The sequence below is a fragment of the Mobula birostris genome, chromosome 22 (genome assembly GCF_030028105.1).
Source record: "Mobula birostris isolate sMobBir1 chromosome 22, sMobBir1.hap1, whole genome shotgun sequence".
Lineage (NCBI taxonomy): Eukaryota > Metazoa > Chordata > Chondrichthyes > Myliobatiformes > Myliobatidae > Mobula > Mobula birostris.
Genome location: NC_092391.1, coordinates 19,822,605 through 19,944,609, shown reverse-complemented (window position 1 = coordinate 19,944,609; position 122,005 = coordinate 19,822,605). Strand labels below are relative to the sequence as shown.

Genomic DNA, 122,005 nt, shown 5'->3' with positions numbered 1-122,005 from the left:
GAGATCCTAGGCTTCCGAATCTGAGCTGGACTCTTAGGCCGAGCCTTTGGCGTACTGAACATCAACAGCGGGCTGTGAAACCCGGAGAGCGGGTCCCATTCCCACAAAGTCAACCTGTATCTTTATCATTGGCAAAGATGACAAACAACAACAGGCCCAGCACACCACAAGTCACAGGGCTGCAGTTAGAGGCAACCACCTACTACCACTCTCTGGCTTAAAGTCATAGGTTAACAGAACACTACAGCACAGGACCTGGGCCCTTCAGCCTATATAATCCATGGCAAAGCATTAATCTGCCAAGTCCTATCAGCGTGCACCATTCCCTTGTGAGTTACTGAGCTAAACTCAGTGCCAAAGACCTTATCTTGAAGAACGGAAGGTGAAGTCTCACGAGTAGTGGCCTGTTACAGTAATCATTAATACTTTATACAGCAATTAATACTAGAACGTACAATCATCACAGTGATATTTGATTCTGCGCTTCCCGCTCCCTGGATTACAAATCAATAGTAAATATTAAAAATTTAAATTATAAATCATAAATAAAAAATAGAAAAATGGAAAGTAAGGTAGTGCAAAAAAACTGAGAGGCAGGTCCGGATATTTGGAGGGTATGGCCCAGATCCGAGTCAGGATTTGTTCAGCAGTCTTATCACAGTTGGAAAGAAGCTGTTCCCAAATCTGGCTGTACGAGTCTTCAAGCTCCTGATCCTTCTCCCAGACAGAAGAGGGACGAAAACTGTGTGGCTGGGTGGGTTGTGCCCTTGATTATCCTGGCAGCACTGCTCTGACAGCATGCGGTGCAAAGTGAGTCCAAGGACGGAAGATTGGTTTGTGTGATGTTCACTATCTTCTGCAGCTTCTTCCGGTCTTGGACAGGACACCTTCCATACCAGTTGTGATGCACCCTAGAAGAATATTTGCTGGATATGCAGACTTGCTGGATGCAGATTTACTACACCTCTGTCACATCAATTACTACAGATCTATTTAATTAGCTGCCCCTTTTCTTCAGCAGCTCCACAAGATTAAGGATAATTTGATTCTTCTCCAATCTTGTCAGTTCTGCAGTGGCCAACAAATCCAATGAAGGAACCATAGATGCCCAGAAATAGGCAGGAAGTTGCTGGAGGGACAAATGGGTAAGTAGTTTGTGAGATAATGCGTTCCTTTTGCTGATTATCTGGGGATTCTATGTGCATGGTCTTAAAATTCTTAATACCACCCATCCTTCAATCTATGCACCACCTCCACTTTGAGTAGCGTAGGGCCAGAGATTCTTCTTAATCAAGGAAGATTTGAGCACATCCTTCAGTCCCCCTGGTGAACTGAAGACTTCTTCAGAGAGTGGTGAATCTGTGGCATTCTCTGCCACAGGAAACAGTTGAGGCCAGTTCATTGGCTATATTTAAGAGGGAGTTAGATATGGCCCTTGTGGCTAAAGGGATCAGGGGGTATGGAGAGAAGGCAGGTACAGGGTTGTGAGTTGGATGATCAGCCATGATCGTACTGAATAGCGGTGCAGGCTCGAAGGGCCGAAGGGCCTACTCCTGCACCTATTTTCTGTTTCTATGTATCACCCTCCAAATTTTCAACTGATATAAAAATGAAAGCTAAGATATGACTTGAAATACAATTCTTTCCCTCAGAGATCAGATTTTAATAATTTATTGAAAGGTTTTCCCTGGCAACTATATGACTGTAATACAAGAGCTATTTTACTAAATTCTCTTGTGACTTGCATTATGAATGCTAAGTTATACTTGCCTTTATATCATGTCTTAATGTAGAACAACATTATGCTGATTGGTACAGCCAGTTTAGCTGACTTCTGCCAAGCAACATTAAGTATTTTGTTGCAGACAGTGTAATATAAGGATAGAAAAAAATAAACTTTAGTTTGGCAGTAATTATATTTATTCCTTGATTGTGAAGAATATTTATTTCTAAATAGAAAATATTCAGCAAGATAAAATAGGGTAAGAGGAAGCTCATGACCACTTGAATAGGTGCAGAAAGTTGAATTATTATATATTTCTGTAACCTTTGCAATTCTCTACTAGCTCAGTGCATGGGCTTTGAGGCACAGCATCTGTTTGGCAAGCTAACACAGCAGCCATTTTTGCTAAAGTCACAATCCATAAGGAGCAATGGGATAAATTCACAGCTAATTAGAAGTACAGGCACAGCAGAAATGTTGATTAGCTCATGACTCTGCAAATTGAGACATACCACAAGGCATTTGATCAGGCAAGGTGGAACTTCGACTTAGATGTGAAGCAGCCTCTCAGTATTACATAGGAGCCCAAGTGTGAAACATAGAAACATAGAAAATAGGTGCAGGAGTAGGCCATTCGGCCCTTCAAGCCTGCACCACCATTCAGTATAATCATGGCTGATCATCCAACTCAGAGCCCTGTACCTGCCTTCTCTCCATACCCTCTGATCCCTTTAGCCACAAGGGCCATATCTAACTCCCTCTTAAGTATAGCCAATGAACTGGCCTCAACTGTTTCCTGTGGCAGAAAATTCCACAGATTCACCACTCTCTGTGTGAAGAAGTTTTTCCTCATCTCGGTCCTAAAAGGCTTCCCCTTTATCCTCAAACTGTGACCCCTCGTTCTAGACTTCCCCAACATCGGGAACAATCTTCTTGCATTTAGCCTGTCCAATCCCTTTAGAATTGTATACACTTCAATCAGATCCCCCCTCAATCTTCTAAATTCCAGAGAGTACAAGCCTAGTCAATCCAGTCTTTCATCATATGAAAGTCCTGCCATCCCAGGAATCAATCTGGTGAACCTTCTTTGTACTCCCTCTATGGCAAGGATGTCTTTCCTCAGATTAGGGGACCAAAACTGCACACAATACTCCAGGTGTGGTCTCACCAAGGCCTTGTACAACTGCAGTAGTACCTCCCTGCTCCTGTACTCAAATCCTCTTGCTATAAATGCCAGCATACCATTTGCCTTTTTCACCACCTGCTGTACCTGCATGCCCACTTTCAATGACTGGTGTACAATGACACCCAGGTCTCGTTGCACCTCCTCTTTTCCTAATCAGCCACCATTCAGATAATAATCTGTTTTCCTGTTCTTGCCACCAAAGTGGATAACCTCATATTTATCCACATTAAATTGCATCTGCCATGAATTTGCCCACTCACCTAACCTATCCAAGTCACCCTGCATTCTCTTAGCATCCTCCTCACAGCTAACACTGCCGCCCAGCTTCGTGTCATCCCCAAACTTGGAGATGCTGCATTTAATTCCCTTGTCTAAATCATTAATATATATTGTAAACAACTGGGGCCCCAGCACTGAGCCTTGCGGTACCCCACTAATCACTGCGGGCCATTCTGAAAAGGTCCCGTTTATTCCCACTCTTTGCTTCCTGTCTGCCAACCAATCCCCTATCCACATCAATACCATACCCCCAATACCACGTGCTTTAAGTTTGCACACTAATCTCCTGTGTGGGACCTTGTCAAAAGCCTTTTGAAAATCCAAATATACCACATCCACTGGTTCTCCCTTATCCACCCTACTAGTTACATCCTCAAAAAATTCTATGGGATTCATCAGACATGATTTTCCCTTCACAAATCCATGCTGACTTTGTCCGATGATTTCACTGCTTTCCAAATGTGCTGTTATCACATCTTCGATAACTGACTCTAGCATTTTCCCCACCACCGATGTCAGGCTAACCGGTCTATAATTCCCCAGTTTCTCTCTCCCTCCTTTTTTTAAAAAGCTGGGTTACATTAGCCACCCTCCAATCCTCAGGAACTAATACAGAATCTGAAGAGTTTTGAAAAATTATCACTAATGCATCCACTATTTCTTGGGCCACTTCCTTAAGCACTCTGGGATGCAGACCATCTGGCCCTGGGGATTTATCTGCCTTTAATCCCTTCTATGTTTCTATTTCGTTTCATTTAATACCCATTAATAAAGGCACACATTCCTTTCTGATTTCTCCCTTCCTTCTTGTTTGTTCTTCATTTTCAGTTCTCAAGCAGTAGTGCCTTTCCTTGCTTTCCAAAATAAATTAACATTATTTCCAATTTTCCTAAAATGGTGAAAACATAACATTTCAGTATCATATTGAAAAACGAATTCCAATAACATAGTGAAAAATATCCTCATTGTTGTCGCGTGGACGAAGTCACTGAAGAGTAGCACTGGTAGCTTTGGAGCATTCTCTTTATTTGACAAAATTATTTTTTAATTTCAAAATATACTTTATTCAAAAATAAAACTATATACAATAAACCATTCAATAACTTTCCATCCTTTACATACGTTTCCATTATAGTCAGTACATATCCGTACTTATGGCCACTCACATGGCACTCCAGTAGTTCACCTTACCACATCATTGTTGAGGGGTATACTCCCCGCCACCCGACCCCTCCCACTCCCACAGGTGGAGAAACCTATACCATGGTCCTTCCCCACTGGGCCCTTGCGGTTGGTGCACCGAGTTTCAGTGCGTCCCTCAGCACGTACTCCTGCAGTGCCAGTCGGCAGCATTCTCCCACGGACATCTCCATATGCTGGTAGATCAAGTTTCGGGCCAACAAAAGAGCATTATTCGACAAAATGAGACAGAGCAGGCATCATATTGAGACCCCTTTCAGAGGAAAGGGGCCCTGCCTGACCCAACACTACACTATGTGACAAGATCAAAGGACAATTCCATATTTACAATTGCTTTGAACTACACACCTCCCTCTTCACACCCACATGACAGACACCTAAATGACACCCAAATAACAAATTTAATCAGCATTGTCTGATATTGCAATTAACGGCAGTGTCTCTCAATTAATGGTGGTTCACGGTCTTAGGAACCCACTGTTCCAAACTGCATTTTAGATTTAATCCACAGTTAATATTCAAATCTGAAGACTGGCAGCTGAAGGCAGTTGCTGAAGTTACGTCCTAACCCCCAAAAATTCTCTAACAGTCACATATTTGTTATTATCACAATACAAAAGAATACCATGAAGTCCATCAAATGTACAGTGTGTTGACTTCCAACAGATCAGTGCCATATATCCTATTCCCCTTCCTACTTCCTGGAACCCCACAAATTGTTTTCTCCCATTTGGCCATCAGCTTCACTTTTAGAAACGCAAACACGAGGAAATCTGCAGATGCTGGAATTTCAAGCAACTTTTATGTGTGTAGCTTCCCTTTTATCCTTTGTCACTTAACTACCTTATGAATAATTTACAGAAAACAATTAACTACCAGCGTGCCTTTGAAGGTGGGAGGAAACTGCAACTCGGAAATTCCACGCAGGAACAAGACCAAGACCTGCTGCACCACTGAGCTGCAAATTTGCAATTTTACTGCTCACTGTGAGATTATTTCAAACTGAATTTGTTTGAATACTCGTTCTTTTACCTTGAATCACAGCATCTAAACAAATTATCAACACTGGAATTACAAGCTATAACATCGTTCAGATTGATTATGGAAAATCTAGTCACTATCTTCCAATCCTCCTATGGTTGTAAATTTATACACCTGGGAGCTCATACATTCTTTTGCTTCATGTATCAATATTTTAAAGAATGAAAATGGCACAGGTAGTGCAGTTTATAAAATTTGATCCAACCATATGCGCAGACATCTTTACTTTCTTAGCTACAGTTAGTAACCAATGTATTCATAGTTGTTGTTGCTTAATTTTTACTGAGTTTCTCACTCAGTCATTTTGGGTCTTGTATCTTGCCATATTCTTAAAACCTTCCAGTGTATTGAGTGCAGCTTTCAGATTCAGGTAGATTTTCAATAACATACTCTGATGTGATTCAAGGAAACTCTGTTTGGTAATGGCATTCAGATGCTGAATCACTTTATCAACCAACAGCAACTTTGAGGAAACTTGTCTCAAGAACCAAGGTACCATAATGATGACCAACAAAAACAATGTGGTGTACAGGATCACCCACGGAGCATGCGACAAGAACTACATTGTCCAGACAAGTCGTAAACTCTCAACTCGTTTATAGGAACACAAACTGGTGGCACGGAGACATGATTCATGGTTGCTGATCTCGGTACACGAAGACTGAGGAGGACACCACTTTAACTGGGGGACAGCAGAGGTTCTGGTGCAGGCCAACACGAGGCAGGCACGAGAACCTTTAGAAGTGTGGTTCTCTTCTGATAACTCTGTAAAGAAACATATCAAAATTGACACCATCTACAAACTCCTAAAAGACAAAGAAACGCAAGCCAATGGAATTCAAAGGTTAATTGAAGGGGTAGCTAATCAGGACCAAGGCGAGCGAACGGAGGACTATATAAATACAACGCATCCTAGAGAGAAACCCCAACAACTGCGCATTGAGGATATCACCTCGACTGGTAATTAAACATCTGCAAACTAATTGCCGAGCTCAGCGAACACCATAATATCAAACTTTATGTCCTGTAACAATCCAATCTTTGAAAGTTATACACTATGAGATCGAAGTTAAATTTTATGGGATGAAAGATGTATGTTAATGTAACAGACATATAGCATAATAGTTAATTTCAGAAAAATATCTTTTATCCTCTCTGTCAGAGCCACTTTCTGTCTGTATTTTTTGTGGCGTCTTTTTATGGTAATATGCCATGTGAGTTGGGGCGCGGTAGAAGCAAATGAGTATAGTTATGTATTCTTGTTTTCTTAGTTAGTTTAGTTTAGTCCAATTGAGAGGAGGTAAACCACAGGGTATTTATTTTTGTTCACTGCTAATTTAGTTTCAACCACTTACTAAGCTAATTAGAATGTTCAGTTACGTTAATAGGAATGTTATTAGACTGCTTAAATACCTACAGAACACTAATTCTGATATGGTTTAATTATGCTAACTAGATCACTAATTGGAATGCTTACTATCACTATTAGTCTGCTAATTAGACCACTCTATTGCCTGCTTCGCTGCCGCTGCTACTGTGTGGTCCAGAATCTCAGGAGGAGAAGGCCCTGAGTCCTCGGTTTTGCTTGTTGCTCGGTGGCCGGGGCGGAGTCGAAGCACTCGGCAGAGGATGGTGCTCGGAGAGGCTGTATCGGAGGGGCTGGTCGGAGGCTCGAAGTTTTCGGACAGACTCAGAGTCGGCTGCGGTCGGGTGCTTCCAATGCATCCGCAAGTTATCGGCGCTTGGAGGTTCATGACAGGGAGAGCTCCTCCCTTCTACTGTCTGCGTGAGATGAGTCGATCGGGACTTTGAGACTTTTTTTTTTGACTGTGCCCATGGTCTGCTCTTCATCAAATTACGGTATTGCTTTGCATTGTTGTAACTATATGTTATAGTTATGTGGTTTTGTCAGTTTTAGTCTTGGTTTGTTTTTTTTTGTGATATCATTCTGGAGGAACATTGTATCATTTTTTAATGCATGCATTTCTAAATGACAATAAGCGAGGACTGAGTGTCCTCATAATCTAATCTAATCTAATCTAATATTGCTAATAACATGTGCAATTGTACATTCAATCTGATACTTTCAAATTTAAGATCACAATCCCAAGATAGACCACTCACCAGAAGGGAGATTCTCTCCACATTTAGTTCCATCTATGATTCTTTAGGAACCTTGAGTCCGGTGGTGCTATCTGCTAAGAAGATCCCACAAGATCTATGTAAGAAAAGGCTTGGCTGGAATGACACTGTACCAACATTAGTTGCTCATTAGTGGACAAGGGGGCTGGAAGAATTCTCAGTTGGAAGACTTCAAGGTTGTTAGATGTTTGAAACCCCTAGATTTTGGAGATGCTACTGCCGCACAGTTACACCACTTTACAGAAGCGAGCGAAGATGTCTATGGAGCAGTGACCTACCTGTTGTTGCTCAACACACACTCTCCAATGCACAGTGTGCTTATCATGGGAAAATCTAAGGTAACTTCTTTGAAGTCAGTTTCCATCTCTCATATGGAACTCACTGCTGCTATGGTGGCAAGCCGTATGGACACACTGTGGAGGAAGGAGTTCCACATGCAGTGTAAGGGCTCAGTGTTTGGGATTGGTAGTACTTCTGTGCTGAAGTATACCAAGAATGAAACTTTCAGGTTCCGAACCTTCGTTGCAAACAGTTTCAGAAATTCTTAAGATCTCACAAGCATCTTCTTTGTCTTAGGTTCCTTTGTTATGCACTTCGATGCTTTATAGCAAGATGAGGACAAGTTCATGAACTGTGCCCTGGTAAAGCGACAGACTTTGTTGGAACTAAGCATGAACTGCGAGAAGCCATTGAGAAGTGGAATCATTCACAGATCAGTGATGCCCTTCTTCAGAAAGGAATTAAGGGAATTTTTAAAACCCCAGTGGGTTCACATCATGGAGGAGCATGGGAGAGATTGATCAGATCTGTATGAAAGGTACTACTACTACTACTACTACGTCGACTCAGGCCTAGGGGGCTGGCGTCGGGCATGAAAGGTCCTCAATTCTAACAAAAAGGTACAGAATCTTGATGAACAGGGTTTCCACACAATCCTTTGTGAAGTAGAGGCTATTATCAATGGTCATCCAATTACTAAGGCATGCTCCAATCCCAATGATTTGGAAGCACCAACACCCAACTATCTGTTGCTTCTGACGACTGCACCATCCTTACTACCATGAGAGTTCCAAAACAAAGACAGTTATGCTCGTCGTAGGTGGAAGCAATCCAATGCATGTCAAACTTGTTTTGGAAACAGTGGGTCAAGGAGTAATTACATTTACAGGAACATCAGAAAAGGTCAGGTATAAAACACAACTTCCTCCCAGGAGACATTGTGCTTATAGTTCAAATGGTTCAATTTAATATCAGAGAATGTATATAGTATACAACCTGAAATTCCTACTCTTCACAGGAACATCCACAAAACAAGAATCCCCAAAGAATGGAAGATAGTAACATCAGAAACCCCAAAGCCCCTCACCCACAAACAGCAGAAGCATCGACTCTACCCCCTTCCCCTTTCCCCACTCGCACCAGCAGAAACACTGACCCCTCCACCCCCATGCAAGCAATAGCAAATGTCCCCAAAGACACCTTGACTTAGAGTCCATAACCTAGCACTTTGATATCTCAGACAGGCTACCTCTAACCAGAGGAGGAGAGTGAGGTGGCTTCTGCAAGAATAAGGGTGGAGACCAACAGCTTGCTGTTCCAAAGTTACAATCTTCTGCAGAGAGAGAGAGAGAGAGAGAGAGATAGAGATATAGAGATAGACACAGAGAGAGAGAGAGAGAGAGAGAGAGAGCGAGAGAGAGAGAGAGAGAGAGAGAGAGACAAAACAAACAAGAACAGAGGCCTTCCTCTGACAGCAGCACACACCACCTGCTATCCCAGTGTTTCAATCTCCCACGACACTTCAGTTGGTAAAATTGGCGAGGAAGTGGGTCATCTACAAGGCCGCTCCCCAAAGGCGCTCATCTTCCAGGCCGCTCCTGGTGATGTAGAAATGGCAGGCCGGACGCCCAGTCTGAAAGCCCACTGCTTGCAGAGAACCGTCGTTTGAGCTGTAGTAGTAGATCATGGACTCTGATGGAACTCCTGCCACCTTGAAAAGAAAAGAAAGGCATGAGAAAAAGAAGAAGCTGTTTTGCAGAGGAACTGGAAGAATTGCCTGGGTCTACAAAAACCTCCGGCGCCATCTTTCCTAGCTCTTCCCTCTCCCTCTCCACTGTTAACGACACAATGCCTCGAAACTCATGGATCGCGGGAAGAGTCATTCAAGTATTTCCAGACAGAAGAGGATTTGTGCAGCAGCTGCACACCAAGACCAAGATCAACTGTATGGGCAGGCCTATAACCAAGAACTGTCTTCTGCAGGAGACAGAGGTTTGAGCAGCTACAGCTCTAGAAATTTCATGACTTCAACTTGACTTACTGACTTCACAGAGTGGTGGTAAAGATCACTCTGTACCGGGCTAAGTGCTGGTAACCTCTGGCCTAGATGATCATTACACTTGTATAAATGTTAAGATGTTTGTCCTTGAAGAAGTACATAATTGTAATTATCATAGTGCAATGATTAAGGAGCTGGGATGTAGGAACCATGTATCTATTTTCTGTTTGTATTGTATTTTGTGGCACATCTATTATGGTATTCTGTCACGTGGGTTGGGGCGTGGCAGAAGCAAATGAGTATAGTTACGTATTCTTGTTTCCTTTGTTAGTTTAGTTTAGTTGAGAAGGACTAAGCCATGCGGTGATATTTTTGGTTGACTGCTAAGTTAGTTTGACCACTTACTATGCCAAGTAGAATTTTAGTTACATTAATTGGAACGATATTAGACTGCTTAAATATATATAGAACACTAATTCTGATATTGCTTAAATACACTAACTAGATTACTAATTCAAACACTTAATATTGCTATTAGACGGCTAATTGGACTGCTATATTGCTAATTTAGTTTTGTTAGTTTTTCACCACTACAAGATCATTCATCTTTCCTAGCTTCATAATAAAGGATCATACATAACTTTTTTGACTTTGGAATTTTGCTATTTGGAAATGCATCATAGAGTGTCGATTTCCTGGTCTAGTCTCTCAATGGTTTTGGTTTGTCTTCAATTAACCGCTACATTCTCATCAATACATTAAATGCGAAAACAATCATTTCCTTGGTGGCTTTGGTTAACGTTACTAACGGCATCGTGTTGCACCAGCACTGGATTCTTTGTTCAGCTTCCTGGCTTGATCTTAATACCTTTCTTCCTCTGTCCAAGCTCACCATATAATGGAAGCTAGCAAAATGAAGAAAGAAACACAGGTGTAACATTTGTAATCAAACTCAAGATACTGGTTGTTAAAAAGATAGTGATCTTTAAAGAAAGTGTTTAAAATATATTTAGCAATGTTGTCTGATCCAGCATTTTTTTAAGGAATCTTTCCCCATGCCTTGCTATTCTGTTGGATCTAATTGTTAATCCAACTTTGAAAGCCTACATCCAGGAGTAACTTGTAGCCCTGTTTGTTTGGATTTGGAGTGATCACCTACACAAAACCAGACAGGTCAAAGAATGTACAAGTAATTTCTGAAGACACTATTGTAATTTAGGAACAACACCTTATATTCCGTCTGGGTAGCCTCCAACCTGATGGCATGAACATTGACTTCTCTAACTTCCGCTAATGCCCCACCTCCCCCTTGTACCCCATCTGTTACTTATTTGTATACACACATTCTTTCTCTCACTCTCCTTTTTCTCCCTCTGTCCCTCTGAATATACCCCTTGCCCATCCTCTGGGTCCTCCCCCCCCCGTCTTTCTTCCCAGACCTCCTGTCCCATGATCCTCTCTTATCCCTTTTGCCTATCACCTGTCCAGCTCTTGGCTCCATCCCTTCCCCTCCTGTCTTCTCCTGTCATTTTGGATCTCCCCCTCCCCCTCCAACTTTCAAATCCCTTACTCACTCTTCCTTCAGTTAGTCCTAACAAAGGGTCTCGGTCTGAAACGTCAACTGTACCTCTTCCTAGAGATGCTGCCTGGCCTGCTGCGTTCACCAGCAACTTTTATGTGTGTTGCCTTAATTATCATTGTTCCTCTAAACCAGTTCCTCTTAAACAATGACTAATATGTATACCCAAAGTCGGTAACAAACTATCTTCATATTATGAGTCATTAAACATTGAATTACTAGCAAAGGAGGGAATAATAGAGAGCCAATAAATATTATGGTTCCTCATACATCTTCCAATGTTTGGCTACTGAGCAGTAATATCAGAGTATTAAGAGTGATAGTGTCAAACAGCAGAGAAACTGGGTCTTTGCCTCATCATGTCCATGCTGGTCATTAGGTATCGATCTATGAAACCCATTCTTTCATTTACTGCACGCATGCATGCTGAGCTCATTGACTTTATTAACTTTGCCTTCAACTTTCACCCTGCCCTCAAGTTTACCTGGTCCATTTCCAACACCTCCCTCCCCTTTCTAGATCTTTCTGTCTCTATCTCTGGAGACAGCTTATCCACTGATGTCTACTATAAGCCTACTGACTCTCACAGCTATCTGGACTATTCCTCTTCTCACCCTATCTCTTGCAAAAATGCCATCCCCTTCTCGCAATTCCTCCGTCTTCGCCGCATCTGCTCTCAGGATGAGGCTTTTCATTCTAGGATGAGGGAGATGTCTTACTTTTTTAAAGAAAGGGGCTTCCCTTTCTCCACCATCAACTCTGCTCTCAAACACATCTCCCCCATTTCACGCACATCTGCTCTCACTCCATCCTCCTGCCACCCCACTAAGAGTAGGGTTCCCCTGGTCCTCACCTACCACCCCACCAGCCTCCGGGTCCAACATATAATTCTCCATAACTTCCGCCACCTCCAACGGGATCCCACCACTAAGCACATCTTTCCCTCCCCCCCCCCCCCGTTTTCCGCAGGGATCGCTCCCTACACAACTCCCTTGTCCATTCGTCCCCTCAACCCTCCCCACTGATCTCCCTCCTGGCACTTATCCTTGTAAGCAGAACAAGTGCTACACATGCCCTTACACTTCCTCCCTTACCACCATTCAGGGCCCCAGACAGTCCTTCCAGGTGAGGCGACACTTCACCTGTGAGTCGGCTGGGGTGATATACTGCGTCCGGTGCTCCCGATGTGGCCTTCTATATACTGGCGAGACCCGACGCAGACTGGGAGACCGCTTTGCTGAACACCTACGCTCTGTCCGCCAGAGAAAGCAGGATCTCCCAGTGGCCACACATTTTAATTCCACATCCCATTCCCATTCTGACATGTCTACCACGGCCTCCTCTACTGTAAAGATGAAGCCACACTCAGGTTGGAGGAACAACACCTTATATTCCGTCTGGGTAGCCTCCAACCTGATGGCATGAACATTGACTTCTCTAACTTCCGCTAAGGCCCCACCTCCCCCTCGTACCCCATTCGTTATTTATTTATATACACACATTCTTTCTCTCTCTCTCTCCTTTTTCTCCCTCTGTCCCTCTGAATATACCCCTTGCCCATCCTCTGTGTTTCCCCCCCCCCCCGTCTTTCTCCCTGGACCTCCTGTCCCATGATCCCCATATCCCCTTTGCCAATCACCTGTCCAGCTCTTGGCTCCATCCCTCCCCCTCCTGTCTTCTCCTATCATTTTGGATCTCCCCTTCCTCCTCCCACTTTCAAATTTCTTACTAACTCTTCCTTCAGTTAGCCCTGACGAAGGGTCTCGGCCCGAAATGTCGACTGTACCTCTTCCTAGAGATGCTGCCTGGCCTGCTGCGTTCACCAGCAACATTGATGTGTGTTGCTCCAGCACTCAGCCCATTTCCGCCTATGCTTTTCAAGTTTCATCTAAACACTTCTTTGATCGTTGTGAGAATACTTGCCTTCTCCATCCCCTCAAGCAGTGGGTTCTAGATTTCAACCACTCTCTGGGCAAAAATATTCTTCCTGTAATTCCTTCGAAGTCCCCACCTCTTATCCTAAATACATGCCCTTTACTAAAAGACATCTCTGCTAAAGGTAAAAGTTTCTCAATACATAACTTACAGTATGTCCCTCATCCTCATAATTTTATGTGCATAAATAATTATCCCCTCAGATACCTCCACTCCAAAAGAAAGCTCAGCTTATCCCGTCATTCCTCATTGATGAAATGCCCCATCCCCAACAATCTGGAAAATATCCTCTGCATCTGTCCAATGAAATCTTATCCTTCCAATAGTGTGGCAACCAGAACTGTACACTCCAGAGCAGAGGAGCCCAATCTTTTTTTTTTTGCCATGGAACCATACCATTAAGGAAGGAGTCTGTGGACCCCCTGCTCTAGAGAGTTATTTTCATTTGAACAAAGGAGAAACGGGGTGGTATTTAAAGAAGGGATATTATGAGCAAAATGCTGGAGGAACTCAGCATGCCAGGCAGCATCTATAGAAAAGAGTACAGTTGACATTTCGAGCCGAGACCCTTCATCAGGAACGTCGACTGTACTCTTTTCCATAGATGCTGCCTGGCCTGGTGAGTTCCTCCAGCATTTTGTGTGTGTGTTGCTTGGATTTCCAGCATCTGCAGATTTTCTCTTGTTTGTGATACAAAATTAGGCGCAGGGTGACAGGATGAACAACGAAGACTCATTTCCCTGAGTCGAGAGATCAGTATCCGGGGGAAAGGCAGTTAAGATAATTGGTAGAAGATTAGAAAGCAAGAAATTATTTTCACTAATTGCCTAGAGTTACTAGCTGAAAAGGTGCTCATTACTTTTAAGTAGTACATGGATAAGGACATAAATGACCATAAACTATTAGACTACAGACCAAGGGCTTGCTGTGGGAATAATCTAAGTGTTATTTTTGCTCAGCCTAAAAACAATGAGCTGCATTGCTACTATTTGTACTATATGGCAATGATTATAAATGAAAGTTCATGCTGAAACTAAAGAATGAAAGCACTTACAACATCCCATTATCTTTTATAAACTTGAAATATCCTAAGACATTTCAAAAATGGAAATGTAGAAACTGTCATAATATAAAAATCACAGCACGTCGAAGAATAAACTATATTCACATTGATCTATTGAGTGATCTTGAGCAATATGTCATTTCTAGTTTAAATTAAATCCTTTGAATAACTTATTCTGGGTAAATATTTTAAATCAATACTCCAGCTAAGTGTAGAAAAGAATTATTGAATTGATCCATTTTTGATTCGGAACTATTTTGCTCCAGATGAACAGCAATGAACTTTGAGCAAACTTAGTGCATGGTATGGATTCTTGCAGAGAAATGGTGGTATAGCAAATAACATGCCAAAAAACAGAAAATGAAATGAATTTCCTTTTAAGACGTCAATAAATTGCTTTACTCTGGAGCAATCTCCAACTGCATCGCACTGTTTTCTTTAGTTGTATGAAGTCTCTATAATGCTCACCTACAGTCAGCATCTAAAAGCCCTGGAACAATTATGAAATATTTTGAGGATTAACTGGAAGGACAGACACAGTAAGACCAACATACTAGAGGAGGCCAACAGGAACAGCATCTCCACCATGATACAGCAACACAAGTCAGATGGATAGGCCATGTCATCCAGATTCCTAACTCACGTCTCCCCAAACAGATCCTTTACTCCAAGCTGAAGGAAGGTCAGCAAGCCCCTGGTTGGCAAAGGAAACTGTACCATATAGCCTACATTATAATAAGGGACTACTTTATGTTTTAGTAACACGTCATTGTATGTGCTATTAGGCGCGTATCGATCTGTACGTGTGTGCCGAGTTCGGTTTCTGCCAGCAAAGAACCATGAACCTTAGCTCTCATCTCCAGCGTTTTTATTAATAGCATTGTTGTGTAATCAGGCCACATACACAACAGAAACGCTTCAAAGATAACATCAAAATCAGCCTGAAGACATTCAACATCACATTTAAAAACTGGGAAGACATTGCACTCAATAGGTACACCTGAAGGAAATCTGTTGAAGACAGAGCCGTTCCACATGAGAGTGACCTCCATTGGACTGCCAAGAACAAGTGACAGCTGTGGAAGGAGAGACTGAACAACCAAAAGACCCAACCACTAACCACAGCCACCACCTACTCTTGCCCCCACTGCACCAGAATATGTGGATTCCAGATCAGTCTCTACAGCTACCTGAGGACCCACCAACAGGCAATCCCTCAGGAGAACATCATCCTCAACTCAAGTGATTGCATCAGTATAATGTCTCTGAGGCCCCTTACAGAAAGAAAAATGCATCCCATTTACAAATTCTTTTAAACATTATTCAGTTTAAGTGGGATGAGACAGGCTAAATGCACAACTTTACTAAGTTTTTCAGATCCTTTGTTATAGTTGAATTATTTTGTCAAGTTGTGAATCTATATGTTCTTAAGTTCTCTCAATTGTTTTGCAGTTGTTTGAAGCCCAAAACTACAAACATTCACTAACTTTATAAATAGCCTGTTTTAATTTGTCATAATAATAGTTCAAACAGAACTTCAACTTGCTCTCATTTTGATGATCATTTTCATTCTCATATTTTCCACCATTTCCTCTTCCTGGACTTGCACAGTGAGTGGATCTATGCAGAGCAAGCAGCTGACACTTACACCTGTTCCATAAGTTTGGTTTGTTCTCCTGTCAGTGGGTAAAAATGGTCAAAAATGCAAAACAGTTAACACATGCCCAGATCACTAGCAAATGCTACAAGTAAAATAATATAAACTCAAATACTACACGAGGTATTACAAAGAACTATCAAATCATCAATATGATGTAAGGTTCTACAATGCACAAATAGTCCACGGTACATCTGTGGAAGTTTTCGAGTGTTTTAGGTAACAAACTAAATCTCCTCAAACTCCTAATAAAATATAGCCACTGACTTGCCTTCTTAATAGCTGCATCGCTATGTTGGGACCAGATTAATGTTTTCAATGGGAATAATCATGAAAAGTATGGAGTAAATTATAACATGCCAAGCAGCCCCTCAACTCAGTAGTTCAGGCAAGCCCCTTTCCCTGCTCGATGTCCAAATCCTGACGTCCCAAGTGTTCCGAGAGCTACCTTTCTGCTTCCTTGAATGTACTCACTGATCGAGCGTTATTAGATCCATTATGACTGCCGGAGTGCCGGAGCGCCCGAATTTGGAATTCAATCCCGGCGTCCTCCGTGTGCGGCGGGGGCGGGGGGGGAGTGCTAAATGGTGCAGCTGAGATGGCTGTATCTTTAAATAAATAAGTAAATACATTCTTTGCTCAGCAGTGAATTACAACTCTTACTAATCTCTAGATTCAGATATTAATCTAAATGGCTGATCCTTTATTCTGAGACCATAAGCCTTGGTCCTAAGAAATAAAAAAGTTTAAAATGAAAGGAAAAAAAATGAAAAAATGGTCTCTTAGGTAGGCCTAAAAAATGAGCCTTCACATATAAAAGGCGCTACATAAATAAAGATCTTAACATGCACATGTTAACTATTCAAAAGCAGAATTAATTGAGAATCCTGGTAAAGTTATCAAGTCAAGATCATCTGCAAGGAAAGGAACACAGCTAACCAAAAGGAGATAACTAAACTATTCGGGAACAATTCTTCCTTTATAAGATCTATTTCTGTACTGTTAAAGCAGAGATCGTGCATTAAATTCTTATTTGCAAGCAACCGAATTCAACAGCGAAGGCAGACCTCCGCCAACATTCCCACCGAAGTGCTGGGTTGCCCGGCGCATGTGCAGTAAAGCCCCCCCCCCGCACAGACCGGGCGGAGCGCGCTGCTCTATTCGTCACCGCGCCTGTCAATCAAGTGCGTAAGCGGAGAGGAAAAAGGGTCGAACGACCGGCGCAGGGCGCTTGGTGCTAGTAAGTACGGTGATGTCCGATTGTTGCAATTACAACATTCCGGGGACTATGCTTTTCATTCCGAATATAGTTTTTTCTTCTGGAAACGAAGCGAGACAAGGCAGTGTAGTGAGGGAGGACGAAAAGTTTAGTTTTAGCAATGGAAGATGTGCTGGGGTGGTTCTCCTTTCTTTAAAGAAATGGGTGATCTGCCGGCTTGGTGCAGTTGTAGTTTGCCTGGATGGCTGCCGAGAAGGGCAGCCTTCTTTTCTCTGATCCTGGCCCCATTTCATTCTGACATTGCGGAGCTCTTTTTGTGCAATTGCATTTGAGGTTTCTTCCCCGTTTTGATTCTCGCCCTTCACCTTGTGCTTCTGTCTCTTAGCTCCGACGCGGCTGACGATGTGGAGATTAGCAACATGCACGGTTCTGCTCTTCGTGCAGCGTCTGGTGGCCAGGATGCCCTGGACGCTGGTAGCAGTCACTACCTGCGCGTTTTACCTTGCATCGGGAGGTCACAAATTCGTGGAAGTCTTCTTGAAGACCATACGCCGAGACGTACAGTAAGTAACGCACGATTTCACATTCATCCGAACGCTCCTTCCAGCTTGCCTCCCAACTGACTGACACCGCTTCCTTTGTGTAGCCGCGATCCGATTGCAGCTGTCCTTGGCGAAGGAGACGGTTCTAGTTCGCCCTTCGCTTGAACTGCTTGTTTAATGGGTTTATGCAGAGAGGCAGCTTAACTCTAGGTGAGATTTCTTACTGTTACACTGTGGTCATATTACCTCGGGTGCCAAAGATCCGCAGACCTGTTATAATGTACTAGCGACGAATGAATCAGGAAGTAAGCGGCCTGGCGAGACTACCGCCTTACAAAAAACGAAGGGGTTAGTTCGTTTTAAAAAAGTTCAAGGTAAATTTATTATCAAAGTAACCATATACAACCTTGATCCATTTTGTTGCGGGCATTCAAAATAAATATAGAGAAACACAATGAAAACTTGCGCACCAAGGTAAAAGACATGGAATTGTGCAAATACAAAAGACAAACAAAATAATAATAATGAATAACTAAATAACAATGATTGAGACCATGAGTTGTAGAGGCCTTGTAGGGGAGCCCATTAGTTTGGGAATCCGTTCAGTGTTGAGGTGAGTGAGGTCATCCAGTCTGGTTCAGGAGCTTTATGGGTGAGGGGTAATAACTGTTTTCCTGAACCTGGTGGTGTAGGACCCAAGGCTCCTGTACCTCCTTCCTGATGGCAGCAGCAAGAAGAGAGCATGGCCTGGGTGGTGGCAGTCCTTGATGGATGCTGCTTTCCTGCTATAGTGCTTTGTGTAGCTATGCTCAGCGGTGGGGAGGGTTTTACCTGTGGGAGAGATTTACCTGCTATGTTGCACTGAGTTGAAAGGTGCCTTATTTGAATCCCAAAGACAACGTTTAATTACCTTTATTCTGGCCATCAGTATTTTGCTGGCTGTGCGTTGTTGAATTAAGCAAGGGAGAGAGATGTGCGTTACTCATAACTATCCAGTGACCAAGTGAAACGCAATCATTGAAAGAAAAGTTTGCATTTATACCAGCCCTTCAGCATCCTCACATAGATCCAGTGTATTTCAGAGTCAAGAACTATTTTGGAAGTTTCCACTGTTACAGAATTCCCAAGGGGTAGCAAAGTGATAGGAACTGGATAAGTTGATGGGGATTGGCTTGGGTGAAAGTTTGATTCCTTGCTCTAAGAGGATGTTCTGAGATCTTTTGCAGTCACGAGAAGAGAACTACAGCCTCGGTTTTAATGCTACCCCTGAAGAGTGGATCTCAGCTGCCCATTGCTACTTGAAGTTGTTTGTGCAAGTCTCAGCAGTAGGCGCTTACAAGCTTCTTTGGAGGAAAGTGCTCCCAATGAGTCATTGCTGAGTAAAGCTGGCATTTGGGGCATGTCTATCCCTGTTGAAGGTTCCATTCCATCAACAGAAATCTACAGAAGTATTGAAGGGGGTTGCAAGTGGCAGTGTGTGATATCTCAGCTGGTGTCAATCCAGAAATGCTGTTTTGTTTGGCTGTGTTCCTGTATGGCTGAATGACAATTAAACTTGAACTTGAAGGAGGCAGACAAGCTTTGTGTAAAAAATTGTAGGTATTGGGGCTTGCCATCTCTATTTTGCACATTATAAATTAATGGAGTATATGAGGCTTTATTTTTAACTGTAGCTGAACTGTGTTGGGCTGGAAAGATAGGATGCGATCCAAAATCCATCAGGCTGACTTCCTCCATTACTCACAGGCGGTAAATCTGGCTGCCAGAACTGCCCCTGTAATTTTATTGTCAATTTGTGATTTTATTTTGCATGTTATGGAGGAGACCTTGGCAGCCCTGGTGGGGCCTGATGCGCCCACTTCTTCAGAGGCCCACTGAAGGACAAGTTTTGATTTAATAAGTTTGCTCACAAAATTGAGCTTTTACGCGTTCAAACTCGCGTTTCCTTCTTGGGACGTAACTGTAATCTTTGTGGTTCTACTCAGTCAGGTTACTGAGTTAAAATTGTATCTGGCTGTCTGTCCTGTGACGAATCAGACAAGTGTCCTTGTTGCCTGCTCAGTTGAGAAGATTGAGGTTGGGATATCTTCCTGTGTTCTTGTTCAGGAAGTGTTAGCTCATTTTCCAGCACCGTCCCTGCTATCCAGAAACCTGATCAAATGCTTCTTTGAATAATCATGACAACAGCCTTCGTAGCCCAACTAGGGCAGAGGATTCCAAAGATTGTTCACCTCAAAATGAGGAGCTTTGTCTTCCTCTTCAGTTTTAAATGGTCTGGCAATTGTTCCTGATTTCTGACCCTTCAGATTGGGGGGGGGGGGGTGTGGTGAGGAGAATATCTACTTTTTGAACTTTGGAAGAAATTTATAACTTTCAATGGGATGATCTCTCATTCTTCTAAGTGGAGAGTACAAACCTCTTTACTCAGTCCCTCCACCTATAGCAAACTTGCTCTCCCAAGAATGAGCCTGTCGTGCGTTCCCCCTGAGCATGTACTTATTGGGGCTTTCAAGCCACAACTGTACACAGTGCTCCCAGCGCAGTCTTGCCAAGGCCCTGTGCTAGGCTAATGGTTCACTCAGCTTCCCCTGAAGTAGTGGGTCAGAATTGCTACCCTTTAATCTGTAGGAACCATTCCAGCACTGAGCGGTGATGACGCATCTGTTGACTATGTAACCACTTCTTTCAAAACTGGGAGATGGGATATCAGGTCCATGAGTTTTCAGCCTGTAACTTCTGTGGTTCTGTTTTTTTCTAAGACTATTTAAATTCAATTTCTGTAGAGCCCTGATTCTGTTATTTCTGGCAGGAATTTTGTATCTTCATCTATGAAGACAGGTGCAATACATTTGTTTATTTTATCTGCCATTTCCTTATTCCCTAGTGTAATTTTGTAACTTTTGAACCCACATTTGACCTCTCGAGTATTTTCCCTTTTACAGTTAGTTTTCTATTTCTTGCCAGTGTGCTCTTATATTCTAACCCCCTTTATTAATTTCTGGTTCTCCTTTGCTGAGTCCAAAATAATTTCCAATCTCCCATTGCTAAGCATTTCCTGCCTGCTTTAATGTAGATTTGCTGACAAATGCAGATAACCCTCTCCTCCCAGCTTTATTTCCTTTTCCTTAAATTTTGGAATGAACTCCATCACATTCAAGTTCTGTTCAAAACCCTTGTGGTCACTGTTCCATAAAGACGACAAAGGGATTATTAATTAACCCTGTCTCATTACTGTCATATTAAATATTTACGATGTTGTGGTTCCTAAAAAAACATATTTTGTACTGAATTTGACCTTTTAAGTATTTGTCCAGTTTCAAGCAGGCATCACACTGTCCTTGGCAAATTCCTCACCCTCCATGCTTTCAGCATTGACAGGCTCATCCCTGTAGAGCTGAGTTCATCCAAAACTCTGCTGCCTCTAGCTGAACATGCAGAGTCTTCAGTGTAGGACAAGGGAGCAGGGGAAGGCTATTCAGCCCTTCCAGTCTGCTCTGTCACGGCCCTGCTTCCAAATTCAGTATGTCTTCCTGCTTTCTCCTCACACACCTTGATCACATCAGCCAAAGGAATGAATGTGTTGTGTTTTTTTTTTGCCTCATCTGCTGTGTTGGAGAATTCCACAGGTTTACCAGTCTGGATGAAGAAATCAGTCCCATAATCACTGATCAGTGTTGTCTTCTACCCCTCATCTTAGAAAATGCTTTGCTGCATTCAAGTCATTCTGTAGCCATGTCTCTCCTCGTCCCTTTAATCTTCTTGATTTCTATAATCCTTAAACTCTGCATTAATCGAATTCTGCATCCCTCCCAATTTCTTCATTCTGTTGTTGGTTCACTGCTTTATCCATCTGGGCGCTGGGATTTGGAGTTTTCTCTAATTTCTTCCTCTAGGGTGCTGCCAAACCTTGCCTCCCTGTTCATGAACTCCTGATGTCTACTTTGGGCTCATTGTCAGCACTTAACTGAAAACATATTTGTTATGAAATACTTGGGATTATGGAGCTGAGTTATTGTTGACTTTTCCTCCCACTGAATATTTCACATCAGTTGCATGGTCGTCAGTTTCTTTTCGCTGCCTTTCCAGGGTGACCGTTCCGCAACAACGCACCTGTTTTTTCTTCCAGGTTGCAAACTGAAGTGGACAAGAGTCCACCAACATTCTGATGAAAGAACTTGAAATCATTCAAGTATTCTGAATGTAATACTTAGGCAGGCACGTACCACGTTTTGTACTTTTACACGTATGAAGGTCAAAGAAGTCTTTAACAGAACATTGAATCTGATCCTGTTCTCATCCCCATGGGCTTAACTTTCAGCAGGGGCCTCCAGATTAAAAAAAAAAAGGGTGGATGGAAATAATAAAACCCAGAAGAGTACAGCACAGGAACAGGCCATTCGGCCCACAATGTTGTGCCAAACTAGCTAAAAGCAAATCAAAAATACCCAAATACGAATCTCTCCTACCTACACCATGTCCATATTCCTCCAACTCCAATGTGCCGATCCAAATGTCTCTTAGAAGCCTTTAACGTATTTGCTTCTACCACCATACCAGGTAACACATTCCAGGTGTAGTCTGTGCACGACTACATACATGTTAAATAAAAGCACGCACGCAGCAGATGGCTTTAACTGGTGTATTTACGCTACAGGCAACGTAACTTCATTGGACACGTGATTAGGAAAGAGAATGCACGGTAATTATGGGAAAGAGTGAAGGGAAGAAAGCAAGAGGAAGACAAAGACAAATGATGATGGAGACAGCAGCCAGAGAACTGGAAATGAATACCAATGAATTGATCCACTTGACCCGAAACAGGAGTGTGGGGGCCATGGCAGTCAAAGCTCAAACTGGGCATGGCACCTGATGATGATGATTTACATTGCAACGAGAGAGAGAAAGAGCAATATGCATGCATAGACAGCAGTACACTTCCTCCCCCTTTAGATGAATGCAACGTAAAACTGCATATGTACAAAACATTCAATTTCCCTTTCATAAACCCTTATTCCAAATAAACATGCTTTCACAATATCAGTCCATAACTAACCTCACAGTTCTAAAGGCTCAGTCTTTTGGGTGGTGCGCTGTTTCTTTCAGAATAACTCCTCTGGACCTATGGAGTGGCATCAGGTTTGGTGGGTGTCTTGTCCAAGACAACGTTCTCGGTTACCGGTGTCATGTTGTTGTCAGTGCCATTATCACTAAGAGGCAAGTCCAGTGATTAATGTGTCTGTCCTTTTGGATACAGTCGACTCAGGTGTGTTCTTCGGTTGAGCATCCAGTATCTGGTCCACATGACGTCTCCATGTCTGATCTCCAACATCCTCTGTGTACATCAGTGGTCCAGTTCTTGTGGCTGTCCTATCGAGTGTCCACTTGTCTTCTGGGTGATCGCGCACTAGGACTTCCTGTCCAACCTCAAAGCTCCTTGCTGCTTCACTTGGCAACTGGCTGAACTCTTTATTCTGCACTTCCCTTCATAGATCTGACTTCAGGAGGTCTGTGCAAGATCGCATATTCCTGTTTGTGAACAGCATTGCAGGTGTTTGATTTGTCATCGCATGAACAGAGTTCCAATATACTAAAAGGAAGTTGTGCTGTCCGGAAAAGTCCTCCTTGTCCATTACTTTAATGGACTTCTTAAGGGTTTGGATAAACCTTTCAGCTAACCCATTCTTTGTTGAGCTGTTTGACTGAATTGGTGTAACCTCCGGCCACTTTGAATGAGCATCCACAGCAATCAGACTCTTTGTCGTGGTGAAGACGGCCACTCCCTTGGGTGTAACAGTGCCTGTGGGGTGTACTTTGAACATTTTGGCATCTCGAACAGCTTTTGGCCAAGTCTTCAATCTGTTTATCTGTTCCCGGCCACCACACGTAGTTCCAGGCGAGACTCTTCAACTTGACTGTACCCCCAGGTGTCCTTCATGCAGATTTTCTAACCCTCTGGTGTGCAGTTTAAAGGGAACCACAACACGAGAGCCACACATCAGTGTTCTTTGACATACCGATAGTTGGTCTCGTCTCGCTGGAATCTCTGGAACACTTCCTGACATCGTGATTTCTTAGACTTCTGCCAGTGTCGGCTCATTCCTTGTTTCCCTTTGTATTTTGGAATTTGTTACTGGCAACTGGTCCACCAGTGCTGTGTTGAACACTTCTCTGGGTCATTATGAAGACTTTCCTTCAGTTGCCAATTGTGGATGACGTGACAAGCATCACCGTGGCTGTATTGTTTGATGCCCTTGAACTCTATATCTAAGAGTGGACTCCTAGGAATAGTGCCCAGTGTTGTAACCCGGTAAAAGTCATTACTGGAATTCCCTTCCTGGGATTGAAAATGGACACAAGGAGCTGGTCTGTCACTAACATAAACTTTTGTCCGTAGAGGTAGTGGTGAAATTTCTTTATTCCCATTGCTAGACTAAGGGCCTCTGAGTCGATCGGTGCGTAGTTGCGCTCTGCGCTCATCAGTGATCTTGAAGCAAACGCAATCAGGCTTTCAGATCCATTTTTCATAATGTGTGACAAAATGGCTCCAATGCCATAAGGGGACACATCGCACGCCAGTCTGATGGGCGGAGATGGGTCATAATGGGTGAGCAGTTCATCAAATCTTATTAGTCTCTTTGTTTCTTTGAATGCTCTTTCACATCTTTCTGACTATTCCCCACTTTGCTCCTGTCTGTAACAGTGCATTCAATGGGTGCAGCACTGTAGCAACGTTCGGAAGAAACCAGTAGTAATAGTTAACAAGGCAAAAGTATGACCTGAATTGTGAAAAGTTTTCTGGTTTGGGTGCCTGTCGCACTGCTTCAGTCTTCTCTTGTGACTTATGTCAGCCATGCTTGCCAATGACACGTCCACAACATGCGATTTCATTCTTGAAAAACTCTCATTTCTCTCTCTTTGCTCAAAGACTATAGTCACTCAGCCTGGTAAGCACTTTACCAAGGCTCTGGAGGTGCTCTTCATCATTTTTGCTGGTCATGATGATGTCATCAAGCTAACATTGTGTTCCTGGGATATCTTTGAGTCCTTGGTCTGTTGCTGTTTGCCAAATTGCTGGAGCTGATGCAACGCCAAAGGCGAGACAATTGCAGTGGCATGCAAAAGTTTGGGCACCCCAGTCAAAATTTCTGTTACTGTGAATAGCTAAGCGAGTAAAAGATGAACTGATTTCCAAAAGGCATAAAGTTAAAGATGACACGTTTCTTTAATGTTTTAAGCAAGATTACTTTCTTTATTTCCATCTTTTACAGTTTCAAAATAACAAAAAAGGAAAAGGGCCCGAAGCAAAAGTTTGGGCACCTGCATGGTCAGTACTTAGTAACACCCCCTTTGGCAAGTATCACAGCTTGTGAACGCTTTCTGTAGCCAGCGAAGAGTCTTTCAATTCTTGTTGGGAGGATTTTTGCCCATTGTTCCTTGCAAAAGGCTTCTACTTCTGTGAGATTCTTGGGCCATCCTGCATGCATTGTTCTTTTGAGATCTATCCACAGATTTTCGATGATGTTTAGGTCGGGGGACTGTGAGGGCCACGGCGAAACCTTCAGCTTATGCCTCTTGAGGTAGTCCATTGTGGATTTTGAGGTGTGTTTAGGATCATTATCCTGTTGTAGAAGCCATCTTCTTTTCATCTTCAGCTTTTTTTTTTTACAGGCGGTGTGATGTTTGCTTCCAGAATTTGCTGGTATTTAATTGAAGTCATTCTTCCCTCTACCAGTGAAATGTTCCCCGTGCCACTGGCTGCAACACAAGCCCAAAGCATGATCGATCCACCCCTGTGCTTAACAGTTGGAGAGGTTTTCTTTTCATAAAATTCTGCACCCTTTTTTCCCCAAACATACCTTTGCTCATTACGGCCAGAAAGTTCTATTTTAACTTCATCAGTCCACAGGACTTGTTTCCAAAATGCATCAGACTTGTTTAGATATTCCTTTGCAAACTTCTGACACTGAATTTTGTGGTGAGGACACAGGAAAGGTTTTCTTCTGATGACTCTTCCATGAAGGTCATATTTGTGTAGGTGTCGTTGCACAGTAGAACAGTGCACCACCACTCCAGAGTCTGCTAAATCTTCCTGAAGGTCTTTTGCAGTCAAACAGGGGTTTTGATTTGCCTTTCTAGCAATCCTACGAGCAGTTCTCTCGGAAAGTTTTCTTGGTCTTCCAGACCTCAACTTGACCTCCACCGTTCCTGTTAACTGCCATTTCTTAATTACATTACAAACTGAGGAAACGGCTACCTGAAAACACTTTGCTATCTTCTTATAGCCTTCTCCTGCTTTGTGGGCATCGTTTATTTGTATTTTCAGAGTGCTAGGCAGCTGCTTGGAAGAGCCATGGCTGCTGATTGTTGGAACAAGGTTTGAAGAGTCAGGGTATTTATACAGCTTTGAAATTTGCATCACCTGGCCTTTGGGGGAACACCTTTTCACATGTGTAGGTCTTTAGTGTCATTGAGGTCTTCTCTAACAGTATCTTCGAAAGCAGACTGTTGTAGTCAGCCTCTGAAATTATAGACAAAGCTGACTGTGTGTCCAGTTCCATTTTCAGTTTTACACCAGACACAGCTATTGTGATCCCTATTGAGATCTGCTTCATTCATACTCCGCAGTTCTAGGCATGACAGCTCACCTTTGTCAGACTCTTATGTTGTCTGATTCTGTTTTACATTTGGTTACTTTATGCATTTGCTTAGTTTTGTGTTTGAGACTTTTCACTCGGTTGTCTGTGACACTTTCTGCAGACTTTTTCTTTGAACCAACAGTTACTTGCATCATGAGAGGATTTGTCACATCGATAACATTTTTGTGTTTTTGCATCATTCAGGGATATTTTGTTCATTTCACATTTTAACCTCCTTTTCTGTAGTTCTGCTGCATCCTTTGCTGCAGTCTCTAACGATCCTTGCCCATTCTAAGGTTATGTCTCTTTCTGTCAGTAGCCTCATTTGAGTGCTTTGACTGTGCATGCCACATGCAAGCCTGTCCCTTAATGCATCAGAAAATCCATCCCCAAAGTCACAGTACTGAGAAAGTTTGTGCAGTTCCGCAATGTATTCAGAAATGCTTTCATCTTTGGACTGGTTCCTCTTGTAAAACCTAAATCTCTCAGCTATTACCAGTGGTTTCGGGCTCAAGTGATTTTGTAAAATTGGAGAATTTCGGCAAAGGTCTTGCTTGCTGGCTTTTCAGGAGTTACTAGGTTGTGTAAGAGTCTGTATGTTCATGCGCCCATTTAGCTAAGAAGTGTAGGGGCTTTCTCTTGCTCCTCTGCATTGTTCACAATACAATACATTTCAACCCTCTCAATATAGACATGCCCCAAACTTCCAGTCTTCATTAGCACTGTCAAATTCGGCAACATCCCGGCTGAAGTTATCGACATGTTATTTTCACTTTAAATTCAGCACGGCGTTCACTGTTACTCACACATCTGCTGGTGACAGCCTGCTCTGTGCTGTTGTTTCGTCCTGTAACTGCCAGTGCAGTTGGTGATTTTTTTCTGACATTCAGGTTCGTACTCATCATCAATTCATTGTGTTTGTGCATATATATTAAGTAAAGCATTCTTCTAGGGTGCATCACAACCTGGTATGGAAGTTGTCCTGTCCAAGACCAGAAGAAGCTACAGAAGATCGTGAACATGGCGCAGCACATCACACAATCCAATCTTCTGTCCTTGGACTCACTTTACACCGCACGCTGTCGGAGCAGTGCTGCCAGGATAATCAAGGACACGACCCACCCAGCCAACACACTTTTCGTCCCTCTTCCCTCCGGGAGAAGGCTCAGGAGCTTGAAGACTCGTACGGCCAGATTTGGGAACAGCTTCTTTCCAACTGTGATAAGACTGCTGAATGGATCCTGACCCGGATCTGGGCCGTACCCTCCAAATATCCGGACCTGCCTCTGTTTTTTTGCACTACCTTACTTTCCATTTTTCTATTTTCTATTTATGATTTATAATTTAAATTTTTAATACTTACTAATTTTTACTATTTTTAATATTTAATATTTGTAATCCAGGGAGCGAGAAGCACAGAATCAAATATTGCTGTGATGATTGTACGTTCTAGTACCAATTGTTTGGCGACAATAAAGTATAAAGTTGGTAAAGTAAAGGCTCGCACACAGGAGATGGGTTTAACTGGTGTATTCACATTGCAACGAGAGAGAGAGAAATCAAGTGCGCAGGCAATGCATGCACAGACAACATCCCCTTTGAACTGTCAGCTATCCCATATTCCACCACCCCAGAAGACTTTTTTTTTCCTTCACATTTGTAAAAGTACAAAACTTGCTCTGTGCTTGACTAAGTCTGTATTATATTCATAGTTTTGAATGATTTCATCATAATTCTGGTGGACTATTTCTTCCTTTGGACTTTTGTAAGGAGGAACTTTAACCATATTTTCTCATTTGAGGTCAGCACCAAATAAGAAACATGATTTTTTGTGTGTGTACAACTGGATATGGTGGTTTAGTTGAAAAGGAGAAAAACAGTGCAAGACTAGAGTAGGAGCAGGAATGAATTAATCATCTCTTTCAATCAACTGTGAGATTGAGGGAAAACTGGTCTCCCCAGTATCATGATCAGATGGGTAAACTTATCCCAGTCTTTTTCTTTGTATGCATTTTAACTTCTCGCCTCTATATATAGTGTATTTGTATTGAGATTCATTCATTTAGATTTTCCAAATCTTAATTTTGTTCATTTTTGTACAGTGAAAGTAGCCAGCATTCTATGTTTGCAAATGACCATTAAATTGATGTTCTGCCTTTTGATCTATGTTGCTGTGTGAACAACTTTGCAGAGGTAACCATCTCGGAGTCACACCCAAAATGTGCCAGGATTTAAATACGTTAAACTAACACAGATATAGTATAACAAGGCCCTCAAACAATGCAACATTGTTATTTACTTAAATGGCGAGGGCTAATTGTTCATTTGAAAACACTGGGGACAATTTTGAAATCAACCTGTGGTTAAAAATATGACCTTTGACCAGCAAAGCAAAGACTTTTGTAGCTGCCTGTGGGCAGGCATTTGCCTGGATTACTAGAGGACCCCTGGTTCGTCCCCTGCAGCCTGGAGCAATGTTCTGCATTGAAATCAGAAATGGGGATGTTTTAGATCGAGGTGCGGGGAAATATCCTGTGATTCTACATGTTACATAACAATTTACATTGAACTTGTACTAGCTAATCTACAATTATGGTGATTAGCTAGAGGAAGTGGAATAGTAGCATTCTTTACAATTATCTGAATAAAATAGGCTAGAAACTCTCGGCAGGTCTGGTAGCATCTGTAGAAAGATAAAAAGGTTAAAATTCTGGATGAATGAACTTTTTGTCAAAACTGGGCAAAAACATGAGAAGGTCAGGGAGGGATGGGTCCCCTTCTCCCCTTTCTCCTATGGTCCACTCTATCAGATTCCTTCTTCTCCAGCCTTTGACCTTTCCCACCCGCCTGGCTTCACCTTTCACCTTCTGGCTAGCCTCTTTTCCACCTTCCCCGCCTTTTTTTTTATTCTGGCATCTTTTCCCCCTTCCTGCTCAGTCCTGAAGAAGTGTCTTAGTCCGAAATGTCCACTGTCTATTCACTTCCATAGATGCTGCCTGGCGTACTGAGTTCCCTCGGCATTTTGTGTGTGTTGCTTTGGATTTTCAGCATCTGCCGACTTCCTCACATTTATGGATTGATATTCCTGATCAGAAAAATTCTCACACTATGGACATCTTACAACTTGTGGAGAAGCGCAAAGCTTAAGATGTTATAGTCACCAAATAATTGTCTCAGAATAAACAACTTAACAACAGATAATAGCAATGCCCATTTTAGGTCAGAAGATACCCATGGGGAGAGGAACAGTTAATGTTTTGGATCACTGACCTGTTTTTTTTTTCTTTAAAATGTAGAAGTTGCTACCACAAAGTGATGTTGAAATGATAAATATAGAAGTAGTTAAAAGGAAACTAGTTGGGAGTTTCTGAGAGAAACGAGGAGAAAATTGTGCTGTAAAAGGTAAATTTGGAAGACTGAGGTGATTTAGAAAGAGCAATTGACTTATTCAACTATGACATTCATTATCCAATCTTTGTGTAATTCTCTTTAAAAATAACATAAAGCATGTATAAAACAAACATTAGATTATGAGGACACGCAGTCTTCTTTCATTGTCATTTAGTAATACGTGCATTAAGAAATGATACAATTTGATCCTCCAGAATGATATCACAGAAACACAAGACAAACCAAGACTAAAAAAATTACAAAAACCACACAGTTGTAACGTATAGTTACAACAGTGCAAACAATACCATAATTTGATGGAAGAACAGACCATGGGCACGGTAAAAAAAAATCTCAAAAGTCTCTCGAAAGTTCTCACACAGACAGTTGAAGGAAGAAAACTCTTCCTGCCATGAGCTTCCAATGCCGCAAACTTGCCGATGCACCCGACCACAGACTGACTCCGAGTCCGTCCAAAAACTTCGAGCCTCCGACACCGAGCACCATCTCTGCTGAGCGCTTCAACCCCGGCCCCAGCAATAGGCAAAGCCGAGGATTTGGGGCCTTCCCCTCTGGAGATTCTTGATCGCACAGTAGCAGCGGCAGCGAAGCAGGCATTTCAGAAGTTTCTCCAGATGTTCCTCCGTGCTTGTCACGGCTGTCTCCATCAAATCAGGATTGTGCACGGTATCCTACTTCACAAATACGGTATCAATTCGGAGCGGCAGTGCGCGCTGTGTCGTGCCGCCATTTTCTCCTCCCCTCAAAAATGAGAGATTATGGAAAACTGAAATAAGAAAGACAAAATGCTGAAACCTGCTTCATGAAAAGCAGGTTTATGGAATCTATGGAATTAAGGGAATCAAGTAGTGAGACCATGGAAACTGTACAGATTGAAAAGGAGGAGGTGCTTGCTGTCTTGATGAAAATTAAAGTGGATAAATCCCCGGGACCTGACAGAGTGTTCCCTCGGACCTTGAAGGAGACTAGTGTTGAAATTGCAGGGGCCCTGGCAGAAATATTTAAAATGTCGCTGTCTACGGGTGAAGTGCCGGAGGATTGGAGAGTGGCTCATGTTGTTCCGTTGTTTAAAAAAGGATCGAAAAGTAATCCGGGAAATTATAGGCCGGTGAGTTTAACGTCAGTAGTAGGTAAGTTATTGGAGGGAGTACTAAGAGACAGAATCTACAAGCATTTGGATAGACAGGGGCTTATTAGGGAGAGTCAACATGGCTTTGTGCGTGGTTGGTCATGTTTGACCAATCTGTTGGAGTTTTTCGAGAAGGTTACCAGGAAAGTGGGTGAAGGGAAGGCAGTGGATATTGTCTACATGGACTTCAGTAAGGCCTTTGACAAGGTCCCGCATGGGAGGTTAGTTAGGAAAATTCAGTCGCTAGCTATACATGGAGAGGTGGTAAATTGGATTAGACATTGGCTCGATGGAAGAAGCCAGAGAGTGGTGGTAGAGAATTGCTTCTCTGAGTGGAGGCCTGTGACTAGTAGTGTGCCACAGGGATCAGTGCTGGGTCCCTTGTTATTTGTCACCTATATCAATGATCTGGATGATAATGTGGTAATTTGGATCAGCAAGTTTGCTGATGATACAAAGATTGGAGGTGTAGTAGACAGTGAGGAAGGTTTTCAGAGCCTGCAGAGGGACTTGGACCAGCTGGAAAAATGGGCTGAAAAATGGCAGATGGAGTTTAATACTGACAAGTGTGAGGTATTGCACGTTGGAAGGACAAACCAACGTAGAACATACAGGGTTAATGGTAAGGCACTGAGGAGTGCAGTGGAACAGAGGGATCTGGGAATACAGATACAAAATTCCCTAAAAGTGTCGTCACAGGTAGATAGGGTCGTAAAGAGAGCTTTTGGTACATTGGCCTTTATTAATCGAAGTATTGAGTATAAGAGCTGGAATGTTATGATGAGGTTGTATAAGGCATTGGTGAGGCCGAATCTGGAGTATTGTGTTCAGTTTTGGTTACCAAATTACAGGAAGGATATAAATAAGGTTGAAAGAGTGCAGAGAAGGCTTACAAGGATGTTGCCGGGACTTGAGAAACTCAGTTACAGAGAAAGGTTGAATAGATTAGATCTTTATTCCCTGGAGCGTAGAAGAATGAGGGGAGATTTGATAGAGGTATAAAAATTATGATGGGTATAGATAGAGTGAATGTAAGTAGGCTTTTTCCACTGAGGCAAGGGGAGAAAAAAACCAGAGGACATGGGTTAAGGGTGAGGGGGGAAAAGTTTAAAGGGGACATTAGGGGGGGCTTCTTCACACAGAGAGTGGTGGGAGTGTGGAATGAGCTGCCAGGCCAGGTGGTAAATGCGGGTTCTTTTGTAACATTTAAGAATAAATTGGACAGATACATGGATGGGAGGTGTATGGAGGGATATGATCTGTGTGCAGGTCAGTGGGTCTAGGCAGAAAATGGTTTGGCACAGCCAAGAAGGGCCAAAGGGCCTGTTTCTGTGCTGTAGTTTCTATGGTTTCTAAAAGGTTTTCAACCTGAAGTCTTAACTGTTTCTCTTTCTGTAGAGCAGGGGTTCCTAACCTTTTTCATGCCATGGACCCCAACCATTAACCACTTACCCCAGACTGGGAACCCCTGCTACAGACACTACTTGACCTGTTAAGTATTTCCAGCATTTTCTGTTTTCAGTGTAGCACATTTAGTTAAAAATGTGCCCAGGCTACTGCACAGTGAAACATGCAACACAGCGGAGTGGCGGAAATGAGGGGCTGGTGTTGAAATCACGAAGAAGCAGAGGGGTAGAGTTTAGCAAGTTCCATAGGAAAAGCTGTAAAATATTCTGCTGATAGCAGTGAAGGGAGGTGAGGGGGTAGAGCTTAAAAAACTGAAACTGGGGGGGGGTTGAAAGGATGGTGGTACTGTGAGACTGGAGAAATCTGCTGCGGGAGGATGAGATTGTGCCTATACTATGCTGCACAGTAGTGTGGTGGTTAGCACAACGCTTTACAGTACCGGTGACGTGGGTTCAATTCTCGCCGCTGCCTGTAGGAAATTTGTACGTTCTCCCATTACCACGTGGGTTTCCTCCGGGTGCTCTGGTTTCCACCCACAGTCCAAAGTCGTACCAGCTAGCAGGTTGATTGGTCATTGTAGATTGTCCCATGATTAGGCTAGCATTCAATTGGGGGATTGCTGGCTGGTGTGACTCGAAAGGTCTACTCCACTGTATCTCAATCAATCAATAAAACTTATTTATTTAATTCTCTCTCACTCTCGTGCAAATGGGTCTGTGGATCAGTGCAATAGGGTGCTATTGACGACTGGGAACCTTTGGCTCGTCGCTCCTCGAAGTGGAGAGGGAGCATTTGGTTTGGTAGTGACAAACTAGAGACCGTGCACAGTGCACATGGAAACCCTTGGTGGCTGTCAGAAAGAGGGTCACAACCTGACCTAAATGTGGAAGGGCTGTCCTCGTCAACCTCCTCAGAACCCAGAGTGGAACTATGTCATTCTTATCCCGCGAGACTGCCCAAGAGGGAGAAGAATGGGTGCTGAGGTGATGTGGGAGGGAGAATTGTGCTGTTTCCTTTTAGAGGAATTGAAATAATAATGGAAAGGAGAGATTTGGAGTAATCCTGAATTCTATGGTGCAGACCAAAACTGTTTGGCTCGTGTTGCCAGGAGATGTGGATAAAGGCCTGCTAAAACCATATGTGGAGGCCAGCGGGAGTGGAAGTGAGTGGTTGCACGGATAAATTTAATGGAGGTGGGTGAACAGCTGTTTAGCTCTAAGTAACTGTATAAAACAGCTTGTGGCCGGATGACTCTTGTTTAAAGTATTGCAAAAAGGAATGATCAGGGTTACCATCTGATATTAAGGTTTGAACATGTTAGGGTGAAAGTCATTCAGCAGCATAATTCATAGGTATAAAATGAGTTCACAGCTATTTCAAATAGGTTAACATACTGTAGATAGGTAAAGGTGATAAATTTAAAGAAGAAGACGGGAGGGAAAATAAATTAGCCATGATCAAATGGCGGAGGAGACTCAATGGGTCAGATAGCCTAATTCTGCTCTTGTGTCTTATAGTCTTATAAGAGTTCAGGTGTAATTTCACATGAAGTTTGGACTTCTGCCCTTGGAGCACAGAAAATTGAGAAGAATTTTGATTAAAAATGAACATCCTAATTGGTTTGAGTGGGATGGCTTTTGCTATTAGAAGGTAACTCTAGATTGGGCTGGAAGGACAGGTTGAAAATTCCGGCCAGTAGATACAAGGGTGATGATGAGAATGAATGTTGGTGGTTACGATCTGGAACTTGCAGTCTTCAGACCTGACAGGAGCAGATTCAAGCAGGACTTTGGGAATTGGAGTGACACTTGAGCACAAGTTTGTGAAAATAATGGGACTAAAAGGATTACAAGCAACTTTTGTAGACTTGGTGCATTGAATAGCCTCCTTTTGCATCTAACTGATCACACAAGAATGTTATTGATTTGGTACATAGAGGGTGAGCAGACTTACTTGGCCCATTTACAACTAACCTGCACAAATTATAGTTGGACGATTTCCCCTATTATTGAATAGAATGAGATTGTGATGTCTCCAACCAGAACAGCAAACTACCCAAGGTTACCAAATTGTGAAGTGGAATCCCTTTGGCCAATCGTGTCCTTGACGAAAAAAACATTCTCTGGATTTAAAAATAAACCTGTAGACAGCCTGAAATGAGAAGGGGACTGGTCATGTTCTGTTGTCTCATCAGGTTAAATTCAGTTTCATTTATTTATCACATGCACATTGAAACATGCAGCAAAATGAATAATTTGTGCTAAAAACCAACACAGCCCGAGGATGTGCTGGAGGGCAGCCCAGAAATGTCACCACATGTTCCAGCCCCAACATCGTTGATGCAAGAAGCAACAGAAGCAAAACGATAATCGTAAAACAAGCCCCTTTCTTCTCTCTGTGTCTGTCTCTCTAATTCTCCCACCACCAGCCCTCCAGCGGACTCACAGACATCAGGCCTCCAACTTGTAGGCCCAGGGCTTCGGCTGTCAGGTATCGGCTTGTGGTCTCTCTGACTTCGGTCGTCAACATTTGGTATTGAACACAGGACTTGTCAATGATGGGACCCCAAACTCCATTCTCACTGATTCACCAACTCGGGGTGTCACCAGCCCTCTGATCCTGGGGACCCACCCAGAGGTGGGGTGGGGGAGGTGAGGTGTGAGTGTCACCAACCCTTGTCCTCACTGCTCGTCATTCACTGCACTTGCCAAACTGATATCCACCCACAGGGATTGCTGGCCAACGCCCGCAAAGTGCAGTCCAACCTGGACGCTGGCCTGACCTCCAACTCCCCCACGTCCCTGTCCCTAAACCCTAACCTAACATGACCCTGCCCTGCCCCAAAAACCATCCATTTTTCAAAAAAAAACGGCAGCAAGTCTGAGCCACAACCTCGACAGAGGTCACAGCTCAGTGCCATCTCCATATTTCACCATTTTCTTCTCCGTATCTTGTTTCCTTCAGTGTTGCCTCCCCCGCTGTTAATCCCAAAGACCTCACTGCATCCGGGTGTGTCTGACCATGAGTAATCAGAAAGAAAGAAATGCTGCAGGAAATGCAGCAAGCTCTCTCAAGCGACAAAGGAGGAAATAATCAGATCATTGTCTATTTTAAGTACTGGTTGGGAGATGAGTGTTGGGCTAGCCTTGACCGCGGTGGGGGTAGGGTGGAGGTGGTGAGATTACCCGTCTATACTTGCTGATGGGACACCAGTACGAGTGCTAAAATTATTCTCACCATCCACCCTGTGAAAGTGCTGGAGAGACAGAGGCAGCTACTAATACCTTTCTTTGTTTTCACTCCCTATCTCAGTGCTGCTGGTGTCCTCCTCAAAGTGAAGCTCAACGTCAAGCGGAATTTGAGGTTGAACAACACGGTCCCAAAAATCTTCCAAGAAGTTGTTCAGAGGCACCCGGACAAGACGGCGCTTATCTTCGAAGGGACGGGCGCTGCTTGGAGTTTCCGGGACCTGGACGAATACTCGAACAGGGTGGCCAACTTCTTTTCCCAGCACGGCTACCACACCGGTGATGTGGTAGCCCTTTTCATGGAGAGCAGGAACGAGTTCGTGGGGCTGTGGCTGGGCTTGGCGAAAGTCGGAGTTGAGACAGCGCTGATTAACTTCAATTTGCGGCTGGACGCCCTGACCCACTGCATCACCATCTCCAAGGCCAAGGCTATTATATTCGGCAGCGAACTGAACGGCGGTAAGTACAAAGTGAAGGTGTCAGTGACCAGGCAGGACCAAAGGGGGCAAGTAGGTGAGTTCAGAATGTAAAAAAAAAGAAACTAAAGTACATCTTCATTCCAAATCAACTAGATCTGAATTCCCCCAAAGCATCTTACAGGGAGTTGTTTTACCATTTTATAGTGTTCGATTTATAGGGAACGTAGTACTTTTTTTTTTTGAATTACTATCTTTTATAATGAAGGAACACAGATACAATTTAGAACACACAAAGATCTTTACAATAACAATCTATTTTCAGTGATATCATTTGGATAAATGCTCTCCAGACCACGAGAACTTTTCTTTTGAAGCAGGTCGATGTAAAGGATTCTGTGGTACCAAGAGAACAAACAAGATTTGTTTAAGTTTGCCCTGAAGGACACTGGCCACAAAAGCATAGCACTCCCTCAGTCTTTCATTGGATTGTGTGGCTGGAATTTATGCTCAGGTCTGCAGCAGGGTTTGAACTTGCAACCTCCTGCTCTTTCATCACTCTTTCCTTCCAAAGCATTTGTCTGAGCTGCTTTTGAAAGGTGATATTGAATCTGTTTCCAATGTTCTTTCAAAGTGTGCAAACTTAGTGAGTTTAAAAACAATGCATTTCCCCTTCCCCTTGCCAGGCCCCACACCCCTCCCTGGTGCTCTGACTGAGCGGAGGCAACATGCAGAAGGAACAAAACTGATACAATGTCCAGAATGTATTAATGATCGCAGGCAAGGCCGAGGATTTAGTTTTATGTGACCTTAAATAAGTTTAAAGAAATCCAAGAAGCTGTTTTCCCATTTAGTTGTGAGCTATTCACTAATTTAGTGGTGGGAGAAGAATGTCTATTTCCATCTGTGGTGTTTGTGATTGTCAGTGGGAATGGAAGTCACTTTACTTATTCGGGTTTACATCAGATATCAGTGTACCATGACTGACTTACTGCCTGTTATGCCTCTGGTGTTTCGGGCAGCAGTGAGGGTCCTCCATCTCTGGCGGTGTTCAGGGCTTCCTTCGTCATGTCAGTTGCTTCCTCTCAGTCTACTGTCAGTCATGCTAGTCCCAGGTGGAGACTCAGGAATACCGTCACACTCAGATGTAGAAAGATTCTTCATTGCCGTTTCTGTTACAATTTTGTTTTTGCCTGTCAGGGTTTGTTAGCCCTGAGCTGAAGCCCCGAACCTGGAGGACCGGTGGACCTCTCTTAGTCTGACCTGTACCCTTTGACCTGTTTGGTGTACCAGCAGCCAAAGCATAAAGCCCTGACTCCAGGCAACATAGCTCTCCAAGTCACTGAGGCACGCTAGCCTCCAAACTTTACGGCAAAGTTGCAATCCTCTTGGAGGAATGTGCCATGACGGTAGGATTAATTTAATTTTTTTAAACTTAGAGATACATCATGGTAACAGACCCTTCTGGCCCAACGAGTCCAGGCTGCGTAATTGCACCCATGTGACTAATTAACCGCCGTCTTTGCAATGTGGGAAAGAACAGGAGCACTCGGAGGAAATTCACGTGGTCACGGGAAGAACGCACAAATTCCGTACAGACAGCGGTGGTTACTAGCTCTGTACTGGCGGTATGCTAACATGCTGTCCCTACTGTTACTGTTTTACCCAGTGTGGTTTCAGGGCAGATTCCTGGGAAATACTTGAAGCAGGAGGAAATAATGAGAGTTTAATTTATTAAAAGTAATCTGCAGACATCCCACCTCTCCCGGAAGTTCAGAGAGTCTCCTGCATATTGATAGCGGCTCCCTGACGTCTGCAAATTATATACAATATCCCGGAAATCAATTTTTTTTTGTGAGGGAGAGCGAGAGAGAGCATCCTGATTGGTCTCTCTTCGTGCTAAGTAGACCTATCAATTTTCTCTGTGGGCGGGCTTTATAGTCGACCTCTCTTTCTCTTTTTCATTGTCCATCAGTTCAGTTTAGTGTCCTGCTGTGCCATGGCAGAGTGTTCCAAAAAAAGAAAATATAAAATGTACTTCACCCCAGACTACACTAAAGGGTACTCCTGCCTAATAGGGGTCAAAAATAATGACCGTGTTGCTCGCTGCACTGTTTGCAACAGCGACTTTTCTATTGCCAATGGTGGGTTAAATGACTGTAAAAGACGTGTTGAGGTGAGTTTAACAAGTGTCATACGTTCATTAGCATAGCTAACGTCTTTGAAACTCGCTGGCTAGCTGCTAAGGAGCTACTGTATTGATGTCCTACGTGATGAGGCCAAACTCCCTGTAGACTTGCTTAAAGTTGTAATAGAATAAAAAAAATGACTCCATGATAATATAAGTAGATATTTTAATGTCACATTTTCTGCAGATACCCAGCTTGGTTTACAGATTAGACAAAATCAATAAACAAACTATTACATACACCCTTGGAGGTTGACCGGGGGTGGGGGGGGTGGGGGTGCTACCTCCCTGAAATGAGTTTTTGCAGCGTGGGATGTCTGAATCTGCGGTACTTTGGAACTCAACGTTTGCTTATCAGTCTCTCGTTGCTGCGACATAGAAAAAGTGAGCAGCCTTCATCAGACTTGGCTCAGCTGGTGGCAGTTGCTTCTGAGACGTCTCCTCAGGGACCTGAGCACAAATTCCAGGCTAGCATCCCAAATGCAGTCCTAGGGGAGTGCTGTGCCGTTAGAGATTCGCTTTTCAGATTAGACCCGCGGTAGACTTTCCTGCCTTTGAAAGTGGAGAGTAAAGAAATTCCCCCAGTAGCTGGCAAAAACCAACTCAAGTTATAAAGAGTGTTTGTTGTAACATACGTCTTTGTGGGATTTTGTCAAACCTCCCACATTGTATCAGCGATTGGATTTGAGGTACCTCAAGTTGCAAAAGATATTTAGTGGTTAAGCAGAGACTTTTCTATTGAGAACAGAATTATTATCTGATCTTTTTTGCATAGCAGTGAGTTCATTTTTTTTGAGCTTTCTCCATACAACCGTGCCTGCTTTTTATCCCTTCCCTTGCCTGCACGACCTCCCATGGTGAAGGAACCCAGGTGAATTCTCAAAGCTATTGTTAGAAGTTGCCTTGAGCAGAATAGTAAATAAAAGCGGAAATTGGAAATTAAAAGTGAAAGTGCCAGGAATACTCAGTAGATCAGTCAGAATTTGTGAGGTGGGGTGACTAGGAACATCACTCTTCACAGAAGCTGCCTGATCAGCTATGTATCTCCAGCGTTCATATTTTTGGTTTTATTATGATTGCTGGCTGCAGAGAAACCAGATTTGGGCCTTGAATCGACGTACAGGCGAACCAGAGCACCCTGCTGGTGTAACTGAATGTGTGCCACTTTTATCCCCAAGAGAAGAGTTTAGTGTTAATCTAAGCAGGTGAACATTGAAAAGAATCCCCTGCAAGGGTTTGAGTGAAAACTGTGACTGAAAGTGGGACAAGAGGATAATTGGCAGTTGAGGTCACATGAGGCCTATCAGTTACCAGTGAGGCCTTTTGGTCATCTGGGAAATGTCAACAGTGGGGAAACAAACAGATCACAATCTTAATCCCAACCTGCATGACCCCCCACCCACCCGTTTCATCCAGCTCTACCATACAACTCGCAGGAGATCAAAGTTCAAAGTAAAGCTTATTGCCAGTGTGCATACATGTCACCACATACAACCCTGAGATTCTTCTTCTGTGGGCATACTGAGCAAATCTCGAGAACAGTAGCTATAAACAGGATCAATGGACAACAGACTGTGCAAATGCGGATATAAATAAATAGCAATAAATAATGAGCAGGAAATAACAAGAAGTGTCCTTAATGAGTGTATTTATCCCCTTGTGTTCAAGAGCCTGATGGTTGAGGGGTAGTAACTGCTCTTGAACCTGGTGGTGCAAATCCTGAGGCTCTTGTACCTTCTACTTGATGGCAGCAGCGAGAAAAGAGCATGGCCTGGGTGGTCAAGATCTTTGATGGTTGCTGCTTTTCTATGCCAATGTTTCATGTGGATGTGCTCAATAGCTGGGGGAGTTTTACCCGTGATGTACTAGGCCGAATCCACTACTTTTGTAGGATTTTCTACTCAAAGACATTGGTGTTCCCATACCAGGCCATAATGTAACTCTTGACTACCTTTTTCGTCCAATCAGTTTCTTTTAATGGCCTGCTAGAGCCTAAGTGCTAATGGACCAAAAGGCCGGACCATTTTTCCTGGATTCAGGACGTTGCGTAGAGTGCATTGGACATGGCACCATGAGATAAGAGGATCGTAAACACAAAATACTCTGCAGATGCTGGGGTCAAAGCAACACTCACAACACGCTGGAGGAACTCAGCAGGTCGGGCAGCATCCGTGGAAACAATCAGTTTCTTGCCCCTTCCCTCTTCAGTCCTGACGAAGGGTTCCGGCCCGAAACGTTGACTGATCATTTCCACGGATGCTGCCCGACCTGCTGAGTTCCGCCAGCGTGTTGTGAGTGATGAGGTAAGAGGATTTGTTCTATTTAAGTTTGCATTTGATGCTTTAATGCACTTATCAGGCTAATATTACAGAGAGTTAAACTTGCATCACACCCCTGTATATCACAAGATATTGTAGCTCTAGGGGAGTAATACAAAAAAACTGTCGCGGGTGAAGGACGCAATCCGTAAATGAAAAGTACTGAGGGAGTTTTGCTCTTGGTGAGGTACTTTCACACAAGAATTCCACCTTCATTGCTCTAAGCAAACACAGAGTTGAATTGCAAACCCGTTCCCAGTAGCCCATTTAATCGTTAAATTTTCTAATGCTGTTGGCAGAGAAGTGTAGTTGTTGATTTTTCTTTTGAAAATGTCGTCACCTTTGTGCTCGTTGTGGCGCTGTTTGACCACCCTGCTTTTCGTTGCGGCATTTCTCCCAGCGTCACTCCCCCCCCCCCCCCCCTGCCGTTGTGATGGACAGCAAATACGAAAGCTGGTGACTACTGCACGGCAAATTTATTGAAGTAAATCTTTCACCTCTGAGTCATGAACTCCCACTCCAGAGACTCGAGTACAAAAAGTGGATTAGTGGCTGCAAAATCGCCATTTCAAAGCCATGTAAAGCACATTAAAACAATCTGAGATTATGAAAGACCTTCAGATTTGAGTTTAACGGCAACTGGATTGAGTTGTCATTTCTCCTATGGTCCATTGTCCTCTCCTATCAGATTCCTCCTTCAGCCCTTGCCTCTTCCACCTATCAGCTTTCAGCTTGTGTCAACCCCTCTCTCCCCCACCCACCTTCCCCCTCACCCGTCAGCTTGTCCTTCTTCCCCTCCCCTCACCACCTTATTCTGGCGTCTGCCCCCTTCCATTCCCGTCCCGATGAAGGTTCTTGGCCCAAAACACCGACCGCTTATTCCTTTCTGTAGATGCTGGCCGCTCTGTTGAGCTCCTCCAGCATTTCTGTGTGTGGATTTCCAGCATTTGCAGAATCTCGTGTATTTATGAGCTGTCGTTCCGTCAGATCTTGAAGTGTGACTGGTTAGGGGCAGCACTTGGATCTTGACTCATAACAGCTACTTCCTAAACTAAGATAAGGTTGGTACGTCACTATATTCTTATGAAGACTTGCTAATGACACAGACTGGGTGTTGAATCTGAGAGCCTCTGGTTCCTGTGTTCCTGTACCACCGGAAGATCCGAAGCTTCAGAGAAAAGCTGCTTCATCCTCACACTAGATTAGTGCCCTATTTTGCTATCGGAGGATATCGGGCAGCATGGTAGCAAAGCGGTTAGCGTAGTTGCTTTACAGCGCCACCTGCTGGGGTTCTAGTCCTGCTGTTGTACGCAAGGAGTCTGTATGTTCTCCCCGTGAATGCTGGGTTTCCTCCAAGTGCTGTGGTTTCCTCCCACATTCCTAGTATAAATTAGGGTTAGTGAGTTGTGGACATAACGATGTTGCTGCTAGGAGCGTGGCAACACTTGCAGGCTGCCCCCAGCACAGTCTTCGGACTGTGCTGGTCATTGGTGCAACTCAATGCTTTGATGTGCACGTGCCAAGTGAAGCTAATCTCTTTAGAATGGGCGATATAAGTAGGAACAGCACTCAAGTGCTATAGTTCACCTCCTTTTGAGGTTGAAGCTGAGGCACACATCAGTACCCTGCTGAGGGAATTGGATGGGTGAAGTTAATTCAGGCAAATTTCTTCCTGCACTGCCTGATTCCAGGATGGGAGCTTTGTGTTGTCGTCAGCTTTTCTAACGAAGCTGGCCGTTCTTAATCATTGCCTTTGGCCCTGATCATTTATATTAATTATTCTTCAAATTAAAAAATTGGTTATTTAGTAGAAGCGCGCCAAGGTTTAAAAAGCAGACCACCATATACAGCGGCCATCGTCGGAGTGGACTGAGTCAGAGTGGGGCTCAAACAGGCTTTGGCGAGAACAGGCAGAGGCCAGGGTAGGTTCTGGTAAGTTTTTTGTTCAGATTGTCTAGCGTAGAGAGAATGTCAGGCAGGATGTTGGAATGCTCCTCTTGCAGGATGTGGGAAGTCAGGGAACCCTCCGGTGTCCCTGACAACGACACCTGCAAGAAGTGCTTCCAGCTGCAGCTCCTGACAAACCGCGTTAGGGAACTGGAGCAGGAGCTGGATGACCTGCGGATCATTTGGGAGAATGAGGAGATTATAGATCGTAGCTGCAGGGAGGTAGTTACGCCAAAGGAGCAGAGAACAGGAAATTGGGTCACTGTCAAGCGAGGGAAGAGGAAAGGGCAGGCAGAGCCGTGGTGCACATCGGTACCAATGACATAGCAAGGAAGAGTGAAGAGGTCCTGGACAGTGAGTATAGAGAGCTTGGTAGGAAGTTGAAAAGCAGGATCTCAAGGGTGGTAATCTCAGGATTGCTACCTGTGCTAGGTGCCAGTGAGGGTAGGAATAGGATGCTCTGGAGGAGGAACAAGTGGCTGAGGAACAGGTGTAGGGGGCAGGGTTTCAGATTTCAGGATCATTGGGACCTCTTCTGGGGCAGGTGGGACCTGTACAAGAGAGACGGGTTACACTTGAACCACAGGAGAACCAATATCCTTTCAGGGAGGTTTGTTAGTGCTATTGGGGAGGCTTTAAACTAGATTTGCAGGGGGATGGGAACCAGAGTGCCAGAGCTGACAGTGTGGCTGGGGTGAAAATAAATGATATTGAAAGTTTAAGCAAATCCGCTGATAGAAAGGTTGCGAGTGGTGGTAAAAATCTTCTGAGGTGTATATATTTCAATGCTAGGAGTATTGCGGGGAAGGCGGATGAGTTGAGGGTGTGGATTGACACGTGGAATTATGATGTTGTAGCAATTAGTGAAACTTGGCTACAGGAGGGGCAGGACTGGCAGCTTAATATTCCAGGGTTCCGATGTTTCAGGTGATCGAGGCAGAGGAATGAAAGGTGGGGGAGTAGCATTGCTTGTTAGGGAAAATATTACAGCAGTGCTCAGGCAGGACAGATTAGAGGGCTTGTCTACTGAGTCCTTATGGGTGGAGCTGAGAAACAGGAAAGGTATGGCCACATTAGTGGGATTGTATTACAGACCACCCAATAGTCAACGAGACTTGGAAGAGCAAATCTGCAGAGAGATAGCAGACAACTGCAGGAAACATAAAGTTGTGGTGGTAGGGGATTTTAATTTTCCATACATTGATTGGGACTCCCATACTGGTTTAGCGTTTGTAAAATGTGTTCAGGAAAGTTTTCTAAATCAGTATATAGAGGGACCAACTAGAGGGGATGCAATATTGGATCTCCTGTTAGGAAACGAATTAGGGCAAGTGACAGAAGTCTGTGTAGGGGAGCACTTTGGTTCCAGTGATCATAACACCATTAGTTTCAATCTGATCATGGACAAGGATAGATCTGGTCCTAGGGTTGAGGTTCTGAACTGGAAGAAGGCCAAATTTGAAGAAATGAGAAAGGATCTAAAAAGCGTGGATTGGGACAGGTTGTTCTCTGCAAAGATGTGATTGGTAGGTGGGAAACCTTCAAAGGGGAAATTTTGAGAGTGCGGAGTTTGTATGTTCCTGTCAGGATTAAAGGCAAATTGAATAGGAATAAGGAACCTTGGTTCTCAAGGGATATGGCAACTCTGATAAAGAAGAAGAGGGAGTTGTATGAAATGTATAGGAAACGGGGTAAATCAGGTGCTTGAGGAGTATAAGAATGCAAGAAAATACTTAAGAAAGAAATCAGGAGGACAAAAAGAAGACATGAGGTTGCCTTGGCAGTCAAAGTGAAGGATAATCCAAAGAGCTTTTACAAGTATATTAAGAGCAAAAGGATTGTAAGGGATAAAATTGGTCCTCTTGAAGATCAGAGTGGTCGGCTTTGTGCGGAACCAAAGGAAATGGGGGAGATCTTAAATAGGTTTTTTGCGTCTGTATTTACTAAGGAAGCTGGCATGAAATCTATGGAATTGAGGGAATCAAGTAGTGAGGCCATGGAAACTGTACAAATTGAAAAGGAGGAGGTGCTTGCTGTCTTGAGGAAAATTAAAGTGGATAAATTCCCGGGACCTGACAGAGTGTTCCCTCGGACCTTGAAGGAGACTAGTGTTGAAATTGCGGGAGCCGTGGCAGAAATATTTAAAATGTCGCTGTCTACGGGTGAAATGCCGGAGGATTGGAGAGTGGCTCATGTTGTTCCGTTGTTTAAAAAAGGATCGAAAAGTAATCCGGGAAATTATAGGCCGGTGAGTTTAAAGTCAGTAGTAGGTAAGTTATTGGAGGGAGTACTAAGAGACAGAATCTACAAGCATTTGGATAGACAGGGGCTTATTAGGGAGAGTCAACATGGCTTTGTGCGTGGTAGGTCATGTTTGGCCAATCTGTTGGAGTTTTTCAAGGAGGTTACTAGGAAAGTGGATGTAGGGAAGGCAGTGGATATTGTCTACATGGACTTCAGTAAGGCCTTTGACAAGGTCCTGCATGGAAGGTTAGTTAGGAAAATTCAGTCGCTAGGTATACGTGGAGAGGTGGTAAATTGGATTAGACATTGGCTCGATGGAAGAAGCCAGAGAGTGGTGGTAGAGAATTGCTTCTCTGAGTGGAGGCCTGTGACTAGTGGTGTGCCACAGGGATCAGTGCTGGGTCCCTTGTTATTTGTCATCTATATCAATGATCTGGATGATAATGTGGTAATTTGGATCAGCAAGTTTGCTGATGATACAAAGATTGGAGGTGTAGTAGACAGTGAGGAAGGTTTTCAGAGCCTGCAGAGGGACTTGGACCAGCTGGAAAAATGGGCTGAAAAATGGCAGATGGAGTTTAATACTGACAAGTGTGAGGTATTGCACGTTGGAAGGACAAACCAACGTAGAACATACAGGGTTAATGGTAAGGCACTGAGGAGTGCAGTGGAACAGAGGGATCTGGGAATACAGATACAAAATTCCCTAAAAGTGTCGTCACAGGTAGATAGGGTCGTAAAGAGAGCTTTTGGTACATTGGCCTTTATTAATCGAAGTATTGAGTATAAGAGCTGGAATGTTATGATGAGGTTGTATAAGGCATTGGTGAGGCCGAATCTGGAGTATTGTGTTCAGTTTTGGTTACCAAATTACAGGAAGGATATAAATAAGGTTGAAAGAGTGCAGAGAAGGTTTACAAGGATGTTGCCGGGACTTGAGAAACTCAGTTACAGAGAAAGGTTGAATAGGTTAGGACTTTATTCCCTGGAGCGTAGAAGAATGAGGGGAGATTTGATAGAGGTATATAAAATTATAATGGGTATAGATAGAGTGAATGCAAGCAGGCTTTTTCCACTGAGGCAAGGGGAGAAAAAAACCAGAGGACATGGGTTAAGGGTGAGGGGGGAAAAGTTTAAAGGGAACATTAGGGGGGGCTTCTTCACACAGAGAGTGGTGGGAGTATGGAATGAGCTGCCAGACGAGGTGGTAAATGTGGGTTCTTTTTTAACATTTAAGAATAAATTGGACAGATACATGGATGGGAGGTGTATGGAGGGATATGGTCCGTGTGCAGGTCGGTGGGACTAGGCAGAAAATGGTTCAGCACAGCTAAGAAGGGCCAAAGGGCCTGTTTCTGTGCTGTAGTTTCTATGGTTCTATGGACTTGTAGCCTTGGTCACAAACGAGAATAAATCAGCAAATGCTGGAAATCCAAGCAACACACACAAAATGCTGGAGGAACTCAGCGGGCCAGACAGCATCTACGGAAAAACAGTACAGTCGACGTTTAGGGTCTTGGCCCGAAACGTCAACTCTTCTCTTTTCCATAGATGCTGCCTAGCCTGTTGAGTTCCTCCAGCATTTGGTATGTGTTGCTTATAGCCTTGGTGCATGTTTGTGGGCTTGTGGTAGACCATTTCATATTATAACATGTCTTTTTTGAAGAAAATCATTCAATGCTTTCTTTGCAGATGTTTTTTAAACCGTGAAATTACTTAAATATTCATCCAACACCCACTTCCTTAAACTTTCCCTTTCTTTACTCATGCAAACAAAGTTGTGCTAAACTTTTTAAAACCACCGTTTAGCCTCAGCCGCAGCATCGTGCTTGCTTCTGGGCACCTTGCTTGAGGAAGAATGCCAGGCTTCTCAAAGCATGCAGAAATGATTCACTAGCTACAAGTGCCTTCAATGATGTGAAGAGATTGGGGAGTGAAGCAGTCATTCTTCTCAGAGTGTTAAGAGGAAATTTAGTTGATGTATTCAAGATAATGAATAGTTTGGCGGTGAGTAAAGAGAGACTGTTTCCAGTGGCGGAAAGGGGGAAAAACAGGCACATTGCCGAGAAACTTAAGACAGATCGTTGCAATGTGGAATGCTTTTTGGAAATTTGGAAGTATTGAAGGAAAACAAATCATCGGAAAACCCAGCGGCACTGTAGCCCAACAGTATAACAGTTCCAGGGTTCGGAGTTCATTTCCGGCGCCGTTCGTACGCAGCCTTTCAGTCCAAAGACATGCATGTTAGTGGGTTAGTGGGTCGTTGCAAATTATCCTGTGATTAGCTGGTGTTAAATATGTGGGTTGCTGGGTGGTGTAGCTTGTTGGGCTGGGAGGGTCTGTTCCACACTACAATGGCATGCAGAAATTTGGGCACCCCGGTCAAAATTTCTGTTACTATGAATAGCTAAGTAAGTAAAAGATCAACTGATTTCCAAAAGGCATAAAGTTAAAGATGACACATTTCTTTAATTTTTTAAGCAAGAAGACTTTTTTATTTCCATCTTTTACAGTTTCAAAATAACAAAAAAGGAAAAGGGCCCGAAGCAAAAGTTTGGGCACCCCGCATGGCAGTACTTAGTAACACCACCTTTGGCAAGTATCACAGCTTGTAAATGCTTTTTGTAGCTAGCTAAGAGTCTTTCAATTCTTGTTTAGATTTCCTTTGAAACTTTTGAATAGAACTTGAATAGAAAAGAGGATGGCTTCTACAACAGGATAATGATCCAAAACACACCTCAAAATCCACAATAGACTACCTCAAGAGGTGCAAGCTGAAGGTTTTGCCATGGCCCTCACAGTCCCCTGACCCAAACATCATCAAGAATCTGTGGATAGACCTCAAAAGAGCAGTGCATGCAAGACGGCCCAAGAATCTCACAGAAGTAGAAGCATTTTGCAAGGAAGAATGGGCGAAAATCCCCCAAACAAGAATTGAAAGACTCCTAGCTGGCTACAAAAAGCATTTACAAGCTGTGATACTTGCCAAAGGGGGTGTTACTAAGTACTGCCATGCGGGGTGCCCAAACTTTTGCTTTGGGCCCTTTTCCTTTTTTGTTATTTTGAAACTGTAAAAGATGGAAATAAAGGTTTTCTTAAGATATTAAAGAAATTTATGCCTTTAATTAAATTTATGCCTAAAATTAAAGAACTTTATGCTTTTTGGAAATCAGTTCATCTTTTACTCGCTTAGCTATTCACAGTAACAAGAACTTTTGACCAGGGGTGCCCAAAATTTTGCACGCCACTGTATATCTCTAAATAAATAGAGTTTGACTTTGACTAAAGGTGATGCTTGTGCTTTGTTTACGTATTTGAGTTCCACAGAATGACATAAAATAACATTTTGGTGTTTGCTCTGTTGTACAGCATATTACAGTAGCAGGAAATAGCAGGATGCATGTGTAGAACCAGTCTTAGTAGAAGAGTAGAGGGGGAATGGTTAAACAGAGCAACACCCACAAAAACGCTGGAGGAACTCAGCAGGTCAGGCAGCATCTGTGGAGAGGAATAAACGGTCACCGTATCGGGTTGAAGCGTCTTGGCCCGAAACATCTGCTGTTTATTTCCTTTCATATATGCCACCAGACCTGCTGAGTTCCTTCAGCATTTTGTGTGCTTTGCTCTGGATTTCCGGAATTTGCAGAATCCCTTGTGTTTCAAGTTAAATAGAGGTTTTCCCAGTGAAGATTGGAAATGCCAATTTTGGGAAGGGGTTTAGGAGGATAGAATTTTAGTAACTAACAACTCTGATTATCCCGATTAATGAGGTAATGAATGATCATAAGCAGGGTCAGGATCATCGCTGGGATTGGGAGAACTGAGAGAGCAAAGGGCTTGAAGTCCCAGAATCTGGAAGTGATAAGCCAGGGACATGGTGATTTGGTAACGTTCAGCAGAGCCGGGTCTGTAGAGATTTTGTTTACATGAAAGGGCTTTGCTAATGTCCTGTACTACAGGACATTTCCTCTCTGTTGCTCATGATGTTCTTGAATAAAGTCGGATTTTGGCGCACTCGGCCCCATTTCTCGGTGGCCACAAACAGAAAGAAGTATTTTCCTGACAATTTAGACCAAAAATTCATTTGAATAGTGATAAAAATCACGACTTTTTTTTTCCCTAATTGGGTTCACATGAGTTGAACACAGAATAAACTCTCCACTCTTTAAGATTGACCTGCGCCATGCTCTGTAATCCCCATTTATTAGGTGAATTCACTCTGACCATCAACAGCCTGGGTCTCGTTCCTAGTTCAGTTATAATTCCAGACTGGATCGGTGCTTAATGCTATCGTGTTTCAGCTGGTGGTTTGAGGTGATGAGGATTATTCCCTCTGTGGTGTAATTCAAAATTGCAAAGATATAATTGATCGCCATGATCACCTGAGAGATGGGAACAAATGGAAACTTGAGTTTTCAGTCTACTGAGGTACATGGGTTTCCTGCTTCAATCCCACAATTTAGGAGATGACGCTTCTCAGAAATGCACACTTAACTTCACCACACTGTGAATAAGCTATCTATTACATTACTGGTAGATTGAATAAATATGTTTACATATTTCCACAAAATATGCAAACCCGACTGGCTGCGGCCTCCTGCTATTTTAATACTCTCAGTGAACTGGGCTCAGATCAGGATTTGGACAATGCAGAGTTGCATATTTGTTACAACACCAATAACTTGTATGGGCACATTATTATAGTACAGCATTGCACTGTATCTCACAGAAATCTTAACTAGATTTCAAAAAAAAAAATACCAGGGCGCCTTGCGGCATTTGACCAAAAGCTCATTTCTGAAGTAGCATTTGAAAGGAAAGGGAAGCAGTGAGGCTTAAAGATCTGAAAGGAAATGCTGGAATTTAGGCGAGCCACTAGCGGTGGGGTAAAGGGAAGGGAGTGGGCAGTAGGCCAGGTTGATGAAATGCAGAGCTTTGGACTGAGGTAGGGGAGAGGGCAAAAGGTCAAAAATTTAAGATGTTGATCAATTAGGTGAGTCGGCAATGAACGTGAGTGGGAATGACGCCCTAAACAATTTAGAAAGCACAGAATCTGAGAATCAAACTTTCATGTGAGCAAGTGAATGCTGTGATTTACTGTTGTGACCTGTCTGCCTGTCACATACTAAAATAATGGCCACACTCTTTGATAGCTCTGTCTGATAGCTTTTAAACAAAACTTGTCCGATTGCATTCTTGTGGTTTGTTTGGGTGGATGAACAGGCTGAGGAGTATGGTTCCCTGACAGCTGAATTGGACTTGACATTTCCTTCCTGGTTTGGAGCAGTTTATGTGCTCTCTCATTATGATTTGCAAACAGCAGTTCAATTTTCCTCTGGGGCTGTCCTGCCCCTGTTATGGTTTTCTTTCTGTTTTGTTTGGCTAATCTAATTGTTGTCACACCCTATTTCTACCACTGAATGGTTGGTGCTGTGTATTGAATATTTAAGTTGTATTTGAGCAAGTGTGTGTGAGAGAGTGACAGCAACCTCCCACACCACCAATGGAGGCCTCATATTCAAATATATTTAAATATGATGCCTCCATCATCAGGGTCGACAGTGGAAGTTGCATCCTGGCTGTCTAGATACGCAAGCCAGGGCAGTAAAATACAGGGAGCAAGCAGTTGTCCGTGTTGCATGGTCCCCCTCTCCATGCATCTGATGAACCAAAAGGAACGGCACAGACCGGTACAGTTTGGCGCCAGTCAGCGTTGACCTCAACGTAGGACAGCCTTAGGACTCCAGCTCCGGATCTTTTTCTCCTTGGGGGTTTACTCCCGAAGTCTTCCCCATGAGTGGGTATAGCCGCCAGACAGCGGAAGTTTGAGATCAAAGTTTTCCTTCTCCTACATGAGCTGACAAGCCCCATCTGCCTGAAGCAACTGGTCTTAAGGTGCCAGTAACCTGCCTTTGCTCCTTCTGCTGCCAGTAGAAACGGTTCCGCCGAGCTTAGTAGCAAAGCCACACTTGAAGATCAGGAGCTGGACTTGGTTGTCAGAGACTATTTGAGTTAGATTATGAGAACACTCAGTCCTCATTTATTGTCATTTAGAAATGCATGCATGCATTAAGAAATGATACAATGTTCCTCCAGAGTGATATCACAGAAAAACAGGACAAACCAAAGACTGACATTGACAGAACCACATAATTATAACATATAGTTACAGCAGTGCAAAGCAATAGCATAATTTGATAAAGAACCAGACCATGGGCACGGTAAAAAAAAACTCAAAGTCCCGATGGACTCCCGAGTCCCCGATATCAGGCGGCAAAAGGGAGAAACTCTCTGCCATAAACCTCCAGGCACCGACAACTGCCGATGCATTGGAAGCACCCAACAATAGCTGACACTTGAGTTCGTCCATCCGAAAACTTCGAGCCTCTGACCAGCCCCACCGACACTGCCTCCCGAGCGCCATCCTCTGCCGAGCGCCTTCGACCTCGTCCCGGCCGCCGAAACAAGCAAAGCCGAGGATTCGGGGCCTTCTCCTCCGGAGATTCCGGACCACACAGTAGCAGCGGCAGCGAAGCGGGCATTTCAGAAGTTTCTCCAGATGTTCCTCCGTACTCTCACGTCTGTCTCCATCAAATCAGAATTGTGCACGATACCTTACTTGACAGATTACAGATGTCATTCCCCGGATGGCCACGCGCGCTGTGTCACGTCGCCATCCTCTGCTCTTCCTCTATTGGGAGCATTTAATAGGTAGTGGGAGCTTATCCTCACTACCACTTCTGGTTATAACAACCTTAAGGAACCATAAAGAATATATATATTCTTGTTTGTTTAAATAATTAATGACACTTTCTATACGTTATCACGCTACAATGTGATATGTGCGCACCTCACGTAAAGTGAACCCGAAGTTCGACCTGCACTTGGAACTCCTGTGTCTTCCTTTGAATTAATTTAATGTTTTGAAATTACAAAGCATAACAGTTGGGATCTACCTTAACTGTTGTCTGTCTATCCCTATGCTGGAGCAAAAGGCTTTAGTGAGCTGAGGAAAATGTACGGAGAAGAGCAACTGAAATAAGAAGGGAGTTGGGGGATGAAACCAACAAGTGGAGGCATTTCTTATTCACTTTCAGAAATGGATGTTGCTAGGAGGACCACTTCAGAGGATATTTAAAAGTCCACTTCATTTCAGTTACAAAGGGAGCAGTCCTGATGAGGATTCATTCACTAAAGAACATAGTGTACCTGATGGGTTTTTTTGACAATACAATATTTTTGTTGTCACCAGAATTGTGGAAAGCCTTTTAATTTCCCTAGTCGGATGTCTTTCATTGATTCTGTTGTAGTTACTATTTTATTCATAGTAGTCATAGTCATAGTCATACTTTATTGATCCTGTTACAGTTGCACCATAAATAATTAAATAGTAATAAAACCATAAATAGTTAAATAGTAATATGTAAATTATGCCAGGAAATAAGTCCAGGACCAGCCTATTGGCTCAGGGTGTCTGACCCTCCAAGGGAGGAGTTGTAAAGTTTGATGGCCACAGGCAGGAATGACTTCCTATGATGCTCTGTGTTGCATCTCAGTGAAATGAGTCTCTGGCTGAATGTACTCCTGTGCCCACCCAGTACATTATGTAGTGGATGGGAGACATTGTCCAAGATGGCATGCAACTTGGACAGCATCCTCTTTTCAGACACCACCGTCAGAGAGTCCGGTTCCATCCCCACAACATCACCGGCCTTAATCTATTGTATAGATTTGTTGGGTATGTCAACAAAAAAATGAATCTCAGGGTGGTATATGACATGCATGTACTTTGATAATAACATTTACTTTTGAGTTTTGAACTTTAATTCCTGGTTTACTAACTTTACCAAATTTACTTGGAAATTAGTTTGTCTCTCTGTCTAGATACTAGTCAAGTTACTTAGCCACAAGGTTATTGAACAGTGAGACGGATTACAAGTTACTGTTCATGGGCCCTGTTATCGGAATGAGTTGTCTTTAATCTCAGAGGGGTCAATTACTTTACTGAAAGAGCAGTATTTTTAGTTTGAAACACTGGGAAGTTTTTCAGAGAACAGTACAGGAACTACACTTTGGAGAGTGTAATTTTTGTAGCTGAGGCATAAAACTGAAGCCCTGGCTAACCCTCTAGATCCCAAGTGCTCTCCTCTGCAGAAGATGGGAGATGCTTCAAAAGTTCTGGTCACTATTTATTCCACAATCAACATAACTTTTTAAAGTAAAATTGTCAGGTTATCAATGTGATAAGCATAGCATCTTGTTGTGAACAAATTGATTTGCAGCATGGTAGTGTAGTGGTTAGCACAACGCTTTGTAGTACCAGTGACCCGGATTCAATTCCTGCAACTGCCTGTAAAGAATTTGTGCGTTCTTCCCGTGACCGCGTGGGTTTCCTCCGGGTGCTCCAGTTTCCTCCCACAGTCCAAAGACGTACAGGTTGGTAAGTTAATTGGTCATTGTAATTGTCCTGTGATTAGACTAAGATTAAATCCTGGGATTGCTGGGAGGGGCCGGAATAGCCTATTCCATGCTGTATCTCAATGAATAAAATTTTATATTATAGCATTGACTACATTTAGTTCTTTCTTTTTCAATATTTCTATTGATTTCTTACATAAAAGAATACAGAGTACAGTAAGATATATATATATATATATATATATATATATATATATATATATCGATTACAATATATTGGAATCACAAATATAGTTTCATAACCCCATATCCATATACATTAAATTTAAATATAATATTGAAAAGATATACTTTTGTTATACAAAAAAAATCTAAACCCACTACCAGAAAAAAAAACAACTGTTTGGTTAAAAAAAAGAAAAGGAAAAAATCCTTATCATATAATAAAACATATTGTTAGCCAACATCTGTGCTTAATAGCAAATCAAAGATTTTGAAAATAATTCAAAAAAGGTCCCCAGAACGTTAAAAAAAAATCTTGTCTAGGTTCAGAAATTGAACAACGAATCTTCTTTAAACTTAAGCATGACATAACATCGTTTAACCAATGAGTACGAGTAGGCAGCGTGGCATCCTTCCACTTAAGCAACAATGGCCTCCTGGCTGTAAGAGAAATAAAGGCCAAAATATTCAGATCCTGTTTCTCCAAAATAATATCATTTCCCCCAACAATACCAAATAAGGCAGTCAAAGGATTAGGTTTAAAATTTACTTTAAAAAGCACCAATAAATTTTGAAACCCTTCCATCTAATGCATCCATCTAATATTTATGGTATGTTGTCGGGAATGAGAAATATTCCTTTAGACAAAATTAAAAATCTCTGGGAACAAGATTTACAGATTACAGTTTCTGAGGATACTTGGAATGAAATTTTAGAATTGGTTAATACCTCATCGCTTTGTGCCCATCACTCCCTTCTACAATTTAAAGTGGTTCATATGGCCCACACGACTAAAGATAAGCTCTCTCGTTTTTATTCGGATATATCTCCCCATTGTGATAGATGTGACAATGGAGAAGTTTCGCTAATTCATATGTTTTGGACTTGTCCGAGTCTTGAATAATATTGGAAGGAAGTGTTCCAAACTTTTTCGGTGCTTTTTAGACTACATTTAGTTCTAGTCTGCTTCAAAATGTTCTTATTAAAAGGTACAGTGTTTAAACTAAAGTAGAAAAGAAGGAATTTTTTGCATTAATATTAGGAAATGAGTCCAATTTTAATCTTGCATAATAAGTAAAATGTAATAATAAAGGAATTTTGAGTTCTGATTTTTGGCATAGTAATAGAGTACTGTGCAAAAGTTTTACGCACATGTATATATCTATAGGGTGCCTAAGACTTTTGCGCAGTTCTGCACTTGTTAATGTGGAGTGGAGAGCAAGTTTGTATATCTGATGGGAGCAAAGGATGTTGGGAATGGCGAGGGTGGCGCGCCAGGGGAAGGGTGTGAAGCAGGTGGCAGAGGAGGAGTGCCAGGGGTGGGGGGGGGGGTGCAGATGCAGACACACCCAGCCCTGAGACACCAGGCAGGGTCATTTGATTCCAAACAATTGGTTTTTTGATCATCACAGAGCAGTGGTCCCCAACTTCCGGGCCGCGGACCGATACATTGCCGCGAAGAATGCAATGTTGCAGCGGTAGTCGGAGCACATCCAGCACCCGGCTGGGCAGCACCTAATTAATTAGCTTGTTTATTTCGGCTTTTTTCTTAGTGGGTGCATTCTGACTACCGCTGCACCACTGCATTCTTTGCGGCAATGTATAGGTCCGCGGCCCGGAGGTTGGGGGCCACTGATTACAGAATGTCTCTCTGGTGCTTCCCACTCCCTCACCTCTCCCTTCCCCTTTTCCCAACCATGATTCCCCTCTTCCTGCCCCCTTCCCACTCTCAGTCCACAATAGAGACCCGTATCAGAATCAGGTTTATCAACAACCTCTCCTCACTACACATTGCCTCTGTTTGTAAACCAGCCACCTCATCTTCAGCACTATTACCTGCCTTTCCAGTGATACTTCCTGCACTGACATGACTTAGTGGCTCTGTAATTTGTTGTCTTTATTTCAGGGGAAAAATGAAAATCTGAAGTAATAAATATATTAGCATCTGAAAACTTGTGCTTACATTTTGTGTTCCGTATGACCGATGCAGTCTTCGGCTGAGTGTTGTTGATTAATGTAGAAAGAGTGACATTGGATAAGCATGCACCCTGCCTAATCCTTTTGCTGTCACTTGAAAGAAAAATCATCTGAAGTGGAGAATGGGTGTCATAACTACCCTTGGCACGTCGTGGTTGCATCTGGTGCCTCTAACTCAGGTGAAATCGCTGCTAGCGGATCTGGTTGTCCGGTCTGGTTTTGAGAGGGAGTCTTCATTTCGAACCCTCCGGTACTCATGGTGTTGAGATAATTGTCTCTTTTGGGTGTTTATCATGTTACAAAATTCGAGCATTTAATTGAAGGTTTGGTTTTGTGTGGGCTGGGCCAAGATGCCCTAATTAAAGCTGTGTTTGCATAAACTCTCTATGCAGGGTGTAATCTGCCTGAGGAATTGCAAATTAGAAATTGAAGGTCAAATTGCAGGCTACCTCAGCCTCATCCGTGCATACAGTATTTTTGGCTCTTTCTGTCCCTTTGTCTGGTATTCTGCTGAGTGCAGGTTCAGGGACTGGAAGCTTTTCTTTGGGTGGAATATTTTTAGAGGGTAGAACCAAAGGATTTCACAGGAGTGAAGCAAGCTGCTTTGTTCAATCTACTGCCAAAAGATCCTAATCACAGTTGTGAATGGCAGTGTTCTGCAGAGGTCCGCATTGGGACTGTTTTTTCTTACATTATATGTGCTGGCGCGTGGCCAAGTGGTTAAGGTGTCGGTCTAGTAACCTGAAGGTCGCTAGTTCGAGCCTCAGCTGAGGCAGCGTCTTGTGTCCTTGAACAAGGCACTTAACCACACATTGCTCTGTGACGACACCAGTGCCAAGCCGTATTGGCCCTAGTGCCCTTCCCTTGGACAACATCAGTGGCGTGGAGAAGGGAGACTTGCAGCATGGGCAACTGTCGGTCTTCCATACAACCTTGCCCAGGCCTGCGCCCTGGAAACCTTCCAAGGCACAAATCCATGGTCTCACGAGACTTAACAGATGTCTATATATGTTTGTAATTTGGATGACAGAATTGATGGCTTGGTCACCAAGTTTGCGGACGATATGAACATAGGTGGAGGGGCAGGTAGTTTTGAGGAAGTAGAGAGGCTACAGCAGGGCTTTGACAGATTAAGAGAATGGGCAAAGAAATGGCAGATGGAATATAGTGTTGTGAAGTGTATGGTCATGCACTTGGAAGAAGAAATGAAAACGTAGACTATTATCTAAATGAGGAGAAAATTCAAAGATCTGAAGTGCAAAGGGGCTTGGGAGTCCTTGTACAATATTCCCTAACGGTTAATTTGCTGGTCAAGTCAGTGCTGAAATGCAATCTTAGTGTTCATTTTGAGAAGCCTAGAATATAAAAGCAAGGATGTAATGTTGAGGCTTTACAAAGCACTGGTGAGGCCTCACATAGAGTATTGTGAGCAGTTTTGGGCTCCTTATCTAAGAAGGGATCTGCTGATATTGGAGACGGTTCAGAGGATGTTCATGAAAATGATTCTGGGATTGAAAGGCTTGTCACATGAGTAGTGTTTGATTGCTCTGGGCCTGTTTTCACTGGAGTTCAGAAGAATAAGAGGTGATTTCATTAAAACCTATTGACTGGTGAAAGGCTTTGATGGAGTGGATGTGGAGAGGAAGCTTCCTGTGGGGAGAGTAAGACCAGGGGACACAGCTTCAGAATAGAGAGACACTCTTCCAGAAGGGAGATGAGGAGGAATTTATTCAGCCAGGGAGTGGTGAATCTGTGGAATTTGTTGCCACAGGCAGCTGTGGAGGCCAGGTCATTGGGTATATTTAAGGCAGAGGTTGATAGATTCTTGATGAGTCAGGGCATGAAGGGATACGGGGAGAAGGCAGGAGATTGGAGCTGAGAGGGAAAATGGAGGAGCATGATAAAATGGAAGAGTAGACTTAATAGCCTAACTCTGCTTCAACATCCTATGGTCTAATACTAACTGTTTTTATTAGCATCTTGGGCTGCACCTTCATTTGCGGCTCCCATTGGAAGCAGGCTAAACGTGATTCTTTAGTGTATGTAGTGGAATCTGACGATGGCTGTAAAGGCTGCTTGTGAAACCCAGTGGAATTCTTCTGGCCATCAGAAAAAAACTGCCCGTTTAATGTCAGATGCATTCTCCCAGTGTTAACGTGCCTTCAGTTGTATCTCATTGCGGGGAAGGGGTTAAGTTACTGGACAAATATCCAGAGCTCTGGACTTCTGACCTAAAGATATCAGTTTGGAGCTCACCATGGCAGCTGTGGAATTTAGGTTTTTTTAAAGATCCGACAATATTAAGTTGACATAATTGCCTCTTAGCCCAGCCTGTATCACTTGAATATATTCAGTAATTTCTAATTCCAAAATTCTCTGAGATGGAGAATTCCTAAGAATTACAACACTCTGAGAAAAGAAAATCCTCTTGTCTGAAATGGGTGACGCCTTGTTCTGGTACTGTGCCCCTTGCCTTTTCCATTAATACGATGAACTGATAAGCAAGGCTTTGGGCCTAGTCCAGGCCGCTCTGGGTTTTGGATCTGAGGACTCAGTTTGGTTCAGAATGTTGTTTGCTTCAATTGTTTGCATGATTTGGTTTTTTTTCTCTTTCTCTTGTGCATCAGGTGTTGGGCTTTTTTTTCTTTAATTGGGTTCTTTCAGGTTTCTTGACCTGTAAGCAAACAAATCTCAAGGTTGTATAATTTTATGCATTCTTTAATAATAAATGTGCTTTGAATCTTTTGAATTTTAGTTCTAGATACCCCCACCAGGTGAAAAGTCCACTCAGTACCCACCCTGTCAATCCCCTTCTGGACCTTGTAACTTGTCATTTTTTTTCCATACTACAATGAGGAAATGGTCCTCGGTGATGTTTCCACATATCATTTGCCACAAGGGTCTGTAGAGAACAGTGAGAGGGAGGGGGTGAGGAGAGAAAGAATTCTCAACTGTCTTACAGCCATTCCTTTTATCAACTCTGGAAAGAATTTTGACTGCAATTCAAAACATCTTTCAATGTTCTGTTTGCTTAATAACCTCACCTCCTCCGGGAGCTGGAATGTTGGCTGCCAGCCATCCAATCCCACAGTAAGATGGCTGACATATCAATTCTTTTCTTGTTTGCTGTTTATTGAAGATAAAGCACATTATAATGAATCAGAGAAACTGATAAAGCAAGGTAATATAACTTCACTTCCAAAAAACTCATCTTTTGCAAGATGATCTATTGCCATTACGTGGGTTAGTTTAAATGTTTTTACTGTTCTACGTTGCTGTGGAATGCCCGACATGCTTTACCACACTAAGGACATTGTTTAACAATGCAAGTGGTAGCTGATGAAAGATGCAGGAATGTGTTTCTCCACTTCAAGTATAGAGCATACAGGAGGTTTCAGAGATCCAGTCATCACAGTTGCATACAGATCCACATTCCGTTGTAGTTTTTGACACCCTCTGACTGCTGCCTTGCGTGTCACTTTGAGATGCACGAACAGCACTCCTGCCTTCCAAGCAGGGTGTGAGTGGGTTCAAGTCTCACTCCGAAGGTTTGGGCCTGTAATCCAGATTTACGACACTTGATTGCTGCACTGGTTGAGGTGCCAGTTTTCAGAAACAGCATTAAACTGAGGTACTTTATGCCCTCAAGCATGACTCTAAATAATCGCGCAACGCTAATCTAGAGTGAAGAAGGGAGTTTATTCACTGGCGACCTGAGCTGTATTTTAGTTCTGGCCTAATTTTGACACTCAACTAATGGGTGTGTAATCCTCACTGCAATGTGTATGGTAGCTTGCCATGCACAAACTAACACCTTTTTTTTTCCATCAGAATGTCAAAAAAGACTAGAATCTGGGGGAAAGTACAGAATACTTGGAGCTCAGTAAGCCAAGGAGCACCTAGCGGGTGCAAAAGGTTTTGAGTCGAGGCTGCACATCAGGACCCTGAAGGAATAATCCTGGTGTATGGTCTCGGCCCGAGTTGTTAATGTTTACCTTTAGTCTCCACGGATACAGCTTCTGAGTTCTTGCAGTGTTGCTTTTTTGTTCCTATTTCTGTCAATTTGTTTCAAAGATATTTCAGTGATGATAAATTATTAAGGACATCCAAGGTTGGGAAGCACTAAAGAGGTGAATTTATGCTTTTGCTTCAGTTGTTGCCTAGCAGTTGTTACTCAGAGTGGAACTTAAACAGCCAAAGGAGCTGGGCTTCACCACATTCTCTGCCGGTCCATGTCTAGGAGTGAGACGGTCGTAGAGACCATGGATCGGAAGAAGGATGGGTGCCATTGAAATGATGACTATTGTTTTTGAACAGCCTTGCAGGAAATCCACCAAACCCTGGGGAAATCCATGCAGTTGTATTGCTCTGGAGAATGGAACTTCAGCGAGATGCTCCCAGGCACCGTAAACCTCGACCAATTTCTGGAAGCCTCACCGTCAGATCCTCCTGCCCCTCTCCCGAACCGAGGATTTACAGGTACAAATGTGCTAAATATGAAAGGCAGCGAGGCCCACTGGGTTACCAGTTGACCCCACACATGCAGTAACTCTGAATCCTTGTGTATCACACTATACGCTCCAACCTTAATCATTTCCCAATAAAGTATCCCTCTGATTTTCGATTAAGACTTAAGTTCAGTTTAAAATACTGTGAATTCTAGATCTCACCATCCCGAATTCTGAGTTTTAATAGGTTTCAATAGGTACATTTAATGTCAGACAAATGTTTATGATATACATCCTGAAATTCTTTCTCTTCGCAAACAGCCACAAAACAGAGGGGTGCCCCAAAGAATGAATGACAGTTAAACCCCAAAGTCCCCCCAATTCCCCCCCACGCATAAGCTGCAACAAAGCAGCGATACTCCCCCCACCAGTAAAAAGTATCAGCAACCCCACCAAGCACTCAAACGTGCAGCAAAGCATCAATAAAGACACAGACTTGCAGTACCCCAAAGACTACTCGTTCACCTGGTAATTTGACATACCACAAGTTCTCTCTCTCTCCCCCTAATAAGGGAAAAAGAGGTGTCCCCATTTCACAGTGAGAGGGGAGACATAACCAAAGAACCATTTGTGTGGGGTGGTCTATCAAGCTAGGAACATGCACAACCCTCACTGGCTTGATATCAGCAAATTGTGATGACTCAGGCCGCTGCAGTGGTCCTCGATTCTCCAAGGCAAGGAACCATACCCAAATTTGCAACCTCACACCAGCCTTGTGATGTATGGAGTGTTACGCCCCTGGTGAAGGGGCTTGTCGCGTTCATTCAGGTGCAGCTCCCTTCCCTTCTTCCATTTGGTCCCCCGCCAGACACTCAGCTCTCTCACGTAGCTGCATTGGACAGTGGCCGTACTTTTACCGGGGGGAAGGGGGGCTATGAGGGGAGCTGGTGGCCCTCATATCCCATGAGATAGGAACATGCCTGTCCTCGTATGTGAAGTCAGCTCTGACGGACTGGGCAGATACGGTCAACAGTGAGGTCCGGTGGCCAGGAAGGCTGCTCTGCAGCATTTTGTGGAGAGTGAATGAGGGAGCACAGAAGCAGACTTGGTCATCCACTACAACCAATGAAGACCCAGTTGTGACAACTATTCGTACCACCAGACCCAGACTTCCGAGGCCGAGAGAGTGGAACTGCCCCACTGCGATGGCTTTTCCACTTTAAAAACCCTCCCATAGAGGTTTCAAAACTGTCATGTTCAGATAGACATGGACTGATTCAGGATAGTCAGCATGGCTTCATGTGTAGTAGGTCATGCCTAACCAATCTTATAGAGTTCTTCGAGGAAGTTACCAGGAAAGTGGATGAAGGTGAGGCAGTGGATGTTGTCTACATGGACTTCAGCAAGGCATTTGACAAGTCCTGCATAGGAGGCTGGTCAAAAAGGTTCAGTCACTCGGCATTCAGGATGAGGTAGTAAATTGGATTAGACATTAGCTTTGTGGGTGAAGCCAGAGAGTGGTAGTAGAGGGTTGCCTCTCTGACTGGAGGCCTGTAGCTAGTGGTGTGCCGCAGGAATCGGTGCTGGGTCCGTTGTTGTTTGTCAACTGTATGGATGATCTGGATGATAATGTAGTTAACTGTGTTAGGAAATTTGCAGGTGACACCAAGATTAGGGGGTGTAGTGGACAGCGAGGAAGATTATCATGGCTTTTAGAGGAATTTGCATCAGCTGGAAGAATGGGCTGAAAAATGAGAGATGGAATTTAATGCAGACAAGTGCGAGGTTTTGCACTTCGGTGGGACCAACCTGGGTAGGTCTTACACAGTGAAGGATAGGGCACTAAAGAGTGTAGTAGAACAAAGGGATATGGGAATACAGGTCCATAATTAGTTTAAAGTGACATCACAAGTAGATGGGGTCATAATGAAAGCTTTGGGTACATTGGCCTTCATAAATCAATGTATTGCATACAGGAGATGGGATGTTATGTTGAAGTTGTAGAAGACATTGGTGAGGCCTAATTTGGAGTACTGTGTCACCTACCTACAGGAAACATGTAAACAAGGTTGAAAGAGTGCAGAGAAAATTTACAAGGATGTTGCCGAGTCTGGAGGACCTGAGTTATAAGGAAATATTGAATGGGTTAGGACTGTATTGATTAGAACGTAGAAGATTGAGAGGAGATTTGGTAGAGGTATGCAAAATTACAAGGGGTATAGATAGGGCTAATGGGAGCAGGCTTTTTCCACTGAGGTTGGGTGGGACTACAATCAGAGGTCATGGGTTTAAGGGTGAAGGGTGAAAAGTTTAAGGGGAGCATGTGGGGAAACTTCTTCACTCAGAGGATTGTGGGAGTGTGAAATGAGCTGCCAGCACGAGTGGTCCATGCAAGCTCAATTTTAATGTTTAAGAGAAGTTTGGAAAGGTACGTGGACAGCAGGGGTATGGAGGGCTATGGTCCTGGTGCACGTCGATGGGAGTAGGCAGTTGACTAGACAGGCCAAAGGGCCTTTTTTCTGCACTGTACTGCTCTATGACTCTATATGATGGCTAACCAATCACAGGAATCTCTTGTTCTGTCTAACCTAATGGTACAAACTGTCACTTAAGACGTACAATTGGTTTATTCACATTACTGTCAGAGAAGCTAACTATTCCTTTCCGTACAAATGTGTACTGCTTTGTTGCAGATCGATTGTTTTACATTTATACTTCAGGAACGACGGGGATGCCGAAGGCAGCCATTGTTGTCCACAGCAGGTAAGGACCCATGTGTCGTGAATGTCAAAAGCCCCTGAGCCCACTTTTTGTCACTTGACTCGCTCAATCTAACACCCCAGTCACAACCGAACATCATTAATTCTTTGACCCTTGTGTTCAAAAATGTGAGAGGTCTGTTTTAAAATACAACACAGTGTTAACATTTCAGACTTAATGTTGGAGTCGTGTTTTCAATAAGAGGCTTAACCAGAGTTTCATCTGCCCTCCTAGTTGGACATAACAACCAGTAATTGACAAATCAAGGAATTTTCGTTCAATTACGGTTATCCCTCAACTAGCATCACTAGGAAACTGACCAACTGGGAGTTTCCATCTTTACTATACATCAGAGCTTGCAGTACACATATCACCTTCTACACGTCTCCGTATTAGCACAGTCACCACACCTCTGAAGCACTTCATTGCTCTTTATTAAGGTACACATTCAAAAACGGCCAAAACTTTGCCGTAGAAATCCAATATTGCCGAATCTGCAATTCACAAAACATTGCCATCATGTCCAGGTCTGATGCATGACCACAGTAGCAAGTAATGTTCTGGGGTTCAAGTTTTGCAACCATTTGCAAACAAAGTCAACAGAAGTTAAGTATATGCAGTGGTGCCCTCCACTCTTTAGAAGGTTGCAAGTGTAGTGGATCATTTGCTCAGCTTGTTGGCGAGCAATTCTTGCAGAAGAATCCTTGCGGAAGCGCTCGGTTTACCTTCTGGAGATGCAAGTTTGCAGGATAGCCTGTCCTGTCCTTGGCCGTGGTCATTTTGAGATGGTCTGTCTGGTTAAGCGGATACTTGGAACACACGGGGCTCAGTTGACTTCCGGTCTGTGCTGTGTTCGCTGACCACCCCTTGTGTCTTGACTTTGGGAGGGGAAATTCACAAAGATTTCAGCCAGTGTAGCAGGTATGGGTATCCATTTTATTGGGCTGCTGTGCAACAATTGAACCTGTTGCTCTGTTGGCTATGGGTCAGCCATCAAAGGATTGTTGGAGACCAGAAAAATTGTGCATAGGCCAGAAATGACCTGTGGGAGCAGTAGGGACTCTGTATTCTTCAATAATTATTTGCGGTTCAAATTCCCTTTCCGATTGTGTCTTCTTTTCACTGCTTGTTGCCCTCGTTCTCTTCCTTTTCTGACAGGGAGAACAGATGATCAAACCTGAGTCACTGTCAGCTGTCCATGTTTTCTTTCCCACCCCCCATCTCTCTGGATACTGTGCCAGACTCTCAACAGGAGGCAGAGAGAAGTCTGTTGCTGATGAGTCAGTGGAGAGCCCTGAATGTGGGCACGTGGAGAGGTTTGACAAACTCTGTTCTTTATGGCTTGCTGAAATAGTTTGCCACCTGTTGACTCGAAGATCTCTGCCAGTTCCCTCCTGCTGTCTTCTCACTTTGGGATCTGATGATAACAGCACTCTTTATTTAAATAATACCTTTAACATAATGAAACGTCTCAAGGCTTTTCAAAGGAATGTCAGTTATCAAGTGACACAACACAGAACCAAGTTGGCAACACCAGCCATTATGTGTCCATTTTCATACTAATGCTACATGAAGCCATTTTTATTCTTCTCTATCTCCCAGAATGTATACTAAGGGCAGTATTAACCCACCAGCCCACATACATTTGGGAAATGGAGAAAACCAGAGCACATGGACGTCACAGAGAATTTGAAAACGCCACACAGACAGCACCAGGCTCCAAGCTGCATGCAGATATGTGAGGGCCGATGACAGATAGCTTCCTCGAAACGTTGCATTGCAGGGTGTGTCTTAAAGGGGATAAAAAAAAAAGAGTGGAAAGGCTCAGAGAGTGAAGTCCAGAGGTTTGGCCGTGAATCAATGGCAGAGTGGTTCATTTTAGGTTTGAGAAGAGGACAGAATTAGGGAGAGACATTTGAGAGGGTGGGAGGAGATTATCCTCTCTACTGTATGATATCTAAGTAGACATTGAACCCCTAAACCCTACCTCATTACTTTTTTCCACTACTTATTTTAACTTAACTATTTAATTAATATATGTGTGTGTGTGTGTGTGTGTGTGTGTGTATGTATATATATATATATATAAAATATACAGTAATTCAATTTTTTTCTCTATTTTATTGTACTGCTGCCGTAAAGTTAACAAATTTCATGACATGCCGGTGATATTAAACCTGATTCTGATTACGAAGACTATAAGACATGGGAGCAGAATTAGGCCATTCAGCCCATTGAGTCTGCTGCACCTTTCATCACAGCTGATTTATTATCCCCCTCAACCCCGTTCTCCTGCCTTCTCCCTGATGCCCGTACTAATGAAGATCCCATCAACCAACACTTTAAATAAACCCAATGACTTGTCCACCACAGCCGCCTGTGGCAATGAGTTCCCAGGTTCCCCACTCTCTGGGTAAAGAAATTCCTCCTCATCAGATCTAAAGGGACATTCTTGTATTCTGAAGCTGTGCCCTCTGGTCCTAGGCTTCACCATTGTAAGAAACATCAATGTCCACATCTGCTCTATTTAGGCCTTTCAGCATTCAGGAGGAAGGAATGGGGCTAAGGAGGGATTTATAAAAGAATGTGTGCAAAATTTAGAAATCAAGGTGTTGGTTGAGTGTTGTAGCCAAGTACATGTGTGATGAGTGAATGAGAGTGAGGGTCGGGACAGGTGCAGCAGAGTTTTGGAAGATCCCTAAATTTTCAAAGAGAATGAGGAAAGTTCCGCTGAATGCCATTGGCAAATGACAAAGGCACGAGAGAGGTTTTCATCAGCAGACAAGCTTGGACAAGATGGAGCAAGGCCGTATGGTGGTAGGCCTCGGTGATTTATAAGTGGTCTGAAGCTTGTTTAAGCTTTAAGTGTGACTTTGTTTGTGAACAGATGGCAAAGTAAAGGACGGAACTGTTGGTGAAGGAGTGCTGTTTTCTTTAATACATTAGCATATTATGACCTGAATTTCCTCAGGTTTTGTTAATGGGATTGGGGGTTTATACCATATGCTTGTTTGCGTAGTATTTGGAATTGGTGAAAAGGGGGGGGAGCAGAAGGAGGATAGAACAGTATAACACAAGAATTGGCCATTCAGCGCATAGTGATGCCAAATTAAACTGAACCCCTCTGCCTGCACATGGTCCATATCCCTCCATTCCCTAGTCTGTTTGTTTTAATATATTTTAAACATCTGCCTCAGCCACCTCCCTGGTAGCCTGCTGCAGGCACCTCCCAAGTTCCGTATAAATAAAATAGAACTTGCCTCACAAGTCTCCTTTAAATTCCACCAACTGCCCCCAACATCCACCTTAAAGCTGAATCGTCTGATATTTGACATTTTTACCCTGGGGGAAAGGGCTCTGACTACCTACCTTATCTCTGCCTCTCTTAATTCTGTATCTTTCTGTCAGGCTGCCCTTTAGCCCCTGAAGCCTGAAGCTCCAGAGACAACGATCCAGCAGGGAGTATTTAACACGGCTCGTGTTATGGAAGTAGATAGGATTAGCCTTGAGGCTGTTGAGATGGATGTTTTGGTGCTTTAAATGAGAGGCAAGTTCATGGAGTGCCACATATTGTGCAGGGGTGCTCAAACTGTAAAGCAGAGGGACACAACAGGCTCCATAGCCTTAGGAATATTGAAGTGCTGGCGGGGAAGAAGTTGTGTCCTTTTTTTTTTCTTTCCAGCTGTGGAAACAGCTGGCATGTGATGTAATTCCCAGGGAACAACTGCACAAAATTGAGGTTGCCACTCCCACAGCACCATTTGCCATTTTTTAAGTTTATGGAGCCTGATGTCAAACATGTTTCCATAAAGCAGCCGATTTCTGCACAACAACCTTCCACAATTTTTCATTTTTCTTGTGTTTTTTTCTCTGTGAGGAGGAGGATTTGTGGGTTGATGTACCTGTTCTGTTTTTATTTTCATCTTTTGTGCAGGCGAGGGGGCGGTTTGGGGGTCGCTAATCGTGCTGCCGTTCTTTACCTGGTTTCGTGGCTATCTGGAGAAGAAGTATTTCAGAGTTGTCCACCTTGATAATAAATGAATGTTTGAACAACACTGTCTCGGTCTTGGAGTGAAGGCTTGGCGTAGATGATGGGCTCAGATTTTCTCCTTTAACACGCTGCCAAAGCTGACGCCTCATCTCGCAGGTTCTCGGTCATTCCATCGCTCTGGCCTGGCTTGACCTGGTTGTCGCAGCCAACCCAGCGCACCAGGAATGGCTCGGCGATACCTGAAAGCTCTGGCTTTGGAGAAGTTGAGTGATGTGTGGAAATCTTTCTTTTCCCAGATATTACCGGATGGCAGCTTTGGTCTACTACGGTTATCGTATGCGCACTGATGACATTGTCTATGACTGTTTGCCTCTCTATCACTCTGCAGGTAATCTGGCTGGGAGTTGTGGGCCGGATGGGTGGGAAGAGGAGGCAGCAACTGAGCCATTCACCATTTTCAAAGCACAGGGATCCCACTGTCACTTTCTCTTCCATGCTCCGTTCAGACATCATTTTCTCAGTTTAAAAAATTTTGCAAGTAAATCCATTGTGACATTTGGATTGATTTGTTCAGTGAATGTTTTTTATTTCCCCTTTGTCTTATCCTTTGAAGCTTCTCCCCCATTTCTCCCGAAGGTCTTTCATTTTTGATTATTTATTGAGATAGTGTGTGCAATAGGTCCTCCTGGTCCTTCAAGCCACGCTGCCCAGCAATCCCCCCGATTTAAACCCAACCTAACCAGGAGACAATTCACAATGCCCAATTAACCTGCCAACTGGCACATTTTGGACTGTGGGAGGAAACCGGAGCACCCGGAGGAAACTCACGTGGTCGTGGGCTGAGTACAAACTCACGGTAGCATAGTGGTTTGCACAACACTTTACAGTCCAGGCAACCGGGGTTCAATTCCCACCGCAGCCGATAAGGAGTTGGTATGTTCTCCCCATGACCATGTGGGTTTCCTCCGGGTGCTCCGGTTTCCCCCTACAATCCAAAGACGTACCGGGTGGTAGATTAATTGGTCATTGTCAATTGTCCCGTGATTAGGCTCAGATTAAATCAGGGGAGTGCTGGGTGGAGTGGCTCGAAAGGCCGGAAAGGGCTCTCTTCAACTCAGCCAACGGACAAATAAGGTAAAATTGTTCAGGAGATTTGGAAGGCCAGTATTTACTGTCACCACACACTGTTTGAGTAGTTGGCGATAGTCCGTGTGGTGATGGTAGAATTGGTTTAGGAATTCCAGGATGGTCATCACAATGACTATGAAGCAGTGGTGACAGTTGTCCTGATTAGTTAGCAATTAGTCTGGATGGTTGTGTCCCGAGCAACTAGATATTCTCCAAGAGGAATTTCTAGTTGAGTTAACATTATATCCTTGTGTTATTCCACTAAATATTCTCAGAATGGGAGATTGAATTTCCTGTCTTTTATTGTTCTGTGCCGCTACTGAGAAAAACCAACATGACCAAAAATCACTTGCTCTCCCAGTCTGCCCTCGACTCTGTCATAATACTAAATTGTTCTCCAGGTCACAGCTAACAATAACACGTGTCACAGGGGCAACGCAATAAACTTCCCTCGAGGTTTATTGCTTTCTGAAATGCTAGAGTCTAATGTCAGTTCTTTGGAAATGGTAAAAATCCGTTAAGGGATGAAAACAGAAAATGTGTTTTATGTCAGAATTAATGTTGCTTTATGGAAGAGAAATAGCATTAGCAAGTGTATTAGAATTATTGGAGGATGTCACTGACAGGATACAAAGGAACTATTGGGGATCATTCAGTGTGTTATTTTCCAAAATGCAGTTGATGCGTTACAGCACAAGATATATGCTTGTGGGGTTGAGGATAATGTATTGTGGGTGGAGGATTGGTTAACAGAGGAGCTGGACACCATGAATAAACTGGTCATGTTCAAGTTAACAAGCTGTAACGTGTGAGAAGCCTCAAGTATCAGGGTGACACTTTTGATATTTACAATCTGCTTAACGTCTTGGACTGGGTGAAATGTTTCCAGGTATATTGAATATGAAAGCTGGTGAGGAAAGTAAATTGCCAAGAGAACATTTGTCTGGGGAAATTTAAAAAGACTAGACAGGGAGATTAGTTTTATTTGACATTTCTACATCGAAACATGCAGTGAAATGTGTTGTTTGCATAAAATAAGGGTTATGGACAGGTTAAATGAGTAGCTATACAGGAGGTAAGTCAAGTACTGAAAGGACATTGAGTACATTCAGCCAGAGACTCATTCCTCCGAGATGCAACACAGAGCGTCATAGGAAGTCATTCCTGCCTGTGGCCATCAAACTTTACAACTCCTCCCTTGGAGGGTCAGACACCCTGAGCCAATAGGCTGGTTCTGGACTTATTTCCTGGCATAATTTACATATTACTATTTAATTATTTATGGTTTTATTACTATTTAATTATTTATGGTGCAACCGTACCGAAAACCAATTTCCCCCAGGATCAATAAAGTATGACTATGACTACTACTATGAGAGAAACAGTATTCTTTATGTGGTGTTGTATAACCAAATGGAGTTCAGTGGTTGACGAATTGAAACGTCGACTGTTTACTTTTCTCCATAGACGCTGCCTGACCTGCAGAGTTTCTCCAGCATTTTGTGTTTGTGTTGCTAAATCTGGTCAGACGCACTCAGAGTACTGCAGACATGTCTCCTAACCTCAGGGAAGGATGTACTTGGAGGCAGTGCAAAATGTTGATCAGATTAATTCCTGTGATGAGAGAGATGACTTGTGGGAATGGTTGCTCCATGTGAGTAGGCTCCATCCATTCAGGAATTTAGATGAGTGATTAGTGATCTCGGTGAAAGACATCTGGCTAAACGTTGCAGAAGTGTTTGCCTCATGAGGGAGTAGAAATGGCATCTCAGGTTAAGGGATGAGTAAGATTGAGATGAGATTTTTTTTTTCCCCCTGTAAGTTGTAAATTGTTGGAAATCTAGAACTAAATCTAAATCTAAATCTAGAACTCTAGATACCAAGTTGTGAAGTATTTTTGGTCCAGTGGATATCAGAACTTCTGGGGAGTAGAGTTTTTGAAGAGTGTGAAAGGGTTGAGGCCAAGGTCGTATCAGCTATGATGTTTATTGAATGGTTGAGAAGACCCAAGGAACCTTGCAGCCCAATCTTGCCCCTGTTTCATGTGTTCTTCTGAAAAGACTGTTGGAGTAAGAGTCAAAGAATTGTGTAGCACAGAAACTCTCCTCTCAGCTCATTGAGTCTGCACCAGCCATTTAGACCATAAGACAGAGGAGCAGAATGAGGCTGTTGGAGTAAGAGTCAAAGAATTGTGTAGCACAGAAACTCTCCTCTCAGCTCATTGGGTCTGCACCAGCCATTTAGACCATAAGACAGAGGAGCAGAATGAGGCGATTTGGCCCATCGAGTCTGCTCCACCATTCAATCATGGCTGATCCTTTCTTTCTCCCCCCCCCCCCCCACCTCGGCCCCACTCCCCAGCCTTCTCCCCGCAAACTTTGATGCCGAGTCCAATCAAGACCTGATCAATCTTTGCCTTAAGTATACCCAACGACCTGGCCTCCACTGCTGCTTGCTGTAACAAATTCCACAAATTCACCACTGTCTGGCTAAAGAAATTTCTCCACATCTGTCTTAAATGGACATCCCTCTTAAAACACCCACTTAAACCAATCCAATGCTAACCCCATTCCATTCAACCGCAGATCCTGCCTCTTCCATACATTAGGGACAATTTAAAATCTCCAGTTAATCAATTAGCCTTATTATTTCTTTTTGTAATTACAGTTTTTGTCTTTTGCACACTGGTTAAATGTCCAAGTTGATGTGGTCTTTCATTGATACATTTTACAGTTATTATTCTATTGAGGATTTACTGAGTATGCCTGCAAGAAAGTGAATCTCAGGGTTGTATATGGTGACATGTATGTACTTTGATAATAAAGTTACTTTGAACTTTGAGCATCTTGAGGATGTGGGAGGAAACAGGACACCCAGAAGCCAAGGCTCTCACAGGAAGAATGTGCAGATTTCAGGATTCATATTTATTTACCTCATGAACATGAAAACACACAGTGAAATGCATCATTTGCATTAACTACCAATCCAAGTGTGCGATGGGAGCAAGTGTCACTTCACATTTCCATGCAACATAGCAGGCCCACAATGCTCAGCAGATCTACACAGAACATAACTAGCAATAAAACCACGACAGCAAAACAGGCCCCATTCCTCCCTCCCTCCCTCCCTCCCACCCACACATGTGCACAGTCCTCCAACCCCAGGACAGGCCTGCTTCAGCTTCCAGCTTCCAGCAGTCATTGGGCTTTTTACTTCCCCAGCAGATATGCAGAGACTCACAGGCACTGGCTCCTGCCATCGGCCTTGACCTCCGGCCTTCCAATCAACTCTCAGGCCTCAATCCTCGACGCCGAGCCCAGGACCTTGCGGTCACCAAACACTTGGCCTCGAACTCGGGTGTCACTGATCCACATACCCATTGGACCTTGCTCCTCCTGCCGGCGTGGAACTCCAACTGCGTAATCCATTGACCACTCACTGACCTGGTGGGAGTGGGCACCAACCCTCGTCCACACTGGTCTCCCAGACCGACGTCCGACCACAGGAGTCCCATGTCCGCGTTACTGGCCTTCAAGTGCAGATCAAAGGCTTAGTATTCGGCCTGACCTCTAATTCGTCCCTAAGCCCTAACCTGACCCCAAACTCCACTTTTTATATACTATGAACTTAAAAAAAAAACACAAACACAACTACTGTTTGTCTGAGGCATGCCCTCTACAGAGACCACAGCTCAATGCCAACTTGTTACATCACATAGCACTAGAGGTCAGGATCGAACCCGGTCTGCTGGAGTGTGAGGTAATTGTTTTACTAATTGTGCTACCCTGTAATGACGGCCTGAAATCATCCCATCAGGCAGACACGTTTGCTGGCTGTGGGAAGATGTGGCACCGAGAGAATGGGTCACATTGGAGCAACAGAGGATCGGGGGAAAGCGGTGGGGCAGTTGGAGGGAGCGAGGAGTTGGGGATGTGGGAAGGGTGAAGTGCCCACCATGATGCTTCAACCATTACAAGCATGAACTGCTTTAATGCACCAGCTGGTCCTTACCTCTGCATCCATTTAGTACGTTAGTGTTAAACATACCCCCAGATTACCTTCCCAATTCTATCCAACCTCACATGCTGATCACTCTCAATAAACTCTGCAGCAATTGGCTTGCATATCATTAATTCAAGTATTTTTTTCCCTTCTTTCCCAAGGGAATATTGTGGGAATAGGGCAATGCCTTTTACATGGACTGACTGTTGTTATCAGGAGAAAATTCTCTGCCTCTCGCTTCTGGGATGACTGCATCAAGTACAGGTGCACGGTGAGTCAGTCGAGGAATCAATTCGTTTGGAATCTGTTGCCTTGTCGTTTGTAAATGATCTCAGAAACAGCAAGTACTATCAGAATCCCAGAGAATACAGGCCTGGTTCGTTTCTGTAATCTTTCTATCACATCTGGAGAACTGGCTTCAAGAACTGACTCGCAGGAACTCTCTGGTGAGGGAGAATAGCAGGTTCTTAGAGACTCTCTTCTAAGTGGCAGCTTCATTCTGGAGAATTCCCTGTGCATATTGACCCTCCTGGATGCTCTTTGCCTATAAACATGTATACGCTAGTACAGAATTTTGTTATGTCTGCCAGCCATGTGAATCCCACTTGTGATTTATCATATCCCCTGAATCATAAAACACATGTTAGCTTTTGGTATTGCACATCAATTCCTGCCAACATAGTTCTGAAATCAGTTGCTTCTGTATAATTTTAAAATAAAACTTCAGTAGTATATATTTTTTTCAATTCCTGACTGTTTCAGTTTTACCCAAATCCTGAGGATGTACTGCACGCTTTCTTCCGTAGATTATCCAGTATATCGGGGAGATTTGCCGTTATCTCCTGAGCCAGCCCCAGCGCAGTGTGGAGAAGGAGCACTGCGTCCGCATGGCCCTGGGAAACGGCTTGCGGCCGTCCATCTGGGAGGACTTCACTTCCCGCTTCCAGATCCCACAGATCGCTGAGTTTTACGGGGCCACGGAATGCAACTGCAGCCTGGGAAACTTTGACAGCAAGGTACTGTAGGCGCTTGGCACCACGTCGGCTGTGTTAATGGTTTGCAAAACAAGCGTCCACGTCTTGGAGCAGTTTTCACTTTGTACGTGTGAGAACGCGAACACAGCTGTGTCACTTGATCGGACTGCAATGTCCCTATTCCTTGCGCCACCCCACCATCCGTCCAGAGGCTTCTGCAGCACAACAAAAGACCATTTTGTCTAAATCTGCTGTATTCGTTGACATAGCAACACATACAAAATGTTGGAGGAACTCAGCAGGTCAGGCAGCATTTATGGAAAAGAGTAAAGTGTTGATGTTTCAGGTCGAGGACCCTTCACCAGTTTCTCCAGTATTTTGTGTGTGTTGCTTTGGATTTTCAGCATCTGCAGATCTTCTCGTGTTTGTTATTCTTTGATGTATTTAAAACCGATTTCATTTATCTCAGCCCGGTTCTGTATGGTTTCCTTGCCTCAAATTTTCTTCGAACTTTGCATTAACTGTGACAAAGCCTTTTGGGCTCTTGGACAAAAGCTGTTCCTCCTCGCTCTCCCTTTTTCCTGATGATTTAAACCGATGACTCCCCCGTTGCCGTGACTTTCCAACAAGAACAGTCTTTCTCCTGCTTACTAATTTACACATCCACTGCGCTCTTGCCAGAGGAAATAGTGCCAGAGCTTCTAATCTCTCTGTGTAACATTTCACTCCTCAACCAATACCATTTGGTTATTATTTTACTGTTTGTGAGAGCTTGTTCCATGTCTTTTGTCTTAAATGTTATGTCTTCAATCTTTTCCAAAGACATCTTTCTCTAATGATATTGATTCCTCTAACTTGCGATAATTTCTCCCCCTCTCCTTCTCTCTTTTGTTTCCATTCCTCGTTGTATTCTCTTTTCCTCACCTGCCCATTGCCTCCCTCTGGTGCTCCGCCTCCTTCCTTTCTCACATGATCCACTCTCCGCTCCTATCAGACTCCTTCAGTCCCTTGCCTTTTCCACCTACCACTTCCCAGCCTCTCGCTTCATTTCCCCCACCCCCCACCTGGATTCACCTTGTAGCTTGTAATCCTTCCCCTCCCCCCCCCCCCCATCTTCTTATTCTGATGTCTTCCCACTTCTGTACAGTCCTGATGAAGGGTCTCAGCCCGAAATATCAATCGTTTATTCCTCTCCATAGGCAGTGCCTGACTTCAAAGTTCAAAGTAAATTTATTATCAAAATACATATGTCACCATATACAACTCCCAGATTTAATTTCTTTCAGGCAAAAAATCAAATCCAATAACCATATTATTGTATCATTACTAAATGACAATAAAAGCGGACTGCGTGTCTTCATAATCTAATCATATTAGAATCAATGAAACCTACTGGACATACAACCATTGTGCAAGAGACAACAAACTGCTGATACAAAAGAAAAAGAAATAATAATAATAAATAAATAAATATCAAGAACAGAAGATGAAGAGTCCTTGAAAGTGAGTCCATAGGTTGTGGGAACATCTCAATCATGGGGCAACTGAAGTTGGGTGAAGTTATCCCCTTTGGTTCAAGAACCTAATGGTTGAGAGGTGAATAACTGTTCCTGAACCTACTGGTGTGAATCCTGAGGCTCCCTTATCTTCTTCCTGACAGCAGCGACAAGGAGAGAACGTGATCTGGGTGGTCAGGGTCCATGATGATGGATGCTGGTTTCCTGTGACAACACTTTGTGTAGGTGTGCTAAGTGGTGGAGAGGGCTTTACCCAAAATGGACTGGTCCGTATCCATTACTTTTCGTAGCGTTTTCTGTTCAAAGGTGTTGGTGTTCCCATAGCAGGTTGCCAAAGGTTTAGATGTCGTGCTGAATCTTCTCAGACTTAAGGAAGTAGAAGTGCTGCCGTGCTTTCTTCGTGATTGCAGTTGTGTACTGAGCTCCTTCAGCATTTTGTTTGTGTTACATGTTTCTCACCGTTGCAATTCTGCATAAAGAAGTACCAATGTCACTGAACTCCCCACAGCTTTCCAAGTAGACCTTCACTGATGTGTTGCAATTGTTAAGGTTTTTCCTGTATCAGATCCCTCTGAGAATTCTTGTGTTTCTCCAACTTCAGTCTCTTGTATTAATCATTTGTTTTCACTGCAATGGCAGCAGTGCCTCCGACAACACAGACTTTTAGTTCCCCCCTCAAGCCTCTCCACTTTCCTCCTTTTTAAGGCACTGGGTTTAAATCTATATTTTGATAAAACACATGGTCACCTGAATAAATCTTGCCAGTGTTAATCTGGAAAGTTCACACAGCATTGAAAGTGTTATTTGTGCTGTTGATTAAACTCTTGAGCAGGTGCCTGAAATGCTTCATTGCGCCGAAGGCACCAAGCAAATGCATCCTGTTGTATACTTAAGCACGCAACCCTGGCCAAACTCTGGTCTAGTTTTCTAGTCACTTGCAGGGAATAGGATATTGCAGCAAAGTGATCAGGTGCTGTACAACAGTGTGAATGTTTCTAATGCTGATGCCAACTGAAACAATTGTTAAACGGCACAAGAAAATTCTTTGTAATCACAGGTTACTGGGAAAGTTGGTCCTTCGATTTGTGTGCAGTAGAGTAAGTTGTCTGAAATTTATAAGACCATAAGACATAGAAGCAGAATTAGGCCATTCGGCCCATCAAGTCTGTTCTGCCATTCCATCATGGCTGATTGATCATCCTCTCAACCCCATCTTCCTGCATTCTCCTCATAATCTTTTACACCCTGACTAATCAAGAACCTATCAACCTCCGCTTTTAATATACCCAAAGACTTGGCTCCCACAGCCATCCATGGCACTGAATTCCACACTTTCACCACCCTCTGGCTAAAGATTGGTTGCTTTGGTGTGCTGCTGGAACTTAGTGAGCTTGTTAGAATTAAGTGTATATTTGGGAACTCTTGCAATCTCGGGCCGCGGTCTAATGTTAAATCATTTGATTTTCCTTTGCAGACTGGCGCCTGTGGATTTAATAGCCGCATTCTGCCATTCATCTACCCGATCCATTTGTTTAAGGTAGACGAGGAAACGATGGAGCTGATTCGAGATTCCAATGGTGTCTGCATCCCCTGTCAACCAGGTATCCTCATGACCTCTGGTAACCTAGCAACAACCCAAGTCAAAATAGGATTCAATCCTCTTTGCATTTAAAAAGGAAAGTTACCCCCATATGTCATTAGCTGTCTGCAAGTAGAATAAAGGTTAGAGATCAGTTTCCAACTCCTCATTGTCCAGGGACTCTCGGGGAAGCCACAGAATTGTGTGTGCATGCATGCCATTTTTTCTCCTTGCATTTTAAGCACTGCAGGGATTTAGCTGTTACACGTTGTCTGTTTTCTCTTGCCCAGGTGAGCCAGGCCAGCTGGTAGGCCGTATTGTTCAGAGTGACCCCCTGCGGAGGTTTGATGGATATGTAAACGATTTGGCGACAGCCAAAAAGATTGCCCGCGATGTGTTCAAGAAAGGAGACATGGCCTATCTCTCTGGTAAGGAGTGGTTGGAACAGGATGACTTTGGATCTCCAGGAGCGGCTCGTCAGCATGGCAGTGAAAGATGACATACAGCAAGTTGCCACTTGGTACTTCGCTGTTCTGTCAACGTTTACTCATCACCAGAGGCATGCCAATCAGATCAAACAAACAAAAGGAGGCACTCAAGAAAAGGAAAGTGTTTTTTAAAAAAAACATTAGCTTTTTCATTTTCAGGGACTAAATCAAGCCAAGCCTAAATCCAGTCCAAGATCTGTAACCCACTGAAGAAAGCTATATTGATAAGTTCACAGAATCTCAGATGGTTCGTAAAACAAAGAAACAGTAGTCTTCCATTTCCAGCACACTGCTTCTTGGCTTCCAGAGATTTTATTGCTTTATAGCAATAGCTATCTTTAGAGTAAAGTCACTGTTGTATTGCAGAAAATGTTAGCCGATTACACAGCAACATCTCACAAACAGTAATGTCCAGATGGTCTGTTTGCATGGTATGAAGATAAATATTGTCAGGATACAAGGTTGTTGTCCTCTGCTTTAGAACAATCCATTGCTTTTGGAACCTCTTAATATCTGCCTGAGGTGCAGACTAGGCCTCAATTAAACAGCTCCACCAGAAGGTGGCGCTTTTGACAGTACTACACTTCCTCAGTAGTGGGATATCACCGTGGCTACATTAAAACTTACGGATTTGAGCAATTCCATGACCTCGTTGCTCTGGAGATGATTACCCGATGAACCAGAGCTGGAATCTCTTATCAGTAGGGACAAGGGCTTGGGCCTGCAGCCTGGTCTCATTCACTGCTGTCTAATAGACTGTCCTATTGAACAAAATGTGGTGGTGATGAGGATCTGGTTGTTCGCTGTGCAGAGAGAATGGAAAATATTCCACTTTCAATTGTTTCAGGCTGGTTTTGCATGCCGACTGCATGTCCTTTTAAACCAGAAATCTGTATGTTGTGTGTAAACCCCTAATTTGTGAGCAAGATTCTGCTGTGTCCTCTCTCGTGGGCTGCAGGTCCAAGATCTGGGAGGTTACTGATCACATCCTGCAACTACAACAAGTACTCCAAGGTACTGACCTCATCAAAACGTTCTGATTCATCATATAAACATGGAAACAGGCCATTCAGCCCATCTTGTCTCTGTTGTTTCTTACCTCCATTTAGGATAGTAGTTGCAATCAAAATAACTGCCTTGTTCCCATATGCCTTCATCTACCTATTCAGTCTAATGTTGATGCTTTCTTCCTCCATTACTAACCTCAGATGGAAATGCCTGTGTCTCCTGCCCTTTATTTTAAATCTTCTTCATTTAACCTCTATAGTGGGTACTGAATGAGATGAAACTTAAGCACATTTAGTTAAGGGGTCAACCTGTAACTGACCAGTGGGAGCATAACGTCATACATCAGAGAAACAGGCCATTTGGTCCACCTCGACCATGTTGACCGAGATGTCTGTCCGTGACACATGTCCCTCTAAAAGTTTCCTATCCACACAATTGCCCAAATGTCTTTTAAATCCACTAATTGTACCCACCTGAACCACTTCCTCTGGCACGAGAGAATTCCAGAGTTCCTGCGCATCTCAGTTTGAAATGGCTGAAGGGTAGAATGGCTTCCTCCCGGATCGTAGTGACAGCTGTCAGGGTGGGTCCTCAAGCTGTGATAGTGGACGCCTGGCCAGCATTTGTAGGCCAGTCTATCTCCAACAGGACTACCTTGTAACACAGGGGTCACGTACAGGAGAAGATCCAACTCCAGACACATTTTCCATCCATCTCCACACTAATATCTGAACAAGTAATTTCAACAAGTTCAAAGTGATTAGTACAACAAAGCCAATGTTATTATTTTTTCACCTGGAAGGAGCTTTGATCTCAAACTCTTTTCTGCTTGGCAGTGGACTTTACTGTGCTTTTTCTCATGCCTTGTTTTTTTTGTATTCCTTGTTTGTGAAAGACTTAGATCCCGCAGGAAATCAGTTAATGATTACTTAGCCCATTAGAACAATCTTCTGGTATACCACAGAATAATATTTGCTGTGTGTCTTTCAGCTTGTACCCATGGACCTTCCTCCATTGTGAACTGCCAGAGTGGTTCACCTTCCTCTGATCTGCTCCAACTCTTTCAGAAAGTAATCCATGCACCCTTCCCTTTCAGTTTTTTTGCAAGTATTATCCCCTTTGCTTTGGAAAACCTCAGTTGACTCTGTTTCCACCACCATATCTGCCTGTGTATTTCTAACTAACCACTGAGAGGAACTTCGTGTGAGTGTAGCTCAGAGCAGTGTTCTCATCTGTCCCCTGCTGTGAGCAGGTGATGTCCTGGTGATGGATGACTACGGCTACATGTATTTCCGGGACCGCACTGGGGACACTTTCCGTTGGAAGGGGGAGAACGTGTCGACCACAGAGGTTGAGGGAATTCTCAGTCGCTATCTCAGCATGGCCGATGTTGTCGTCTATGGAGTGGAGGTACCAGGTAAGAGACTATCGGCAGTGGACGTGAGTTGGTCTCATAAGAGTAGTTCTTTTTTTTTAAGTTCTTAATTCAGCTGGAATGCACTGTTCCAGGTTTCAGCTGGAAAGCCCTCTCGCCGTCAGGTTTACCACAAGATCATAAGACATAGGAGCAGAATTAGGGGCATTTGACCCATAGAGGCTGCCCCATCATTTCATCATGTCTGATCCATTTTCCCCCTCAGCAACCAATCTCCTGCCTTCTCCCCGTATACCTTCATGCCCTAACAAATCAAGAATCTATCAACCTCTGCCTTAAATATGTCCACTGATGTAGCCTCCACACCTGCCTGTGCCAACGAATTCCACAGATTCACCACCCTCCAGCTAATAATTCCACCTTACCTCTGTTCTAAGTGGACAGCCTCCAGGTGGCTCGATGGTGGTTTTCTGCATGGTGGTACCCATAGGTTTCTGGTGAGACCTTTTGCAAATGACACCGAAAGGGCATTTAGGCCGTGTGCTTGATAAGATGATGTGGGACAGCTGGAGCTTGAATGGCATTGGCTATTCTTGTAACAAATAGAAGAGAGAAGATCAAGATGGAGCTATTAGATTCACTAAAACTCTGAGAGCAGAGCTGATAGTGGTGGTTCATACTCATTTAAAAAACCCACGTGGCCCCAAAGACCGGATTGGTTTAAACGAGCGCCAAGCACACCAGGATGCCTCTGGGATCAATTCTGGTCTGTGTCAACACTAACAGTGGCCACAGGGCCTTTATTGGTCCCGGTGTCTTGAGTTGCAGAAGGAGTGAGTTTGCTCTGTGCTCCCACTCTCGGTCAACGTTCAGAGACAATGGAAGATCAAGGGGATGGGAGTTGGTTGGCGGGGGGGGCGGGGTAGGGAGAGGGGGCTGCTTAGACAGACCTGGTGTTGCATTCTGTGCGAAAAGTTATTCTAAACAGCTTCACAATCTCTTTAAGTAGGTGGACCATGATTTGAATCTGATAAGAAGGAAGAGGGTGGGTTTAGGTTCCCCTTTCCACCTCTCCCCAACTCCCCCTCTGCAAGTGGGACAAGTGCTGTATCTGCCCCTACAACACCTCCCTCACCACCGTACAGGGCCCCAGACAGTCCTTCCAGCTGAGGCAACACATCGTCTGTGAGCCTGTCAGGATCGTCTACTGTATCCAATGCTCCCGGCGTGGCTTCGTCTACATAGGTGAGAATCAGAGTAGATTGTGGGACAGCTTCATTGAACATCTCTGCTCTGTCCACCGCAAAAGGCTGGATTTCCTGGTGGCGGCCCAGTTCAATTCAGCTTCCCATTCCCATTCCAACATGTTGGTCCATGACCTTCTCTACTTCCACGATGAGTCTAGACTTGGAATGTGAGGTGTTGCTCTTCCAACCTGATGGCATAAATATCAATTTCTCCTCCTCCCCTTCTCTTTATTCATTCCACATCCTGGCTCCCTCTTACTCTTTCTCACCTACCCATCACCTTCATCTGGTGTCCCTCTTCTCCCAAGGTCCACTGTCCTCTCCTATCAAATTCCTCTTTCTGCCTTTTATCTTGTCCACCTATCCATTCCCAGCTTCGTTACTTCATCCCTCCTTTCCCCACCTTCCCCCTCACCTGGTCTCACCGATCACCTGTCAGCTTGTACTCCCTCTCCCCCCCTCCCCCAACCACCCTTATTCTGGCCCCTTCTTTTCCAGTCCTGATGAGAGGTTTCAGTCTGAAATGTTGACTGTCCATTCCTCTGCATGGATGCTGCCTGACCTGTCGAGTTCTTCCAGCACTTTGTGCATTTCTCCCACCCCCCACTGCGCTTTGCTGTCCATTTTACAGACTGGAGCGTAAAATTACACTTTTGACGGGTGTCTCAGAATGTAGTGATGACATTAATCATTAACAAAGTGAGAAGTCTTGTGCAATAGGAAAACTGCCAGGGTTAGTGCTCTGCTTGAAGACTCGGGCATTATTGGAGAATGTGCTGGGTAGGTGGCTGAAGGATGATGGGAAGGCTGTGGGCTCAAGGAATCTGAGCAACTGCTTTTGTGGCAGAAGAGCACCACAATGGATGAGTTGTGCAAGGGGCCTGTGTGTATTTGCAACTATAACAGCACAGACCACGTTCCCAATCTGCTCCAAGTGTGAGAGGTGGAGCTCGCTCTCCTCAGCTCAGAGATGAGTCTATCGTTGTCTGCACAGGTGCAACGACAAGCTCATTTGCAGCAGCATCAGAGACGCATTAAACAAGAAAAACATAAATTTGTTTAATCTATGCAAAGATATGAGAAGGAACCCGACGAGAACAAAAAAAAATCTTTTGCAGTACAACAGATAGAATAACCATGAAGTCCCACAGTGAAGCTCTCGGTCAATCTGCCTCGATAGAAACAGGCCATTCAGCCCAACTCATTCATGCTGACTCTATGCCCAGCAAGCTAGCCCCATCGTTCTGCATTTGACGCGTAGTTCTCTAACCCTCTCGCATCCATTTGCTTATCTAGACGGCTTTTGAATATTGCTGTAGTGCCCACTGCAACCACTGTTTCTGGCAGCTCATTCTAAAAGTAGCTCCAGCCATTGCTTGAAGAAACTGCCCCATGATGTCCCTCTGATCTTAAACGTGTGCCCTCTTGATTTTAGCTCCCGCTCCTTTGACTTTGACTTCATGTATTAAGGGAAATAAGACTGACAACTTAGCAATGAGGTACCTCAAACTGCTCTGAATTAAATGATGTGATAGTCTATGCTGGGGTGGCAGGGTGGAGATGTCTCTCTACCAAAGGAGGTGTAAGGCGCTCCTTCCTTCCGCTAGCCTGCAGATCACTCTTGGACCAGGTGTATCACCTGTTTAACCCCCGCCCCGCCCCCATTCATGGTCACCTGAAGCCATGGAAGCAGGTAGTGGATGGTTGTATGAACAGCTGGTTCAGAATGGGGAGGAAATTTGATCTAAGTGACTTTGACTGTGGAATGATTGCTGATGCCAGATGGATGGTTTGAGTATCTCAGAAACTTCCGACCTCCTGCGATTTTTCACACACAACAGTCTCTCGCGTTTACAGAGAATGGTCCAAAAAAAGAACACTGGGCAGCAGTTCTGTAGGTGGAGAACACCTTGTTAGTGAGAGAGGTCAGAGCAGAATGGCCAGACTGCTTCATGCTGACAGGAAGGTGACAGTAACTCAAATAACCACACGTTACAACTGTGCGCAGAAGAGTATCTCTGAGCACATATCATGCCAAACCTTGTAGTGGATGGGCTACGGCAGCAGAAGGTCACAAGCATGCACGCCGTAGCCACTGAGCATATAGTTGAAGAAACAGAAGGGCAAAGTGAGTGGATAGTTTAACTGCTGATTATTCCCTTCCCCTCGATTGACCTTATGATCTTTATTTGTGGGACATACAGGAGTACAATCGCACCAGCTGCTGAGAACTTGACCACACTGGATTGCTCAGATGTTGCTGTAGTCTTACCTTTCTTCTCTTTTCTTCCCTACCCCTTCGATTAGGTGTAGAAGGTAGAGCTGGGATGGCGGCCATAGCAGACTCCAGTGGCTGGATAGACTTGGAGAAGTTCTACACGGATCTTGAGATGGCTTTGCCGCCATATGCACGGCCTGTGTTCCTGAGGTTTCTGCCAGTAGTGAGCAAGACAGGTACGTGGCGGTCCGAGCTCGGCCGGAAATTTGGAATATTTTGGAAGAGCGTTCCTCCCCCCGAGAAGCCGTAGCGTTTACCTTGTGTTTAATGAGATGGAAAGCAAATAGCTTCCTTCGTTGATGTTGACCAGTGCACCACTGACACAAAAAATCCCTCTCCATCCCTGAAAAGGGGTTTTTTTTGTGTCCAGCTGAGCAGAAGAGGAGATGGGGGCTGAGCTTAATACCTCTGAAGGTCAATAAGTGTGAAACCATGATTGTGAAACATGTCTACAACAGCTGCTAACTCGTTGGCTCTCTACACCAGTGGTCCCCAACCACCGGGCCGCGGACCGGTACCAGGCTGCATAGCATGCGCTACCGGGCTGCGAGGAAGCGAAATGATTGGCGATATGAGTCAGCTGCACCTTTTCTCATTCCCTGTCACAGCCACTGATCAGCCATTACGCACGTGAGGTCATGACCCGTGTGTCATCCGTGTCAGGGCGGGAAGGCGATCAATTCCTCAAGCTTGCAAATGAGGACAGGCTGAAAAGTATGTTTGACATAACATCTCTGTCGGCATTTTGGATCAAAGTCAAGGCTAAATATCCTGAGATAGCCACGAAAGCACTGAAAACGTTGCTTCCATTTCCAACATTTTTCTGCGAAGCGGAGTTTTCTGCAATGAATGCAACGAAAACTAAACTGCGGAATAGACTGGACATCAGGAACCCCCTTCGAGTAGCGATGTCTCCCATCACCCCTCAATAGGACCGTGTTGTTGCAGGGAAACAAGCCCAGGGCTCCCACTGATTCAGCGATATTGGTGTGTTTCAATAATTTTATATGTTCATACAGGGAAAATATGTGCTGTGCGTTTAATATCCAAATGTTACTTGAAGTGTTATGATGCTATTGACTTATAAGTGACCTATATAACCATATAACAATTACAGCACGGAAACAGGCCATCTCTCCCCTTCTAGTCCATGCCGAACGCTACTCTCACTTGTCCCGCCGACCTGCACTCAGCCCATAACCCTCCATTCCTTTCCTGTCCATATACCTATCCAATTTTTCTTTAAATGATCATATCGAACCTGCTTCTGCCACTTCTACTGGAAGCTCGTTCAATACTTACTTCAAGCTCCCCTGATAAATGACTTATCATTATATTCATGCGAGGAAAATATGCGCTGTGTGTTTAATATTAAATTCGTTAGATAAACCCTTTTAGAAACAAAATTGAGTGTATTACCCACTTATCACCTATATTCCGGTAGTGATTAACACCCACCCCCACGAACAGAATCGCCAAAAAGTATTTGCTTTGGGGGGGGGGGGATCGGCAGGTCACGACGCGCATGCGCATTGCTGCCCGCGCAAGGCTTCATGGTCATTGTAGTCTTTTGGGTAAACAACACATTTGACTGCTACTCTTGTCCGTTGGCAACCTTCACCCCCCCCCCACCCCCCCCCCCCCCGGCCGGCCGGTCTGCAAGAATATTGTCAATATTAAACCGGTCCACAGTGCAAAAAAGGTTGGGGACCCCTGGTCTACACAATCCTGGAGCATCTGGACAGAAAAGGTGCATACATCAGGATGCTGTTTATCAATTACAGCTCGGCATTTAACACCATCATCCCCTCAAAACTAATCAGTAAACGCTAAGACCTTGGCCTCAATACCCCATTGTGCAGTTGGATCCTGGATTTCCTCACCTGTAGACCCCAGTCAGTTCAGGTTGGTATAACATCTCCTCCACAATCTCCATCAGTACAGGAGCACTGCAGGGCTGTGTACTTAGCCCCCTGCTCTACTCACTTTACACCTGTGACTGTGTGGCTAAGTACGGCTCCAACACCATATACAAGTTTCTTGATGACACTACTGTTGTGCGCTGCATCAAAGATGGTGATGAATCAGTGCACGGGAGGGAGATTGAAAATTTGGCTGAGTGGTGTAATAACAATGACCTCTCACTCAATATCAATAAGACCAAGGAACTAATCATAGACTTCAGGAGAGAGAAACCAGAAGTCCCTGAGCCAGTAAGAATCGGAGGATCAAAGCGGAGAGGATCGGTAACTTTAAATTCCTGAGTGTCACTATCTCAGAAGACCTGTTCTGGACCCGTCATATAAATATAATTGTGAAGAAAGCTCGAAAGAGCCTGTACTTCCTCAGAAGTCTGCGGAGATTTGGCATGTCGTCAAAAATCTTGGCAAACTTCTATAGATGCGTGGTGTAAAGTGTGCTGACTGGCTGCATTATGGCCTGATATGGGAACACCACTACCTTTGACAAAGTATCCTACAAAAGGTGTTGGATTGGGCCCAGTACATCATGGGTAAAAGTCCTCCCGGCCATTGAGCACATCTATGCGAAACATTGTCACGGAAAAGCAGCATCAGTCATCAAGGATCCTCACCACCCAGGCCGTGCTCTTTTCTCGCTGCTGCCATCAGGTAGAAGGTAGAGGAGCCTCAGGACTTACACCACCAGGTTCAAGAACAGTTACTACCCCTCAACCATCATGATGGCTCTTGAACAAAAGGGGATAACTGCGCTCATTTGAGGACTCTGTTGTATTGTTATTTCATGCTTGTTATTTATTGCTGTTTATTTATTATCTGCATTTGCACGGTTTGTTTAAGGTTTACAGTTCTTGATGTTTAGTTTACAGATCTCATTTACAGTTACTGTTCTATAGATTTGCTAAGTATGGCTGCAGAAAAGAAATCCCAGGATTGTATGTGGTGACATAAGACCATAAGACATAGGAGCAGAAGTAGGCCATTTGGCCCATTGAGTCTGCTGTGCTATTCAATCATGGCTGATCCTTTTCTTTCCTCCCCCCTCCTGAGCCCCAATCCCCAGCTTTCTCCCCGTAACCTTTGATGCCGTGTCCCATCAAGAACCTAACAAGCTCTGCCTTAAATACACTCAATGACCTGGCCTCCACTGCTGCCTGCGGTAATAAATTCCACAAATTCACCACCCTCTGGCTGAAGTGTGTACTCTGATAATAATTTTAACTTTGAACTTATGACCCTCTGACTCGGATGTGATGGGGCTACCCCCAGTGAACCACAGCAAGCTCTGATCATCCACTATTTTTGACACTGACCCTTTTCTTTATTTTCACATTCGTAGGGACGTACAAGTTCCAGAAAACAGAGATGAGAAAGGAGGGATTTGACCCAAGAGTGATTAAGGACAGACTTTATCTCCTGGATCAAAGACTACAAAAATATGTTCCATTGGACGAAGAGCTCTTCAGCAAGATCCAATCAGGGAAAATGAAGCTGTGATTTAAAAATAATATCGATGAATTTATTGTTACCTCATTTTTGCTCTTGTCAGTAGCCATAACAAGCAAAAGGGATAACTCATTCCACATCTGTTACTTGACCAGACTTGCATGTATAGGATGTTGACAAAAACTGGTTATTTTTCTTTATCTAAGTTTATTACAGATTTACTAGTAATTTATGAAGAGATTATTACAATTTTGCACAAGAAAAAAAATTATAATTAATTTTTATTGTCTGTACTGTTTTGGGTCTTTTTTAATTGGGGCTCAGTTTTCTATTTGTTTATTTCTTCAGGACTTGCAGAACATCCTCATGTGTTATGAGAATGGAATTAAACACGATTCAACAAGGAAGAGATCTTTTTCAAAGGGTCTCCTCAAAGAATTGCTCGGTCTTGATCCTTTATCTCCTTTGCTCTCTTTTCTAAGTTGTGTCGTTGTTGCCGCCTCCTCAAAGAGCTCTCCCTAGATTTGTGCTCATTATGAGAGGTTGCCCCAGGAGAAGGTCCGCTTATTTAGAGATACAGCGTGGTAACAGGCTCTTCTGGCCCTACAAGGCCGCACCACCCAGTTACACCCAATTAACCTACTGACCGTACGTCTTTGGAATGTGGGAGGAAACCCACGCAGCCGTGGTGAAAACATACAAACTCCTTGCGGACAGCAGCGAAATTGAACCTGGGTCACTGGCACAGTAATAGTGTTACTCTGACCACTATTCTACCATGACACCCTAGATAACCATAAGGCATAGGAGCAGAATTAGGCCATTCAGCCCATCGAATCTGCTCTGCTATTCATCATGGCTGATCCTAGATCCCACTCAACTCCATAACCTGCCTTCTTGTCATATCCTTTGATGCCCTGACTGATCAGGAAACTATCAACTTCTGCCTTAAATATACCTATAGATGTGGCCTTCACCACAGTCTGTGGTACAACATTCCACAGATTCACTACACTCTGGCTAAAACAAATCTTCCTTACCTCTGTTCTAAAAGCTCACCCCTCAATTTTGAGGCTGTGCCCGCTTGGTCTGCATACCCCCACCATAGGAATCATTCTCTCCACATCCACCCTATCTAGTCCTTTCAACATTCAGTAGGTTTCAATGAGATCCTCCCGCATTCTTCTGAATTCCCAAAGCTGCCAGATGCGCCTCGTGTGTTAACCCTTTCATTCCCAGAATCATCCTCGTGAACCTCTTCTGGACTCTCCAATGCCAACAAATCCTTTCGGAGATATAGGACCGAAAACTGTTGACAATACTCCCAAGTGCAGCCTGACTAGTGTCTTATAAAGCCTCAATATTATCTCCTTGCTTTCATATTCCATTCCCCTTGAAATAAATGCCAACATTGCATTTGCCTTCTTTACCACAATCTCAACCTGTAAATTAACCTTCTGGGAATCTTGCATGAGGTCTCCTAAGTCCCTCTGCACCTCTGATGTTTGAACCCTCTCCCTATTTAGATAATAGTCCACACTATTGTTCCTTTTACCAAAATGCATTATCATACATTTCCCAACACTGTATTCCATCTGCCACTTTGCAATTGCAGTGCTTCCTCAGCACTACCTACGTCCAACTATCTACGTATCATCCACAAACTTTGCCACAAAGCCATCAATTCCATTATCTAAATCACTGACAAACAATGTGAAAAGCAGCGGTCCCAATACTGACCCCTGAGGAACACCACTAGTCACTGGCAGCCAACCAGTAAAGGCCCCCTTTATTCTCACGTACTGCCTCCTGGCTGTCAGCCATTCCTCTATCCATGCCAGTACCTTTCCTGTAACACCATAGGATTTTATCTTGTTAAGTGCCTTCTGAAAATCCAAGTAAATAACGTCCACTGCCTCCACCCTGCTTGTTGCACCCACGAAGAACTAACAGATTTGTCAGGCAAGATTTCCTTTTACAGAAACCATGCTGATTTTGACTTGTTTTATCATTGGTCTCCAAATACCCCGAAACCTCACCCTTAATGACACTTTCCTAACAACCGAGGTTAGGATAACTGGCCTATAATTTCCTTTCTTTTGCCTTCCTCCCTTAAAGAGTGGAGTGACATTTGCAATCTTCGAGTCCTCTGGGACCATGCTAGAATCGAGCAATACTTGAAACATCATGACCAACGCAGCTATTACCTTTTTAGCGCCCTCTCTCAGGACTCTGGGATGTAGTCCATCTAGTCCAGGGGACTTATCCACCTGAAGATCTTTGAGTGTGCCTAGCACTTTTTCCTTTATAAGAGCAATAGCATGCGCTCCTGCTCCCTGACACTCACAGACCTCTAGCACACTGCTCGTGTGTTCCACAGTGATGACTGATGAAAAGTACCCATTAAATTCATCTTCCATTTCTTTGTACCCCATTACTACCTCACCAGCATCATTTTCCAGTGGTACAATATCAACTCCCACCTCCCTTTTACTTCTTATATAACTGAAAAAACTTTTAGTATCCTGCTTTATATTATTGGTTAGTCTGTCCTTATATTTCATCTTTTCCCTTGTAACTCTTTTTAGTTGACTTTTTTTGGATTTTAAAAGCTTCCCAATCATCCAACTTCCTACTCACTTTTGTTACCTTGTATGCCCTTCCTTGGCTTTTATGCAGTCCTTAATTTCCCTTGTCAGCCATGGTTGCCTGCCCTTGCCATTTGAGAACAACTTCTGTGGGACATATCTATCCTGCAACTTGTGAACTATTCCCAGAAACTTCAGCTATATTTGCTCTGCCATCATCCCCGCCAGAATCCTTCTCCAATCCACCTGGGCAAGCTCCTCTCTCATGCCTCTGTAATTCCCTTTATTCCATTGCGATACTGATACATGTGACTTACACTTCTCCCTCTCAAATTGCACTATGAATTCAATCATATTACGATCACTGCCTCCTAAGAGTTCCTTTACGTTAAGTACGCTATTAAGATCACAACACCCAATCTAAGACAGCCTTTCCCGAGTCAGCTCAAGCACAGGCTGCTCCGAAAGGTAATCTTGTAGGTATTCAACAAACTCCCTCTCTTACCATCCGACACCAACCTGATTTTCCCAGCCCCCTTGCATATTGAAGTCCCCCATTACAGTTGTGACATTACCCTTATTACATGCCTTTTCCAGCTCCCTTTGCAATCTCAACCCCACAGCTTGGCTGCTATTTGGAGGCCTATCTATGATTCCCATAATGGTTTTTTCACCCTTGCAGTTTCTTAGCTCCACCCACAAAGATTCAACATTCTCTGACCCTATGTCACCTCTTTCTAAAGATTTCCATCTCCTACCAACAGAGCCACACCACCACTTGTGCCTTCCTGCATAAAATATACAAATATATTCGATATAAATATATTCTTTGATGTTAAACTCCCAACTATGGCCTTCGTTCAGCCACAACTCAGTGATGGCCACAACGTCATATCGACCAATCTGTAATTGCGCCACAAGTTCATCCACCTTATTTCAAATGCTACACGCATTTAAATACAGTACTGTACCTTTCATCCTGCATTTTTCACTCTTTTGAATTTTGCCTCTGTGGTACAATTTAACTCTTTGTCTGCATTTGTACCCTATCATTGACTTGTCCTTTCTTACATCCATCATCTACTTGTAAACCTGCTGGCTGATCCTCAGCTCTATCATTCTGGTTCCCGTTCCCATCCCCTTGCCATATTAGTTTAAACCATTCCCGTCCCCCTTGGATTTAAGTGCAACCCATTCCTTTTGTACAGGTCACAGGCTGCCCCAGAAGAGGTCCCAATTATCTGGAAATCTGAATCCCTGCCCCTGCTCCAATTCTTCAGGCATGCATTTATCTGCCACCTCATTCTACTCCTATCCTCACTGTGGTGTGGCATAGGCAGCAATCCTAAGGTTACTACCCTTGAGATCCAGCTTCTCGACTTACTTCATAATTCCCTGTATTCTGTTTTCAGGACCTCCTCCCTTCTTCTACGCATGTTGGTGGCACCACGACTTCTGGCTGTTCACCCTCCCTTTTCAGAGTATTGTGGACACATTCAGAAACATCACGGACCCTGCCACCTGGGAGACAAACTACCATCTGTGTTTCCTTTTCGTGTCCACAGAATCTCCTATCTGGCCCCTGACTATTATAGAGTCCCCTATTATGGCTGCCATCCCCTTCAGTTCCCTACCCTTCTGAGCCCCAGGGCTAGGCTCAATGCCAGAGGCACGGCTGCTGTTCCCCCCCCCCCCCGCAACAGTACAAAAAAGTGCAGTACATATTGTCGAAGGGGACGGCCACAGGGCTGCTCTCCACTATATGATGTTCTCCCTTCCCTCTCCTGATGGTCACCCATTTATCTGTCTCCTGTAGCCTTGAGGTGACTACACCCCCCCCACCCCTGTAGGTCCTGCCTATCACCTCTTCACTTTCCCTGACAACTGGAAGGTCACTGAGCTGCAGCAGTTCCCCGACAAGGTCTCTCAGGGGCATCAACTTGATACGCCTGGTGCAGAGGTCACCCTCGGGGAGGCTGCAATTATCCTGGAAATCCCATGTCTGACACCCAGAACAGAACATAGATGGGGCTGTGTTCTCTGCTGTTTTGAAGACCGAGAGGTAATCTCATTGAAATGGACATAATTCATAGAGGGATTGATGGAGTAGATTCCAGAAGGTGGCAGGTTTCAACTGGCTGGTCCAGGATCGCAGCTCAGCCTCAGAGCCATTCAGGTGTATGTTGAAGAGTTTTACAAGGAGAATTCAGAAATCTCCTTCATACACTGAAGTCTCGTCTATAAATTTTTGGACAAGGAGGTAAGACAGGAGCATGGATCTGAGGATCAAGTTCAGCCTTGATCTTATTGAATGATGCAATTGGCTCAGCTGCCCATACAACCTGCTCTTTCCTTTTCTTTTGAGCAGTTGATGTTCTCCCGATATCTGCACAGCTGAAGTCCCAAACAATTCCTGTTTGGAGGAGGTATCAAACAGAGGGCAGGGAGGGAAGCCGCCAGAGGGGGTGGGGGCAGAAGCCTTTAGAAGATTACTCAGACCAGTTCTGACAAAGCTGCAGGGTCACCATTTGACTCTTGCTGCCCTGCCAGCGAACTTTAACTGAGACTTGTGAAAGCACTTCCTCCTTCCATTCAACCTCCTCTGAGCCTTGCAGCTCTGGTGCGATATCCCTCCCTCCTGTATAATCTGTATTTATCCTTGTCCAGTGCCACCATCCTTCTAATTTACTTTGGACCCCCGGTGGTCGAGGTTTCCTGGTGAAGTGGCATTTTGATGGGAGTTGCTGCAAGATCCAGGGAATGTAGACATCCCACCTCTCCCGGAAGTTCCGGGAGCCTCCCACATATTAATAGTTGCTCCCTGATGCCCGCAAATTATAAACAATATCACGGAAATCAATTTTTTGAGAGCGAGCAAGAGAGAGTGTGAGAGCGACCATGAGAGAGAGCGAGAGCGTGCCATGGCAGAGTGTTCCAAAAAAAGAAAATATAAAACATACGTCACCCCAGACTACACTAAAGTGTACCCCTGCCTAATAGGGGTCAAAATAATGACAGTGTTGCTCGTTGCACTGTTTGCAACAGCGACTTTTCTATTGCTCATGGTGGGTCAAGACTGTAAAAGACATGTTGAGGTGAGTTTAACAAGTGTCATTCGTTCATTAGCATAGATAATGTTATTTAAACTAGGCGGCCAGCTGCTAAGGAGCTACCCTATTGCAGACATCCCACCTCTCCCGGAAGTCTCCCGCAAATTGATGGTGCTACCTCCCTGAAATGAGTTTTTGCAGGGTGGGATGTCTGGGAATGGGTTGAGGCATGGGAGGGTGTGGACGGAACGTGAATATCAACTTGGGCAAAGGTGAGAACATTGGTTGAACCCAACTCATTTTGTGCCCCTTTATTCAGCCTTCCCCATGAAATAGCTGTTTACCTCTCAGTCACCCAGGGTCCGTCACTGATAAAGCAAATCTACCTGATTCTGGAATCACCAGGAGTTTGGACAGAGACTGGGCTGTGGGATGGGGGTGGGGGGTGGGGGATGTTATTGGGGAAGTAGCTGGTGACATGGTGATCACCAGTGTGGTCGTCTGTAAAGAAAAATCTGCAGATTTGATCTTCAGTGAGAGGGAACAAACTCCAGCGTCGTCTGAATTACTTTCTCCAGCTTTAAGATTGCCTTCTGTCTACGTGTAAATACGGGTCGGGGCAGGAATAAACATTGCCCTCCAGAGCCTCCTCTGCTATTGGGTGTGATCACAGCTAATCTAACTGCAGCTGCATCTCCCAATTCCCGCCTTCCCCTGCTTGCCTTTCACCACTTGCTTAGCAAGAATCTGTCTATCTCTGCACTATAACAGTCAATCTACAGCCTCCACAACGCTTTAAGGCAAAGGATTCCAAAGACACAGCCATAGGATATGGGAGCAGAATTAGGCCATTTGGCCCATCGAGTCTGCTCTGCCATTTCATCATGCCTGATCCATTTCTCTCTCAGCCCCAATCTCCTGCCTTCTCCCGTAACCCTCCATGCCCTGACTATCAGCCTCTGCCTTAAATATACCCAATGACCTGGCCTCCACAGCCGCCTGTAGATTCACAACTCTACGAGAAAAAACAAGCTGCCACACGTCTTAAATGGTCACCCTCTTACTTTTAGATGATGCCGTCGATTTCTACATTTTCCCATAAGAGGAAACATCATCGCCACATCTGCAGAACCCTCTATTCTAATTGTGTTAACTCTCACCGCGAGTAAGCAGTGTAATTCAGATCGAGTCTCGTCAGCAACCCATCATCGGCAAAATTATGTCAATATTTATCTGTGTCAGTGAGATTGAATGAATGGACAATCTGACCGTGCCTATAAAAAGTATTCCCCCCCCCACCCTGGAAGTTTTCATGTTTTTATTGTTTAACAACATTGAATTACAGTGGATTTAGTTTGGCTTTTTTGACAATGAAACCAACAAAACATGTGAACTTCCAAGGGAGTGGCGTTGAATACTTAGAGATTTTTAGTGCTTTGAGATATTGTAGATATTTTCATATAGTAGTGGATGAGGGAGTAATGTGGGGCTATTCAAAACCACAAGCCAGAAATAAGCCCAAGGAATTTGGGAGAGGCGTCCAGATTGAGAATGACTCAGATCACATTCCGGAGGGTCTGGGGTTGTGTTCAGATCACATTCTGTGGAAGGAGGTAGGAATAGACTAATATGCTGAAGATCAGACACAAAGAGATGAGAGAAGTCTTGTGTGGAGCAGGAACACAGGCATATACTTATGTCTGGCTGATGTAAGAATCTATGTGAAGAAGATAATCAGGTAATAACAATGGGAATTGTCACTCATTCCAATCTCATAGCTCCTGTCTTTAAACATGAAACCTAGAGCAGAGGCTAAGATTTCTGTTGTCTGACCAACAGGAAAGCGTTCCTTGTACGTTGGCCACTGAACAGTTGCTGCTACACCAGATCAGTTGCCTACTAGTTCCTGAACATGAACACAACACATTCAAACGAAGCCCAGGTGCACCTTACTGAACAATGTCCCATTCTGGTCCTGCAACTGTAGTAAAACAGGCACAGGTATGATGGGCTGAATGGCCTTGATCAACATGTCATTCTAATCCCATAACCTTCTCGCTAGAGAATAAGCAAGTGGGAAATTGAGTTGAATACGTTGCACAGTGTGGTTTGTTCAGTGCCACACCTAGCACTTTGAGAAGATGAAGGTTCCCTCTATCTCAGCTGGCTGTAAGGGGTTAAAGGGAATTAAGTCAAAGTTCACAGAATATTTTATTATCAAAGTAAAGATATGTCACCATATACAGCACTGAGCTTTATTTCCTTGTGGGCATACTCAATAAATCTATAGAATTATAACCATAGCAGAATCAATGAAAGACTGGAAATGGATTTATATAAACAGCATTCACAAGAAAAATGATCACATACACACTTCTTATAAGAAAACACAATTAGAACAAAAGTCAGTTTTAATTCAAAGTATTCACAGTGTTGTTAAACTGTAGTGATTAGGATCTTGCCGGTTGGTTCAATAATTGAGTGGTTGAAGGGAAACAACTGTTCTTGAACCTGGTGGAATGGGACTTTGGCTTCTGTACCTCTTGACCGAGGGTAGCTGTGGAAAGCTGGCATAGCCCAGATGGTGGAGACGTTAGGTGATTGATGTTGCCTTCTTGGGGCAGCCCCTTCTGCAGGTAGGGTGGGGAGGGATGAACCCCTGATGTAGGAGGCAGAGTCCTCTAGACTAGAGACTGCAGCTTCTTCAGTTCTTGCATATTTGAATTGCCCAGCCAGAGCATGATGTAGCCAGTCAGGATACTTTCAACTACATCTGTAGAAGTTTGTGCGAGTGTTCGATGATAAGATGAACCTCCTTAACCTCCCACGAATGTAAAGGCGCTAAAGCACTCTCCTTATTATTGTGTCTATGTGTTGTAAGAAGTTACAACAGTTGTGGTTAACCATCTACTGGGTACGCTACGGACACAAGTCCTGCTCCCAGAGGTTAAACTAGTGCACCAGAAATCCAGAGCTAAACTAATACTCCAGTCCATGAACCCAAATTATAAATTCTGTCAGTTAGGTACACTCAGTAGCCTCTTTGTAAAGTACATCTGCAAAAATCTAATCAGCCAATCATATGGCAGCAATTAATTCATAAAAGCATACAGACATGGTCAAGAGGTTCATTTGTTGTCAGACCAAACACCAGAGTGGGGAAGGAATTTGATTCAAGCGACTTTGACTGCTGAATGATTATTGGTGCCAGATGGGGTGGTTTGAGTATCTCAGAAACTGCTGGGATTTTCATGCACAACAGTCTCTAATTTACAGAAAATAGTGCAAGAAAACAAAAAGCATCCACTGAGCGGCAGTTCTGTGGGCAAAAATGCCTTGTTAATGAGAGGGGTCAGAGAAGAATGACCAGACTGGTTCAAGCTGACAAGAAGGCGACAGTAATTCAAATGGCCATGCGTTTCAACAGTGGTGCGCAGAGGAGCATCTCTGAACACACAGCACGTCAGACCTTGACATGGATGGGCTGCAGCAGCAGAAGACCACGCCAGGTTCCACTCCTGTACCTGGTAAAGTAGCCACTGAGTTAGATGTAGAGTTGGAAGTTTAGTACAGGTGATGGATCAGAAGAGGATGCAGAGGGTTGTAAACTCAACCAAGTCCAACATGGGCACAACCTCCCCCCCACCATCGAGGACATCTTCAGAAGCTGGTGTCTCCAGAAAACAGCATCCATCGTTAAAGATATTTTAGGAACAGTTTTTTTCTCACCTGCCTTTCTGAGCAGTCCATGATCTCCTGAACACTACCTCACTATTCCTCCTTTGCACCATTGCACTATTTATTTACTTATTGTACCTTATCTAGTAATTTGTATGTCCTACACTGTACAACACAGTTCACAATGTATATCAGTGTTAGTAAGCCTGATTCTGACCATGAAACAGAGGTCAGATGAATTAAAACTGTTTTGTTGATGTACCATAAAGAAAAATTCTCCTTCCTTTACCCAGTTTGTGTGGTTAGCACTCAGCTGCCCTCATGATGGCCCAACAAGCTGTTTACTTCATTACAGAATTGTAGAATTGTCACAGAATTTAAGGGGGTTGTACGGCCCAGTAAAATTTTCCTCACAATCCCTCGTCTCCTTTCTAGCAGTACGAATAGCATCCTAAAGATCTAAACTCAACAATTCATTAACAGCTTTTCCCCTTCATCAGATTTCTGAATGTCCCACGAACCCATGAACATGACCTCTTTTTTTTTGTACTTTTATTTAGCTTTGTAATTTGCGGTCATCTTATGTCTTTGCACTGCAAAGCAACAAACTTCATGTTAATAAAGTCAGCGATAATTAATCGGATTCTGATATCTTTTGCCCTATATTTTAAATAAAGTCAGTGATAATGAATCTGATTGTGATATCTTTTGCTCTATATTTTAAATCTGTGTCCATTGATCCTTTTGAACTATGTGCTCATGGGAGCAGCATGTCTCTGATCTGTGACCTTGATCTGTGTTCTGTGCATCCTTAGCCTAAAAAAAAGGAATTTTTCTCATGCATGATCTTGAAGACCTCTACCCCAAACCTCTCAAACTTCTTTGTTCTTCCGAAGAGACTATCCCCATGTTCTTTTTCTCTCCACTGATATCTCATCTCTCATCATTCTGTATAAATCTTTAAACGTCCTTTCGAGCACCTTGACATCCTTCCTAAAGATAGGAGTTTGGTCTCAGCTCAGGTGCAATAATCCCACTTGGACATTATTGGAGATGAATAACAAATGCTAGCGGAGGCATCAATGTCCCAATCCTACGCAACAAGAGTACGGGACGTGGAACAGTCTAAAGGAAAACAGCTGGATCCTCTGGAGGAACTCCTCAAGTCAGGCACCAACCCTAAAGAAGCGTTTTGGCCTGTGTTTATGAGGCAACATCTACAGTTGACTCTTAGCCATTAGTCCTCAGTCCAGTCCTGATGAAGGCCTGAAACTTTGACTGCTTATTCCCTTCCATAGATTCTGCCTGACTTCCCTAACAAGCTGTTTAGTTTATTATAGAATTATAGAAGGGGATTGTAATTTTCCTCACAATCCCTTCTCCAGCATTTTGTTTGTCTTGCTCAAGATTTCCAGCATCTGCAGAATCCCTTGAGTTTCCCTGTCACCTCATTGCATTACTCGGATCAACCACTGGGTGTCACTGTGCATGCGTGGAACAATTACTCCCTTCTTTCCCCAGGCCCTTGGGAGCAGCGATGGCTGGTTTCTGCTCCAGTCCTGTGGGTTCTGACATGGTGGTGGGGCCACAGTGCGACACCACCCCTCATCTCCAATTCAGCCACGGGGTGAGGGGTGAGGCATGTGGGGATATACAGGTGGGTCATTTGTGAGATGGCATCTTCCTTTTATTGCTCCTGTGTGATCCCAACAAATAAATTTGATTCTCAGTGATATCCTAAACCTCCTCCTCCATCTTGAGTGGTAATGGGTCATGGATCCCAGGTGATCAATGGGGTATAATTTTCTTCTATCCAGAGGCTTTGAGAATGCTATTGAACTTTTCTCTCTGTCCGCCTGGTAATCCCTTGCCATGACAGGGTTCAGAGCAGGCCACATCATTCGGTATCCGGCATGGAAACGATGTGGTCTGCCCAGTGGGGGTGCCTAAGTGGGGGATGTTGGACACTGACATCAGTCCGTCTTTATTAACGGGGTGTGCACTTGTGTTGGACGCAGACGGAGAATCAGTGACAATCTAAATGTGTGACAATCTAAATGTGTGTACGAGTGGCTGGATGAGATTCTGTGGGTATTCTGGTCTGACACTGGCTCTTTACAAATGTGGTTTCACGGCGCACAGCTCGCGTAGCACGGGCAATCAACGTTCAATTCCTGCTGCTCTCCGTAAGAAGTCTGTATGTTCTCCCCTTGGTCATGTGGGTGCTCCCATTTCCCGTAACATTCCAAAGACTATTTGTAAGGGTGGGCAGGTTGGAAGCATCCTATGTTGGTGCCTGAAACGTGGCGACGCCTGTGGGCTCCCCCAGCATGTCCTCGGACTGTGTTGGTCATTGATGCAAACAATGCATTTCCTTATAGATTTCAGGAAAGGACCCTGAAGCACAGTCTCATTTTCTCTTCCACAAAATATCATTCCGTACAATGTCGACCATCACAGGAGACAGTTTGACCCACTGAGTCTTTGCCGCTCCTAGGAACTCCTGTCACACCATGAACTAGTGGCCCCTCCTCCAGGCACAGCCTCTCCCTCACGGTTAGGGTGATGGTGACCCGAGACCCAGGGAGAGATATTAGAATTGAACAGCCACTTGGGGGGGGGGGCACATCACTTGGGGAAAAGTATCTCTAGCTACACAAGCATCTCGGAGAACTTGCGAACAACGCGCCAGACCAGAAACGTTATTTATTATATTTCTCGAGGTTATTTTGTTTGACGAAGGAAACGGTGACTTTAAATATAATTAAAAACCACAGCAGAGGCGGGAGGAGAAGATGGCGACGCGACGCAGCACGCGTAGCCTCTCCGGTGAAATGATATCGTATTTGTAAGTAGGCTGCCGTGCATAATTCTGATTTGATGGAGACAGACGTGAGAAGCAGAGGAACATCTGGAGAAATTTCTGAAATGCCCGGTTCGCTGCTGCTGCTACTGTGCGATCGAGAATCTCTGGAGGGAAGGCCCCAAAATCCCCGGCTTTGCCTGTGATCGAGGCTGGGGTCGAAGCGTTCGGCAGAGATGGTGCTCGGTACTCGGTGTCGGAGGGCTGATCGGAGCGCAAAGTTTTCGGACGATTCAGAGTCGGACTGTGGTCGGGCATGGCAGAGAGAGTTTTCTTCCTTCTCCCGTTTGTGTGAGATGTGGGACTTTTGAGAGACTTTGAACTTTTTTACTGTGCCATGGCCTGTTCTTCATCAAGTTATGGTATTGTTGCACTGTTGTAACTATATGTGGTTTTTGTTAGTTTTTCAGTCTTTTTCTGTCCTGTGTATCTGTAATATCACACCGGAGGAATATTGTGTCATTTCTTAACGCATGCATTACTAAATAACAGTAAAAGGGGATTGCGTGTCCTCATAATCTAATCAAATGTAATCTAATATAGTGCTGCCTCCCACGCTCAGCTGTTTCATTCCACAAGATGAGTTTGAATGGCATTTTCAAAGATACTGAACTGAAGCCTGCAGAAATCCAACTAAAGGCTGATTTATACTTGTGTGTTAAATGTATGCCATAGGTACGGCGTAGCCGCGAAGGCTACGCAGTATCTATGCTGAACCCTACGCTGTAGCCTGACGCGCACCTCTCCCAAAATGTAACTACGCGTCACGACGACGCAAACCGCAACAACTGTGATTGGTCCGCTTGGTAGCGTCGCATTTCCTCCTACGCTGCAATAGCTTCCCATTGGGTGACTGAAGGGCAGGGAAGGAACTCTGGTTGCAATGCTTTCCATAGAGCTTTACAGACCTCTGAGATTATGGAGGACCCTGTGCTCAACCCCAGTTTGTAGCTAGCTGCTACAGTCTGTTGACTTCCAAAACGCGAATGGTGATTGCCAGTCTCTGAGCATACTGTGCGTACACTGATGCAAAATAAATGGTTGGAGATGATGAACCAAATCGTCAAGTCTACCTGCCGACATCCGAAAATATTTGAAATGCATTTCCTCATCCATGTCTCTCAGTGGCCGGACAAGCACAGAAAATTCACCCTCCTTCAGTTTCAGTCACCATTGTTTGAAGTTTGAGTTTCTTTGTGGTGAGTTTCAACACGAAGAAACTCAACACAGTGGCATAGAAACCCTACCGCCAACTAGCGTTTTGGCGGTGAATTGCAGAGCGATGCAGACACACCAACGCACAAGTATAAATGCTCACAACAGCGTAGCCCACTTGTGTAGGCTGCAGCGTAAGCTAGTACACACAAGTATAAATCAGCCTTAAGAACTTACACTGGGGAAAAGAAAACTCCTGTGGGAATGGCGTTTGTAACGATGAAATACAACAACCAATAAACCACCTTGGGCTTATATATGGTAAAAATAGGAGGTCCAGCATTGTGGGGCTGTGATTGGCTGAGACAACTACAACTTGATTGGAGATCCATCTAAAATTTGCATGCCACATCCCCTACATTAGAGTCAATTGCAAGCAAATTAAGAAAGGTACTGGATGATGCCACATCAGCATTCAAGGACGGCATTGGAAAGCTCAAACATATCGGGTAAAATAGTGCTAAATGAAAATGCCACACCCAAGTTTTACAAAGTTCATCTGGTTCCTTATACCATCCATGACAAAGTAGCCAGTGAGCTAGACTGCATGGAGCCTGAAGGAATTCTTTCCAAGTTTGAGTGGAGCCCATGGGCAGCACCAGTGGCCTCAGTAGCCAAGAAGAATGGGTCTGTCAGGATCTGTGGTGATTGTAAAATCACCATCAACCCAGTATGAAAATAGATTAATACCCCCTGCCCAGGATAGAGGATAGATTTGCAAATCTTTCCACATGAAAGCACTTCAGCAAAGTGGACTTCGCTGAGGCCTACCTATAAATGAAAACGAAAGAAAAGTCTAAACCAATTCTCAACATAAACACTCACAAAAATCCTTAGACCATAAGACCATAAAACGTAAGAGCAGAATTAGGCCATTTGGCCCATCGAATCTGCTCCACCATTCAATCATGGCTGATCCTTTTTTCCCCTCCTCAGCCCCACACCCTGCCCTTCTCCCTGTAACATTTGATGCCATGTCCAATCAAGAACCTATCAAGCTCTTCCTTAAATGCACCCAACAACCTGACCTCCACAACTGCCTGTGGTAATAAATTCCACAAATTCACCACCCCCTGACTTAAGAAATTGCTCCGCATCTCTGTTTTAAATGGACAACCCTCTATCCTGAGGATGTGCCCTCTTGTCCTAGACTCTCCCACCATGGGAAACATCCTTTCCACATCTACTCTCTCTGGGCCTTTCAACAGTCAGAATGTTTCAATCCTCCTAAACTCCAGTGACTACAGATCCTGAGCCGTCAAATGTTCCTCGTATGATAACCCTTTCATTCCTGGAATCATCCTTGTGAACTGCCTCTGAACTCTCTCCAATGTCAGCACATCTTTTCTTGGGTGAGGAGCCCAAAACTGTTCACAATACTCAAGGTGAGGCCTCACCAGTGCCTTTTAAAGCCTCAGCATCACATCCCTGCTCTTGTATTCTAGTCCTCTTGAAATGAAATTGCATTTGCCTTCCTCTCCACCGACTCAACCTGCAAGTTAACCTTTATGGTATTCTTCACTAGGACTCCCAAGTCCCTTTGCATCTCAGATTTTTGGATTTTCTCCCCATTTAGAAAATAGTCTACAAATTTATTTCTATTACCAAAGTGTATGACCATGCATTTTTCAACATCGTATTTCATTTGCCACTTTTATGCCCATTCTCTTAAACTGGCTAAATCCTACCTATTTCCTCAACACTAACTGCCCCTCCACATATCTTCATACCATCTGCAAACTTGGCAACAAAGCATCTATTCCATCATCTAAATCATTGATGTAGATCATAAAAAGAAGTTGTCCCAACACCGACCCCTGCACAACACCACTCGTCACTGGCAGCCAACCAGAAAAGGATCCTTTTATTCCCACTAATTACCTCCTACCAATCAGCCAGTGCTCTAACCATGCAGTAACTTTCCTGTAATACTATGGACTCTTAACTTGGTAAATAGCCTCATGTGTGGCACCTTGTCAAAGGCCTTCTGAAAATCCAAATATACAACATCCACTACATCCCCTTTAACTATCCTGCTTGTAATCTCCTCAAAGAATTCGAACAAGTTTGTCAGAGAAGATTTTACCTTTAGGAAACCATGCTGACTTTGTCCTATCTTGCCCTGTGTCACCAAGTACTCCATCACCTCATCCTTAACAATTGACTCCAACATCTTCCCAGCCACTGAGGTCAGGCTAACTGGTCTACAAATTTCGTTTCTGCTACCTTCCTCCTTTCTTAAGGAGTAGAATGACATTTACACCATGCCAGAGTCCAATAAATTTTGAAAAATCATTACTAATGGCTCCACAAACCCTACTGCAGCCTCTTTCAGAACCCTAGAATGCAGATCATCTAGTCCAGGTGACTTATGTACCCTTAGATCTTTTGGCACCTTCTCTCTTGTAATAGTAACTGCACTCATTTCTCTTCCCTCACACCCTTCAACATCTGGCACACTGCCAGTGTCTTCCACAGTGAAGCCTGATGCAAAATGCTCATTTAGTTCATCTGCCATTTCCTTGTCCCTGTTCTTATTTCTCCAGCCTCATTTTCTAGTGGTCCTATATCCACTCTCAAATCTCTTCTATTGTTTACATGTTTGAAAAAGTTTTTTCTATCCACTTTGATATTGTTTGCTAGCTTGCTTTCATGTTTCATCTTTTCCCTCCAAATGATTCTTATAGTTGCTCTCTGTCGGTGTTTAAAAGCTTCCCAATCCTCTATCTTCCGGATAATTTTTGCTTTGTTGTATGCCCTCTCTTTTGCTTTTACATTACCCTTGAATTCCCTTGTCGGCCACGGCTGTATTATTTTGCTATTTGAGTATTTCTTCATTTTTGGAATACATCTATCCTGTACCTTCCTCATTTTTCCCAGAAACGCATGCCATTGCTGCTCTTCTGTCATCCCTGCCAGCAGCTCCTTCCAATTTACTTTGGCCAACTCCTCTCTCATACCACTGTAATTTCCCTTACTCCACTGAAATACTGCTACATCAGACTTTACCTTCTCTCTATCAAATTTCAAGTTGAACTGAATCACATTGTGATCACTGCCTCCTAAGGGTTCTTTTACCTTAAACTCCTTGATCACCTCCGGTTTATTACATGACACCCAATCCAGTATAGCTGATCCCTAGTAGGCTCAACAACAAACTTCTCTAAAAGGCCATCTTGTAGGCATTCGATGAACTTTATCACTATAATAGGCTTAGTTTTGGAGTAGCATCTACATCTACAATCTGACAGAAAGCTATGGACCAGGTGCAGCAAGCCAGGAACTCAGTGCTACTTGGATAACAGCACTCTTCCCAGTTAGGGTGACAAGGAACATCTCCAAAATCTCAAGACAGTGTTAAAAACATTAGAAGATTATGGGCTTTGTGCACAATGCAACAAGTTAAAGTGGATTCTTTAAATCAAGTATTACTTACTGTGGCTGCACTATTGACACACAGGAATTACAACAAGTGTTCTGAGAAAATTCAAGCAATGATGGAAACCTCAAGGCCAAAGGCAAATGCAATATTAGACAGTTGCAGTCTTTCTTAGTATTTGTCCATTACTATAACACTTCCCTGCCAAACTTGGCTACTGTGTTCCCTTCCTTGAACCTAAGTAACAGGAGCAGGAGTAGGTCATCTGGCCCATTGAGCCTGCTCCACCATTCACTAAGATCATGGCTGATCTGGCCATGGACTCATCCCAACCCACCTGCCTGGGATGAACTCATTACTACACATCGGGAAGAAATGGCACTGGACAAAGCAGTGTGAGGTGGCTTTCCGAAAGGTAAAGGAAATGGTGATGTCAAACACTGTACTCGTGCGCTATAATCCACATCATCCAGTGATGCTTGCCTGTGATGCCTTGCCTTATGGTAAATGTGCGGTCATGTCACAGGTTATGAGTGATGGAAGAGAACACACTATATCCTTTGTATCATGTTCCCTTACCGCTGCAGAGAAAAATTACAACAGATTGACAGAGAGGCTTTGAGTCTAGTTTCAGATGTAACTTGTTTGGGGGAGAGTTCATCCTCATTACTGATCATCAACCACTGGTGTCCATTTTCAATCCACTGAAGGGTGTTCCACTTATACCAGCGGCACAAATGCAGAGATGGGCTCTGTTTTTCGGAGGACACAATTACAAGATCGAATTCAATGGGACAACTAATCATGGAAATGCTGATGGGTTGTCCCGTTTACCCTTGGAAAGGGAAATACCAGAAAAATTTACACAAGAGAGCACTCCCCTTGATGTATCAAGCAGCTTGTCATATGTTGTTTGGAATGTCAACACACCCAGAAGATGCCAAAAGCATCCTTGAGAAGAAAGGTGTCCAGATCTGTCAAAACCACTTCCTGCAGTCCCAGAGTCAACTCCTACAATCTCCATGGAAGAGCCCCAGAACCTGAGATTGTTCCACAGCCACAAGTCTCACCTGCCAAGCAGAGTGACCTCCCTTATCAGGTAAGATATTATCTCACAAGAGTAAGAAATCCTGCACAGTAATTGGATCTTTAGGTCTGAATGGAACAATATACATTTTACTGTGCTGTGGAAGTCATTGTTTCATTAAGCATTCTTTATTACTTATGTAATTCATTATGGCTTAAATGTAAAAGTACATGAATGGTATACGTCATTACAGCACCATGTCCTACACGTGCACCTCACTTAAAGTAAGAATGAATCGATGATGTTTATCTCCCAACTCCTTGTTTTTATTTTATTATGGACAAGGTGTTGGTAAGTACTTCATTCTCCAGCAATGATAATTGATAACTCCAACCAACCAAAACTAATGACAGAAATATTAAATGAAAAATGAACACGAGATTCTGCAGATGCTGGAAATCCAAAGCAACACACACAAAGTACTGGAGGAACTCAGCAGGTCAGGCAGCATCTATGAAAAAGAATGAAAGTCAACGTTTTGGACCCGTCATTGGGACTGGAAAGGAAGAGGGGAAAAGCCAGAAAAAGAAGGTGGGAGGAGATGAAGGAGTACAAGCTAGAAGGTGATAGGTGAAACCAGCTGGTGGAGAGGTATGAAGTGAGAAGCCAAGACGCATTAGATGGAAGAGCTAAAGGGCTGGAGAAGAAGGAATCTGATAGGAGAGGGAAGTGGACCATTAGAGAAAGAGAAGGAGGAGAGGCACCAGAGGGAGGTGATGGGCAGGTGAGGAGAAGAGAATTAAGAGGGGAGTTGGTGTGGGGAATGGAAGAAGATGGGAGGGGGAAGGAAAGAGAAAATTACCAGACGTTAGAGAAATCAGTGTTTGTGCCAACAGGTTGGGGGATACCCAGACAAAATATGAGGTGTTGTTCTTCCAACCTATGAATGGCCTCGACATGGCTGTAGAGAAGGCCATAACCCAGCATGTCGGAATGGCTGTGGGAGTGGAATTGAAACGGTTGGCCATCGGGTAGTCCTGCTTCTCGTGGCTGGAGCAAAGGTGCTCACCAAGGCGGTCCCCCAATCTACGTCGGGTCTCATCAATGTGGAAGAGGTAATATTGGGAGCACTGGATATTAAATTAAAACAAGTTATCAAACAGCGTTAACAATTGGGGCCTATTTATACTGAAGTCTTGACATCATTTTTATTCATGAAATTCATTTTTGGATATCATTAATTTGTCATTTCTCACCTTAGCACAGTGACTGCTGACCCATTACTGTGCTATCATTAAGACTGAGACTTTTCCCTGGGCTCCTGCAGTGGCTCCTTCAACCACTCACCAGGGTTTTGCCTGTTATCGCTGCATATGCTGATCTTCCCTCCCTGTGCCTTCTCACCCACCAGAGGAAACAACGTTCTTGCCTCTTTCCTAATCTATCCCTTTCATCATTTTATATGTTTCAATAAGGTCCCCTCTTGTTCTTTTGAATTCCAGTGAGTATAGTCACAGGTGAGTCAATCTCTCCTCACAGGCTAACCCCCTCATTTCTGGAATCAACCTGGTGAACCTACTCCTTGACACTCTGGACAAAACTGGATACTCTAACCTGATGGCACAAATATCGATTTCTCCTCCTGGTAACACCCACCCCCACCCCCCCTCCTCTATTTTTCACTTTGACCTTTTACCTCTTTACACCGGCCTATCACTTCCGCCTTGATCCCTCCTCCTTCCCTTTCTCCTATGGCTCACTCTCCTGTCCTATCAGATTCCTTCTTCTCCAGCCTTTGACCTTTCTCACCCACCTGGCTTCATCAATCACCTTCCAGCTAGCCTCTGTCCCCTCCCCCCCACAATATTTTATTCTAGCGTTTTTCCCCTTCCTTCTCAGTCCCGAAGAAGGGTCTCGGCCGGAAACATCAACTATTTATTTATGTCCACAGATGCTGCCTGACCTGCTGACTTCCTTCAGCATTTTGTATGTGTTGCTTTGGATTTCCAGCATCCACAGACTCTACATAATTGTTCCTGGTGAAGGAAATGGGGCCTGTCACTGCGGACTGCACTGGAAGGTTACACTGGTGTGGCAAGGTAGCGTGGCGGTTAGCGTAAAACTATTACAGCACCGGTGACCCAGGTTCAATTCCCGTTGCTGTCTGTATGGAGTTTGCACGCTCTCCCTGTGACTGTGTGGGTTTCCTCCGGGTGTCGTGGTTTCCTCCCACACTCCAAAGACGCACAGGTTAGTGGGTTAATTAGTCACATGGATGTAATTGGGCTCACTGGGCCAGAAGGGCCTGTTATCATGCTGTATCTCTAAATTACACTAAACAGTCTGCCCTGGTACTTTGTTCATTGATCGGACTTTGCGGATGATTTCAAGTTAACTTCATTCACTGGCGTCAAATGAAGATCTACAATTTAAAACACCGGCCCTGCCTAACTAAACTCTCCCCATACACATTCACTCAATGAGGCAGAGATAGCTGACATACTGAGACCATTGCATGACCTGAGGGTTGTCCCTGTGTCTGTGGTCCAATCACTCATGTTTGTATCAGGCCATTGTTTTCTCTACTAATGCAATGACACTCTCAAGCGTTCTCCTCTAGACTTCCATTTCCTACTAGTTGAGTAGAATGGCTGGAACGGAACGTCTGCTTAGCACTAACAGCCGAAGATGAACTTCCATCCTTTGGACTGTGGACAGCAACCAGAAAAGGCTTCCCCACGGCAGTCATGTCCTGGTACAAAACCCAAGTTCCAAAGGTGAAGAGGTTGCCCACTTCTCTCCTGCCAGGACCTCCTGGCTTGGTTTGTCAGAAAAGGCAGAACCATTCCAGTATCTGTCAGTCAGAACTAGAAGGCAGCAATTCTTTGGCAGTTGTGGCATTGCTGCCTTGGTGACATGGACAACCTCCATCGTAAGGTGCCAACGCAAAACTGGAGGAAAATCAACCAAAATAAACTTGAGAAGAAGTTCAACTTCCATCGGAACAAGCCAGTTGGCATTTTATTTTTCTGTTTTGCAGCCATTCAATTATTTCTTCACTGGCTCACTTTAATTTTTTTTTTAAATGTTTTCATTTTATACACCAGTGACCCAGTTCTGTGAAAATTGCAGCCTGTGAATCTTGGCGATGTTTTTACAGTTTGGGATCCAGACTTTCCCTTTCAGGATGACAAGGTTTGTTTCGCAAATGTGGTTTTGTGCTGCACAGGCAGGGCAAGCTCATGTTTGTGTTCCTTATTCTATGCTGAGTTAGCCAATCTCAGCAGGAGCAGTGACCACGAGAGGGAGGTGGCATCAGACACTATACCCTTCAGGGTGGAGAATGTGGCAGGAGGCAATCTGGCACATTGAGTCCAGCTCAGTTCTATGCGGGAACAGTGTAGCTATTCCCACTCCCTTCCCTCACTCCAAAGTACCACAACTTCTCAGACACTTACCCAGCTCCCTTTCCAACATTACAATTGCCCCTTCTTCCACCCCTGCTACAGGCAATGCATTCCACACCCCGCCAACTTGAGAAAAAAATTATCTTGTGTCCCTTGTATTTTTTTTAGTCAATCGTTTTCATTCTGCGTTGCCTAATTCTTGACCCCTCCGGCAATGTGAACAACTTCTCTTGTCCACCCCATCTATACCCTTCATGATTTTAAATATCCTCGTCAGGGTCAGGAACAGCTACGTTCTTACAGATATCAGATCCTTGTACAGACCTGCACAACCCTAACCCTACTTCAGTAATGGAACACTATAGGCTACCTCTTGCACTATCATAGACATGTCTGTGATTGTATCTTCCTTTTTGCTGTAAGATCTTGTTTTTGCACAGAATTTATTTCTCTCTCTTTGTGTGGTGAATATATAATATGTCTGTCTGCACCTACAAGCCTCTATTGATACTGCATGCAAATTTTTACACCGAATCTGTACTTCAGCATCCTTGCACCCAGAACGATAAACTCAATTTGACATGACTTGGTAAATTTCCCAATGAGTGCAAAAGCACCTACAAATATACACAAAATTGTTTTACGTTACTCTGCCTGATAGCAGAAAGCACAGTTATAGTACCCATAGGGATTGTGTGAATGAATATCCAACCTCCCCTTTAGACTCAGGTACGAAGTTTATGTGGTGTATATGAAGATGCCAACACCACATTGGCATCTTGGTCTTTCATTAATTGTATTCTGTTTAGAACATAAAACATAGAACATGGTCCACAATGTTGTGCCGACCATGTAACCTACTCTAGAAGCTGCCCAGAATTTCCCTACTATATAGTCCTCTATTTTTCTAAGCTCCATGTAAGAGTCCCTTAAAAGACCCTATTGTATCCGCGTCAACCACTATCACTGGCAGTGCATTCCACACACCCACCACTCTCTGTGTGAAAAACTTACCTCTGACACCCCCCTTGTACCTACTTCCAAGCACCTTAAAACTATGCCCCCTTGTGTTGCCGCTTCAACCCTGGGAAAAAGCCTCTGGCTGTCCATACGATCAATGCCTCCCACCATACTGATGCAATCGCGAAGAAGGCGTGCCAGCAGCTGCACCTCATTAGGAGTTTGAGGAGATTTGGTATGTCACCAGAGACTAGCTGTGCAATGGAGAGCATTCTGACTGGTGTGGAGGCTCCAATGCGCAGCATCACAAGAGGCTGCAGAGGGTCGTAGACTCAGACAGCCCCATCATGGACACAAGCCTCCCCACCATCAACCTCATGTTCTCTATCATTGAGGACCCTTGCCATCTTCTCTCAGAGAGGACATACAGGAGCCTGAAGCCACACACTCAATGTTTTAGGAACAGCTTCTTCCCCTCTGCCATCAGGTCCATGAACACTACCTCACTATTCCTCCTTTGCACCCTTTATTTGTTTATTTTTTAGTAACTTATAGAAATTTATTGGGCCTGCACTGTCCTGACGCCACAACACAGCAACTGTCATGACTAAAGTCAGTGATGATAAACCTGATTCTGATCCTGAATGGGTTGATGCGGACAATTTGGACCAAACAGACTGAATCCATGCTGCACAACGCTACGACTGTAGGATTCAGACTGAAGAGCCAAGCTCTAACTCCACAGCAGTGTGAAGCACTGCTCACCATTTGTACTTAAAGACAACTAATCCACTAGATGGCTATTATACTTGATTTCCCCTATGATACATTACTATTTACATAAGCTGTCTATTCTTTGTAATTAATAATTAAACTCTTAATTACAGTCTTCATGATATTCTCAGTGATGGAACATTAATAATAATAAACTAAAATTCTTTGGGAAGTAATAGGGAATAGGACTGATTGAAAAATACTGAGCATAAACCAGCACCGATATCTTCTTTGGTGAGAAAGGAGGCTTGTTAAAGGGTCAGTCTGTGGCTTGCCGGGGGAGAACCAGGGGTCAGACTAGAGTTAAAAGTAAACTGTAGTGGGAACTCAGTGGACCGGGCAGCCTCTGTGGAGGTCAAGGAACTGTTATTGTTTCAGGTCAATTCCCTAGATCGGGACTGGGAAAGTAGGGGGAAAGTAGCCAGCATAAAGAGTTTGAGAGGGAGGGGTGCGATATGGGCTGGTAATTGATAGATGGAACCAGGTGAAGTGCAGGATGATGAGAGAAGGGAAAAGCAACTTAGGTGGGTAGGTGTGTGCGTGATGGGCAGGTGGAGCCACGTGAAGAGTGGTAAATGTTCCGTATGCATGGAGCAAGAACGACGACGGAACAGTACGATTAAACGTTTCTCCTGAGTCATGTTAGTAAAGGTTCATGCTGGGCAATTGACAGTGCAGGAGTGACAAACCGAGACCGCCGAGACTTAAAGCTCGCGCACTCGAAAAGAGGTCCCTCTGCGTGAGGGAAGGCCAATCGATTCGCCATGAATATGGGGGGGGGGGGAAGACAGAGAAGGTAACCAAAGGGCAAGAGAACCCAGGAGGATTGGGGGGAGTGGGAAAGGACCACAGGGACTGGAACGTCACTTGGTCATACCACTGGACTGTAGGCTGCCTGGATGGAATAAGAAGAGTTGCTCAGTGCTGTGGAAAAGGAGGGAAGTAATGAAACACACCAGAGTGATCCTCATCCCCACAGTGGAACAAAACTGTTTAGGGAGTAGCAACATAGAACATAGAGCAGTACAGGCCTTTCAGCCCATGATGTTGTGTTGACCCCCTAACCTACGCAATGATCAATCTAACCCTTCCCTTCTTCATAGCCTTTCATTTTTCTATCATCCACGTGCCTATTTAAAAATCTCTTAAATGACCCTAATGTATCGGTCTCTACCACCACCCCAAGCAGCACGTTCCACACACCCAATACTCCCTTTGTAAAAATCCTGCCTCTGACATCCCCCCCACTAAACTTTCCGCCCAACACCATTAAGTTATGCCCTTTTGCATTAGCCACTTCCACCCTGGGTAAAAAGTCTCTGGCTGTCCACTCGATCAATGCCTCTTATTATCTCGTACACCTAAGTTATTAAAATTTGTTCTGAACATGCAAACGGCAGGCACAGCTCAGAACATGTACTCATTTCTACTGATAACTACATTACTCCGTATTCTCCAAAGTTGTTACGCCAGTATAACATGATACAGGAAGTATCTGTCAAAGTAGCACGATTCATTATTGAAATTGTTACAATCGCATTCCACTGCAAAAAGGATTAATTTTCACCTGCTTTGCATTGAATAAAACACAATCCCATGAATTAAGTTCCAAATGGTGTCACCAGAGGGCAGTGTTTTTAATAAAAGTTTGCAATGAACCATTTTTGCGGCAGTAAATGCTTCTGTGACAGCCTCTGTTATGCTCACAGATAAAGAACAATAAATATTTGGACAAATGTAGTGTGGTGTGTTGAAAATAAAACTTCCAATATTAAGGTGATTCTAAGTATTGGCAGGGTACAGATTTTGAGTTTGAAGTCAATGGTAACTTTCTCAACAGAGGCTGTTCTGAGTTTTGTGCAGAGAGAGTTTGAAGGATAGGAAGTAGAGTAGGTGTTTAGAGTTAAGATACAGATTAACTTTGATCTAATTAGCAAAAAGTTTCAAGAGGCAGAATTACTATGACCTTCCTCCACTGACGGTACTCGATCTCTGAGAAACTGCTCTGAGAAACTGCGCTTTGATTGGCAAAACCCAATGTGTTTGGTTTACGATAATACCAAGCTTCGAGTCACTTCACCTCATAGAACAGTAGGGTGCAGGAGCACGCCCTTTGGCCCACAATCTCTGTGCCGAACAGGATGCAGAATTAAACTATATCTCATTTTGAGTAAACAGAAAATTTACAAGGATATTTCTGAGACATACAAGTCTAGGATATAGGGAAATGTTGAATAGACTGGGACTTTTTTCCCTGGAGCATAGGAGAATGAGAGGAGATTTGAGAGAGGTATACAACACAAGTGCGCGCGCGCGCACACACACACACGCACGCGCACATACAAAAGCAATCACTCACACATACACACACAAAAGCAATCACTCACACACCCACACACACACTCTTACACACTCACACACACACACTCTTACACACTCTCACACACACATACACAAAAGCAATCACTCACATACACACACACACTTACACACTCTCACACGCGCGCACACACACAAAAGCAATCACTCACATACACATGCACAGACACACACACTTACATACTCTCACACACATATGCACGCGCATACTCTCTCTCTCGCGCGTGTGTGTGCATGATCACTGGCTTTCCAGCGCATCAAACCAGAATGGGAATCTGGTGTGGATCCTCGCCCACCAGAAGCAGAAGAACCAATCTGGAATTGTTGAAGGCTGATCCCTGTCTGTCTGGCTGCCAGTTTGTCAGGGAGAGTTTGATCCACTCAGGAAGTCGGAATTTTGGTTGAGTGATTGCTAGTGATCGCTGTTGAGCAATCTGTATCTCGGCAGATATCAGTTGAACTGGGCGATCGGATGTACTTTTATCCTTGGGATGTATACTAAGCAGAAGCATGAAACCAAAGTTGAAGCTTAAATTTACAGACAAATATGCCCATCTCCCTGGAGACTCAGCTTTCAATCCCAGCAGCAGACACAATGCCAGGAACAACCACTTCCGATATACATGACAACATCCCAGTGAATCCAGAACACAAATAGAAGAATGAACACTGCCAGCACTAAAATGACTCAGATAACCAGAACTCTGAATAGCGGCCAATGCATTCCACTGGTGTATTGTCAGAGATTAGAGAGATGAGCTTCACCATGTCCCATTTGCCAGACAGCAATGAAAGCGAGAAGCAATCGCTAAACGCTGTCAATTCTTGTCTCACACATCAAGGACAACCATGCAGCTGTGGAGGCCAAGTCATTGGGTATATTTAAGGCAGAGGCTGATAGGTTCTTGATAAGTCAGAGCATGAAGGGATACGGGGAGAAGGCAGGAGATTGGGGCTGACAGGGAAATGGATCAGCCATGATGAAATGGCAGAGCAAACTCGATGGGCCAAATGGCCTAATTCTGCTCGTATATCTTATGGTCTTATAGTAATCTGGACATTTGTCACTCTGCCTTTTTGGAACCTTGCTGTATACCAGTTGTCAGCTAAATTTCTTCTTTACAAGATTAATTTATAAAGTACTTTCAGGGCATCCTAAAAACCCCTTATTAAAAAGGTTGCATTTGCATTTAAAAATATATTTTGCTCTTTTCAAGACCGTCCCAACCCATCCCTACATCAAACTTTGCTGGCTCAAGTCATTAGCTTCATACACCAGGATGTTGCTGGATTTGTAGGCTACGGCTCTGTTCTCGATGCAGAACCATGAAGGACAGACAAGGCTCCGAGTTACTCAAGTTACTCTTTTGACCATGGACGGAAATAATCTTCCTGCTTCCCAAGGCTTCTTGCTCCTCAATAAATCCGCTGCGCACAAGTGCCAGGGAAATTGGTGAAGAATTTGATTTGAGTGTGATAAATTTCATGGCTGAATCGCCTACTGGCAATTAACAGGTACTGCATTGGGAATGATCACCAGGACAAAGTAAAGAGATGTAACTACCGGTCAGCAGGGAGCCAGGTGCCCAACAAAGAACAAAAGATAAGGTTAGTTTTGTTTGTCACGTGTACATCCAAACATACGGTGAAATGTGTCGTTAGTGACAAATTAAATCAGTGAGGATTGTGTTGGGCAGCCTGCGAGTGTTGCTACACCTCCAATGCCAACGTAGCATGCCCGCAACTCACTAACCCTAACTGTCCATCTTTGAAATGCGGGAGGAAACTGGAGCACCCGGAGGAAACCCACACGGTCACAGGAAGAAGGTACAAACTCCCTACAGACAGCATCGGGAGTCGACTGGCACTGTACATCATGGTGCTAACCACTATGCTACACCCTGGGCGCTGTTCCACCTAGGCACACTGAAAGAGTTCAAGATCCCTCTGAGTGTGGAAATCAAGCAAGAGGAATTATGGAGTGGAAGGGAAGAAAGTAGCAAAGGTCTCCCCTTATCCTCTGTATAAAATGCTGCAGTTATTGGTGGTCAAGTGCAGATTTCAGAACTGAGATTCATAGAATTTTACTTGGTAAATATATCAAGGTAAATTCTACCTATAGTGGGATCCAAAGCAGGATGTCGTTAATAGATGGTCAGTGATGAAGCCTATCTGAAACTCAATGGAAAACTCTTAACCTACAGAATGGTTAGAATGTGGAACTCACTAGTAAATGGTTGGGTAAGGCAAAACATCAGATTTTTTTCAGTCAAAACCATGTAAGTTCATAAGGAAGAATGTAGTGAGCTGGGATGTGGTTGAGGAAGGCTCTTGCAGATGTGTAAACACTTTCATATAGATTTCAGACTTAAAAATTGTAAGCAGTGTTGATCTACATAGTGATACAGCAAGCCCGAGGGACTGAATTTCCAACTTCCCAATGCTCCTGAGAGTATTTAGAGAGGAAAGGAAATGGCAGGAATATTCTCAGTTGAATCCACTGCAAAATGAATTGCTAACTGTTTATGAGGTGGGTAATGTCGGCATAACGTGTCATACTTGTGCAGTTGATTTCTTTTTGGCCATTAACTGAATGAAACTGCTTGATCACACAGCACTGTTCATGGGCAATTTCACGCGTTGAAAACTTCTCTCCACCCCCCCCCCCCCGTGTCTTGCCTCTACAAGACAAAAGAAAGCCAATTCACTGAGTACCACCGTCTCATAATTCTTCAGCACAAATGTCGGTACATGGAGTTCAGCAAGGGATTTTCAGGAAGTCCGAGGGGCTGTCTGCTTTGTTTCCATCTGTTAGCAAGCACTGACCTGAGCAAGTTAGTACTCATGATGCCGAGAGGGTTGCGTATTTATAGGGTGACAGCAATGGTGTCAATATTTTAGAATAATTGCAGGACTATACCTGGACTTGCAGAGCCATGGGGGTGCAACATCATTGGGGCACATCAAAATACTTGCAGAAATATAGCATAATGTGCTGCCCTAGGGGGTAGGGAGAAAATGGGCATGTATACTGTAGGTAGAAATCCAAATTTACAGAATGACTGCTGAGTTTTTAAAATGTCAAAACCTGTTTTGTTTAAAATAGGTTTAAAAGTCAGAACCTATATTGTTTAATTAATAAGGGCACCTTAAGATCTTTAATCTTCCACTTTAGTCCAGTGATCATACTGGGTCAAGAATAACTCGTGATAAGGAAAACAAAAGGTTAAATTTACATGAAAACTTTCTCAGAACATCCCAGGTTTCACATTAAATGCTAATAGACATGTTTTTAGTTCATGTCAACCTTGGTGTTTGCATGTTGGCTGCAAATAGTGGGCAGTACGGGAGCACCAGGGTCCCACAGCTGAATGTGAGGTAAATGACCAGACACACGGCCTCTCCAGGGTTCAGTTCCCCAGAACTATTTGAAACCTGTAAAGTTTGCAAGTTGGAAATGTAGCTGTCCAGCAATATATTGAAACAGAGGTATATGCTGGCCAAAGGCAATATAGTTAAAGCAGAGCGTTAAACTCAACCACTCATATTTCTGTGCAAGATGCAATGATATTGCCACAAACCAAGTTTCCACATAGATGAAGATGTCTGCAACCCTACAGCAGCCAGCAAAACCATCCCAGCAGTGTCCCAAATTCTCTTTATGTCTATGGGCTGTATGTAGGCTAGGTGCTCATAGCCTTCGGTCTGTTTCTGCAAGCTTTAATTGGGAGATCAAATCACAAATAAGATGAAATCTGCAAATGCTGCAAATCCAAGCAACACACACAAAACCCTGGAGGAACACGTCTCACCAAAGGGTCTTGGGCCGAAACGTCAACTGTACTTTTATTTCATAGATGCTGCATGGCCTTCTGAGTTCCTCCAGCATTTTGAGTGATTAATTGGGTGGTATCTATTTTCCTGCATACTAAGAGAGTTTCCAAGCTTATGCTGATTAAGTACAATGGGATCGTAGGTTTGCATAAATAAAATGGCAGCGGCGTTTTAAGTTTAAAGAAAACTGTAACAACTCCTTTATTGCCAACCGAACACACAATATAAAGTGCGGCAAAAAGCAGCATCACGTCAGACCAGCCTCTTCAAGTGAAGACCCAACAATTATCCATGTTTTTCCACCCCTTATGTTACCCTACACAGGCCGCCCCCCCCAAGAATTCAGCAAAACCGGCACTGTGAGAGCCGCCCAGATCAGGTCCTATTTTCTAAGGGTGGAGGAGCAGCAGGTGCCCCTGGCTCATCCAGAGGTGTGTTGACATGCTCATGGTTCTGTCATGATGCTAGTGGCATGGTAGTGGAATTACCCTACACGATCCCTACATCTCCCTGAGAGGGCTGGAAGGATGCTGGTTTTTCACTGCCTCCAGGAGGACCTCATTAACCCATTACCCTCACTGAAGAGTTTAGGTTTTAGGAATGGAGCTTCTTCTACGACTAAGGTGCACCTATGTTCAGGTGCAAATGTTGACAGATATATGGATAGGAAATGCAAAGAGAGACTTGGGCCAAACGTAAACAAATGGGACTATCTTAGATGGGCATCTTGGTTGGTATGCACCAGATGTGCCAATGGCCTGTTTCTGTGCTGCGTGACTCTGTGTTATTTGAGGGGTACAGTGGAGAGCCAGAGGAGGAGATGAGGAGAATTTCTCCAGATTTTGTAAATTGCTGTGATTGTGTACACACTGCTGCTCAAAGTGTAATCTTCAAAAGGTAATTGAAAACAATCATTTGAAAGTGGATGAATTGCAAGGCCACAGGGAAAGAACAATGGACTAATTCGATAGCTCTTTCAAAAAACAATACTGGCCCAAAGACTTTTTAACGCACTGTCCTTATTCTATAAATCTACGTATTCCACTCTCTCGTGTCACATATAGAGTCCACCAGATGTTTCAATCAATGGAGCTTGTAAGTGGGGGTGGGTGAGGATGGGGGCGGGGGTGGTACCTACTCAGATAAATGCTGACGGCAAATGTAGAGCCTCTTTCAATGTCCATTTGCGCTGTCAAAAGCCTTACACTTATGTATATTAAAGGCTGCTATATTAAGGAGAAAGAACATAACTCAGTGTAAAATGCAAGTGAACTGTTATAAGCAGTAAGACAGCATTATAAAATATGGAAAAGCTTGTAGACTAAGACTTTTACCCAGATGAAAGAGACTAGTTACTATTTCATGGCAAATATATTTTAGGCAATTACTTAATGCTTTTGGAAAGAGTCAGACCCAAGTTTCTAATGAGCACATGCAGTGTAGTTATATTTATTCACATTTTTACAGACATCATCCTTCCCAGCCTAGGAGAACGCCACTTTTTAAAAGATGCCCGGGTTAAGTGGTTTATTTTTGAGGCCTTTGTTTGGCTGGTTTGCTTTAATTAAAAATACAATTCATTGTGAACACAAGGGGCTTCCACCAAGCCGCTTCCTGCATTTCCAAGGGCTCGTCGGTGTCATTCGGAGTTCTAAGGCTTCCTCTAATCCTTTATTTTTATTCAGTTTAACCTGTGCAAAGCGGCAAGGTCAGCTTGGTCCATTGCATGCTTCACTGTCAATTAGCACATGAACAGGGAGACTGCAAATGGCCCCCGCAGCCCTGACAGAAGCCAATGATACACAGGATCTGCAATGCAAATCTTTCCTGGGACATTTTAAAGAGACAGTGCCCCTGTTTGTCATGGATTATGGTCAGGATCAACAAAAGGGGGGAAAAACATTTTTCCCACAGGGTCTGATGAAAATAATTCCCAATTTTTACCTCTTTAATTCCGAGCAAAATAGCAAACAAGCAAATTGGTTGTGAGTATGACATTTACTTGTTATGTTCCGATAATAATGGTAAACGCCACAAAGTGTTTTTACACGTTTCATTGGTCTAAGTGTCTTCATCTGTCCTTGTGTTGGGCTCCCCTACTTGGGCTGACATTGGCACTGAGCTTGATCCCACCAACATTCAAAATTCAAACAGCGGATAGAGACAGGATTAAGGAATCTTGCTTTAATCCTCCCTACCTCCTACCCAGCAATGAGGCAACAATGAAGTAGCTGTGCTCCCTCTACCAGGGATTTTATAACATAGCTCATAGGAACATAAGCGGACCTCTCACCTCCTTGTGTTCTGCTATCCAACTCATTGGCCAGTATCGTTTTTCCTCTGCTGATCTTGGTTCGGAGTCACTTGGAAACCAACAAAAATCTACAAATCTCTGTTTAGAGGTTTTCAGTTGCTTTCCCAGCTTCCCCACCCCATCACCTCAGCTTGTTTCTTGGGACATGGTTGCAAATTTTTACCATCCTTTGTGTTTTATTGCCTTCCTTACTTATCGGAGTATTTACACTGCATACGTAGCCCCCCAGTACAATGCAACTGATGGCTTTCATACCGATTTGATAGCCAGCCACGAACTCTTATTCGGGATACGGACAGGGATCGGTTTGAGTTTGACAACCCCCCCTTTCTCGAGCTGTATTTATTCTCGTGCAGAATGGGACCTTCCTGCTCTTTGAGCCACGCCTCCCAGCAATCCCCAAATTTAATCCGAGCCTAATCACGGGACAATTTACAATGACCAATTAACCTGCCAGCCGGTACATCTTCGGACTGTGAGAGGAAACTGGAGCACCCAGAGGAAACCCAGGGAGAACATACAAACTCCTTACAGGCAACAGTGGGAAATGAACTCAGGTCACCTGTACTGTAAAGCGTTGTGTTAACCACTATGTCTGCTTGTACCCCATGAAAAACCATGGGTGGCAGAGTGAAGGTACGTCTCTACCAAAGGAGGTGTAAGGTGCTCCTTCCCTCCACTAGCCTGCAGGTCACCCTTGGACAAGGTGTAGCACCTGCTTAGCCCCCGATCAGGGTCATGTGAAACCATGGAAGCAGGTGATGGATGGCCGTATGAGCAGCTGGTGCATATCACAAGTCATGGCTATGCAACCGCTGATGCCAGGCAGACAATCTCTGAAGAGTATTGATAATGGCTGGAATCACCTGCTTGTAAGGACACTGCCTAGAAGAAGGCAATTGGCAAACCACTCCTGTAGAAAAATCTGCCAAGAACAATCACGATCAAGATCATTATCACCTACATTATATAACATGGCACATAATGAATGAATGAGTGAAAAACCGACATTTAAAATCTATCATTTTGGTAACATACAAATGGTGAGACTGCAGTCTAAAACCTGTTACAGTATCAAGGGCAAATTTCTCACTTAATTCTCTTCCTGGACTTGTCTTTAACGGGAAAAAATGGCTAAAACATAGATCTGGGAACACAGATCCATAATTCCTTGAAGGAGGTGTCACAGGTACATAGGGTTGTAAAGAGAACTTTTGGCACACTGTCCTTCATAAATCAGAGCAGTGTGTACAGAAGTTGAGATGAAATATGGAAGCTGCGTCAGATGTTGGTGAGGTGAATTTGGAGTGTTGCGAGCAGTTCTGGTCATCCACATACAGAAAGATACCAATAAAATTGAGGAGGTGCTGAGACAATTTACGAGGATGTTGCTGAGGCTTGAGGACCTGAGTTATAGAGAAAGGTTGAGTGAAAGGAGATCTTATTAGAGGCGTATAAAATTATGAGGCTCCTCTCCCTGAAGCTGGGTGAGACTAGAACTAGAGGTGATGGGTTTTGGGTGAAAGATGAAATATTTAAGGTGATCTTCATCGCTTGGCGGGTGGTGCGAGTGTGGAACGAGCTGCCAGTGAAAGTGATGAATGCAGGTTCAATTGCAACAATTACGAGGTGTTTGGATGAGAGGGGTGTGGAGTAGACGAGTGCAGGTAGACTGGAATTAGCAGATAAACAAGTCAGCACAGATTAATGGGCCAAAGGACCTGTTTCTATGTTGTAGTGCCCCATGACTCTGAATTTAATTCTTAGACAATATTTTACATAATTCTCTGTAAATATGGAATAAAACCACCCACCTGGTTTCACCTATCACCTTCTAGCTATCTTCCTTTCCCTCACCCACTTTTTTATTCCAGCATCTTCCCCCTTCTTTTCCAGTCCTGAAGAAGGGTCTTGACCTGAAATGTCAACTGTTTATTCATTTTCATAAATTCTGCCTGACCTGCTGAGTTCCCCCACAAATTTTTATGTACCATACCCTGGATTTGTGTACATTACTCTGGATTTGCAACATCTGCAGAATCTCCTGTGTTTTTATTTATCGTTATCAATTTTTGTTCTTTGCACTTTGCCTTCTTTTGTACATTGGTGGTTTGTTGGCCTTTGTGTGTAGTTTCACATTGATTCTATTCTATTCTTTATTTTACTGTGAATGCTTGCAAGAAAATGAATCTCAGAGTATTAGCTTAGATTGGATTATGAGGACACGCAGTCCTCTTTTATTGTCATTTAGTAATGCATGCATTAAGAAATGATACAATATTCCTCCGGTGTGATATCACAGAAACACAGGACAGACCAAGACTGAAAAACTGACAAAAAACACATAATTATAACATATAGTTACAACAGTGCAAACAATACCGTAACTTGATGAAGAACAAGCCGTGAGCACGGTAAAAAGTTCAAAGTCTCTCGGAAGTCCCACATCTCACGCAGACGGGAGAAGGAAGAAAACTTCCTTTGTTAATGGTGACATATAGGTACTTTAATAGTAAATTTACTTTAAACTTTGAATGGGGTGAAATGGTGACTTGAAGAGATGAAAGGTTTTCTCCTGCTTACATTTACGTTCAAACAACAGGAATTCTGCAGATGCTGGAAATTCAAGCAACACACATCAAAGTTGCTGGTGAACACAGCAGGCCAGGCAGCATCTCTAGGAAGAGGTACAGTCGACGTTTCAGGCCGAGACCCTTCGTCAGGACAGTCCTGACGAAGGGTCTCGGCCTGAAACGTCGACTGTACCTCTTCCTAGAGATGCTGCCTGGCCTGCTGTGTTCACCAGCAACTTTGATGTGTGTTGTTACATTTATGTTGCAGGTTTCCCAGTGACTTTCCGTGCTCTGAGAGTGTCATGGAATCGTTTTCCACTGACGATTACCTACTAACCTTTTACCATGATGGTGCTTGGATGGAGTGACTGGTATCAAGGTGGACTGGTATCGAGGTGACTGGTATTGAGGTGACTGGTATCGAGGTGACTGGTATCGAGGTGACTGGTATCGAGGCAGACTGGTATTGAGGTGACTGGTATCGAGGTGGGCTGGTATCGAGGTGACTGATATCAAGGTGACTGGTATCGAGGTGACTGGTATTGAGGTGGACTGGTATCGAGGTGACTGGTATCGAGGTGACTGGCATCAAGGTGGGCTGCCCTCTGAAGCTGACTCAGTATATTTTGGAGTACGGTCCTGGGATGCTGGTCTGGGAGAGGAAGCTGATGTGATTTCACTTACCCTCAAATTGGATTTGGTAGATTTTAAGTTGGTGATGTCAAACGTTCCCTCTAATTTCCATTTACACTGCACAGACCAATGATTGGTCTGAGCAGGAAATTTTTATGCAGCCTGAAAGCTGGACAGCACTTTAAATGTTTTGTTTTGTGATATGCATACTATGAATATTTAGAATGAAAATTGAAAAATCACGTACTCTTGATTTTATTTATTAAGTAAAGGGTACAATGAAATACAGTACAACAAAGAAAATCTTTTCACATTTCATGAACATTTTCTCGTCTGTCTTTATTCCAGCTCTGCGGCAACGAAGGTTGTGCGCATGGGAGCATTTCGGTTACTGTGTGACCGTGCACCGACGCACCTTAGAGGGAACTGTTGTGTTGCCTGTCCTGTGCTTTGAGGTGCCAAGCACTGAGGCTAAATGGATAGTGTCATAGGGTCATAAAGAACTACAGCACAGAAATGGTCCTTCAGCCCATCATGCTGAACTGTAATTCTGCCTGGTCCTATCGATCTGCAAAATGAGCCATAGCCCTCCCATCCATGTACTAATCCAAACTTCTCTCAAATGTTCAAAATGAACCTGCATCTGCCATCTCCTCTGGCAGTTCATTCTGCACTTGCATTATTCTCTAGGTGAAGAAGTTCCCCCTCGGATTTCCCTTAAGTATTTCACCTTTCACCCTTAACTTATGACCTCTAGTTCTAGTCTCACCTGACTTCAGTGGAAAAAGCCTGTATACATTTACCCTATCTATACCATACCAAATTCTACACACCTCTATCAAATCTCCCCTCATTCTCCTACGCTCCAGGGAATAAAGTCCGAACCAATTTAGCCTCAATCCCTAGCAACAACCTTGTCAATATTCTCTGTACTCCTTCAATCTTATTGATATCTTTCATGTAGGTAGGAAACTACAGCTGCGTACAATACTTTAAGTTCGGCCTCACCAACATTGTATACAACTTAAACATAACATCCCAACCCCCGTACTCAGTGCTCTGGTTTATGAAGACCAAAGTGACAAAAGCTCTCTTTACAAACCTACCTACCTATGACACCAATTTCAATGAATTATGGATCGGTATTCTGTGATCCCTCTGTTCTACTGCTCTCCTCAGTATCCTGCCATTCACTGTGCAAGTCCCCCCCAAAGTGCAATACCTCACACTTGTCTGCATTAAAACCCATCTGCCCTTTTCGAGCTGCTCAAGATCCCACTGTAAGCTTTGGTAGCCTTCCTCGCTGTCCACTACACTCCCAGTTCTGGTGTCATTAGCAAATTTGCTGATCCAGTTCACCACATTATCATCCAGATCTTTGATGGAGACAACAGACAACAACGGACCCAGCACCCATCCCTGTGCCACATCACTAGTCACAGGCCTCCAGTCAGAGAGGCAACCATCTACTACCCTGAAGTCAATGCCGAAGCTAATTTACTACCTCATCCTGAATGCCAGGCAATTGAATCTTCTTGACCAGTCTCCCATGCAGGGCTTTGTAAAAGGCCTTGCTGAAGTCCAAGTAGACAACATCCACTGCCTTTCCTTCAACAACTTTCCTGGTAACCTCCTCAAAAGATGCTAGAACATTGCTTAGACATGACCAAACAGAGGCACCTGGGAGTACGAGTGTACAGTTCAAT

The 122,005-nt window shown here is 43.8% G+C and overlaps 1 protein-coding gene across 2 annotated transcripts; it reads left to right on the top strand.

Moving 5' to 3' along the window:
* Positions 1 to 17,269: 17,269 nt before the first annotated feature.
* On the top strand, positions 17,270 to 85,997 carry slc27a4 (solute carrier family 27 member 4). Of its 2 annotated transcripts, none has more exons than XM_072240233.1 (13): positions 17,270 to 17,323; positions 17,688 to 17,865; positions 35,740 to 36,134; positions 59,723 to 59,884; positions 62,547 to 62,616; positions 66,901 to 66,992; positions 71,914 to 72,005; positions 72,541 to 72,750; positions 75,700 to 75,826; positions 76,095 to 76,232; positions 78,553 to 78,717; positions 82,230 to 82,376; positions 85,519 to 85,997. In XM_072240233.1, the coding sequence occupies exons 2-13, from the start codon at positions 17,705 to 17,707 to the stop codon at positions 85,674 to 85,676; spliced, it is 1,917 nt and encodes a 638-aa protein (XP_072096334.1). In that variant the 5' UTR covers positions 17,270 to 17,323; positions 17,688 to 17,704; the 3' UTR covers positions 85,677 to 85,997. The 2 variants fall into 2 exon arrangements, with proteins under 2 accessions (XP_072096334.1, XP_072096333.1); XM_072240232.1 differs by having other exon boundaries at positions 71,896 to 72,005; positions 85,519 to 85,995.
* The last annotated feature ends 36,008 nt before the right edge of the window (positions 85,998 to 122,005 follow it).

Excerpts from the sequence above, each read along its gene's own strand:
- slc27a4 (XM_072240232.1), top strand. The coding sequence starts at position 17,705 with ATGTGGAGATTAGCAACATGCACGGTTCTGCTCTTCGTGCAGCGTCTG. Across the intron at positions 17,866-35,739 it reads ACCATACGCCGAGACGTACA|TGCTGCTGGTGTCCTCCTCA; the intron begins GTAAGTAACGCA and ends TCCCTATCTCAG. Across the intron at positions 72,751-75,699 it reads TGGGAAACTTTGACAGCAAG|ACTGGCGCCTGTGGATTTAA; the intron begins GTACTGTAGGCG and ends TTTCCTTTGCAG.